Source organism: Anser cygnoides, chromosome 6 (assembly GCF_040182565.1).
Source record: "Anser cygnoides isolate HZ-2024a breed goose chromosome 6, Taihu_goose_T2T_genome, whole genome shotgun sequence".
NCBI classification, from domain to species: domain Eukaryota; kingdom Metazoa; phylum Chordata; class Aves; order Anseriformes; family Anatidae; genus Anser; species Anser cygnoides.
The window spans coordinates 14,898,324-15,006,404 of NC_089878.1; the positions used below are offsets into that span (position 1 = coordinate 14,898,324).

Here is a 108,081-nt window from a genome sequence, read left to right on the forward strand (position 1 = left end):
TAACTATCAGACTTCTCAATACTTGATTCTTAGATAGTCACATTTTTCCAAACTGATAAATCCATGATTAATGGAAAAGATTATTTGCACATTTAGAGGAATTTAATTGCTTTAGAGGAGCCTTTACATTATTGATTAATATATATATTGGTGTAGAATGGTTAATAAGAATATCATGCTTAGTATAGAATGGTTATTAGGAATACAATATTACCTGCAGCATCAAAAATGTGTGAGAAGTCATTTTTTGTTGGTTGCTAGCACTGTAAATCTAAAACTTCAAAAGTATTAAAAATACTTACCAAGCCTGTACACATACGTACGGGCATATATACGCATATAAAAACATACATACTATGTGGAAGTTTGGAAATAGATATCTGGCTGTAGGTAGCAGATTGCACTTTTTGAAGTTAAGAAATCATCTATTAGGCATCAGCAGCAAGCAGTCTGGGATTTGAAGAGAAAGAAAGGTACCGGACAAAAGAAACTTTGCATACTGTTTTGGTCCATTCATCCTACCGTATCTTATCTATCTTGGTGATGGGTGAGTGAAAGCCTTGGAAAGAACTTAGATTATAGTTAGGAGAAAAATATTAGGTGTTCATTGCTTTCCTTTCATCACTTCTTGTTGGCTGCTTGTTTTACAGCAGTGCAACACCAGTGATTTCAGTGAGATACTCTGGTATAATCTGTAATGATGGAGAGTGTCCTCAATTGCATATTGTCTTAGAGACAGCAGTTCTGAAGGTTGAGATAAGGGGTGAAGATGGGGCGTGCTGAAGATTTGTATATTATTATTAGATGTTTTACTTCTTTGTATAAACTAGGCAATATGAACTCATGGCAAATTTGCCAAGTGGAATTCCTCAATAGTGCAAATGATTACCCATTTCTCCCTCTTAAGCTGTTGATGTGCCATGGTTGAGTTACTTCATAGGAACTGCTGTATCTCTTCATAATGACAGCAGCAAGGAAAACATTTTTTTCTGATAGTGCACAAAAGTATTTTAAAGATCTGAGAAATGGAAATGATTCAGAACCACTTCAGAGAGAGAAATTGTACTATCATCATGGTTCTGCAGAAGGTGCACAAAAAGTAGTGAATGAATATGTGCACGTGGGCTCAAAAACACTCATGGTTCGAGAACAATTTGCATGTTTTTAAGGATTCTAGTTGAGTCATTGGAACTACTCCAGCTTGCCAAGAGAGAAAAGACTCCTAATTTTTACAGGAATTTGTCTGTGATTACTAAGAAAACAAATTTAGTCTGGGTGAAAGCAAAATATTTTTGGAAACTGTTGGGGTAAAAAAACAGGTAAATTATATATTCTGGTGCTTAGCTTCATGTATAATATGATGCAATAGGAAATGCAATAGGAAAAAGGCTGATGAAAAGTGTAGTGCTGAAGAAAAGCTGCTCAACAGACCACTTAATTTTCCACAAATGTTTTCCTTCTCTTCAATTTTTCATAACAAATTATAATCACCAAGATAAAGGAACTGTTTGGCTCTTATTAAAATGGCTAGAAGTCTTGTTTTCTTTTAGTAACACCTCAGCCACCTTCTTGAAAGACATTACACTATGGCAGTGGTGGTAAGGAACATTCCTGGTTCTTTCTGCTAGTTTAAATCACAGAAACCCTTGATTACATATAATGCAAACATCCAAGAATTACAGCAACAAAGAGTGGTATGCAACTGAAAGCTAACAAGCGTTTTTTCTCTAGCAGATGAAGGGTGAAGAGGATGAAAGGTAAAGAAAATAATTGAGGGGAGAAGGATCTCAGAAAACAGGAAATAGATAGTGATGAGTTTGCTAGGAGGTGCATATATCCACATTATCACATGAATAGAATGTAGTGTGAAATAGAAGCTTAGTAGCTTTTGCAGTATACCAGTGCCAAGAGAAAAACAACGATCCAAGGAATGTAACTGATGGTTATGAGAAGATATGCAGCAGCTTCTGATGAGGCTTTGAATACCCTTCAGAGCAGGAGCATCTGAATTAAAATTGGTTGGAAACAGTGACAGTTGACAAATACTGGTTTGGTCAGATGCAGTATGGGACAGGTATGGAACACAAATGCTTATAGATAGATATGCCTGAACCTCCTAGTATTTAACTCTTATTTTATGGCAGCAGGTAAAGACTCAGGGAAGTGTTTTCCCACATCAATAAGCAGCTATTTAGCTGCTAGTTTTCTGTAAGATGAAAGGGGTCAAGTCTCAAGACCTTTATTTTGTTGTCACTCGGTCCAGCTGACAGTGAAGCAATCTCAGTCAGAAGCATTCATCCCATCCTTCTCCTGTCACATTCAGACTGAGAAACAGCAAGCCAAGAGCAGTATCTGCAAAAACAATCCTGGCTCATCCCAGTTTCTGCAACAGAGTTCACAGGGGAGAGTGATAGGAGGCAATATCCTGTCTTTAACCACAGGACAATTTTGAATTATTCTTTTGAGACTGTACAGCAAACCTTGCATCTCATACTGAGAGCACTTGCTTTTTCTTAACACAGCCACCCTAGAAGGCCCCAGTTTATAGTGAGGGTATCGAAAGCAAACAGCATCATCTGGTTGTGTTTTTATGCCAAACTGTTAAGACCTGAATAAAAATAAGTAAGACCTATGTTATAAAACAATTTTAGCTCCAAGTCCTTCAGAGAGAAGAAAATATGTGAGGTAAGAGTTCCCTTACGAATTTTATCACATGCAAGTTTACATACAATTGCATCCCCTTTTTGATTTCAACACAATTAAAAACAACAGGTTGTCTCCTTTACATGAGCAATTTCCAAACATTCTCCATAGGGTGGCCTATGCTAAAGATTCGTCTGTTTTCCTAGTCTTTCCTCCACATACTAATCCTTCCCTGCCCATTTCCTCAAAGGCCAAATGATGCTACAGCCTGTTAATTAAGGAACTTGCTGAAGCAGAGCAGTATTGCAAATTTGTTTAAGCTAAACATAAGCTTGGCCAGCAGTGGTATTTCTCCATTTCTGTTGCTGTCTGGCAGAAGGAAGAAGGCTGCCAACAGCCCTTTTCTAGGGATCCTGTTGTTGTAGGAAGAGAATATCAAGATTGGAAGCACTAGCGTCTTCCCAAAGGGCTCTGTGGAAGAGTCTAACAGTACCTGTTCAGATTGTCTGTTTTTGTGTTTTGTAGAGTTTGAGAGCATACGGGAAGAGATAACATCCTTTAGTACAATACCAATCCTACTTGACTGGCATCCAGCCCCTATCATACTCTGTTGTTAGTCTTAGTAGCTATAGGGACTGTGGGTGAAGACTCTCTCTCATGTTAATACAAAGCTGTGCATAATGGGGCTTTTAGATATATTAATATAATTTAGATAATTAACAACAGTAGAACAAGAGTGAGCAGAACTCTCGTAACAATGCCCTTGCCTCCCTCCCACATGGTAGCTGAACAGTCTTGTAGGCAGTGGCTGTAGGCAGGGATGTGCTCCTGTACTCATACTGCTTTAGTGTCCTCATTTCAACATTTAAATAGTTTGTTGCATGCTTAACTTTAAGCACAAATTTGATTACATTTAAATTGATAGGCTTCTTGAGGTTTGCCATCTGCTTTCATTAGATCAGGATTTCACCCAGTGGGACTATGTTTAAGTTTTGTTTTGTTCGGGCCCAGTGACCATTTCAAGATTTCATTTAAACATTTTACTACTCAGACCTATTTCTGCAACATGCTGCACACCCAAAATGCTTCTGCAAATGAGGTTTTCTTTGGACATTTTGAAACTAAACAAATAAATAAATTGCCACATGCTCAAGGAAAGAAACTTTGAATGAGCAACTAAATGGACTTGCCCTGGAAAGCTGAATTTTGTGTTTGTGTTCAAATTGCTTTCATTGCCAGGCAATGAAAGTAATTCATCAAAGCATCAAATGTTACATGCCCCAAGTTTTGTTGCATTAGGTTTATATCAAATTGCCTATTAGAGTTATCAATAACAGTCAGAGAAAACTTGGTCACAAAGAGCTTGCAAACTAAAAAAGAAGCAAATTCAAGTTGTGTATGAGAATTGTGAATTGTTCTGATTACATACTCTGAGAGAATATGGAACATTTTAAAAGCACTTTTATAAATAAAAATCTGGGGGAAATACCATAAAGAGGTTCTGTGAAAACAGAGGAGCTGGTAACACCTGTTAACATTTTTATTTTTGGTGGTAAACTGAAAAAATTTTTGGAAGATATTTTTAATATAAAAATACATACTACTTTAGCAGGATGGCGTCTTTCAGCAACAGTTGATTTGCATGTGTATATAACTGCACTCAGTAAAACATCACCACCTCAGCTCAAATCCTGTCCTGGAGCTGGTGGAGGTTTATGGCAACTTTCTGCTCTGTTTGTCTATATGTTGTTGGAGGATCAGTTGTTTCCTGTTTTGGCACCCAAAAGGTAATGGTTTGAGTAGGTCACATGCATTACAAAAAGCCTGATATACATACAGATTAAAGTAGGCAACTGCTTATAAACCATGCAGTTTATTAAGGAGACTAAATTCATAGGCAGTGTAAAAAACAAACAAAAATAACAAACACACAAAGTTAATCAGAAATACAGTGCTCATGGTGGAAGAATGGCTACAACTATGTAAATTAACATCACTGAGGATTAAAATGCAAAAATCCAAGAGAAACAGTTCAAAAAAAATCTACAGATTGAGATCTTGAAGTAAATGTGTCATTTCCTCTTTTTCCCTAGCTCTCCAATGATTCTTCCAAGTAATGTAGATCTACTCTTATGCACGTGTATATTTATTAAATCTTCAAACATGTCTTTCTTCTTCAGAACTGGTGACCTCTGAATATGAGAAAATGTCCCTGAAAAGTGACATGAAAACACATATAAGTAATTAATTTCCAAATGACAGAGCCTCAGTTTCCCACATCCGTGCTTCCCCCATCTTTAGCTGCTACTGTCTCTATTTTATCAGCAGTAAATATCTGTCATGGCCCCAGACCTCTTGTTTTGATGATAAGCTATATCCTTCCATTTGCAAGTTGTCTTTCATTGACAAATACTCTGGTCTTTCCCCCCATCACAGACCTTTTCCTTTTCCTTCAGCCTTCCTATAAAACTTTTCCACATGTAATTAGTGGGGTCAGAACATTCGTCTGTTGGAGTCTGCTCAGTCTTACAGACTTAGTTGCTTATCATTGTCTTTGCACAGTGAATGAGATCTCCCACACCATTTAGCAGCATGTTGGGTATTTCCTTGAGGAACTCTATGGGATATTTTCTTAGCAATTTGTCTTCTCAAAAAGTAACATTTTAACAGAGTGTATGTTTAATTACCAGACTAAAAAAGCTTAATACAGCAGCCTTTGCCCTACAACCCTCCTTGGCACCCTGCAGCCCTGGCAGAATTGGGACAGCAAGTTGTATCTTATCCCTGGCAGCTGGGCCATATGCAAGAGCTGATCTGAGCCCAGTTACCTGCATCTGTGAGGGGAGGAGTGTACAGCTGTTGCCACTCTTAGGGGAGAGACTGCTGGGGGAGGAGGAGAGAGGTAGAAAAGAGGTAGAGGGTTTTTTGTATTTGTACTCTTCAAATATTAATGCTAGGGTTGTGGTATGTGTCTTCTGGAGAAGGATCTTCTACAATTACTCTTCAGGAAGATTTGCTGTGAGTACAAAAGTTGTGTTTTCCGTGTGTTTTTTAAGTCTTATTTTGGCTTGTTGAGAGTTGTTAAAGCTATGATGTATCTATTTACTCTGTTGTGATATATTAGAAGTGCTTTTTTGAAACCTGCTTTTTCACAGTGTTTAAGGTCTGGTAGGGGAAAGGAATGGATGACTAAAGATGCTTTGGTCGGGTAACTGTAAAGGACTCTTCCCCACTTGTCTCAATCTAAAGCTGACTAGTACTTCTCTGCAGGCTGTCTAGGGGATTAAACATGTTGTTGTACTGCTAGGTTAAGTAGGGTGTCAGTGGCTGGAAGCAGTTTGTCAAGTAACTTGTATAGTAGTTCTGATTTTGTTGTTATGTTTTTCATGGATTGTGTAGAGCTTGAAGAATATCTTCGGACCTGTTGGTAACTACAATCAGGAGCCTAGCAGGACTATATTGATTTAGAAAACAGCGTTTGAAGCCATAAGTCTGGACCTGGGATACTTCTATCACTGTTTTAGTGTACAGTCAGACAACCTTGTTTCCTTAAAATGCCAAGTCTGGGAAACTGTGGAGGTGTTTCTTAGGTGTGACAGGGTAGTTCTGTTCAGTACTATCTAGAAGCTTTACCAAGGACTACTGTTTGTTGTTGTTTTTTGTTGGGTTGGTTTGGTTGAATTTTGCTTGGAGGGTTTTTACATTTTTCTTAGACAAGCTCAGTTTCTGCTGCTCGGTTATCACAATGACCTCATGGGATTTATCCTTTAGTTCTGAAATCTGACGCTGTTGTAATAAATGCTGCTTTTAAAGTATTATTATTATGTCCAGATCTGTCTTGATTTTCTATTCGGTATGCTTAAGGAACTACGGTGAATGCAGCTTATAGATCATCCCTGATTTGTGACATCTTGACATTCAAACAAATTGCAATTGTTGTAAATATTTAAAAGGAATAAGATAAAAAAAACTTCAGATAAAGATGTTATGAACAGTTGTAGAAGTAACTGTATAAAGAAAAAAAATAATTGCTTTACTGTTTTACTCCTTTAAAACAAGCCTACTGAAAACTATTTGGACCTGCCCATGTAGATGTGGAATAGGAATAGAATATCAGGTCACTTAAATGCTGTTAATGTTTCTCTCTGGGCTAAGAAAACAGGCTTGTACATCTATTCATGCTTAAGAAGCAGTAATTCCATTCCTCATTGTCTGCTAGGATGTGATTTCTATCTGCAATTACTAATAATTGATTTCTGCTTTCACTGACTAAACAAGGCAGTAAGGTCAAGGGTTACCAAGATTAAGCAGCTGGCTTTGTTAAGAAACTGGGAGACTTGGATAGGAGGTTACATAGTTCCTCCAAGAAATAAAGTGTAGTCTGTCACTGCTATAAGCTGCCTGCGACCCTGCGACCAACTGATGTTAATCAAAGGTACAGAGAAACCAGATGAGCTGATTGCAATTCACCAAACAGACGTAAAGGGGGGGGGTGGAAATCCTTGTTTCTCTTAAAGTGAGAATAAGTAGTAGCGTCTTAATCTCTGCGTGTGGGAGTAAACAAAAGTCAGTATTAATCACAAAACAAAAAAAATGGTACTTTGAAACATCGTGTTTTGACTTTTAATCTTGACTATTAGTCTTGAAGATAAATTGTTTGTTTAGGAAAATCACTGTGTGATATGGATGTGAAGAACTAGTTGCAAACAAAAGGCTTAGAGGGAATTTAGACAGCAACATTTGAAGTTATATTTTTGAGGGGGGGGAAGAAAAGTGTCTGGTGCTTTAGCATGGTGGTCCTCTTAGCTTTTGATATTACTTCTGGCTCATGTGTGTAAAGCTGTGTTCTGCTCGCACCCAGAAGTGCGTTAGCCTGGTCAAGACTGAGCAGTTTATTGCCTTTGTGATATCTAAGGCCATTTTAAAATGCATCTGGGGTGGTTTGTTCAGTTTAGAATCTGTCACTGCATGAGTTCCTTTTCAGTCTGGGAGATTGATTCAAGTACAACTCCTAGCTTGATGGCTAAAATACTCTGCAGAGAATGGGTGTAAGGACCTCTTGATCCTTCCTATTGAGTCCTGTCTTCCAATGCACACAAAAAAATCAGATTTATGGGTAATAGCTGGACTGTCCAAAGATATAGTGTCCCCAGGGCAGACAAATCCTGAGTTCATGTCCCTTCTTCAGAGACACCCTGATGGGTAACTGCCCAGAGGGGTTCTTCAATATTCCACACTGTCCCCCAAATCCTAATAACTGAAGCTCTTATCTAGGAAGTAGAGATAAGGGTCTGAATCCTTTCAAGTGGAAAGGCAGTTCTACCGTTTGTCCATAGGCCCTATGCACTAAACTGTTGGTGATGGCAGCAGCACTCCTACCTTTCCATCAAAGCATAGCACTTGCCTCTTTTTGAAAGAGGATATTCTCCAGGGAAGGATGCATTGCTGGTAGCAGGGTTAGGACTGAAGCCTTGGAGAAGACTAAGATTTAGGAAAAGCTATGCTATATCTTCCTGCTGGGAATGGGGAGGCTAAGTGACGTGCTACCTTTTGTACATCCTGCTGTGAAGTACCAGCTCTCACCTTACTGCGTGTGGAGATGCTTTAAGTCTATGTATTCTGCTCTGGGGCAGGGAACCTGGAAGTGAGGAACTGCAGCATGTAGTTTCATAGATCCAGTTCTTCTTCTTGAATCCATAGCTGTGCCTGAAACTATGTTTGCACCTGAGTTGTTTGTGTGTTGGACTAAGTTAACAGAACTAGGAACCATCTAGTGGTTGACTACCAGATGGCAATTAAACATATCCTTACTCTTCTGCTGAAAGAGTGCTGCGCTCCCCTGTGGCACTGGTGTGACTGTTCCTGGGTTAATGCAGTCCTCAGAATGGGGGGAATTTGGAACTAGCCTGTCCATGGCACAACAGTGGTTAAATTGTTGGTGTTGAAGAATATCTCTTGTATGTTCAGCTGCTGAGCTGTCGTATTTGTTTGAATCCTTCTGTGTTTAACTTTCTACTCCTGCTGCCTCTCCTGCTCCTTCCACACCCCCCCCCCAAAAAAAAAAAAAAAAAAGACTTAAAAGCTGTCATTAGAGTTCATGTTATTTGGAGGTCAAAGTTTTTACTGCAGTCTCTTTGAACATTAACATGAGTTCTGTACTGGACTGTCTGGCACTAACTTTCAGTGCTGTTACCACATAGTATGATAAGCCTGTGTCTCCCTCCTTTCCTACTAGGGTCTATTTATTGCATATGAGATGTATATTAAATGAGTAGTAACCTTGGTTTCTCTTTGTGTACTGGGAATGTAGAGTAGTGATCTTCTGCTCAGCTTCTGTAAGCTGCCTTCTTCCTAGGCCATGGGTTCTGGAGAGCACACAGTCCACATAGATATCCCAGAAGAGCTGAGCCAGGTCCCAGAACAGAGCCCCATGTTTCAAGTTCTCTGATGATTTCAGGAAGATCATGAAGTCCCAAAAGCCACTGACAGAGTCAGAAATACGAGGCTTCCTCATTTCCAGTAAGACAGCTGAGGAGGATTCCCAGCATTGAGGGTCTGCTTGCCCAAGAGCCAGTGGATCAATTTGGCTGTGGCAGAGGAAAGGTGTCACACAGAACACTCCCATGATTAGCAGAGAGCAGGTGAGCCTCATGTTGTAGTGGATTCTCCTCCCTCTGTTACCAAGATCCATTGTGTTACTGAAACATAACAAAACCAAAATAAGCTGAAAAATTGTTCCTGCGTCACTGTTAGATGCAGGAAAAAGACCCTAGCATCTTAAATTATGTAGAAGGCACTAGATGATGATATTTGTTTCTCTGTTATTTAAAAATCCATGTATGTTTTCTTGCATGTGTGAATATAAATACAGTGGAATTGCATTATCCTGTGCAGCAGAAGGGTGTGTTAAAAATTGGTAATCATCCTCAGATCCATATGATGAATTCCTTTATCTGGAAGTTCATATTGAAAATTTTTTGGCTTTTTTTGATTTGCAGATTCTTAAACTTTTCCAGTAAAGATCCATTCTTTTTTACAGAAAACTTAACCCTTTTGAAAGTCTTGCTTTTCCCCAAATTTTATGAGACCTTTAAAATACTCTGCATACTCCAGGGATCTTCAGGCAGCAAAGAGAAAACTATTTGTTGAAAGTATGTTCTAACAAATTAATGGTAGCTTGCAAAATCATCCATTGACCAGGAGTGTTTTACCTGCTAAAATGCAGAACAATTCTGAAAAGGGGGTATAACAAAGCCACAGCATAACAGCTGTATTGTACAGCATGTATATGTGCACATATATAAATGTATGGAAGCTTATCAGAGGTCACTGAGAATAGGCTGTTATGTTAACATTGTGAAACTTGGTAAGTAGCTGCAAAGGGAGAAATCCTGAGAATAACAACCTCTGGGGGAAAGAAAGGCTCAGTTGTCTCAATCAGATTTAATTTCTAGTACATGTTGTGTATTTTCTAGTATGTTTCTAGTATTTGTAGTATATTTCCAATACATCTTTCTGATGTGGAACAGTTTGGGGATTTATTTTTAGTCTAGATCATGGTGCGTGGAGAACCTCCCATTTGTAGAAATCAGAGACATCCAAAATCAGCTTTTAGGACAAACAATTCTGTTTAAAAAGCAACAGCTCAGCACGTGTCTTGGGGTTGTTTTGTGTGTGTGTGTCCTCTTTTTGAGGAAAAAGCTACCTCTCTTAATTAGACTATCTTAATAAGCAACTGGCTTTTCATGTAGAAAGCCTCCTCCATGAGTGCTCATCAAGAGCAAAAGCAATGTCTCTGCTATGTGATGAAAAACGTCAAAGGCAGGAGTAAGTGTGTGTGCAGAGGTACTGTGTGTGAAATGTAGCCCAGCCACAGCCAGTGTGTAAGACCAGGGAGCACTAGGCTGCTTTTACGAGCGTATTTCATTGCAGTTTTAAAGAACTTTTTGGGGATTGTAGTTCTCACAGTGATATTCTTATCTGGCCCCCTATGTGGCTACATGGTCAAGTTTTAGGAACATTTTGGAGGCTTTTGACTGTAAAGCAGTTTGAGAGTAAAGTCTGTATTCAGTCTGAATTAGGATCCCATGAGGAATGTTGGCTTGACAGCCTTGGATCTGAGCCTCACATTTCATGAAGAGGGACAGCACGCCCTTCCCACGCTGCTCTGCCTAGTGGGCTGTCACTTATGGCAGCAGTGGTGGTAATGGGGCTGTCCTCGTGCTGCTATCAGGATCTCCAGAAGCATTGTTCTTCTGCACCCTGCTGCTGAAGGCAGGATTTGATTGCTCTCTGAGAGGCAAAGCTGAAGCCCTCCTGTGGGTCACTGTCCCGTTCCTCCTGGCTGGTGCATCACAGCCCTATGCTGGGCAGCAGGCAGCTGTGCATAGATACTGGGCAACGTGCACCTACATCTGCTTACCTTGACTCTTTCAAGGGGTGTAACTAACTCTGTTTAGCAAGCTTATAGTCTTCAAAACAACCTGGCAATCTCAGATAGGATCATAGGGGTGGGAGGGAACCCAAACAAATAGTTCGAACTAAGGAGTTTAGTAAAACTGGCGTTTAAGGAGGGTTCTGTCACTTGGGCGGGGGTTAGTTGGTTTCCACTGGTTAACAGCTGAACTGGTTACTTTGCTTTCTTTGCCTCCCCAGCCCCCTTTTGGAAACTTCCTAAGTTACAAAACTGGGTAAGACAGGGAGGAGGGATTCTGGACCTGTCAGAGGGGTGGATGGAGGGGCTGCTGCTGGCGGGACATAATAAGAGAGTCTGTCCTGCTTCAGGCACTGCTCGGGGCCAGCAGCCACGACCGCTGGTCCTTACAGTCTGCTTGAACAGGGGGAGCACTTTGCTCAAGTCTTCTGCAAGCTTCGGGATTTGTTTCAATGGTCAAGAGCCGGGGGAATGCCCAGGAAATCTCGGTTTCCATTAGTGCCCTACTTGTGCTCGTGGTGAATGCTTCCATTGAATTCCACCCCTCACACTCCAGATCATAGGGTCAATCCCTTCATAAATTGAAGTTCTTTTGTGTGTGTGCGCGTGTTATTTGCACCCTGTGGCTCCGACTCTTTTCCCTCGCCGCTCTTTGACCCCCCCATCCCTCCTCCCGTAACGAGCGGCGCCGTGCCGCAAAGCGCGAACCCCAAAAGTTCACCGCCCGCTCCTCGCCGCAGCCACCGGTGCCCAGCCCTCCCCCGCCGCGGCCGGCCCCAGGGTGCCCTCGGGGGGTGCCTTCCGGGAGCAGCCCCGCGCCGCACCGCGGCTCCCCCGAGGCGCCGGGCACCGCCGCCCCCGGCCCGCTCCGTCCCTCCCTCCGGCCCTTGGCCCACAGCACCTTACCTCGGCGCTGCGGCGTGCAGGGCGGGCCGGGCAGGGCAGGGCGCTCTCCGCGCCCGCCGCCGCCGCCGCGCTCCTTAAGAAGCCGGGGCGGGCAGCCCCGCTTAGTTTCTACGTCAGGGCTCGGGGAGCAGCCCCCGGCACTCGGCGCTACCTGCCTCCCGCCCCGCTTCCCTCGGCGGAGCTGCCCCCGCTGCGAGGCGTGCCCCGCTCCTCTGCCCCCTGCGGAGCTCCCCAGTCCCCTCCCGGGGGCTCGTCCGGCGCCGAGGGGCCGTCGGTGGCAGAGGAGCCGGCCCCTCGCCCGCTCTCCTAGCAGCGTGCCGCTGAGGGGGTCAGGGTAAAAGCAAGTCCCCGTGCTGGAGCTCCGGGGTCCGGACCAGGCTCGGCCACCTGGCACCGTCCTTGCTGTGCTTGGTTGCTGGAGGTGTCTCCTTTCTGTCCTCCACTCTTCCCTCTCCCCTGGAGAAGGCGTCTGTGGGGCAAAACAAGGGGTATTCACTGGTCAGGCTTCAGCCCATACAGCAGCAGCAGGTCCAGCTCTGCTGGCCAGTGAGGTGGAGACCCAGAAAAGAGCCTGGTGCAGGAATTAACTTCAGCTGTAGGGCTGAGCTGTTAATTGCAGCTCAATTCACACAAATCAAGGCAAAGGAGAGCCACCTGCGGGGGGGCTGTGTGCCTTCCAAAAGGGCTACATTTCTCCCACAGAAAATTAACGTGGTCTGTTACTCTTGCACTTCCTCTCTGTGAGGTTCTTTGCTGCATCTCCTTTCCACTGCCAGCCACTTGAAATGGCTGCGAAACATTGATGCACGTGCCAGAATAGGCCATGCTAGTAGGGAAATGGAAGGAGGACACTGGTGAAAAGGCCCGTGCTCAGCTCTGCAAGTGGCCACTCACCCTGTGCTCAGTGTGCCTGCTGTAGCCACCCCATGGCATGCATAAATCATGCAACCAACCTGAAGAGCTGGGGCTCCAGGAACAGGCTGCTAACCAGTGTCCAGCACACATTTTTTTAACAGTAGCTATTTGAAGCAAATAGGGCAGATGAGACCATTCTTCATAACTCTGTAGTCTGCAGGCCAAATTACGTAGCACATTGCTCTGCTGAGCGCCTGAAGTCAGTGCAGCTGCACCAGTTCATACCAGCTGGGAAGTAGCCCCTCTTTTTTTTTTTCTTTCTTTTCAAGACTAATTTGCAGTTCGCTTCTGTCTTTGCACTTCTAACTGTAATCCTTTATCCATGAGGTAACTCTGCTTTGTAGTATCAGGCTTTTCTTTGTTAAAGTCAGTGGGACCACACTAGCGGGTCTGCTGACAAGTTGGCCTAAAACACTGATTTTTCTGTTAGCTATCTGTGTCTTTTTAACTTACATCTTCCTGTGAGCTCAGTCCATGTAAATGGAGAAGCATATTCTTTTCCTAACCCATGATCTTAAAATGTACCCATGGCAGTAAACAGTTATTCTTTTCTTCTGATGCTTTATTTCTTATTGCCAATGAGCAATCCATATAAAAGTGTGTTTTGTGTCTGTAGTACTACTTTATAACAAAAGCAAAAGGAACTTAGGGAGAATGAGAGAGCATCTGACCCGAATCAATAGGTAACTCTGTTTTAGGGCTTTGGCAAGTTCGCAGATGTTCCATTTATTCCTCAAGAAGCGAGGGGTTGGGAGTGGTGAGCACCAACTGCAGACAGAGACTGCAGGAGGAACTGAAGAGTGCAATGGCTTGCCTGTGAAACATGGCAGAGCGAAGCCTTGTTCCATGTAGGAACTCCAACATTTTTTCTTTGTACTAACAAACACTGGCTATTCCAGTACCCTGCCTTCTCCCAGGCTCTAGGACTAAAAGGATACTTGCTTTTTAAGTCACCTCCTTAGGAGCTGATTTTGGGCCCTTGTGCTATCAGGAGTGCCCTTAGCAAGTGGAATAGTTTCTATAATAGTTATAGCAATGAGTAACCAGCCTGCTTCTCTTAGCCTTGGTGTTTGGGGGTGGAGCGGGGTGAGAGGGAAGGGAAGTGCTGCTGTAAGACATGGGTGTTGTGGTGTAACCCAAAGGCAGCTCCAAAGTAGAAAAGGCTCTGTGTGTTTTGTCGGCCTGGGCACCGGAGGCCAGACTGCTGTAGGACTAAGGCGCCATAGCAGTGTTTTTTCTTAATGTTGCTGGGTCTGTGCTGAAGTGCTCTAAGGAATCTTCTCCGTGCTGTTAAGTGTAGAGCAAAAGGCTGCAACTGGAAAGGAAAAGGCAAAATGTTTCTTGTGAGTTGATACATGTCTGCCAAGCTGGAACCTTTCTGGATTCATTGTTAAGAAGTGAGTTTATTTAATTGAGTCCCCTTCTGGGGAGCACTTTATCTGGTTTTGGATCAAGAACAACATTGGTTTCATTCCACTCAGGATCCTTCGGGTAGACCCAAGGGTGCTGAACGAGGGGTTCTCAGAGAAATGAGAGTCACTGCTCAAGGGAAATGCTGCTACGGATAAAATACTCAGCTCCACAAATACTTCCTGAGCCTCTGTTCCCTCTGAACCAGAGCACTCACATTCTATTTCTGGGAAAGACGCTTTTGTTAATTGGATTCATCACCTCAGCCTTCTAGAGGAGAAGAAACATAGAAGGGTGGGCCTTCTCATTCAATTCCACGAGCTCAGTAAAGCTCTCTGTGTCCTTTTTAGGCTATGAATAATCTTTATTTCACTGTACTGCGTGATGTATTCCCCTGACAGCTGATGTTCACGTCTTCAGTGGGTCTCCGTATCTTATGAATGGATTTAATTCAGATGGGCTGTAGTACAGATCTACGGACATCTGCCAAGGCAGACTTTTATCAAGAAAAGTTTATTCTTGAACTCACAGCTGAGAAGGATATTTCGAAGAAGAAATGTTTGTGGTTTTTATTGTTGTTTGTTTTGTTTTTGTTTTTTTACCAGAAAAAATACTAACAAAATATAAGCAAATGCTGAGATGATCAGGCTATAGGAATTGAGGGTAAGAAGAGAGAAAAGTTGAATAGTATCTCATGGGTATTTATGTTTTGAATAAAGGCATAAACATCTGTGCTGAGTTGCTCGCTCGTATTTGCTCCCTGCAAACCCTCCATTGTGGTTTACTATTAACAGTTAATAGGCAATGGCTTATAGTTGCTTCAGCAATGTAAGCATTTTTACAGATAAAAATTAAGTTCAGCATTGAGACTGAGAGGCAGCAAGGTATGATGGTACTTGCTGCATATTGCTTGCCTCTAGATTCCATGAGCACATGAATGCAACATTAAACTTGACAAAATTATCCGCATGATAAAGGAGCTTAAAAAAAAAGTTTTTAAGGAATGTTCTTAGCTGAAAGTTTGTTTTGCTGAATTGGGTTCTAAATTATCCCAGCTTTGTATGAAATCAAGCCAAGTGACAGCAAAAGCAAAACTTAGGATTCTTGGGGGGAGGGGGGCAGGGAATCCCAAAGGTCTGTTAGTTTGTAAGTCTGCATTACATGGGAGAGACTTGATTTATTTATTTATTTTTAATTATTTTTTTCTCCTTCAAAATCCACAAAGGCAAAATGAGGCTCTAACTCGCAAATATACCTTTGCAAATTCTCTTTTAAGCAGGAGATTAAACTGCTTAAAATTGGCTCCCTGACAAATATACCTAAGAGCTTCTTGGAAATGAAATACTTATGCTCAATCCAAAGTCTGTGGATATTTTTTATTAATTTTTAAAATGGTAGTTAGAGGGCTTTGAGTCAGAACTCAGAATTTCACTACTGTCTAGTAAAGGACAGTGAAAGCCTCCGAATGCAGAACTTGTTTGAGGAGTACATTGACTATTTCAAAAAATTAATTTCAGCTAGGAAGTCATGTAGGCTACTGAGCAGTCTGTAACCTATCAGTAGGAGCTTGATATTCTGTAAGTAGAAAGGGGGGAAAAGGTGGGGGGGGAAAAAATCTTTGCCAAATGATTTGCTCACACTTATACCCCCACCCAGGCTGGTTTGTGTAACTTGATAAATAGTCTGTATCAAAGCACTAGTGTTGTATCAAAGCATGGTTCTTACACTTTTAATGTCAAATGTATTTTGTTTTTTTCCTCTCTCCTGTACCTGCTTTCAAACTGTGGACAAATATGCATGATGTATGCAAATGTGGACAGACTTTAGAGAGGACTGTGCTTGTCCTGCTTGGTTGGTTATCTCTGTGCGCAGCAAGATCTCTTGTGCTTGGAGGATGCAGGTATCGTAAAGATGCCTTGTCTTCCAGCCCTTTTAGCTGAAGGATAGAGTACATACTGCAATGTCCTCCTGAGCTTTGTAGGTGTTTGTACCACTATACCTATGGCATTGGATGCATCAAGAAACCCAAAGATGAAGTGTAATAAAGTTAAGAAGACCACGTGTCTGTACTTGCCAGCAGAGTAATGTGAGGTCTAACTCCATCTCCACAGAGCAAACCTCCAAGCAGCCTGTGTTTCTGCTTCCCTACAGGTCAGTCTCTTGCATAGAGCAGTGCTGAGGAGCAGTGCTTTGTTTTCTTGCTCTCAGCTTCCACTTACTGCGTCCTGGTTTCTGAGCGTTTTTTCCTGAGCCCACGTAGCATGAGTGCTCTGCCTTCCTTGCCAAGGGGTTCTTGCAAGCTCCTCGCAATAAATAGTTTGTGCAGCTGCAGAAGATAGATATATTTTCATATTGTCAAGTTGTAGAGGGCATTGTTGTGACTTTGTTTGGGAACCTGCTCTAGCTAAAGTCAGCAGCCAAATACCCAGGGTGCATTTTATCCCCTGTGCTGGTATTTTTATTGGAACGATTTGAAGCTGATGGTCGACTACTGGTGGATGTACTGAAGCACTGGTTTGGTGGTGTTTTTTTTTTTTAATTTGTTTCTAGCTCAGTTTGCTTAGAGTTACATCCTATCTTTGACTTCATAGTGCCATTCTTGCTGCTCAGATAGGTCATCTGAAGACAGCAACTCTTTTCTAGTATTGTACAGCTTTGGCAGATCACACCAGGGGCTTGGTGCCTACTCAGTGCCCTGTTTCACAAGATCATTATTTAAACCCATTAGCAGGGCTAGCCTGAGGGACACTGGAGGCACAGCCTTGAGGTTGTCCCTATCAGCAGGTGACATGGGCTAGGATCCTCCACATCTACTTCTTAAGCTTTCCTGTTAATGTCGCACTCCTAATCAACATCCTAGTTTCTCCTGTGACACAAGCTGGTGGATTGAATCTGCAGCCAGAAAGTATTTGATGACCCTGCACTGGTCTGCATGATCCTCTGGACTTGTTACTCTGTGATTAAATGGCCAGCAGGAAAGGTGGTGGACAACAGCTTGTGGTGGGTGGACACTTAACCAGTTCTAACTAGTGGAGACATAGTTGCTTAAATGGAGATGTCTTCAGTGTTATGCACTACTGGTGATGACCTGAAACGTCTTCATAGAGCTAGCAGACACAATATAGGACTGGCAGGAAACCTGTGTGCTTGTGGGCCAGGACCTGGAGCCCTCTGGAACTCTCTGGGATGGCCCTGGCCTTGCTTGAGAAGTAGACTCAAGCCCCTGATGACTTATGCAAGGTTTGTGGTGCTCTGCTTCTGCTGTCTTCCTCTATCAGCACATAGTTCTGTGCTCTGCTGGATTTCATGAAGTTTGAGGACTGTTGGTGAAAGCAGTCCTCTGGAGGTCTGTAGTTCAGACTTTGACTTCAGGCACATTTGTTACCAGCAGTAGATCAAGTCAGCTGTGCCTTTTTCTAGGCAACTCTTGAAGGCCTCCAAGGATGATATTTCAAGAGTCTCGTTGGCTACCTGTTCCAGTGGTATACCGTGCTGTTGGTGTAAATTTGTTTTCCTACTATCTAGATCGAGTTTCCCAATTGGTGACTGTTGCCCCTGTATAGCTCTACCAAGAAGAATTTGGCTGTTATCTTTGCAGTTAATTGAGCAGAAGTTACAGACTTTTGTTAGATCATTCTTCAGTGTCCTCTTTGCTAGACCCAGCCAGCTAAGCTACCTCAACATGTCTTCACATGCTCTAGGCTCCTGTGTGAACATTTAATAGTGCAGTCGACAAAGGACTTCAGTATCCCACCTGACAGAGCTTTTCAGTGCTTCTATCGCTTGTCACCTTCTTTGGCTGCACCTTAGCCAGTTATATGTTGCAACGCTCAGGTATTTCTTTCCCGGTGCACCCTGTATCTAGTTGTTCTTGCCTGCAACTTTAGAAGGCAACATTTTAATTGCTTCTAAATCCTGTATTTAAAAGATCCTATCTTTAAAACTGCCTAGAATGTGAAGTCTTGTAAAGGATGATTTGAATGCATGGACCTGTGGCAGTTCTGGAGTTTAGAACACATGGGTTTGTGGTATTTGTCTGGAATACTTCTGTGTTTTGCCCGTTGTTACTAATTGGTACTTGCTTTTGAATACTCAGAGAAACATGCATGCACATCTTCTGTGAGCTGGTGTGCAGGTAGTACTGCACATAAGCAAATCGGGTCAAAGCCAACCTAATGATTTGTATTTCTTGATCTGCATCAATCTCGTGCTAGGTGACTAGTGGTATGGCATGCAAGCCATTCAGTCTGTTTTGTTTGTTTCCCCATTTGTCATCAAATCAGGTTTATTCCTGTTCTGCTTTTTCCACTGTGTGGCAGATATATAGATCTTAGCACTTAAGAGGTTTAATTCGAATTGCTAGATCTTCTCATCCTGTTCCAAAAGTGTGAAGGGACTCTGGGTATTAAGGTCTTTTGAATCACTGGTAAATTTTGGACTTAATGGAAACAAGTGGAGTGTGCGTTCTTCTCCATGGGCTTCTGCTTCCACGAGAGGCGTGAGGAATTGCCGAGGAGCTGCGGGTCCTTATTAAAAGAGATCTTTATTAAAGAAGTTGTCTTCTCTCTTGTCTACCAGCTGCTAAATGTGAGCAGCTCTGTCACCAGTAGCATCTTTAGGGCCTTCTCCCAAAAGTAAATTTAGGTGCTATTAGTCATATGTCTGAAGTGGCTTCATCAGTGACACTGATCTAAATTAATCTGTGAAAACGGTAATATTTCTTGTGTCAAATGTAGTTAACACGAACTTTGAAAATACATCCAGAGCAGGTATTTTTTAAGTGCAAACTCAGGAATGTTGATTAGAAAATTAATGTATATTTTTTTCAAAACATAATTTGGTGACATGACACTAAATGCAAATGACCTTTGTAAAGAATATGACTATAAATATCCCATATTTTATCTAGATATGCTAAAACATTCCAGGAAAATAAAAATAAACCCCTTTGATTAAGGAACACATTAAAATCTCAGTATTCTTGTCCTGTGGACAGGTTGTCTCCCTTTAACCATTCAGTGTAGTTTTTAGAGAAATTTAACTTTAATGACATTCAAAATAGTTCTATTCAGACAACTATTAGCTTCTGAATGAAGGGACATCCCTGTCATTTGGGTACTGCTCTGATACCTCCATGGTCAAGAATAAAGGCATTAGTTCTCCCCAGTTTTTCCCCTCTCCTTCCTCAAGTATTCCCAGGCACTAAAAGAACCCACCTTCAGGCACTCCAGGCAGAAGGAAGAGTTGCCCTGGGTGGTGTGTTATGGTTAATAAATAAAAAAAAAAAAAAAAAAGAGCAGTTGAGTGAAACATGCTTTAGTAAAAACACTCTCTAGCGTTTGAGCAGAACGCAAACCTACTATGGGATGACTTTCTGCTGGTGTGCTAGAGCCAATTCTTCTGGGGGAAAGAGCGTATCTGCAGTGTGCTCTTTCTTGGAGGATCGTGATGTGGTATCTTGCGTCCTACCCTTTCTTGCTCTAAGGATGTTTCTTTTCTGTAGCTGTTGGCAGAGAAGGGCGTTTCAGTGTGCTTGCCTCAGGTCAGCTTCTGTGCTGAGCTGGCAAGGCACTGGGGAACATGCCAGCCCTGCATTCTCCCACCTGCCCAGCAGCACTGGCATGCCCCTGGCCAGCCAGCACCCAATGCTGGGAGCCTGCCTGTTTGGGTGGGAGGCTGTTTGGGGGAACTAGTCTGCAAGAAGAAATTGGAGGGAGGATAGCAAATTATTTAGGGCCAAGAAAGAGGTCACAGGAGGTTCAGGAGAGAAGTAAGAATATTCTGTCTCGTGTAAAAGGGATGGACTTGTGAGACTGATCTTTGGCTTTCCTTAGTTACCCGCTGATTCTCCAGCAAACTATCTGCTTTATGATACATTTTGCCACCAGTTCTGGCCTAGGGTTCCTTGGCACTCATAAAAAGTGCATCTCCCTAACCCGGAGATGTGGTGGTGCCTTATACATATGCTACTGCTGCTGTCAGAGGAAGACAGCTATTTCCATGCAACATCCAGTTAGGAATATCAACGTGTTGTCAGGCATAACTTACTGGCAGGGGAATTCACCTTCTTGAAAAACTTTCCAGGAGTTGTAGTACAAGCTCTGTTAGTCAGAATAGTTAGACCAGACAAAAAAAAAAACATAAATTTTCCAGTAAGGAGCAGTATGATAGAGGCAGATGAAGCATTGTTTTTTTATTATTTTTGTTTGTTTGTTTGTTTTTTTTATTTTTTTATTATTATTTAGTAGCTCAGTTCACTCTGAGAAGGCCTTTGAAACCACTCTTTCTTTCACAAACATCCTTTGAAACCTATTCTCAAAGGGATGCTACAAAGGTGATACTAGAGCTGAAATTCTATGTAGCAAGTTTATCTTTAAATCAGCTTTTGAGCATCTGTAGAGAGACTACTTGTATTTAACAAGGTCTTCTTTCCTGATCTGTTCTTCATTAAGCATGCCTAAGGAGCAGCATACTCTGTGGAAATGTATTATTTTGAATGCCTGTGTGCAGGGTTGTGAAATCCATATCAGGCAACTGGCTCTGCCTAAAACCAGAGCTCTCAGGTCTAGGTGCTAAAGATCATGTTTGAGTAATGTGGTTCGTGTCAGAGATCTTGTGGTTGAAGTGGACAATACCCAGCCAAATCAGGAAGGAAAACTGAAGCAAAATGAAATGGGACCTGACTCTTTTGCCTACCTGTCAAGCCCTCTGATCCAACAGCTTGTAGTCAGGATCCTGCTATGTAAGGGAATTGTTCCATACTTCCTGTGAGTAAGGCAGTTTTGAGTCTTTGAGTTCAGGGCCTCCTCATTAAGCAAGGGAGAATTTAAAATCTTTAATTTCCTGAAGCTTTTCAGTGAATGCTGTAGGGTACTATAATAGTTCCAGTTTCTTGGAACTGCTTTCTCGTTACACAGAAATCCTAGTCAAGCATGTATTGTCTGTAAACTATGCCATTGTTAACAGTAACTTCATAATGGAGCAAATCTTGCAATAGCAATATAGGGTTCAGATGTACCTGAAAAGAAATAGGGGAGAAATTAATGATTTCCAAACAAACAGGCTTGCTTGTGCGCTATGTCTGCATCCATCTGATTTCATTGTTGTGCCACCCTTACTTTTAGAGCGGGGCACATTGACAAGGGAATAGGTCTGGGGAGGAAACAGATGGTCAGAATATGTCAAATGCCTACATAATTGTCTAAGTGGAGTACTGAGGCTTAGACTGTTGTCCTTGTATTATGAAAGTAACTTGAGCTTTCTCTTCGAAAGAGCTGATCGATACTGCTTAACACTACTGCAGGAACTGCTGTAGCAAGTTCTGTAGAGTCATTCTCTAATTATATAGTTGTTGGTGTGTTTGGGAGGAAACTAGACTGCTCTAAACAATGATTTGGGAACAGATTCTTGTTAGGAAGATAAACACATCTCTGTTTACATAAGCTGCAGAGATGGTTGGAAGCATACTTTGTGTGGCTGCACTAAGGCCGATGTTCAGGCCTTGCCAAATGTAAGTGCTGCAGACAGATGGAACTCGGTGTCCCTAATGCTGCTGCCGTGCAGCTTGGCACGAGCACCAGTGGAAAGTAAGGTGGGTGTTATGCCAGCACAGCCTGGGCTCTTCCTTCGGCTTGATAGCAAAAGGTGTCATTCAGCACAGATCCCATCGCCTATGTGTTACGGTTCTTAGGACATTGTCCAAGGTGGGTCAAAGCTGCAGTGTCACAGAAAATCAGCTGCTGCTCCTAGTGCCATTTTCTTCTGTAACCCCCCGAGCACCCCTCCAGCACTTCTGCTGGAGCAGGCCTGTAGCTCAGGTAGCCCTGAGGCCAGGGAGGAGTGTGCTCATCACCCCAGGGAGTGTCACATCTCCTGTCTGAGCTCCTCTGTGGCAGCTGGGTGACGAGGAGGGTTCTGGCAGCGAGCAGGGGGGTCCTGCCCTCCCTCCTGCCTGGGTGAGGCCCTGGCGCTTTGCCAGCAGCGCAGGAAGGTGGTCTTGCACGGGGCTCTGCCCAGCAGCCTTCTTGTGCACAGGGCTTCCTCTGGGCACTTGTTGCAGGTCTGTAGCAACTGGGAGTGCCTCCAGGAGCTCTGCCCCCTGTGTGCTCACACAGCTGGGGGTAAAAGTTCTCTCAGTGAAGAAAATGCCCCTGCTGTTAGAAGTCCTGTGACTTATTTGGCTGTGCTGCAGCTCCACGAGGCGTCCTGGTGCTGTCGTTTGCATTGGACACTGGTGGCTGATTTGTTTGGTTTTCTGGAATACTGGATGTGTTTTTTCTGGGAATAGTGGAGCTTTCGTGTAATAGTTAAGAACGTTTCAATGTTCCGTGAATCCGTAGCATCCTAATGTGTATTGAGGAGTCTCTTCTAAAGGGTGGATACTAAAAACCTCAGCCTTGATGGTCCAAAGACCAAATCAATGGAAAACTGTCTTGAATTATTAAGGTCAGTGCCTATTCTGTTTCATGGCAAATACTCAAAATTATACCTCCGATCTAATGTGTGAGGGCAAAATGCTTGAGGGTATGAATTCGTATCTCCATACAAATGCAAGTGTGCGCAGAATACTTTGAAAGGAATCAAATGGGAAAACATGGAGCTGTAAGTTGTCAGTCCATTGCTTTTTGCAATGGATATGGAAACAAGTTTAGCACAGCTGCCATGAAGTCCTTGTTTTTCAATTTCTCCTGTTTTCTCTGAAACTTAAGCAATGCGAATAGCACTAGGTTTGAGTTAGCCAGATGCTTTTCATTCCTGAGAAGAAAGTGGTCATCATCTAAACTGGAAAATAGGAAACTAGTCAAAAATGCTGTTCACTTGTGTGGTTACTTAGCTGGACGCTGTCCAGGTTAGACTGCGGAGACTCCTCTCTGCAGGAGAGGAGAAACTGATGTTAGGGACCCACAGAACGCAGCCAGCCTGTAAAGTAATGTGTGTGCTATGTGCTCATTCCTTGGTCCTCAGTTAAAAGCATGGCTTTAATAAGCTGCCTTTCTGGACTTCTCTGTGTTCAACAAGTTCTGTGCAGGACTGCAAGTGATAGACAAAACCTACAGATGAAAACTTACTACTTCTTGGTCCCAAAAGCAGATTCAAAGATCATAAACTTTGGTCTGATGGCTGAGGAAATCAGTAAATGTATGATATGAACAGTAAGTGTATGATATGTGAACAGTTAGGGGAATTTTTTTCAAGTGGTGCAGTGTTGCGCTTGTGAAGCCTGAAAACTGGACTTGGACCAGGCAAGTTGTTCTGGTTTCTGACCATCCCCAGTTTAAGTGTCACATAAAGGGGACCGATTTCCCTTGGTTGGCACATCTGACTAAACCTGGCTTCTGGGGGGTGCAGGAGACTACTGGGAGATGGGGACAACTCCCCAGGTTGTGTGATGGGAGCTCGGCATGGCTGTGCTTGTGAAATGGAGGTAAAACCCACCGAGTTGTCTCATGCTTTGAGTTACCAAGCTTGGCAGGGCACCTCTTGTACTGGCTCAGAAAGCACGTACTACAGCACAGCCTAATATGCTACTAGTGGTAAAGTTGAGGGGCATCCCGTGACTTATGAAAAAAATAAGCTATTTTAAAAGACAATTTTAACAGGGATTTTAAGCGGACTGGTACATGATTACTGTGTTTCTGCAGTCAGAGCATTCGGAACAATGTTGCCTTCAGCAGTGCACAGTTGCTCAGAAGTAACACATTAAGGGGATGTCTGCACTAGCCTGATAGAGTCCTTGTACTTACCCAGAAGCCATGTTATCTTCTTGCGTTACATGCTTCCACTAAATACCTTTTTCAAAAAACCTAACATCTGAAGATGCACTGCTTTGCTTGCTGAGCTCTGAACAGAATTGTAGTATGTGCAGCTTTAAGATAATCTCATTGTGTGACCTTTTGCTTTCAATAGTGTTGGTTTTAGCATCATTACTTATTAAAATGTCTAGTTGTTTTTTTTCTCCAAGCTTTCTGAAGGCACTTAAACAGTCTCTATTGTATTCCTGATGAATCATGTTTAATTATTTTTTCAGCTCTTGGGGGTAGGAATCTATAATAAGTGAACGTGGAATAAAAGAGGGGTTTTCTGCTTTGTACAACATGACTTGCTGCTGTGTTTTGTTGGTTTGTTCTTAACAGTAAGTGCCCCAGGAAGATCACTCTTCAATATTTCTTGGTGTATTAGTGAAAGGTTTCTAAATTTTAAAGAATAATTCATGTTTCTTGCAAAATCAAAAGCATTTATGAATCCCTTATTGCTTTTGTGTTTGTATGCTGCAAAGGGCTTAACTCCTATCTTAGGACTGACTGTCTACTGTAATTATAGTAAGAATGTCTGTATGGTAATATTGTTTATAGACAAATCCTTCTGTGTTCAAATGACAGGAAATGAAAGTGGATGATAGATCCATTAATGATAGTTTTCCCTTGCTCTGCACTTCTAAATGAGAAGTATGCTTCCGTATGTAACTGTTGCAGGACTAAGAGAAGAGACTAATTTTTTTCCTTGTCTGGGGCTGGAGAAAGCAGAATTAGTTGTGTGTGGGGGAGAGAAACTGAGTTTCTTTCAATAATCCATTAACATTATGACCATAGTATCTACTAAGGCCTTTAAAACACTTTTTTTTAAATTACTTCAGACTTCAATTATTCAGATTTTTTGAAATGTAAAAGGCTCTCCTCAACTAACTAATGCATACAGCTCTCCTTCAACTCACTGAAGCCAGCAGAGGGGTGTAAAGCAGGCACAGCAGCCTTCCTTCCCTGCCTGCTCAGCCCTGTGCTCTGAGGCTTGAGCCCCACGTGTGTCAGAAAGTGTGTGCACAACATCCTCTTGTAGAGGGACCCTTGCTGTGAGATGTGACAAAGTTTGAGAGATCTTCAAGTCAAAGTAAATTCCTGCCAGTTTCCACTGCTGTAACTGTGATGATATCTTGCACAAAATTAAACAAAACTGACAATAAATAAGGAAAAAGTGATTGAAAAACTAAAAACTCCGCCATTCCATGTTCATGATGCTTTTAATACTCATCTTGCTAAGATGCAGAACAAAGACTATTGAATTTCCATTCGTTAGCAGCCAACAGGATATGAATGAGTATTAACCACAAACAAAAAATGATTTATAACATCAAGTTGTGCACTAAAAAAAAATAATTACAAATCACTTTTAAAAGAAAGAATAACAGTGGAAGCAATAATGAATATAAAACATGATTGAGTAGGCTTAAAACATAACTTCAAGTATTCTACGGCATTTCTTCAGACATTTGTCTTGAATTTGTTTGTGCAATACCCATCTTTGCATAGTAAAGAAAAATTTGTTAAATTCCAGCCTTAAGTAATCTGTTTCTTTTAACATGCACCTATACGTCTGTTAATTTGCCTAGCAGACTTCTCTTTTAGGAGGATCAGATCAATTCAGTGAGATCATGCAGCAAACTGGAATGAGCTATAGTTACCAGTTTCTTGTCCAGATGAACAGATAAATAATGGAGCAAATGTACAGTGGGCAAAATGCAAACATTGCTGACCATATCTTTTTTTGATGGCGCTGTGATGAACAAATTAAATGCATACGTACTTTCCAAAGCACAGCAAAGACATGATGTAGAAAATCAACGCCTAGCTAAAACAGCTTTTATTGTCTAATACCACAGAAAGCACTTCAGCCTGGACCCACTCTGTGCCGTGTTATCACTTACATTCTGTACACACAGGGCAGAAAGCAAATGTGTTCTTCCACATACAGGCAACGGCTGGTGAGTGGAGCACAAAATAGGTCAAGAAATCATAATTCCTATGAAACTGCTGGTGTAAATTAAAAGTTACTCCAGCACTGAATATATGTACATAGTATTTGGGGACCACTGTGGTCTGATTTAAAACATCACATCGCACATTTACAATGTTGTTTGTGAAATGCTCCTCAAAGGTTTATTACACAGGTAGTTTACATATATTCAGTTGAGTTTATGTAATTTTTGGTAACCACTGGTATTTCAGTTGGGGTTACACCTACTTTGGGAGCAGAACTCTTAAAGTTGGGGATTATGTTCCCAAGAAAACTAAGTTTAGAGGACATTGATATATTTGCAAGTGTTTTTGGTTTGCCATAGAATTACTGTCACTAACTTAATTCTGCTTGAAGTCAGGCAGGAATTTTTCAGAATATGATTTATAGTATATGTCAATATTGACTACCTGTGTGCAGCACCTTTAATCCATAATGTAGTAAGTGTTTAATGTGATTATGTTAAAGCTGTTTAGAAACATTTAATAATAACTGTCAACCAAAACAATACATTGTAGTTCTCTTGTGAGACTGTTGGATCCAACATCATAATAAGAAATAACTGAAATGAGAAAGGTTTTCTTCTTTAACTTTTTTTGTAAGTCACAAGATATCTGCAGCATTGTTTTCTGATGGTCTGACTCTTAAAGCTAACTCAAGAGAGAGATTTTTCACTGAACAAAGATGGAGTATGTTGTAAAAGTGGACTTCCATAGTTACTAATATCCAACCTTTAAATAAAAAAAATACAGAAGAATCTTTAATTCTGATTATTTGTTATAGCAATGAAATTTTCAGGCCACTTCACTTACATAATTTATTTCATGTAAGTTTTAAATCAAGATAAAAAGGGTGAGCCAGACATTACAGATCTATAAGGGAGTCCTAAACTAGCTTCATACCTTTCTCATGTCAGATATACCCAGGGTAGCCTGGTTACTACAGGAGCAGTACTGCTGCTCTGCAAAAATCTGTTTGTAGACAAGGTATACCTAAAAAAATAATTACAACACAACCTCCCCCTACAATTATATGGGGTTTTTGCACATTTTGTTACTAGGTCTCAGTAGCAAAGTGTCAAAATACTAATTTTGCGTTATACCTGGAAAAGTGGAATGCATCAAGGAGATACAGGGAGTGAGTCAGAAGTGTCAGGCATCTTTGCAAGTTGGTTTTGGTGGGCAGAAGGGAAGAGGAGAATAACTTGTTCCAAGCTTTTCATATTGTGAGTGTTTTAAGGCTTATTTAAGTTTTTATTTCACAGAACCTAGACAAAAACACACAAAGCTATAGTTTAAAAAAAAAGCTTGGCACTTTTGTGATTAATTTGAGGGTGTCACTTTCTGACATGGTATTACAGAAAATCTGCCAAAAAAAAAAAAACAGCCAAAATAAGAAATAATCCAGACTTACAGTCAATATGTAGGTATGCATTTACACACTTTCATTGGTTTTGGTTTCAAGCATTCAAACTTTAGACCATGTATGTTTGGTGTCAGAACTCCCTGCATCTGCATGCTATTCTCTGCCTTTTTTGGGCAAGCCCAGAACACTCGCTGTACAACATGCTACAGAAGAAAGGGGGAGCAAAGAAAACAAAAACAAACCCAACATCAAAAATAGATTTACGTAAAGAATAGAACCTTTTTATATGGAAATCCTTTTTCTCTCTGTATATATATAATCTGTGAAAATGATACATCAAAAATCTTATTTCCATATTTACACTTTTTCCTTCTTGGAAGAACTACATCCATCACTCAATAACTTCCCTACCCAACAGACTCCTGGCCCAGGACACCAAACAAAGCGGACAGTGAGCTCATAGAGCAGGAAGCTCTCAAGTCCAGTGACAGAGCACGCTGTATGGCTGCGAGGTTTGCCAGAGCCTGGTACCAAGGTACCAACTTTCCAGTGGTTTGTATTTATCGGGCTGCAGATTCTGCTTGGGGTCAGCTTGCTATGTCAGTTGTTTGTGATGTGAGCCATGCAGGTTACCCTTTTGTAATTAGCTCCTCATGCCACAGGAGTTTGTTAAGAAAAAGGAAGTCATGCGAACTCAGGTGAAGTTAGAATGCCAGCAGGCTGGGAAAAAAATCTTTTGCTATTTCATTATTTTGGAATAGTTCTCTCATTGTACTTGGTCTGTGTGTCTCCTCCTTTGCTTGAGAAAAGGGAAAAAAAAAACTGATTGTGAAACTGTTTGCTTGTAATGCTTATCAGTTAATGTTAACAAGAGAAGGGTGAATGGAGGAAGTATTTTGAACTTATCTCCAAAAAGGACAGTTTTCTATCTTCTCATTTCCTAACATCCCAACATTGTGGTTGTAGCTATTGTTTCTTATGTTCTTCCTTATTGATTTAGTTCCTGCACAGCCACAGCAAAGATACCATACCCAAAATCCGGTAGTGCAAGAAGCAGCATTTTGAATTACATCTCTTCAGATAGGGCCTTGTTGACTTGGATCGAACCTTCGTTTTTTGACATTTCTTCCAGGTTGCATCAAAAGGAGTAGAAAAGGGGAGGAGGAAAAAAAAAAAGCAAAATATTAGTTAGATATTACATGAACAAAGCCAATGCTAAGGTCATAGTAAAGTAAAAAGCTCACACTGTGTCAGCTTAACAAGTCACCTTTCCAAGAGGTAACAATTCAAGGAATTTGGTTGCAGGCTTCCTGTAGCACAGCATCAAGTATTAATTTCCTTATGAAGTTTAAAGATCACACTGGCATATGGAATTCAGTTTTTTTTCTGTAGCACTTTAATGCTCTAAATTTGTAGAAATGTTCAGACCATAGTAATGTTTGTCTACTAGGCCAAGAAAGCATGCATATACCTAAGTGGAATCGAGTCAATAGTAAATATGTAAGCACACAGAGACTTTAGTTCTCATAGCAGGTGCCCATCTTTGGTTATTCCAGAATTTATTTTGCATGTTCTCATGCAAGGAAAACATGAGAACCTCTGTGAGCATTTACCACACTATTGACCACAACTGCTGTGAATCTCAGTAAGGTGCAAAATATAGCAAAGACATTGCACTCGAAGGAGACTGGACAGCTTTACACATTGCACGGTCAGAATTTAATGTTAATAGCGGATAGCGACCTGGTAGGTGATATCCAGTCTCCTACGATACTGATATCCTATGTCAAACAGCAAGACACCACAAAGCAACAACAAAAGTTAGGTGCAACCTCCCCAGTATCTGGCTTTATGTGGGGCATCAAGCAAGGGGCTCATGCATTTAGTTCTCACATTGGGCATATGCACCACTACCGCCACCAAACTGACATGCAAAAAATATGAAACAGGAATTCATTAATTCCCTAAAAGCTACACATCATCCCCAGGATTTTCTAGTTTCTGCAGCCTGCTAACTACCATCACTGCTGCCATGTTAAATATACAATACATGAAGTTTTCCTAGTGGATCAAGACACTAATGGATGTGTGCAAAGGTAACTTCTTTTTGAGAAGACTGTCAAAGACTGGTAGGCATCCTTTGTTTTGTATTTTCTTTGGGTACCAGTGCCTGCATTTTTGTAAGGTGCATGCTTTGTAAGAATTGTTGGCTTCTGAGATATCACTATATTCATTTTTATTTTTTTAAGCATGTCCCCTCTAGGAGTACTGTACTAACACTTCATTTGAATTAAGTTGACTTTACTTAAATACCTCAATCCATCCTCCTCTGTAATACGGTTAAATATGAGGTAAGATTTTATTTTTATTTTTTTCAGGCCATCTTGCAGAAGCTGCATGGTAAGCAGTATGAATACAGTAACTTGGTTAAATGTGACTTAAAACGTGCTTTGCATATACTTATGCAAACTTAAACCTGCCTGTTTCAATGTGAGAAGGGTATCTGCTTCTTTTTCCCCGTCCTCCCTTTAAACACTGTTTAGGATACCCAAATTCAAACACTAGTGATGACCAACTAATTAGTCAGTCCCTTAAAGCAAATCATCACTGCATGTAAAAAATCTGGATGACATAACTTGTCCTCTTACTCTAAGGAAAGTATCATCTTCTAGTTAGTTTTAAGTGTACAAGTCATTAAAACCTGTACCAAATTACATTCTGTTATCTGAACTTAATTAAACCAAGAAGTATATTTTTTTTTTTTTTTAAGTCTTAGAGCAAGCTACAGAGGCCAGATCTGTATTTCATCCATCTGAAATACACATTTCAAGGAATAAGATACTAATCAAATTACTACCTTTCTTCACTTAGGATATTCTGCTAAGAGTGTTATTAGGAGGGAGAAAAAAAAAAAAAAACAACACCTGAGGAACCAAAAGAACACTTAAGACAGGAGCCTGAAACAGCCTCTGAAACACTGAGCATCAGTTACAGTGCCCCTACGGCAGCATAGTACACATGCAAAACATTAAGAGCTTGCCACAGATCTCTGCTGCAGTCTTAGTACTTCACAGAAGTAAGCAGGTGCTTCCCTGACCTGCCTTAGATTCATCCTGAATCATCAGCCATTTTAATACTACAATGAAGGCAGCAGTGTTTCTTAAATCAGCAAATAGAACCAGTTGCTATCTTCCCTAAGAAAATTAGAATGAACAGAAATGGAACTAGATGATTTTCAGATCCTGGATATTTGCAGCCCACGCCATTTTATAGCTATGTATTATAAAAGCAAAAGTTTTCACACAGTATTAGGCTAAACTTCAAGTAAGCTTCAGCAAAATCATTTTGACTCTGATTCAATCACATCATCTAACTAGACACATCTCCAGGGCCTGTTTCATACATGCTATTTTCTTGGGCCCGTGTCCATGCCCAGTCAGACAATAGACAACTGTAGCATTTGAAAAACAGAGGCTTTGAGTACTCTGCCCGGGACACAAGCAGCGCTGCTCTGCACTAGTGCATGCTGAAAGCTGTTTCAAACACTGTACTGATAGAGCCTAAGACACAAGGTACATGGATGTCTGCCTTAGAAAAATCAGTGGGGTATTTCAATGTATGACAGCAACTATCTGTGATACACAACTCCAACTGATTACTGAACTAATCTCCTTTAAAATTCTTCCCTCTATCTGAAAATAAAACAAGTTTGCTTTCTTTAAACAGTGTATTCAAAGCGAACTGGGGACCATCTGTGGGGAAACCAAATAGCAGGGCAAGCAGAAGAGACCTGTAGGGAAGGCCACATAAGAGAATGATACTGTTTCCTAGTTTGTTGTTCATGTGGAAAATCTTTAAGAACATTAACTACTTTTTGCATTTAACATTTTAATGCCTAGTTAAATAATGATAGTCAGACTTTCAGTCTGTAATCTGACCAGAAAAAAATCTCTAACAAAAACAAAATTATAGATGATTCTGAACCAAAAAACATACTACACTGTAATATGATAAAGTATAATACTGCATAACATGGTTATTGTTACAAAGGAAAAAATACTTCAGAGAAAAAAAGATGTTTTTAAAAAAGGCTGGATATATGCAAGAAATACCTTTCTGTAATCCTCTGCATTTCTTTTCCCCGCTAATTAGGAACATGGTTACACAGTATATTACTTGCAAATCCTCTACCGAAGTATTTAAAGATTTGTCCAAAGCCAGTATTTCAATCATTTAAAATAGCCAATGCTGTCATAAGCATTCTTAAAGCATGGTTCAAATGCTGGTCAAGAGATTAAATAAATGACCCTTTTGCTATTAAAAAAAATAATTGAAATTAACAAAATGAGAGGCTAATATTAAGATTAGTAGCTTAAAATAAAATGCTGACCTGCTGTTTATTGTACTAGTTTGGAAAAAAAAAAAGTGAGAAAATGCATAATTCGATTCTGATACTGATGTTTATGTAGGTAGTGGCTGTATCTAGGTCATGATACATGCTTTAAGGCAGTGCTGCATGAAACCTACTTCCTCACAAAGTCTCCAATAACATTCTTAGTACCTTACCTTCCATAAGCTTTTGGGGTCTACATGCATCTGCATGGACCAGACAAAAATATGGCATCTCTAAGGACTAAGCAAGTTTTTAGTTCAACCGTTAATCCTCCATTTAAAAAACAGAAAACCCTGGAGCTCTTTAGCTACGAAAAAATTGCTGGAATTATACAGAATTGTACCTACAATCAGTTCTTCTCTATCAGCCGCTTACGCCTTGTGATACAACAAGAAGCAGTTTTTCAAGCACATTTACATCACTTTTACTAGCATTGATTCTTAGCACCATTACTTTATTACTAAAACCGTCTTACTGTTAAAGTCGATAACAAAAGCATTTAATTGGCTTATATTATTGTAGTAGCTTTGCAAATGTACATGAATATATGCTAGAAAAATAAGCAAGCATATGGCCCTGAAACTGACATTGCAGCCAATGCAGAAGGCCCACATAAAAAATACTCTCATCGTAAAATTGCCCTATGTGGTTCCTGTATAAGATGCCATATACTGAAATCTTGCACAGACTTGCTACATCAAAATCAATGTCACGTTTCATGAATGCCTTATTTCTGTATACTGCCTAGCAGAGTTCCGATAGAAACATACAGGACTTCCTTTAATGCAGTCTAAACCCCAGCAGCTTTAGAAGTACTATGCGAAGCTCAACCAAAATAAAATCTATTTCCTAACAAGGTCTCCACTCACAGCTCTGCTTGGAGTTGCCTTTAACTCCAAACCACCAGAAAGGTTCTGTAAGGCTCTATGCACCCAAAGATTGTCAGACAACTTTTTTTTCCTTCCCTATTCCATCCACATGTCAACTTCATTAGAAAAATTAATCTAGAATTCATTCTTGTAAATTGACTGTAAATTTTTGCCTCATTTCTCTAAACTTGCATCAAGCCTACTTTTATGCTTCCCTTGCAATCCTCCCCCCCGCCCAGTTCATGAACAAAATTTGCTTAGTTGCAGCTTACGTTTGATTTGGACTTGACACCACAGTATCGTATGTTCATATGAAAATCTGATAACCTGTGAAACAGAAATCACATCTCCCAGTTTGTAAAGCATTAGCTACCTTCTCTCATATTTGCATATCACTTGCTTAAAATGGAAAAGTTAAAGTCCTCTATTATCCTCATCTGTCCCTCCAGATATATTTAAAGCAAAGTATCAGAGGGTCTACATATGCAAGACCTCTTTTGTATACAAAAGTTGAAAAGCCTCCAACCCCCAGAAGAAACATGCACTTCAAGCTGTGAGCTAGGCCAGGCCAGTGTTTTTGAGGTTCTGCTACAGAATGAATGCTTGTATTTGGTCTTTTGAGAATAGCAACTTCGAGACTTTTCCAATACAGATCCTCTATAGGTATAATGAGCTTTATATTTGGGCAAAAGATTGACAGCAGGATGCAAAGAAGAACAGGTGCTACAGTGCTGATGAAAAAGACCTTCAGTCCAGGCCAAAGGCTGGTAAGGCACAAGACAGATAAAGAACAGTTTAGAGTTTACCTAAAATTCAGAATCACCTAAAGTTTTTATGTTTTAATAGCTTGTATTGTGTTTTAAACGAATAATACATTTGTAATGCAAAAAGTAATTTAGGGATAAATACTGTGTCTAGAAAGTACATGACTTGTTGTTAAGCAGACATATGTCTGATGGCATAATACAAGTCCAAAAATACTTCTCAACAAAATGTAGTTTGGTTAATTCCCATGGGAAGTTGCAATAGTGGCGATTCTGAGATTATCACTTTAGAAGTGCATACATTGTTGTTCTCAATAAATCGAAAAAAAATTAACAAATGTTTATAGCCAAATTTTCTGCAAGGCTTGTGTATTTAGTTAAAAAGGTAACTGTAGTAAAATGTAAAAATAAAAAACAATCAGTTCTGCATCTAACCTGAAAATTTTCTGCATTGCTTATATGCCTTATTTAGGTAAAAAGACAACTCTATCCTATAATTCTGCATTTTATAGGACATGGTTTAAAAAAAAAAAAGTATTTGTTAATACTACAGAGTGTATTTGATACATACAAAAGGTTTGTAAAAAGCTTAAGGCACAGACTGGACCTTTAGACATGAGATCTTTCGATCCATCAAATGGGAAGAATCCCAATTCCTTAATTTGTTAACACCACATACAAATCCAAATCTGTCACTGCATGTTCTAAAATACATACCTCATTTGGAATCTCTCCTTTTGAACACAAATTTGATGCAGAAACACAATAAAAAATGCATAAATACTAAAAACAATTATTTAACTAAATGGAAAATATTTATCTGTCATAATATGAGACACAATGGTAAAGGTATGGGACTATATTAAAGCTACATTGTTTTGAAATGTCCTGTGGTAGCTTACAAATACTGGAGACCGAACCAGGGGTATTTATTGTACAAGAAAGTGGATTTATTTAACTGAGAAACTGTAAAAAAATAAAAACCATCTCAAGGTAAGTCTATCAGCAGGTATTAAAAAGGCTTATAAAGATCATACATATACACCCAGGGCTAAAAATTGACTGATGTTTTTATACACTTCGTATTTAATCTTTTCTTACTGAAGTAAATGAGGAGCACTGAACACCAGTGCTCTGACTCCCGCTAGGCACACACAGAGCTCTGCGGCTTGCGCCAGTGCCAGGGGAAGCGCAGGGAGCACTACATCCGCCTGCTCCAGGCCAGCTCCAGGTGCAAGGCATGAAGCCCTGAGCAAGTGTTTAGAGAAATACTAGAATGAACGCAGCAGGGGCTGGGTCTTTCTGCAAACCCTGATACTGACAGGCAGTGCAACAGGAACAAATAATTGTCTCTTCCAGCAGAGTGTGCAAACTCTGTTTTCAGCTGGGCTGAAAGATATTTATTTTGCTTCTATATACAGGTGTAATTAAGGTCACCAGACGCTATGAAAATGTAACAGTCAAACAGAAGTAAACATTTTCAGGTGACCTCTGAAAGTGAATGAACAGAGAAAATAATGATCGGGTCATCTTTATATTTTTATATCCTTCATCAATTAGAATTTTTTTTCCTCAAGTCATACATGGAATATGAATATAGATAATATATAACATTATTTCAATTATTATAAAAAATGATTATTGAGGAATTATACTTTATTGTTCTATCATGACTTATTCTTAATTCATGTTACTGAAAAGCAATAGCAACTTGAATAGCATGAAAACTTACTTTTTTCTGTGCTTCCATGAATTGTAAGGTTAAAGCACTGGTTCTAAATTTAGATCCTTTTTACCAAATATGGACCATGCATGCATATAGACCTGACACTACAAAAAAAAAATCAGTAATTAAGTATCTTTGCACAAGACTCTCTTTAATGGTCACAAGTAGAATGACCATCACGTTACTGTTGATAGCTGTAAGACACGTTGAACTAGAAACAGGTGAGAACAGTTCTTACCTCTCAGGAGAAACTTTGAGGCTTCAAAGTGTTATCTCTAAAGCTAAGCTGAAATTTTATTAAAATTGTGATTCAGTAATAAAAAACAAGCAGCCAGAAACGAAAGTTAGCTCTGGTATTTCTGAGACAACTGTTTCAGTAATGCATTTTTGTTACTGAAAACTACTTATGTACTGCCACCACTTACCATTTTCACTTAAGAAATTAGATTATTTAAAAAAAATCAGTTTTAAAGTTCTATTGCATTCAAAAATAAAAGCTTCCCAAGAAATTTATCTTTTGGGAATTTTAACCACTGTATTCAATTGAGAGAGAACAACACTACTAACTGGAAATTAAAAAAGAGCTTGCTTGCTAATTGCTGGGATGAATTCTTGAATGTTAAATTGTTTCTTTTATTGTTCTTCAACTTTGCACCCTGATGACATTGGCTAGTTTTGAATCCATTTCCTCCTCTTGTTCAGCACATGCCTAATTCTCTCTCTTGTTATTGTTTGTGGGAGGGGGTTACTTAAAAATCTTGTAGCAGGAACTCAAAATTTAGTGATGTAAGCAAGAAATAGAAATGCCATAGCCACTGAAGAGAAGACATGCGGCATTGCTTACTTAAAGCCCCATCCTGTCCCCCCAAGGACAATAGCTGCTACCAGGATGGCACCAGCGATGGAGCCTATTATAAGATTGGTGGCACTAGGACCTGTGATAAAGGATTACGGTAAGAAAGACAAGAACCAACCACTGTATTCACATTAAGTGAAGCAACTGAAGGGTAGTCAACAATTCAAGAAATACAGACAGCACACAAGGTGATGTCTGTAGACAATTTCAGCAGGCCCAACTTACTTTTAATAGCAAGAATGAACAAAGCTGTTGGTCTCTGCCCTGTGTGCTATGTTGACTTCTACCACAGATAGAATCTAATATTAGACAGTAAATTCTGTTGTGACTTATTCCATCATCTAGTGAAATAACTTTAACTGAGGACACTAAGAAATCTGTAAATAATTCCTTAACTGAAAGGTAACATTATAAATGCTATACGTTTTATGACTACAGCAAGTGAAAAAAAATCACCCCCCCCATTTATTTTTTAAGTAGACCCTAAAAGGTGGTAGACATTTTAATTTGAGCTGAGAGCATCTAGTACCACTTGCTAATCAGAGTCCAGACTCCCTACCGTTAACGTCAATGCTAAATTTACAAACAATTGTTTGACAAAGGAAAGGATTATATAATAAGGAACAGAAGTTGACATAAAAGCTGTATTCCCATTAAGCTTTCCAAACATCAAAGCATCTCTTCATCATCCTCAATAAGCTACTTAACAACAAAGTGGGGAAGGGTGGAGCAGGAAAAAAAGCAACAAAAAGCAGCAGCACAAAATATATTTGTGCACTTCTCTGAAAAGGCAAGAGAACACCTAAATAAGAAATTCATAATTGACCCGTAAGTGCTCTATTTACACAGGGTGGAAGAAAACAGACAATAGATTTGAGTATTTTACCATTTTAATTGCTCTACACAAAAATTACCTATCGAGTACTCTTTGATGTAAAGCTAATTGCATCTGAGCTCAAGACAAAATAAAACCAACACAACAGTTCTTTTGCAGCATATTGCACACTGTGTTTAAACACTTAAATATCCAGGAATAGCCTTCAAAAACAGTTCTTACCTCCTATCCCAGTCTCTCAAAATCAACACTTCAACACAGCAATAAAAAAAATTACTGTTTTAAATGTTCTGAAGCTGAGTTTTGAAAGCTATCAGACAGCTAAAATAAAAAAGAAAAAGTAGCAGCCAGAGATCAGCAAAGGAAAGAGAAAGGGCAACTGCAGTAGCTCAAAGTTTTAAGCTGTTAGGTCAGTATCCCAAAGCCTTCTGTCCAGTCCCAGACACTACAATAGGAAAACACCCTAAGTTTTAAAATGTTTTAAAATGTAGCAGGGTTACCTAACTTCATTGCAGCCATTATACATTCTCCATATCAGTGCTTTTGAATATAAGATTAGCTAAAAGAAAACAATATTTTTTTCTCAGATTTTGTTTGTAACATCCAGTGGTATGTAAGAATTACTCTGCAAACACGTCATGAACTGATACATGTCAATATACAATTCAGGAATTGAAGAGTATACAAACACTGCTGAAAATAAGTATGATTTAGCACTCTGAATTAGTATACACAAAAATCAGGTATACAAAAAAAAATTATTTTCCACTCAACTTTCATGGGGAAAAAAAAAACAACACAAACAAAACAGATTTTGCCATGAACTTAAGCTGAATACTTTCTTGAGGACCACACATTTACTTCAGGGGGACTGTTTGCTACAAGGAAGCGTAGCAAAATGGGGCTTATACATTCTCCCAAATCTTTTCAAACATTTGCTTTAAAAATTGTTTCCAGCAATTCACACACAAAGAGTATTCAGGAATATTAATAAAAGACTTAGACTGAAAAGAAATAAGGTGAGCTTTACAGATATAAGCAGTGCACAGATTGGACGACAGTAATTAAAAAGGTAATTTTTCACAGTTTGGAAAAAATATCTTATTTGGACTTACTTACCTTTAAAGTCACACCTGGCTCTAAATCAACAGGAATAAGCATGATGGAGGGTAAATGAGTGCCATCTGACAGGCATTGTACTCACAACTAAGACTTGCTATGAACAGTTCACAACTTAACAAGCTACTGTATTTCACTTGGATGTGCATCTTACTCTGGATTTTATCAGACGACTGCACACAACAAAAAGACTGAAAACACAGCAAGTAATTTACCTGTAAGAAATTTCAGAAGCCTTGATAAACTCTAATGCTCATTTCTTTCTAGCCATAAAATGCTATCTTCCCACAAAAGAGATACAACGATTAACTGATTGTAATGCATTCATAACTTAGATAAGAAAGTACCAAAGGGCCGCTTTTTATCATCTCTCTTCTTCCTGTGTTCCCTGGTTGCTAAATGTTTGAGAAAAAGTCTATTTTGTAGTGGACACTCATTCAACAAAGAACAAACTTCTGTTCTTTCAATACAGGAAGCCAATACTAGTTTTATTCACTTTAAATATGGAAGAATTCAATGAAAATTCAAACATAAGACAATATATGAGACAATCAGGCTAAGTTAATGGAAAATTTACTAAATTGTGTTATGTAAAAAAGTGGGTCCTAAACAGCTATTTTTCATAGAATGTTTTGGGTTGGAAGGGACCTTTAAAGGTCATCTTGTCCAACATCCCCCTGTCATGGGCAGGGACACCTCCCACTAGATCAGATTGCTCAAAGGAACGTCCACCCTGACTTTGAACACTTCCAATAACGAAGCATCCGCAACTTCTCTGGGCAACCTGTTCCACCGTCTCACTACCCATTGTAAAACATTTCTTCCTTAAAGCTGATCTCAATCTATCTTCTTTCAGTTTTAAAACCATTGCTCTTTGCCATGTGACTACAGGCCCTGGGAAAGTCTATCTTTCCTGTGAGCCTCCGCACACCTATGAAAAGCAAATAGCCACTATTAAAATTGAGGTAGTGGGCTAACGCTTATATGTGAAGACTATACTTCAGCATTCTACTGCCTTCAGGTAACAGAATCTTAGCAACAGGATATTTGGAAGCTTTACTGTAAAACTAGCTATATACACTATTATCAGCTTTCATTTTCCTAGCTAGATTGTGTGAACCATTATTAGACTGAAAGCCCCAAAGAGTGTAATAAACAATTTGCTTTTTATCAAATAGTCCAGGTTACCCTGATTCTATTTTGCAAAATAGTAACAAACTCATTTTTCCATTACTTTTGTAATTTGGCATAATGTGAACATCCAGACATTTAATTTTACTGTGACAATGCAAAAATTCACAAACTTTTTGTTTTATGCCCCACATTATCCCAGACAGGAGAAGGTTCAACACTGCATGAGCAAATCACACGACACAGACACAGTCAAATCACACGACAAATACGGTCACCACACGACAAAGCTAAAGGGGTAATACACAGAGGGCTCAGGTGCATACAGTTACCTCACACACTAGGCACCAGACATAAAACTCAAACTAAGAAAAATGCTTACTCTATTCCCCACCCTGTGCCTCCAAAAATCACCCCCAAGGCCAGAATGGTCCCTGCCACTGCACCTATTAGCCTGTTAGTGGCCATGCTCACTGTGTGGAGGGAAAAGTGAAGATTTTTTAAGGAAATGATCACATCATATATGTCTGAAATGAAAACAAAATAATTCCTCAAAGGAATATTTTACTTTATAATCCATCATCTGATAAGCAATCCAAACCTCCAACCAAACTTTTATTTACCAAATACCGTAGCTTTAAAAATTCTGAAGTAAGCTTTATGTGATTTCATTTGAACCCCTGCAAATATTTCAGTGAAAAGCTTCCCTGTAAACATAAGACTATTCCTTTTAGCTTGTGATTTTATTATTTACTTAAAAAAGGAACATCCTCAGCCTGCTGCTTAGTTAATTTTAGGACAGCCAAAATGTAAATAAATCACCAATAAGAAAACTTCCTGTTGATCACCTGAAAGATACTGTATCCAGAGTATAACTAAGCAAATAAAAACTGTTTGTTTGAAAACAGTTCAATTGCAGGGAAAAGAAAACAGAACAACTTTTAATTAAGTCCTTTACAAGTGTGTAATATTTTTGTTTGTTACTGCATTTATCAAACAGGACCCTATTTATCTATATCACCTACAGACAATTAACACTTTTTAAAAGGAAAAACCTACCCTAGTAATGTGCTTCAGGTAACAGCTTGGAACTTCAGTATGTTCAGAGACTCTCTTAAGTACACTGAGGCCTTATTTTTGAAGGAAGCTTTTTTTTGAGGAAAGAAAAAAAACCCTGCATTTCCTACATGTTATAAAAGATTAAAAGTTGGATAGATTCATTGTGTCTTAACAGACCATAAACAAGCACCTGAATTCTCTAATGGGAACTTTTTCAGGGGACAAAAACTTGATAATCTTCATCAATAAGTCTCTTTTGAAACTTTCTCTTTTTTTTTAATTCCATAAATATACACAAACACACACACACACTTGAGACGTACGTTTTATATTAAAAACAAACACTATTCCACTAGTCAAAACAGAGGCCCAATTCTGCAGTGAAATTGCAAAGAAAGAATATTGTGTGCATATGGAGCCCCACTGACTTCAAAACTATTAGCCAGCATTGTAAAATAATTCAAAGTTTCTGCAGTAACCAAAAACTAACAGCAAGAACTCCTTGTCTTCTCCAAACAGTTACCATCCTGAATTGCTCTCCTGTGGGTCGGCTAGTACAGGTTGCTGAGTTTAGACTAATTCAAGAGTCATGCATTAATACCAACATAATTAACATAATTAAGGATGACCAATTTTTAAATCCTGAAGTACAGTATGGAGGCAAAGGCAATTGACGGATGATACAAAGGTCTGAAAAGTACAGTAGAAGCTGTAATCAATTATCAATTACAACAATATGTAAACAAATAGCAATACTTTTTTGCTATACTTAATCTAATCGTAGTAAGAAAAATGGTGGAATCTATGGTGTGAAAAATCTTAAAGCTATTGTGAAATTTCACATCTCTGTATAAAAGATATATACTCGTGTAAGTATAGAAACTCTCCTAAATAATTATCTGCTCTCATGCTATTTAAGCACTAGGTTTCAGCACTAACCACTATGGTAAGTAGTTGAAATAGGAAGAAATTAAACCCTGAATCATGTAACATACAGGTGATATTGACTTAAGCAAATCTTTCTGTATCAAAGCTTCTCACAATACATGAACACGATTCTAGTTTATTTGCAAAATATTTTCCTTTCCCCTTATATCAAAGTATAAGGATTCCAACACAAGTAGGTAGTTTAATGCAAAGAATTAACTCATCATCAAGGGATTGTTCTTGTCAGGAAGAGTTGGTGTCCCTGTCTAAACATGACATAAGGTGTGAAGTAGATGGAAGTGATGGAGATTTATTTATTTTAAATGACAGATTTGTAAATTAATTGTGTAAGCAATACAAAAACTTTCACTAGATTCTTGTAAAAATGTTACTACTACAATATAAAATCTCTTTCAATTTTTTGTATTCAGTCTGAATTTGTCAAATATCTGAACTTTTGACACTCAAAACAAGAAGCATATCTGCTAGGTTGGATCTATTCTTAATGATATATATGCTTATGTAAGTAAGAAAAATCCAGTGTTTTCTAATTTGAGAATGTACTTTTTTTTTTTTTTTTTTTTACAATGTGATACTAAAACATTTTCCAATTTTCTTTACACCTGGATATGGCCACATTTAAAGAACAAATAAAACAAAAATTGCTGTATTCCAATCACGTGAACATAACTAACCACTTAAAAACTTTCATGTATAAAGTGTAGTACTCATCATCAAAACTGTAAAAATTGAAGGTTTGGTATCAGTACCATGGATATGGCTACTCACTCTGTCTAGGCTTGATTTCATGGATTTTCTCTGCCCTGGTTTTGAGAGTCAGATTATATTCATTCTAGCTTGTTCCTTAGATTTCTGGTCATATCAGATGTCACTTTGTGATGCTGGATTTAGTTTAGATGCAATGTTCTCGCAGCTGAATCTGCTACACTTTTCTCAAAAACAAAACAACAACAACAAAATATGAGCCAGCAGTGTGCTCAGGTGGCCAAGAAGGCCAACGGCATCCTGGCCTGTATAAGAAGCAGTGTGGCCAGCAGGGCTAGGGAAGTGATTGTGCCCCTGTACTCGGCTCTGGTGAGGCCGCACCTCGAGTACTGTGTTCAGTTTTGGGCCCCTCGCTACAGGAAGGACATGGACGTGCTCGAGCGAGTCCAGAGAAGGGCGACCAAGCTGGTGAGGGGTCTGGAGAACAAGTCTTACGAGGAGCGGCTGAGGGAGCTGGGCTTGTTCAGCCTGGAGAAGAGGAGGCTCAGGGGCGACCTCATCGCTCTCTACAGTTACCTGAAAGGAGGCTGTAGAGAGGTGGGGGTTGGTCTATTCTCCCACGTGCCTAGTGACAGGACGAGGGGGAATGGGCTAAAGTTGCGACAGGGGAGTTTTAGGTTGGATGTTAGGAAGTACTTCTTTACCGAAAGGGTTATTAAGCATTGGAACGGGCTGCCCAGGGAGGTGGTGGAGTCACCATCCCTGGAGGTCTTTAAAAGACGTTTAGATGTAGAGCTTAGGGATATGGTTTAGTGGAGTACTTAGTGTTAGGTCGGAGGTTGGACTCGATGATCTTGAGGTCTCTTCCAACCTAGAGAAATCTGTGAATCTGTGAATCTGTAAAAAAAACCACGAGTATTCTATTTCTGAATCTTTACAGAAGTACAGAAGGTTACTTCTGTATTCTTTTGACATCTCCCAGAGGAATCCTCTATTAGCATACCAAAAGAGATTATAGTGGCTGTCAGTGTGCAGGCTCCTAAATTCACTTCCAGGTGATTCAGCATCAATAAATTACTGCAACAACATACACAAAAATAACTCGTCTTTTAAGATTCTTTGAGCCACCTTGTAACAAAAACATACTCTTCCTTTTTTCAGTGGAATCCACTGAAAACTGGAGTGTAAGCTATACATCTGTACCTAGCAGAAATACATACAGATACTATTCATTAAAGATTTTCTTCCCAGAATCTTTCAGCACTGATACATGAATTTTCATAAAGGTATTTCCATTCTGAAGTCATTCAAGTTAGTTTGAATTACAAGAATCTAACCAAGATAAATATACTTTCTGTGCTGCCTTTCATATAGACCTTTTTACAGATGAGGGAATTAATTCTTACCTATAGGAATTGGAAGTAAGCAATTAAAAATTTGTAAGCAGTGTTCCAAAGTTTGGAAAGTTTTATGGGAAATGGAATGACAAGTATCTTTGTAAGACAGAGTACAAACTAGACAACTAAATAATGAACTGTGGTGGGGTTATAAATCCAGGAAGTACCTGCAAAGATTCCCCATAATATAAATCTGGGCTGTTCTAGAGAACTTCCTTCACAGCAGGAACCTGTTTCAATATGATCTCTTTGACACTTCTTGGGAAAGAACTACTGGAACCGTTCTGCTAAGGGGCAAAGGAATATGGCACACGTGACAGAAGTAGAGCCATTCTGGAGGGACATACCAAAATCCTGTCTTCCCTTCACAGAATATCCTGGGCTAGAATGGACCCACAAGGATCATTGAGTCCAACTCCCGTGAAGCCCTGGATACTTTAAAGTGTAATGAATTGCACTGTGAGCTCTAAGGACTACATTTTTAAGCTTCTTTCCATCAGCTTTATAGAATGTGCAGAATGCTCTAGAACTGGGATTTAGCTGAAATCTTTTTTTTTTTTCCCCACAGGTTTCTCGTTTGTTTATTGGCAACTTTATCTGTAAATGCATACGTGATTCTGGATAAATACAGTCTGATGTTGGATAATATCCTGATAACAGGGAAGACTTAAAAACCTTAGACAGCACAATCCAAAGACGTTGTTTGGAAGAGAAGTCAGTGAGAATCTCAAGTGCTTGTCTTCCTCTCTAAAAAATTTTGACAAATTTTTGACAGTAACTCCTCTTCATATTTTTACTTCATATACATATGAAGTAGGTTGAAATACCTACTATACAGGTAAGCAATAATGGTCATAAAAATAATGTAAGTCCATAAGAATCTTATTTTTCTTCCCATTGAAATCTGATGCCAAGGAACCAAAGCTATTTTCACCAGGGATATTTTGACTTTTCCCTTATGTGACAGCTCTCTGAATTACCTGAGAAGAGCTGTGGGAACTGGAAATCTCTAGTAAAACATAAATGCTCAAATAAATAAAAAGTAAGAGCTACATTTAGTCAGCTTCCAATCATAATGATTGAAAAAATTGAGAGTAGGTGACAAAGGAAAGATCAGAAAGTATGTACTATTATGTATTGAAATCTTCCCAAAATTTAAATTAGAAAATTAAAAGTTTAATCAATTCTCAAAGCAGAAAGACCTACATCATCTACATGAAGCAGAATTTTGCTGTCTGTCTCTAAACAGGACTGTGCAGTATTTTTCCCTTCCTATATGCTAATTCTACTACCACGTATCGACTGAAAAAATATCATAAATATTTGAAAGAACATTACAACTGAAATCACACAAACCCTTGGGTCCTTCATCCTTCTTGTTACCAGTATCCCTGACAGGATCGTCAATACTGCAGTCTGTCCCAGCCCAAGAGAAATTACAAATGCAAGTGGCTTCATTACTACATACCTGGAAAAGAAAAGAAATAAAAACAGCTGTTTTTAAACTGTATTTTCTTAAATTTATTCAAAGTAATTAGGTAGTTAGTTCACACAATAAAAATTCATTCACTTATATATTATAGCAATAACACTGAGTGTTTAGAAAGAGCATAAAATATCAGGAGCCTGAAAGTTTGCTTTAGCCCTCTAAATACACTCAGATGCTAGGAAAAGCAGAAAAGTTTCTAGTGGTTCCATCATCACTTGCACTACACAGCTGCACAGGATGCGAGAAAGAACAGAAATTCTCATCCACCAAGAAACTATCCAGATTCATTATCTCTTCACCAGCAAACTATGTAGACTTTTGGCCTGGATGTTCAGAAGGAATACAAACGTTTCCATTTAAAAATCTAAGAGCAGGTCATGCTTTACAACCTTTCATTTACAGTTTGTTCTCATGGAGAAAAAACTGTAAGATTTTCAGTGCTTTTGTCCTCATTTTTCTCTAAGCAGCAATGAGGACTGCTTTTGTTTCTAAGAATAGTTCCAAGTCTACATGTATTTAAATGACCTCTAAAGAGGATGTACTCACTAAAATTGGCAGTATATTTGTCATAGATATAGGAAAACCTATCCAACCAGGAAAACCTACAATATCAAATCAATAGCACAAGTTAGTATCTATAAACCTTTCACACGAAAAGGAATATGGAATGTCTTGCTAAAGATTACTAAAGAAAAAGCATGACATGAGAAAAAGACACAAAACAAAGAATGAAGTTTTGATTGTGAGATTTGAAGGGAAGTCGATCATTAGGCATCAGCTGATAACACGTTTTGGATACTGGAACAAACCCAAAGACTACTTAACTTACACACTAATAATTGGAAGTAACATGTGTTTTTCAATTTTTTATCTCACTCTGCTTCTTGAAGTATTCACTGAAGGAACTTATCTAGAAAGATGATGATAAATGCATCTTATGACAGGTTTGATCAGCTGAAGTATTCTTTTAAAATTACCCAAAGCAAAACAGAAAACGTAGCATAATTCCCTCACCACTCATGCCACTCTTCAAAATGTACCAAGATTAAATCTCTGAATCTCTTCTAGACCCTCTATTATCTGATTAGAAAAAGGTTCTTGTTAACTTTGAACCCAGCTGACATTTCTTCGAAGGGCTCAAATTCATGTCTAATCTTCAGTTACACATTAACAAGAAAAAAAAAAAACCACCTTCATGTACAAAGTCCAGCCCCTTAGGCAAGTATATGCCCACTGAATCCTACAGTTTTCAACAATATTACCATTAAGACATAGAACAGTGAATCTGTTCTTCAAAACATTAACATCTTAGACAAATGGACTTAAGGGTAGAATAACAGAATATCATGTACCTGAATGTAAAATGATACAATGTGTGTGTGTTCAGGAAGAACATAGCTCTGTTGAGGTCCAGCATTTTACAATTTTAGTAACTTAAGTCATCAGGTGTAATTCCATGAACAGAGGGCCAACTTTCTAAAGGTATAATGCATTACAGAAGTCTTTACAATAACTAGTGTCAAACTTTCTTGATAGTAGCAAAAACAAAACACTTTGGATATAATTGCAGAAGTAATTCGACAACTTCACTTTCTAAAATTTCATCTTTGCTTCACAGGATGTTAGTGCTCCCTAGAATCTAACATTTGCTTTTTGAGATCAGCAGGCCTCAAGGAACACTTTCATGTAGAGAACTGCACAGGGAACATTAAGATCAGACATAACAGAGATAGCTAGAGAAGCATAGCTGCTAACTCCAAACACAGGCTCACCCCATGACCGGAACAGACTTTTCCATTAGAACCAATGGGACAGCTGCTTATGTTCAAGGACTGAATTGGCAGGCACTTTTTGTCCAGACACATCATATGAGGACCACATGGAGCTCCATCCTCCACGTAACCTAAATCTGTATCATCATCTAAAAGAACATGAGCACCACTAGGAAAAATAAGTTTAAAGATAGTATTAGTATTATGACTGCAGTCTTTTGAAAATATTAAACATGTCAGTCTAGATACTAAAAGTTTCATACCTTTCTCACGTCCATACATACACAAATACAACAAAATTATCAAGCCTTTCTCTCCATCCACAGGACTGACAAAGTGTTTCAGTTGTCAGACTAAAAAGAGTCTAGATAATGACCTAAATACTCAAAAGGGTACCTTAGTTTCTTGTTTGTTTTGCAAACAGTCTTCGGTGGACTGTTTTTTCTTTTCTTTTTTTTTTTTCTTTGTAAATGCTGCAGATTGCTATTACTAGAAAATACTAAATAACTTCCCAGGTGATGACATTTAAATAAAAACATCAGTGGAATAATAGAAGACTTCAGAATCATTGTTCACTCAGGTTCTAACTATATAACAGAATATTCTTAGTGTGACAGTAATGTTTCCAATGTCTTTAAATACAAATCCAGTACTGTGCACAGCAAACTAAAATCCATTTACCTGACCTTTAACTGAACTGTAACTTAACATCTTATCCAGCCACAACTCCTCACAGTTCTCTCCCTCTGAACCTTCACTTTCCCTATAGGTATTTATTTCTCTGAGGATATTATGTTTAATTCATGGGTCTTTGGTAATTACAGATCTATTTTTTCCAGAAAAATATAATGCTGACCATTAAATTCTGACTGTGAAGTACTGCTAATAGAGAGTTGAGACAGAATAATCAGGAGAGCAACCCACATTTCACCCTCTTTAAATGTGGAATATTTTCTTTTAATCAGAAGAAACAATGCTGAGAACAATAATTTTCCTGTAAGATATCAATTACTTTTAAATCATGTATTTTTACATTTATTCTTATGTTCATTCATTTAGGTTTGACAGAGCAAAATTATCTTTTACCTGCAGTCCACTATTCGTCCTTGATGATAAAATGAATTTGGGATAATTTCTCCTTGAACTTGACCAACTCGTGGAACTTTAGTAAGATTAGTGCAGAGCAAAAAGCCACAGAAAACATCACTGTAATATGAAAACAAAAAATCAAAGTTACTGAAATGGTATGAAATAAATTTACAAAACAGAAAGACCAGCAATGCTGCTGATGATCACATTAAGTAATATAGGACAGTAAGTCACGTGATAGACTTTCAGAGTACAAGTGTAGAAATAAAATGCTATTTGGTGTAAATGACAAGAGGCAGAAACCAGTAGTTATGCATTCTAATGTACCAGTGCACAGTATTCACCTAAAGTTCACATGAACAAATTTCATCTGTGCTCTAAATATAATACAATGAAAAGGAGGCGAATTGTACACAGCTTTGTCCTATCAAACTACATTACATTTTCCTACATCTTAACAGCTTGGACATCATACATTAATGTGAAGTTTAAATTTTTGATTGCATTTTATTTCCCTTGCAGGAGCACAGAACCATAATAACAATCAATAAGATGATGGTGTGCATGAATTTTAGGAAAGAATCTACTTTATTTGCTGTTATTTTACATGTGCATTCCTTCAATGGAAGGGTCCCCACTTAAAGCTTCCATCTCTTTCTGTAATTGCCCAGAGTCATACAAACAGCTGGATGAGCGCTGGAAACTGTATTTGTTAAAACTGCAAATATTTTAAAAAGCTCTTCAGTTAGACCATTTTTCTGCATCTCTCTACCGACAAAAAAAAAAAAAAAAAAAAGCTTTTACACAAATTAGGGTTTTGGTATACATATCAGACCACCACCATTCTTCATATGTACAAAAATCCATTTAACCACTTCTTTCCTTACCTGAAATATTAATTTTCCTATCTGAAATTAATCATGTAACCCAAAATAAAAAATAACACCATGTAACTAACATCAGTCAAAGAGGGAACACACTGTTTAGCCAGTACAATTTTTACGTGTATTCTAAAAAAAAATTCTAAAAAATTACAGAATAGTAAGTAAATCAGGAGAAGGTTAAGCCTACCCATTAATAATCATTGACTTGAAAAGGAAATTTAATCAAATATTCATCTAGCAACGTGCACATACAAATAAAAATCAGCCATTTCCTATATAGCTTGTTCAAATGTCTAATGCTCCTCTCTGGTCAAAATAAAGGTTGGAACAAACCTGAAAGAGCATAACGTAGTAACAGTCTCAGAGCCACTCTAGCAAGCAAACACTGTTAATCTGCAGCCTAATTTATCCCCACCAATTCTGAGGCATTTGTATATTATACATAAACCCGTGACTTTTTGCTGCCTTGTACCCCATGCCGTCTGAGAGCACAAAAATTACACAATATTATCCTTAAAACCTAGAATTCTTTAGAAATGTATTGCTGAGTCACCTGCAGACTTTTCAGAAACAGACATGGAACTTTCTCAAGCTGCAAACCTTGTGAGGTGAATATTCAAAATAATGCTAAACAAACTGCTGATGCATTGATGAAAAAGTAGAAAATATTAAACCAATATATTTAAAAATACCAATTGTCTCTACTAAACGTGCTTACTGTTTGCTACACTGAATCCATCGGTCTCCATCCTTTCCACAGTTTCCTTTTTTTGTGCCTTCTGTATTAAGCTTCTCATAACAAAATTTGTCAGATCCTGAGGACTCTATTGATGAAGAAAGGAAAAGGATTGTACTTTCTAATGGTGACACAAGCGCTTTGAAAACTTGCGTAATCTTTTATTGCAGTTGTATTACTATTATTTTTAACACAAAACTTATAAATCTAACCATTTGTATGTACAGAGATAGCACTTTCCACAGTGGGAACCTGCACAGACAGAACTGCAATACCTACAGATGTTTTCTTCTAAATAACCCCCAGTGTTCAAAATCTGCTCTGAACTTTTATAAAAGTAACTGTGTTGTTTTCTCCATTTGAATTTAACTCTATTTGTTATTTTGTTTACTTCATAACATCTACACATAGTTTTAATCTACTTGTTCCCACTGCGTTTATTCCTGATCTGTATTTCAGGAGATCAAAAATGGTATCTATGACATACAACAACACCTGATAGCAACTCAAGGTGTTTCTTTTGTTTGTTTTTTGTGTTTTAGGAGTTCATAGATAAATCAAGGTTGAACAGTCAGAGTGTGATTTCTACTGCTTCTTAGGAGTAAAAATCTGAACTAACAGATTTAAAACCACAATTATTTGCTAACAAGCTCATTTTTTTTCTGAAAATCACTGAAAAAAGGCACCACAATTATATAGAGGATGATAAAGTAAAGTAAAAACAAATAAATGTTATATAATAAATCCCTCACCTCTCACCCCCCCAAAAAAATTAAAACACTCTTGAGTCTCAGATAGGCATAAGCAGCAGTAGCAGTTATAGTTAGACAAAACTCAAGAAAACATTAAGTGCTAGAGTACAGAGCATCCTGATAGGTCTGCTCTGCTGAACTGTCCCAAAGTCATTAAACTGAGTAGTTATCCCCTCTCAGCTGCAAGCAAACCCCATCACAAGTACAATTCTATTTTACTCAATCAGGTTTACATCTAGGTTTAAATTTGTAATATGGATAATTAAATACATACTAATGTATGAATTTTCATAAATATAGGATGATTCAACAAAGAGGGTAGGAGCAGCTTTAGCATGAACCAGTGCTGCGATAAGGGAATTGACAACTGTCATTAAAAGCAAAGCAGCAGCAACAACAAAAAACAACCTAACAACCAAAACCATGTTTGAAACTATATAACAAAAAAATCCTGAAACCCATTTTTTCCCTGGTAATAGTAACTCAGAGTTGCTAATCTCACCTAACTCCACCAGAGTCCAGCATTTGCTGCCCTGTCTGTGTCTGCAACCACATCAGGTCTGAACAATCTCACTGTCACCACTCCCAAACAAGCATGCAACTTGACATTTTGTTTGGCAATCAAGTCACAGTTTCACACTGTCGTCTACTGTGCAGAAACCTTTTAACTTACAGTAGGAAAAACAAAAAGTAAAACACTAAAAATATAAAACAAAGGCAATAACGAAGTAGAAATAAAATACATTTAAGGTAGTAGAAGTCAACCTACTAGATCCCCAGATATATTTGCACTGATTATCTCTTGTCTTGCATTCACCATTGTAGCAACGGCCCTAAACAAAACACAACATGTTAGCAATGAGAACTGACCACTGTTTCCTTTCATTCTCCTCCCCTGACAAATGTCTTTTGATTTTTGATTCTTCATCCACATCTTGGAGTGTATAATAGTTTTCATGAATTTGGGTAGATGGACCACACATTTTGGCTCAGATTCTCAAAGTCAGTTGGTGTCTAATATGCACTGAAATTTCAGCAGCTGCTTTGTATCTCTCATTTACATAGTTGTAAAGAACACGGATTATGATTTCATATTCTACATGCAAAAATGTAAAGATACCAAGCAGATCTTACTCAAACTACAAATCATTACTATTCACAGAGTGTATTAAGCACAAACAACACTGATGTCCAAAAGACAATATCTATGTAGAAATACAGAAGACAGGATCTTTACAAAAACAAAAACTTGTATTGGGTCAAATTGTATTAACTGATGTGCAGAGATTTGAGAACATTACATACCTGATTAGAATCACAGGCATATCCATCCTGTTTACGAAGATTTGGTGGACACTGAAAAGGAGTAAAATTTATTTATTTTTTATCATGTGTACTGCAATCCGTCAAAGGATCACATATGGAATATTCCTGGTTTTGAGGTAGATAACATAATTACTGGAGGAATCTTTACAGCTATTTATAAAAATGAAAAAATTAACATCTTGAGCTATAAAATACAAGGTTTGATTCTAACTTTCCGCATATTCCCAATGGAAATTAAGGAGGTGAGGCAAAATAAAAAGCGAAACAGGTGTGCTCAGTAACAGGATATTTCCTTACAAATACTGGGGCCATGTTTGCTTTCATGTGCAACACTGCCACTACATTCTCAGTCCCACTAAGAAAGTGAGAGAACATTTAGCTGTAGCCTACCACCCTGTTGATTACAGAGCCATATTGTATTATGATCATGTTAACTGTCAGGTTTCTCTTGGCATTGCAAAAATTTTTGATACGAACAATTCATTAGCCCCAGAAGCCTCAGATTACTAAAGCTATGAGTACACCAGCATCAGTGCTTTTCTTCAACAAAAAAGGGACTGGTGAAGATTTGGAAAGGGCATGGTGCTGCAATGTACATCATAGCCAATACTTTCAGGACAGCCATTCCAGCTAAAAAAAACCCTTTCTCTCCTCCACTGAGAAGCCTCCACCTACAGAATGAAAGATTTACAATAAAATGTCACCAATAGCTACTATCTGTAAGTGTGAATGTCTCAGAAGACAACATTCAAAGAGGTTACTGTTAATTTATTGTAATCTACAATACAGCCAATGCCCAAAGAGAACTATGAGATCTTATTTCTTCAAAGTTAAGAACCTGATACAGTAGGCTGCAGCGGAGTTATGAAGTTCTTATATAATCTTGGAGCTAAATATTCAGTATTGAAAAGAAACATACATGACCTAACAAGTCAATACTACTGTGAAAATGGAAGATGTGCTGAATGTTAACTATTTAAAAGAACTCAAAATAACCTTTTGTCTGCTCTTTATTCCTGTACTTTTGAGAATTATCCAAGTATTTTCAAGAGAAACGTGTACAATTTATAAAATAATCACGTGTGCATTCTTAAAAACATAGCATTTTATTCCCAATTTGTTGTAATTGTCTATATTTTCTACATTTGCATTTTAAACTGTTTTATTTCATGAAATCTTACTGTTATTAACTCTGAACCCATTCACATCTGCAGTATATTCTTAGTAATTAAACTATAGACAAAGCAGAGAGTACAGGAGGATGTCTGACACCAATATTGTACAGATATAAAAATAAAACTCATGAGTTTTAAAAACCAACCCAAAAAAGTCATATTCTGAGTCCACTAGATTTTGTTTGCTTGCTTATACTGGTTTGTGTTGTTATATTTAAGAACCTTTGTTAGAATTAAAAAAAAAAACACTCTTCCCTTCCCTGAGTACAGTTATTTGAGGGTATATGACAGGACTGATTGTCAGTCTGGGTCTTCCTCTTAAATTGGTGTGAAGTGAGTACAAGCAAATATCAATAATTTGGGCAGAGAGAGTTGCATACGTACCTGGCCAGAATCTCCAGTGCAGAATTCTGCAATATCACATTCATTCACTGCATATCTACAGTCATAGCCTCGTGGAAAAAACTAGAAAATGAAGAATACAGTAAGATAATGTAACAGCAAAATTAAAGGTTCCTGTTTGGAATTACTCTTCGTTTTAATGCTTTTTAAACACTAAACTCGCATATATTTGTGCTTTTTTTGCTTGTCTAACCACAAAACAACACAACCTCAACAGCTATTTCAAAGTGTTGAAAAATGTTCCAGTTTCTTAACCTTTTAAAGGCTAAAATGAAGTATGCAATACTTTCAAAATCTTTTTTTTTTCTAAATCTATGATAGATAAATACAAATAAATGTCATTTTTACATGAATATGAATCTAATGCAATTATTATTCCCTTTATATTTGGAGCAGTAACCACTGGAATGTTGTCTGGAATAATAGTCTCAGCCTATATTTGAGTTGTTTCTCTTCATTCTCCATAAATCACACTTGCAACTTTAAAAAGTGCATGACTTCCACAGACAACTGAGAAGAACAATAGATACAATGCAAGAACACTCACAAGACATGATGTATTACAGCAGGGTCCATCACTACAATGAGCTCCATTAGAAAGAGAGCACTTCTTACAACAGTCTGCATAGCATTCCTGAAGAAAATATTAAGTGATCTTTTAAATTTTCAATTTTAAATATTTTTCCCAATCTTTCCAACCAACTATCATGTACCAGCAGACAAAAGATTCACTTTAGCACTGATGACTTGAAATTATCAGCTGAAAATATCCTTTGCAATGCTCAAATCGTAAAGTAAGGGGAAAACGGTGACATACGCGCTATAGTAGTAAGTAGATTCACACTTTCCGAAGCCTCTACACAGGTGGGGAATAGCCTGTACCAATGCATGCTGAGTAGTCAAATTGTGTTAAATGCAGAAAAACAATTAAGGAAATTAATTATATGTGTAACTATAGTTAATTACTAGAACTAGGTCTCAAGGCTATAGGACAGATTTTTGAAAAAAAAAAAAAGTTCTACAAATATTTCTACATTAGAGAATAAGACAACAGCTTACTCATTGTCTGAACAAAGACACATATCTCCAGAACACTGATGAGGAACCTTACATTCCAGGCACACTATCCAGGAAAAGGAAAGGGGTAAACATTTCCATAGTGCAATGCTAAATATGCTAGGAAACAGTAACTCCTTTTCATTAAAATGACAGAAAGACTGTTCTGAGTATAGACTTTACCTTTGCACTCATTCTTACTGGAAAAAAATATTTTAACAGTCCTTTAATTAATTTTTTCCATAGCAAAAGGCAAAACAGGTTAATTTCCATAACCCCTCCCCCTCTCTTACCAATCATATTAATTATCTTAATGTATTTTGTGAGGCAAACTTGTGGAATAAGATATAAGAACTCTTTACTTGCCATTCGGAAACCACAATCACATTCTTCTCCTGCTTCTACGTATCCATTTCCACACTCAGTAGTTTCAAAGAGCTGAAAGCAAAAGAGCACCCCCAAACCCCCGGCCCCAAAAGTAAGAATTATCAAATGATTTTTTTTGTCATACACAGCCCATCTCTGCAATGCTACAGACACGCTCTCAGAGAGAATATATCCCTTGCTACAGTGATAGGGCATGCTGCATGGCTTTCAAGTGCAGCCAGTCAGAATCGTGCAGACATGAAATACGTACAGCTAAACCACCTGACTGCTAGCCCCCTTTAAGAGAATATTCACCCCAGAAAAATATAAACTGAGACAATAAAATAATTCTCATAGTGGTAACATTTGAACTTCATTCCAATGTCATGGACTTCCATAATTTGACAATTCCTTTAAGAAAACAGTCAGTAATATGATCTCTAGGATCTACTCAGGTACCCATACTTGCTCCTGCAATTACCTTCCGTCTATTCCAGTGTAATGTGTTCATGCATGAAAATAATAACACTAAGAAATACTACTAAAACTACCTGGGCTACTGTGTGTCTTATTAAGTTGGAATAACATAGATAAATATAAATAGTGCTAAGCAGTTACTCCCAGGACCAGATAAATACAATATAGATATATTCTACAGTTCAGGATGAAAATTAAATGAGAAAAACAATACATTCCCCAATTAATAACCAGGAAATAAACTCTTCAGTAATTCACAAATTACACCATGTTTTCTGATAGTGGCAAGAAAGAAAATCTAAGAATAATTCTAAGTGTAATATTTTTTAAAAGGTAAATCAAAACTCTTGTCGACCCCTAAGCCTAGCGCTGGACTAAAATCTCAAGGCTCTTCGTATTATTTTTGGTTCTGCTGTTCTAAGGGACAGTTAAGACATTGTACATTAAACCACGACAGGAGTCAGTAATTTTTGTTTACATTTTCTTACATTACAGTGTTTAACTAGTTTATTCTTATTGCATTTTTTTTCTCATGTCCATTTTACATCTTTCCACTCACTCCCTATTCTCTCTCTCTCAGAACACTCACTGCTAGTAACAACCTGGTAACAGCAGGTAACAACAACTGGTAAGGTCTGATTGGTAAATTCTATTATAATCAAAGTCAGGCAGAGAAGAGCTTAATCGTCTAAGATTGCTTTAGAACTCCTTTAAAAAAAAAAAGGAAAAAAGAAAATAAAAAGAGGAACAATATCACCTCATTAAAAAAAAGAAAATATTTTCCTTTTGTTGCATAAACTCCATAGATAATCAACAGCACCTGTAATTTTGGGTGCTGGATGCAAAATTAAACTGAAACAATAACCATATGTACTTTTCTTTAGTAGCAATGTCAACATGATTGAGAAAACTATTTTTTCTTTCTCTATAAGCCATTGTTATTTCTGCGCTCCTGTGGAAACATCAACATCTGATATTCTGAACCTGAAATTCAGTTCTCTATCAAACAGACCTGGTTATTTGACCTGTAGCTGGTAAGATAATGCAAAGGGGTCAATCAGAGAATTTCAAGAACAAAAGCAAACAAATTTCCTGTGGCATTAAACGGACACCATCAAATGTTCATATGTATCACAGACAAACTAAAAAGCTCAAATTAAAAATGACATCATGGTGACTGCTTAACACAACTACATTTTAATTATCTCAAGATTAAGTACGCTATTTTCCACCTCACTTACCTACCTTCAAATAATAAGACTCAAAATGATGTATGATTTTTTCCCCCAAAGACCTTTGATTTTGAAGTTGTGAAACACTAACACAGATAACATATAAAGATAATTCAACCATTCTCCTGGGACCACTTTCATTGAAGTAAACTGCACTTTTATTCTGTATGCAATTTGACAATTGCTTCCCATTACCTTGCTAGACAATCATCACCCTATTTTAATCACAAAAAATGAAACTTTTTCTTTCTCCCCACTTACTCTTTTCTGTAACAATTCTGTCACTCTTATTCTACAAGCAAAAACTGCTACCCTAGGAAAAGATTAAAAACACTAACAAGCACATTTTTTTTTTAGTTAATTGTGCAAGGTAATGGTCTCCCAAAGGATACAGCACAGCAAACAGAACAGTCTAGTACTCCATGCTGTATTAAATTCTACAAGGACAGCAAGTTTGACATTGTCATTAAATAGTGTATTAATACTTTGGATTGATCTTACATTGCAAAAAATGCCACATGGAGTATTTTTACACTACTTAGCTGCTTTAGAGGAATGTCATGCTCATATCACTTAGGCAGAAAAAAAAAATATGACCTTGATTATTTTTTTTTAAGAAAAAAAAAGGAATGTGGATGGTACAAGGAAACTGTTATAAATTACAAACTTTGTTAGCTCTGTACCTGAAATAAAATGAAACGAACTTCAACAATACTGCTACTGTCTATATGATGTAAAATCTGTTGATTTGCCAATTACCACATTAGGAATTAAATTCCTTTTAACAACGTCAGGTAAAGAGCCCAAGAATAGAGTGGATGTGGAGCAAGTGCTATACAAACTCAATTCTGGATTTATTTTGCACTACTTTCAGATTAATAGGTAGAGCATTTATTCTAAAATGGGATGTATCTAGCTACACAAATCAACTGCAAGATTTGTCATTATTTGAGCATGAAAAATTAATGGAAAACAAGTTGCATGATTCCTCAAGGTTATTTTTAAATGTTATGAACATTCAGCTAATTACAAGTAACCTCAAGAAAATACCCACACAGATATTTTCACAAATCTGAAAACAGATGGGTGTTAGTGGAACAATTGCATTTTCATTATAATGTGTTGGTAATCACCACCTCTGCTAAACATTTATTACCTTTGTTGGCCTGTTGAAAAGACAAGCACCTCCCCCACGAAGTAAAAATTCTTTGTATTCTGCAATGCTGCACTTGGAGAACTTCCTGGAATGATAAACCCTAAAATAGCAAAGAAGTAGCTGAGTAAATGCATCAACAGTTACTGGAAGAGGGCAGAGGGGTCATAACATTTTTTACACTGTAAATCCCCGTTTCTTACAGCCACTGTGTATGTCAGTTCAGATTTATATCTCAAACAATAAAATCAGAACAAAATAAAAGGAGTTTCAGAACAGTTTTCAATTTTGTATCTCTATTATATAGATCCATGGTATAGGATACCATGGTCTTTGAATCTTCTTAATAATATGAAACCACATTATTATAAAAAGCTGCTATGCACCCTCTTGATTGCATGCATAATCCATTTTTTTTATGGTTTGTTTTCCCTGCAGCTTCAGTTTAAAAAATGGGTTATGTTCCTGATCCCTGTTTTCATGCTAGGGTTTTTAAACTGTTCAAGTCATCTGATCCTGTTAATAAGGTTAATTTTTTAAAGCAAAAAGAATTTGTAGCCATTTGTAGCTGTACAGGGTCAGAATAAATAAAAACAAAACAAAAACAAACAAGCAAACTTTTCCCAAATCTCATCTCTGATTTTGGCCCAGAGAAAATGCCCAGGAAGGTGTGCAGAACAGCAGTGTACTACTATTTACAGAATATTTTTCCAGCTTTCAACAATTTTCTGCTCGAGAACTTGCTTGGGAAGCCTTGTTTAGTCTTATTTAAAAATCTTCATTGTATTTTCTCCCATGAGTTATCCCAAACTCATTTAGCATCTACAAGGAGCTACAGCAGGATTTTCTCAGCTTAATTATAGACTGGTACAAGAACAATTTTCATCCTGATTGTTTTGCCACCTATTTGTCAGGCTTGTTTCACATCTCCCTAGTTCTTACACCATAAGACAGTAATCATTTACTATGCTGATTATGATGACTTCTCTCCGATCTCCTGTTCCCCATATCTTTCCCGTTCTGATGAAAACATATTTTATTAGTCACTTCTTATATAGAAACCATCAAATAATTTTAATAGCCATGTTTTGAGATCTGGGAATCAGAACTATTCACACACAAAGATGGGGGTAACAGTGCCGTAAGGATGTTCTCCATTCCTTTCCCAAATGTTATTGGAAAAGGATGCTTTGCTTGACTGCTATTGAACTGACATTTCCCCACTGAATTATTGTGTTAAAATAAAAGGTATTTTGGTACTGATGGATTTAAGCGAAAGGCTTTACACTGCAGCAATTTACCTATTTCATTCATCGCTTCTTTTTCAGCTTCTGGGTGACTATAATCTGCTCCTGGCAATTTTTTTTACTGTTACTTTATCTGCAGAAGAGGTTTGTTCCACAACATCTTCTACTGACATTTCTGAGACAGCTACTTTGATGAGTTCACCATGAGAATGAAGCTAGTATCTATTCTGATCTATGCCTTACTTCATATTACAGAAACAAACATTCTGTAATTCTCTGCTGCACTCATAAGGTGGCTGGCAAACGCAAGCCCACAGGAAAGCCACACAATAATTCTACTGCAGAACCAATTTCCAGATATCGTATGTGAACAAACTAAGCTCCTTCTGTCTTATTTATAACTAATTTTCTCCAGGATTTTTGCAGCGGGAAAGAATTTTGCAGGAAGGGACCTTAGGAGTCAAAAACCTATGTTTCAGAAGTTCTCTTTTTCTGCCCAATTGCTTACAATAGAAAGAAAGAATACAATATACAGAACCTTTGGCAGTGTGTAGAGGGCAATGGACCTTGGTCTTGTCCTATATAGATATACTTCCCCCTCAGACTTCAACGACTGTTTAGTTAAGGACTGAGAGCACTTGCTGAAAGCATTCAGCTTTCTACTTTTATTCACTTGAACAGAAGAAGAGAGATCTGCTCATTCAAAATTAGAATTTTGAAGGAATTGGAAAAAATAATTAAAATTATGAAGAAAATAGGAATATCACTTATCAAAACTGTATTATGATGCTTTTCACCTGTACGGAAAAAGTATGGGTTTATTTCATTGAAAATGTACATTCTTTACTTTTGAGTCATTTTAAGTGTAACAAAGCATTAGAGAATAACACTCGCTTGAACTTCAAAATCTAAGATTCATGAATATCTTCCTAAAATGGCAATAGCAAAGAAAAATAGAAAAGGATAAACCAATTAGCTAAATGATTGGGCTGCTAGATTTTCAATTATTGGTAATAAAACACATGGACAAAGTCCAGTACATAAATATTTATGTCATAATGTAAACTATGAACTCATTCCAGAGCCCTCAGTTACTGTTAGGACTTACCCTGTTTCCTCCATGATGCAACCACCCCAGGATTCAGTGCAGTCACACTCTTCTCAGACAAGACCAACATACAACAGAAAAGGAAAACAGTTATAAATATGTTTACAATGAAGTACTCACTATAACTAATGGACCTTGACTAATTATACAAAGCTTAGCTGATTGCATCGCTGTACAGCCCTAAAAACCAGCCCACTTGAAGAACTGTTAATATACTTACAATGAATGTGGTCATTTCACATTCTTATATGTGCACATTCTTGACTTGACACTAGGTTTCAGGCAGTATAAAAAGCTAAAAATAGCTGGCAACATTCTTCCCTACATGCTCTCAAAACAGGCAGCACAAGGCTCTGTGTAGTACACGATACTGATGATTAAAAATGTTCCCACTTCCTCCAACCTAAAATGTGTACAGAACACCGTGAAGGAAAATTGTTACAGGACAGGCTATATTTTTTTCCTCTTTGTCATATAGTTATTAATAGCAATATGTGAATCAGCCAAAAATTCATTAGAAAAAGTAGTTAAGTGAAAGTGGATTTAGTTTACTTACAGCTATAGCATGTAAGTCAACAGTGACAAAATTCATAAAACAAAACCAAAAGATCAATATATTATGGTTGGTAAAACAGAAGTTATAAACTACCCATAAAAATCATCTACCAAAGAAGGAACGTCTTAAAGATTAACATTCTGTATTCTGGTTACTGCACTAAATCTATGCTGTTCCTCAACAGAAAATACTCACAATTATTTATATGGCTATTTCTCCAGGTCTCTCATTAATCTTCCTTTATAAAGGGTATCTAAATAAGGAAACTAAGCTAGCATTTTAAAAATCCTTATATCCTTCAGACAAAAAAAATATTTGATTTCCACATTAGATGAACTCTGCTTTATCCATAACCAGAAAACAGCAATGTAGAAAACAAAATATTTTAGCTATTTCCAAGCTTACACAGTTCAAAAGTGATGCTTTACGAAACAACACTCCCTTCACATTGCTTCCTAATTCACAGATTTCTGAAGTGATTCCAAAATAAAGTTGCTACTATCATTCACAGTTTCACAGAAGAAACAAAGAGATAACGTAGCCAAATTGCTTACAACATACAAGTGGGGAAAAAAAAAGTTCCTTATTCCCCAGACAGGCTTTAGCAGCAGCTTTTGTATCAACACCCCACATGTGTTAAGGCCACATCAATCTAATCCAGCTGTGAAGCAGCCAGATACCAAGTTGAACAAATGTCAGTAGGTTACAACTTCTTACAGTTTCTTCAGTTATAAATAAGGTGTTTTTCAAAAAAAAAAGAGTAACAGTTCTGTAGGAATTACAGATTACGTTATAATAGGTAAGGAATTCTGAGTTAAACTGATGTTGTTTTTACATTATACCTTTGAATGTCAGTTATGAATCTAACCTAAGTTGGGACATTGCTGAGGTCATTGCAAAACGAGCGCTGAACTGGTGGCTCTCACTTTGGTTAAACTGAAATGTTTTCGGTAATATTTCCAAAAATAAAATGTCTTTTTCTATGGTTAAAAGTTTGGTGTTCATTTCGAATATTATAAAGGAAGAGTATTTATAGATTTAGCTAAGGAGGACAAAAGGTGACTCCATGTACATACTCGGTTTTCTGGCAGCTGGCTCCCACTGTATTCCAAGGTTCTGAGCAAGACTTTGTGCTAATTCCTGTGCCATGGCCAATGGGAGGCCATACTGCATTTGAAGAGGAAAGCAAATTAAAAAAAAAAAAAAAAAAAGAAGAAAGAAAGCGTAAGAGTATAAGCTACTGTAATGAATATTATCCCAGCTCATCCTGGCTTACCACATACCTACTACATCACAAAGTAATTCTGTCCAGCCAATCACAATTCTGTGTGCATATAAAGAAAACAAACACAACTAAGTCTCTAATGGAAAAATCTTCCTCTTATTCTGAGGGAATCCCTGTCCAATGGTCAACCTACAGAAAGGAGTCTGTTTCTTACTGTATAGGCAACACAGTTTTTGTGTAATATGATTAACCCACATCAAAATGAGATTTTCATATTAGATTTAACACTATTCTGAGGATAAAAATATTACTAAGAAAAAAAAATCAATACTAGCTTTAATGATTTTAGCTTTTAAGCTAAAATAAATTAGTAATGGCTACATGCCATCAGCACCTCAGAAGATCAAGCCTCTTACAGTGAGAAAATCCCAAACGAGTTTCAGTGCTACATTTCAAATTCTTTAGTCTGAGATTTTTGGTCTGTATTTGACAAATATGTAAAAAAAAAAAAAAAAAAAAGTTTATGATACTCATGACAGTATAATGCAGACAGAATAAATTAATCTTAAAAAGAAAAATATAGTTAGCAGTACTATAGTGATTGCCTGTGAGATGTCTTAACTTTTCAATATGCAAATTATCTTTAAAGCTCTGAATACTGTAATGTATTAATTCTATAGTTATAAAGTAGTTTCTATTTTACTTCATTTTAGTGGTGGTAAAAGATTACCTCATTCACTCCTACTCCTCTGGTGACAGAACAAACCCCTCCAAAGTAACTTAAGCTGCTCCTTTTGTAATGAAATGTCACATTCCTTATGAACAAATAAAAACAAAGTGAAAATAACTAAGATTGGGCACCAAGAACTTAATGAAAGATTAAACTTTCACACACATTACATGCACATTAATCCTCATCTAACATCAAAAGCTATTGTTAACAGAGTAAACTCATGAAAAGAGTTAATACAACCAAAGTATTATGTTTATCTTGTAAAGTCAGTATTAGCCCCAACCCATAAACAAGCCAACCAGAAATAAGCCAACCAGATTCCTAAGAAAATTCAGTAACAACATTTTCTTTAAAAAGATAACAATGAATATATTCCAACTTATCATCTGTCAAGAAGGAATTCTGTACTAAAATGTATCAGTGTTAAGAATTTTTGAAATTATGGTCTTAAAGCAAAATGATTCAAGTTTCAACTCCTACTTCAGATGATCCAATGACTTAACTATATTTGTGGCCCGTCATGGAACTCACTCCAGTATGTCCATGTCTGTCTTATTGCAGTGGGGAGCCCAGAACTGGACCCAGCACTCCAGCTGTGGTCTCAGCAGTGCTGAGTACAGAGGAAGGATCGCCTCCCTTGACCTACTACAGATGCTCTACCTAATGCAGCCTAGGCTAGCTTGCTAACGCCATACAGAATTAGTTCAGTAAAAGTAATTATTTATATCTAGATATTATTGTCTCAAATTTGGTTATCATATGAGTGCACTAACATTAGTTTGCTGGATCTCTTTCATAAAACTGGCTGCTCGTAAGAATGTCACTTCTACTTTTTATTTTGAAGAATACGAGTGCTTCAGAACACTGTGGGAAAGATCTTACCCTAACTATTTCTTTGTTAGCTTTTGAGCAAGATAAACAGCAAAAGGAACAAAACTGACAATCTACCAGCATGTACTCATAAGGTAGAATCTTATCAGATGCACTGAGATATCTTTAGGAAAATCAGGCCCAGCCTTCACCTATTATCCTTTCCAGACTTGATTTTATTTTGAACACTCTCATCTTTCATTCCAAACAGCAACTATGATTTCATCTTCTTTGGAACCTCATCCTGCAGCACCACTAACTTTTATTTAATTTCTTCTAGTCATTTTTTTCAGAGATTTTTTACAAAATAACATTTAATAGTAATTTTACAATTCAGTTACTCAAGTGAAGAAATTCAGGCAAGATTCCTGTAGCACTCTTCACTCACTTATCATTGTTAGAAACAGAAATATATTTTACATTTACAAAAGAATCTTGCTTCACAATCATATAACACTTAGAGAATTGGAACATCTATTCAGCAAGGGAGACAACACATGCAAAAAATAATTAAAGAGCACATCATCAGCGCTTTGCATATCTTATAAGACAAAATTAGCATTGTATTGCAATGCCTGTATTAAGACAGTGCAGCTATGGCAGAGGCTGTAGGAAATTCTTCATCCCCTATCTTTATCTTCCCTTGCAGAAGTAGAATGATAGGAGGATCTCATACAAAAGATTTGTCATTCCATCCTCCGTAGCACGGCTAGGAGAAGGCTCAAAATCTTTACGCTACACAGGGGAACACACTTCTTCCTCCTCTTTGATTACAATGCTGTGAATTAAAGTACAATTAAAGTACACTGTTACTTCGGGTTGATGATGAGTCTAATGATCTAAGTGGAATTTCCCTCAAAATGCAGTGTCTCACATGACAGAAAAAAATTCATTTTACCTTTAAAGGAGGAGACCTTCCATTAATAAACGTCACTGCAGCTGAATGACGTATGAACAAATATGAACAAATGACATATGAACAAATATAGTAACTGGAATGCTCTTGTGGCAACACATAATACTGTCAGCTCTGCCCTCTCCTGCTCTTTACTGGAAAAGCAGTACATTATAGATGATTAGCAAAACTAAGTGTCCTTAAGGGCGCATCAGGAGACACTTCAAATATGTGACACTGTCTCCAGGTTGCAAAAACATTAACATTTTATTTTGCATATATATATAATCAACAAAACCATGGTAGATACTACACTTATTAAAAATAGACTAACACATTAAAAAATAGATTGAACTTGCTGAGGAAGACAGGTGTTAATGTAATGACTACCAAGCAAAAAAGTAAGCAATAAGAGACAGGTAGACAAAACCAGTATACAGAAAAGCATATAAAACTGTAACAGTCTCAGTCATTGTATAATAGTACATACGAGAGGAGGTGCACAGCATCAGCATGCTGTTTGATGTAGTGTTGTCGATATTTGGAGAAATCATGAAGCATCTGCAGTGGGTCAGGGTGAATATTAATACGATCTCTGTCTGTCCAAGTTTCCATAGCAATAAGGATCACCCTGGTGTTCAGCTGTTCCTTGTATATCTGAAGGCAGAGACAGGACAGGCACAGGAGTAGAACACTGGGTCAAACATGCACAGTTAGCCAGTAAGAGTAAAGCGGAAGGACAAGAGGGATAAATCAGGAGGGAAACACGGGAAAACAGTTAGCTGGTAATGCCTTAGATTTCCTAAAAGTTAATAATCCAATCAACCTAACTTTTGTTTTAGATGAAAAAACAAACAAACAAGCAAACAAAAAAACTTTTTTTGAGTTATTCCATTTTCTTTATAATTCTCATGTCAAATGATTTCAATATTCATTTTTGCACAAAACCTGTATAAAAATCAACGAAGTAGAAATGGAAACGTACACAGGATGATCTCAAAGAAAAAGAAAAGATTTCAAAAACGAAGGAAAACCAAAGCCAACTCTTCAAGTCAAGATTAAGTAACTTCTCAGTTTTCTCCAATAGATGCAAACATTAAGACACACAAAGCTTGATTTTCATTTACATTATGATCCCTTTATGCCACTTAAGCAATGTGAGAATTAAGAATATTAGATTTTACATTAATTTTAATGTCACTGTAGCAGGATGCAAGTAAACGACAACCAGTCCCTAATAATTACAACCAGGCCCTAACAATTACAAGACAGCTTTAAAATATCATTTTTAGCTTTGTGCGTGGTATTTGCTACTGAAATAAAACAGCTGCTCACTTTAGGATCAGGACATAAGGTGCCAAATTTTATTAATTAAGGTTACTGCAGATCTATGAGAGATAGATTCTTTACCTATAATAGACAGTCTGCTAATCTGAAGTATTTCATGGGACATGAAGAACACTTACTGACCAAATATGCTCAGTTATGATTTGAAAAGCTTTTACAATTAATCCATTAGCTACTTAATCTACAAAATATTCAAAAGTTACTTGGTCATTTCCATAAGGCACCACATTTAAAATGTTTTTATTATATTTTTTTCCAAACCATACCTGCACTACACAATGTGAATTGCAAATATCCTCCTGCAGTTATGATAGATATTTATACTGAATAAATTAACACTGGCTTGCACCCTACTCTTTTATGTCAAGGCAGCTTTATCCTTACTAAAAAAAAAAAATAAAGTCAGTGCATAATATTCAGCTTGGAAGAAAAGGCAATAAACACAGTAAAATGAGAGAATAACCAGACCAGCTCAGTTTTGTCCAAGAACTTTTAAGGAAAAAGAATACTAATATGCTTTGGTGTGAGGGAGGCAGGCTGAGGACATACCCACAGAAATGGTTAACTACCTGAAAGAAATCAATGAAATTAAAACTCAGAAATTACATATGGCTGGATCAATAAAGCCCTCACTTATGTTTGCTGAGATGAAAACTATACTTCCTGAAGTGAACAGGAAGGAAGGGATGGCATAGAGAGCAGAGAAACTGAAAGTCTCTGAAAGCCAGTATCCTTTTCCCTGTAATATTCAGTAAGAAATACAGCTAGCTTCTTATGAACATAAGGGAATAACAAGGCAGAAATCCCTGCTCCTTTTCATGCTCCATTTAAAGAAAAGGCCCCAAGGGCATCATTTTGAAAGATCTCTATGACTGGACTGAATTCTACACTGGAAAGAAGCTGAATATTTCTAAATATACACATGGCAAAGAAAAACTGAAAAATAGAAGGAATAATCAGAGAAAGGAAAAATAGTTAAATAGTTGTTAAAATGCAGCACAAATACGAAGAAATAATGATCAGATAAGAAAAAGATGAAGCTACCGCCTTTTCTTTTGAAATGTGCAATATGAATTGTAGCAATATTATTTCTATTATTTATATTTAGTATTTTCAGATGGTTACACAAAACTTTTCTAGTTACCACTTCCAGTATTTTGTGTATTCACCTAAATTTTCAATATATGTAATACTTTATATGTAAGACATTAAATACAAATACTTTATTGCTTCCTCCAAGCTAAACAAGCTATTGACAATATTTTGCTTTGAATCTTATCACACAGTTCTATTGGTATTGATAACATTACATGCAAAGGGGACTTTTGAGTCAGAATTTGGGTAGTCTGCGTTCATCACTACCAGAGAATCCATCCTGCTTTCACTACTAACACAGCTCTGAAAAGAGACAAGGTCAAATTTTTCCAACAAATCTTACCTTTAGTTTGTGTGCTCTGTGTAAAATTACTCTAGTCACAAACACAAGTATGGTATCTGTATCAGTGGTACCCATTTATGATGCACTACAACGTGATTTTAGTTTTAAGCTATACAGATTTATAAAGGAGAATTTTTATTTACACCTTCTATTTTTCTCGCAATAGATATGTGTATCCTTTGTGAATTACACTTGCAGCTTCAACCACTTTAGGTTAGTTTTACTTCATGAATCTAAACTTGATTACATCTCATTCTTAAGCACTGAATAATGCTAAAAGCTCCTTCAAGTTTGAAATCCACCCTGCCAAAGGTAGACTCTGAAGGTGCAAGCTTTGAGAAAAATGCCAAGAAAAATTTGGTGGTTTCTTACACACTCACCCCAGGCTACCTTTCTGCAGAGAAGCTGGAAATGAGTTTTAAAATGCAATTTTTATAGCTGCTCATTTTCTTTTTATCAGATATCTGCTAATGTTAACTTTTTAAATACAGAACTAAACTAATTAAATTAGTGATACCATTTTCCAAAGACAAATTGATACTTACAGCATCTACAAGGTTTACCACAGATTTTGCAAAATTGTTCGTGTATGCATTTGAAGAGCGATGCTTTTTGAACTAAAAGGAGAAGAAAAAATAGAACACAGTAAGAACTTAAATATTTATTACTAATTCATTATTTTTACAGCAAAGAAGTAAAATTAATATTTTAGGAAAGACAAAGGGACAAACTCAAAAACTTTGCAGATCACAGCCTGAATCTCATATTCAAGAATCCCTGGAAAATTTAGGAAACCATGTCTGCTAGACAGCCTTTCACATCTGTTAAACAAACATTTAGGCACAAAAAATATCCTATCTAGAATCAGAGTTCAGGTGTTCAAGACAAAATTCAAGGTAAACTCATTGCCTGTAGAGCTCATAAACATGACCTCATGAGAGAATGCTGGCCCACCAGACCCTTCTATTCAAAGTCAATTTTTTCCAAAGACATGCTATAGTATCTGAGCGTGAATCCGTGACTTGAGAAAAACTGTAAAGTTAAAAAGGAAAATTGTATTATGCTATGATTTGCAAACAGGAAAAGTAAGTCTTCAAAAATTCATAAAAAAGGAACAAAAAAATGCATAGAACAAAGAATGTAACAAATCTTCACAAAAAATATTCTTACTAATTTCAGCTACTGGTTAAAAACAGCATATGGCATTACCTAATGAGCAATATTATCAAGTTCCACGAAAATGCCAGCTATTCCCACTCTGAAACATGGTACCTCAGAGTCCTTGAAACAAGAGGGTCTAGACTCTTCTCTGAGCATCTCAGGAGTTACTCCCATCAAGAGAAGTTAGTTAGATGATCAACTACCTTCCTAAACTGGAATTACAGAAAAAAACTCCCTGGTTTCCAGAATTACAATTGGAGTCAAGGTGAAATTAAACTTGAAAGACAGCTATACTTTTAAAATTAAATAATCTGTATTTCTCAAATTGAAAGTCAAAAGAGTGTTATCAAGAAATACAACACCACCACATTAGATAACATTTTTTCCACCCCTGTAAATTCCAGTTATTTTTGCACAAGCAATCTAGTTTTATATAGACAAAATGCCATAGAGACAACACAAAGTTCACCAAACTCTTTAATGATGGCTGAGACTCATTCATATGACTGCAGTAATTTTCTACATATGCAGTCATTCTCTGTTAAGTTCCACAATGCTGTCTTACCAGTATATGCACAGCTAATTTTAATACCCAAAGCTCCCCTATTACTATTCTCAAACATAAACACTTTTAGCTGCAGTGCTATGGGAATCTAATTCGTGATCACCAGTGATAGGACCCGTGGGAATGGTGTTAAGCTGAGGCAGGGGAAGTTTAGGCTGGACATCGGGAAGAGAGGTTCTTCACCGAGAGGGTGGTTGCACACTGGAACAGGCTCCCCAGTGAAGTAGTCACTGCACCAAGCCTGTCTGAATTCAAGAAGCGATTGGGCTGTGCACTTAGTCACATGGTCTAAACTTTTGGGCAGACCTGTGCGGTGCCAGGTGTTGGACTTGATGATCCTTATGGGTCCCTTCCAACTCGGGATATTCTATGATTCTATTTGCTCTAAGGAGATCCAGGATACTAGAACAAAAATAAGGGGGGAAAAAGGTTGCTGTTTTGTTTTGAGGCAATCCTAAACTTTCACAGAGTGGAAAGGTAAAATTACAGGCTTTGAACATGTTCTTGGTTTCAGAAGACTATTTAAATGTCAAAATCAATACCAACATATGACATAATGTCTTTAAATGCAGCTTCTCTAACAAAAATAAAGCAGAGTTAAGTCTGTAAAAAATGCAACCTAGTTAAATACATTTAGGTGCATCTTTAGTGCTACAGGAAATGAAAACTTTGTGGAAATATGTAATATTAACCACTGAACAAAACAATGTCCAAAGAGGTTTGATACTTCTTCCAGCATATAATCTTGCTGCAGGAGAAATCTGCCCTCTACCGGTACGCAGAAAACCTTAAAAGAACACAATAAATTCCTGGACTCAAGGAAGTGTGAACACTTCCTTAAGTATATCCATTTTACTCATTAAAAAAAAAAATCATTACCTGCTTCTGAGTCACTGACAACTCTGAAGCAAATAATCTTGAGTGTTTGTGTTCTGAAGTTCTAACAAATAAAACTTGCAAGGAGACACCAGTCAGTGTCTGTAACAAGCATAGGGAAAAGTATGGTTGTCAGCTAAGCATGTCTGTAACAAGAGAGGCCAGAGGAAACAGACATAGAAATGCTATCTGTTCGTAAGAAACACCAACCACAGACCTCAAACAAGATGACAAAATATCCATAACTTCAGTTACTGTACCCTATCACCATACAACTAATATGTGAGCACTTTTAGAATATTTTTCTACCAGTTGGCTTTGCAAATGAAAACAGTTGAAGAAATTTCTGTCTTAGTCTTCCTACCCATTCAAATTCCCTCCACATTGCTGATTTGACACAGATTAAATATAGGTTATTTTTAGCCCAGAGTATTTGTATAATTTATGAAACAGAAGTGGGAAGGTTATATTATCTGTCTATTCAGCACTGGAACGAGTACAAAATATTTCATCCTGCTCTGATACCAGCTATTCCTGGCTCTTTAAAATTGTCCTTCAGCGCTGACAAAAGGGCCCACTACAACAACATAAAACCACTGTGAAAATATGCAAGAGTGATAGATTTAATGAGCTCTTACAGAAATTTAAGTTTATTTTATTTGTGCATAGAATAAGCTTGAACTGTTTGATCAACAGAATTTGATTTATAAAAAGGTCTTGCTCACACAGAAGCAAAATAATACTAAGACTAAGCCAACTGATGACCCTTATATGCTTCTAAGTCAACTAATCATTGAGAAAGATAAGTGATATAGAGTAACTTGCTGTTGGTTGCAGTATATTCTTCATTACTAAAAAACTTTTAAACCTATACTGAATATTTTTCCATTGCACATATGTTCTGGTTAAAATGTAGCTATTGGACTCAACGAAGGAATTACTTCAGAAAAGTCCTGTAGACCAGATTTTCAGACTACCAAAGCAGTTTAGAGTCTACCATAGTACAAAATGACAACTACTCATCAGAATAAAGCACAGCTCAAGGGATACATGTTATATGACTTTTACATATAAACACTGTACTGTCCCAGCTATTTCTTTTGAACCTATGTCTACAACCTCCAGTACAAATAAGACTTCTGTGGTGTAGTTCAGAAAAAGAAATGTCATTTCCTCTTTAAAAGGAAAGACCCTGAAGGGCACAGCTGGCCACTTTTTCTCCTCAGAATTCTTATGGAAAAAAGGTATTTTCACCAATTTATGGGGACATCTGCATTTTACCAGAAAAATTTCAGAAAAAAATCGCGGGAAGGAAGGTTGAAGGAGAAAATAATATGTAACTTAAAAAAATTAAGACTGGTAGCAACAACAATCTGCTTTCTATTCAATAGTTTACTGGTTAAAATCTTTCACTGCTAAGATGTGGGATTCCCATGATGTGGAAACTGAACAAGAATCTCACCCTTACAAAACATATTACTCTCCAGTCACCTCTTTTCTGATTTTTATAGGGGTATCATATTGACACTTTGATAGCCTTACTTGGCATAATTAGCGAGAGCAATAAATTTAAATAACAAATGTCATCTGATCTCATTTTTTCCAGTTATCCCACTAGACAAAAGGGGGGAAAAAGTATGTATTTTTTAAAATATATGACAAACAGTTCCTGAATGAAAGAAACCACTTATCTTCTACTTCACAGATTGTGTTTATAAGCATGGAATAGCCATGAAGAACCATGAGACAGTTTTGTCTACAGGCTTTGCTACATTAAAATTTAAGTTAGTTAAACTAAAGTCAAAGTAACAAATTCTGACCTCTTACTTTACCTCTTTGAAAACAGGATATAATTATGGGCATACTAAATTTTCTGTGTAATACCATTACATTTCAGACATTATTTAAAAACAAAAGTGCCATAGAAAATCTGAAGTTACATTCAGCTTTATTAGTTATTATGGCCTGGACTAGATCTTACAGTATTATCATTAACAGCTGCTCATAAATGAGATCTTTCACCCAAAAGTATGTATAATGTACAGCGCTGTATATCACTCTACAAATAATAATCAAAAGAAATCACTGAATTGATATACTTACCATTTTATGGTCATTGACTATCATGAGCTCCAAATATTTCATTTCTTCAAAGATACCACGAGATGCCTGATGGATTAAAGAAATTCTCTGAGAAATCATGAAGATGCAGTGATTTTCAAAAATAAGTGCAGCTGCTGATATAACAGGGTTACTTATAAATATTATGTAGGGTGTGCAAGCCTGTAAGAACTGGGTCAGATCTTTAACTACGGTAAATCATCATAGCTCCACTAACTTAGCAAGTTTTGATAATTGACACTGGCTGAAAATCTGAGTCACAACATTAGGAATAAGTTTAGAATCTGCTTTTCGGTTCAATGCAGAAGCTGCCACTGCTTCTCTGCTCTCTTATTTTCACAAAGGAGAAAAATCTCAAACACTAGAAACTCTTAGTTTATTCTTACTAACTTTCTCCCTAAATCTGTGATGAGTAGTAAAGTAAATAGGCCCTTCAAAAAATATACCAAGATTGTATAAGACAGTGGAAAAATACCAATTAATTTTCTTTAACTCAATTATTCCCCAAGCTCTCACGCATACGCAGATCATAAGGACTATCAACTATCAACTGGGTTCTTTCAATAACCAGTCAAATGAGATGTCCTTATTTGGAGTTCTTCTTTGATCATACTATTTAACATGCCAAATAAAAATAAAGTCAGATACCTTCAAATAGCAATACCTCATCCAAAATTAATCTTTATAAAAAAGGAGACTCAAAACCTAAAACTTACCACTTTCTAAACTCATTTTCACTACTGAACTTCTGAGTTTTGCTTCTAGAAGAATTGTATTGTTTTATTGATAATTGTATTATATATCAATGTTAAGCTACCAAAATAATTAAATAATAATAAAATAATTATAATAATAAAATAAGGCCCCTCTTCACTCAAATCGGAAAATTAATGTTTTTGGCCATGTTTTTATAAATGGTCTTAACTCGGGGTCACATTTCTACTCACTGCTCTCTTTCTTCTCTTTCTCCTCAGCCACTGTAGTTCAGAGAGAAAGGGCCATTCAGAACTAGAATCAGTCTCTGTACAAATTAGAATTGAAGAATTTCATAGCATTATTTTAAACTAATGATATACAGTGTCTAAACCAAAAGTGGATTAAGATTGTAAGATTAGAGTAACTTTGATAGAAAGTTCATTCTTTTAAAATACACATTCAATATTTCATATAAAAACACAAGCCATTCAGAAATCTAGAGTTAGAATTAAAGCATGCAAGGGGAGGTAGAAAGATTGCAAATTTGGCTTAGGACATATGCTTTCTTTCATTTTTTGTCCTCAATAGCATTAATATCACTGATTAAATTAAGTGATTTGCAGAACAATAAATACAGGTCTTCATGAATGAAAGCCTTTTAATCTGCTTTTGATTCCACTACAATAATTGTGAAATAATTTTAGTATTTATTTTTCAAGTTTTTCTAAATAATCAGCAACTTTAAATGGACTCTATTAGCCTAATATTCAAAAAAAAAACCTATGTTCCAATATTGAAAAACTAATGAGCAAAAACATACCAGGGTCCCGCAACTGCTTGGAGGCTTGTGTTCCGTAAGTTCTCTGGATGATGTGTGGCCTACTTTTACTTTCCTGGTAAGAAAAATACATGACATTTTCTTCTAATTAATAATTAGCAAGTGAAAAGTGAGGTATTTCTTTCAGTATTTATAATTTTTATTATTTTTTGCACGCAAACATAGTACTGATTTGGCATAGCACTAATTTGAAAAAATGCTTGCAATCTTAAGTAAATCATGGAGCTACTCTGCTTCAGCCCATTCACTGTCCTGCAAAACTCAGATATCACAGCTGGTTTTGAGATTACTTGAAAAAAAAAAAAAAACCTCCTTTAAACCCCTTGTGTTAGAGAATGTAAACCATTTACTTATATAAATCAAGTTAAAGAATACATATATATATATATATATTTAGATGAAGTTTTCCTCTCCCAGAAGAAATGCAAGGATATGCTTACTATTTATGACAAAAACCTATCTTCCTAATTGCAGCAAAATGCAAGAAACTAATCAATACAGTATCTTTGAGAGGCTTTTTTCACCCTAATTGTTGAGTACACCAATAAAAAGAACACTTTTAATGCATGCTTTCTTTAGAAGTCTGACATGCCCCAAATTATCATATTTTGGTATCTGCTCTAGAAGATACCTGTCTTTTCTTCTGTAACACCTCTTCTGCAGAGGCTGCCAAAACAAGCAATTCTTTTCAAAAGGTAAGAGACTACTGTTCTGTAATTTCTGTGAAAAATACACAATGAACAGAAGGAAAATACAGCACATTTTTGCCTTTTTTTTCCCCCCACTGCAAAAAGATGTTTTATGTAACACCTGCCACAGTTAAGGTTAATCAAGCTGACTAACCTACACGCTGAAGCCTGTGGCCCGAGATATTTATCTCACATAGTACAATCAAAGTATGAGCTACTGAAAACTCTGTAGCTGTATTATTTTGATCTTCAAAAGTTTTGAGAAAAATACTTATCTGTCCTCTTATCATTTACAATTCTACCACTTGAATCCTCAACAAAATCGGCAGATGGTATATCTCACTTCTATAATTTCTCCTCTGACTACTATACTTATACCGTTGTATAAATAACATTTCCATTAATTTACTGTATCTGTACTGTCAGTTTTCAACCTTACAACCTATGAATACGCATTACATCAAAATGCATTACATGGCTTAATACATGGCATGTAATATGTTTTTTGAGGAGACTGAGAAACATCAGTCTTTTTAGATGTAACATTTTTTAGCATCTGTATTATTTCCTTTACAATCCAAGAGTTGACCATCCAAATGATACTGATTCCTCTGAATGTTGATTCCATTTCTTTGAAAGCTTCAGGAGTCAAAGATTTTGTAGATCTTTCTCTGGGCTACAAGTTCATCTTTGTAGTCACTAAAACAAATCAGTTCTGCAGCGTTATGTTACTTATCACATACTGTAAGTACTAAAGCAAGGCAAATTTGAGAGATGTGATACAGCACCTAGAATAGACCCTACAGACGAAGTATGATATGAACCTTAACAATGTCTCAATGTTGCAGAATCATTCTGCTGAAAATCAGTCAAACCTTTGAACCATTCAAAAGATAGAAACCTACCTGTTTTTATTATTGTCTTTGAAATGTAGTCAGTTCTATTAGCAGATAGTTTTAGGAACAGCTGCATTATATTTAAAGTTTGAAGTGAATATTTGAAAAAATAATTCTAGATAATATATTTGCATAAATAAAATCCCGAATTACATATAAATATATGAATATGTGACTATGCTGGATCAGAATAATTTAAGCTATACAGTGACTTAACACATATAAAGTCTAAGATACCCAGATATAATTATCTACTTCATTAAACTCTTTCTGGAAACACGGTAGATCAAACAGCAGTCTGATTCAGCTTCAAATTTGGATCCAACTGCTTTAAGACAGATGACTTCCACAGATACCTCCTATGAATTTATAAATCCTTTAGTTCAAGTACTAGAACAAATTAATAAACACTTTTTGACATTCCATAGCCATTTGCTATGGAATATATCTTACTACTCTACTTCCAATATCTAAATGATTAACAATGACTAGAAAAATAAAGATGAAAGAAAAGCAAAGAAAGATCTTAAGCAGCTCATGCTTGCACATTTCTCGCCTTAAGTAAATTCCAATCAGGTATTTTACAATACTTTTGTTTTTCTTATGAATAGACAAGTCAGGTCACATGTTTACTGATTTATTCTAATACTTCTATTTACTATTTCTTGAGCACTCTCTTTTCCAAATTAAGTATAAAATCAGATCAAAATAAACTTACTGTACTGTGGGTCAAATCCATTGGTTCTATCATGTACAGGTAATTTCTATCTTCAAACATGCCACTAGGAGATGGAGAAACAGAAGTGATAGTTAGGATTACATGGGAATTAACCTGACTCCAACATAAGATTTTTGACTAAATAAAACCAAACTTGGGGCTGAAAATATGATCAATATTAAATTCCATATACATACATTTCCACTCTATACAGCAAAAACTAATAATTTTTTTTCCAGAAATCAGGCACATTTTCATGAAATAACACTGCACGTAGTGGTGACGTAATGATAAAATACCAAAGAGTAAATATTTGACCTTGGAAAAAGGGAGTCCTAAGACTCATATTAGTATGCAGAATGAAGTGAGTAACAATGAGTAACAAATCCTAGTAAGGACTAATATCTTACATTTTTTCCTTGCTTAATCTAATAAAAAGATCAATTATTCTGTAGGCTGACAGAATCATGCATGAATACTGAGCATACTGCTGAAGTACAATTCTTGTTTATCCTCCACCTTAATAAGGCATCTTGGTGAAATATTTATTGTTGCTTGCCATACTCAAAAGGTTTCATGAGACAGTATCAAAAGAATTTATTTAAAGACTAAAAAATGTGTTAGCAGTTTGGCATAGCTGGTACTGGTAAATCAAAATGTCAAAAATCTTTGGGCCTGGAGAATTTCAGTCCATCATGCATTAAGTGATAATATTCAAGAGCAGTAATTAGTTAATGGCCTTGTTTGAAAAATGAGAAATACACTTACTGAAGACCGTTACAAGTTGAAAGAGCAACTTTGGAATCCTTGACACCTCTGATATTTCCATGGTAGTAACAATGCTCTCCACCCTATTCATGTATTAAAAGAAAAAAAAAAGAAAATGGAAAACCCATGGAAAATTACACTGATTTCCTGTCTGTTGCTTAAAACCTAGGAGAAAAAAGATCTAACATCTTGCATCAGATAAAATTTCAGAGAAAGCAGTGATTGCTAAACTAAATCCCAATGAGAAGTTGCTAGTAAGAGAAAATTGCTAATTGCTAGTAAGAGAAAAACTGTGCCTGGTAAAAACTAATTTAAATGCCTTCAAGCCATAACATGAGTTATTCTATTGCACTTACAATGCTCTCACAGCATTCTCTATCTCTTCTTAAAAAGCACATTTTTTTGCTGTAAATTGATTCCAAAGAAACATTATATAATGCAGGTTATATGAGTATTGAGTTATTTCTTGATACCTTCCAGATCCGTTCAAATTACAAGTAACACAGTGTTCATCAATCAGCTGGCATGTGTTTGGCTTGGATTTAGATTCTACCAACTCAAGTTTGATTTTGATCTCCCTAAAAATTTGTTAATTAAAATGTTGTATCATTAGAATGTAGGTACCAGTATTACTGATGATGAATGAGCCAGAAGGTAAATACAGCTTATCAACACTAAAATATACAGTTGCATTTTTACTCTGCAGATCAAAAGGGCAATAAAGGTCAACTCTTGATTTTAACTACATAAAATCCAAAATTGATGCAAAATCTAATTATTCAAAAAAGGTAGGATTTTTGTGATTTTCTAACCAAATTAACAGGCATATTTTAGACAAGATCCTGGCTTTGAAAAAATAACAACATTTAAATTACCTACAAGCATGTTTAAATGTTAGAGACTTCAACAACAACAAAAAAACATTAGGCAAACTACTTCTAAAACCTCAGTTCTGAAAGGCCTTAATTATTTGAAATAAGGGAGGAAGACCCTGATGAATGCTACAGTGAAGGATTTGAACAGTCAATAGCTTCAGGGATTAGGCAGAACCAAATTTGTTCAGAAGTCCTATCAAATGGGTGTTCAATGAAACTGAATGTAGTCTGCCACTTCTCCACAGGCAGATAAGGGAAGCTGCAATATGGGGGAACAGGACAAAACAAGAGGCCAAAATACCACAGGAAACATTTGATACATATTTAAAATCTTCAAGTTCTGATTCTCAAAAGACTTGCTCAGATACCACACCAATTCTACTGAATGCTACATGCTTTCACCTGAAATCAAAGTGCAACTTTGCTGGATTGAGAATTGCTACCCAATTTCTCATCATAGAACGAGCTACACTGACCACTCCTCTCCTAAAGCAATTAGCTCCTGACTAAGCTCTCCTTAAAGTGGGCAAAGAAGCAACATAATCATTGAAGGGGACTTCAGGCACGTTCAGAACACATCTAAGAGAGTGACAAGTTTAAGATCCTCACCTAATAGAGTTGCAGTGGCTTATTAAGTATAGATCATTAAAAGAAAATGCCCTTCTCAACACTTAACCCAAGTTTCTCATCTCCTAACAACTTCCCAGGTCACCTTGAGGAGTGTCGACTCCCATCTCCTCACTTTCCAGAATGTGCTCTAGCTCCAAAGCTACCGGCTATTTTGTGTCAGAGTACCCTGTGTGAATCACACTGAGGCAGTCTCCTTTTGTAGAAAACAGAGATCCATGAAATCAGAAAGAGGAAGCACAATTTTATTCCCCAGAGGCTAGGAAGCTTCTAGGAAACATCTTAACAGCAGACTACAACAAATAAATGATTTAGATGGGAAATTCAGAAATAATTGTTTTGTCAAACCATCATCTACTCACATGCAAGAATTACTAGTGTTAAAATAACTTCATGAAGATCTTTTTTAATCTGTTTTTTGGGACTTTCCACAGTTTTACAAGGCATTGTTTTTCTAAATATTCTTTCTTCTATGTACTAGATTTGTATATTTAATTTTTCCATTTAATGCGGGTAGGGTTACACTGCACTATTAACAGTTTTGTATTATTTTGATCGTAAATAGCTAAGTACGTATAAAAAAAATGAAGAACTCTGGCGTATTTTAGGAATACATACTATAGACAGCCACAAATCACATTATTAAATCCTTTATCTCTATTCTCATGCAGAAATTAATTCTATCCTTATTGCTGGACAGCAGAATTACTAATCCCTAAAATCACTGAGGAATAAAGTGTTTAGGACTGTTAAAAGGCTTACAGAACTACTTTTTCTGACTAAGGATAGAATAAACTAGCTTCATAGGAACGATTTAATCAAGTAAACAAGTATATTTATTGTCTATCAACAAAAAGCATCCAGAACAACATTAACAGACTGTTCAGGCTATCAGCGTTAAAAAAGAAACTACAACATTACTCTTATTTTCTAAAGTGTATGTGAAAGAGGAAGAATTAGTGAATTTAGAAGCTTTTAAGTAACAGAAATTCTGGTGCTATATGTCATTGAAGCTTAAATAAGGAAAACTGAATGACACTGATTTACTTAATTTTAATAGCTGGTCTTTAATGTCTATCAATGGTAACACCAGCTAAACTAAAGATAAAAAGCATTCTTAAAAAGTTTTATTAAGAACCTTTCATTACAGTTCTCTTGCTCCCACACTGTTTGAAAATGTAGCATTCATCATCAAAATATTAATTCTGATATCATGTCATCTGAATTCCAACAAGCATATTGAATCCATTGCTTCTGCAATTACTATAACTTGAGGAATTACCAAAACATGTAAATGCAACTATGCACAGCATTATTTCTACATTGCAGCTTGTTTAATGAGTTATTCAGAATCTGAATGAAATTCCCTAATAGACTCTATTGTGCACAATTTAATCAAAATATTACACAAAAAGCAATCACTATGTATTCACTTTTCCATCAGTGAAAGAATACATATAACATGCTTTTAAACAACTAAATTGTGATCATCTTTCTTGCACAAGCAGCTTTTCAAACTTTTTAAGTTTGCTGTGCAATTGCACAAATTACTGTTTGTTCTCTGGTGTATTCACTCTTATAAACAAATTAACCCCTTCTAGAAAACATTATTTTTTGTCAAGATCTCACTTCTTTGCATCCATATCAGGAAACAATCTTTTATTTATTCAAGTCTAAAAAGGATTACAAGATACTGCAGCAGCTTAGGATGCAGTCCTTATTTGACCTCCTAAACTAATTGCATGCATAGTTTCTGAAGTTATAATGAAGCCTTTATGACATTAATGTGACCTCAGGAGCAATATTGTTGTTTCTAAATAAATTCAGAGAAGATCCCCTGGGAAGTCTGAATCAAGTTACTGCAGCACGCAAAGGCGGTACTTTTGCTCAGTTTAAAGTTCCAGTATAATTTTCTAGTCAAATTCATGATTCAGCAACCGCAGTGCTCAATGCTAGTGCTGCAGCTAACAATTGCATGAGCTTGTCCAAATTCCAGAGGGAACTGTTTTCTTGCATCACTTAGCTTTTTTGCCCATTCTGCAGAGTACTGAGTCTTAATGAAATGAAACCACCTTCTTAGTACGTTACATGAGACAAATTTCTTATTTTCAGTAGAAGAATACAGAAAAGTATATGGCAATAATTATATTGCAATGTCCTTGTTTTATTTTGCCCTTATCTATGATGTAATTTCGGGATTCTCTAAAGCAAGGGCAAAATAATCAATGAGACATCTAGTATTTGAACAAACAAGTCCCACTCTGCTGAAGGCATAAACGCTACTATTCAAGTTTCACTCTAAATTAAGATGTATTTCATATATAATAAACTCACAACAAATAATCCAGCATTTATATCAGCTATGAAATAAGTCATTCCCTGAAAATGTATCTTATAATCTTCCTATGAACCTACAAGTCTTCATTTTGTTAATACAACAAAAAGATGATTCTGATTCTCCTAATGTTAAACTATCTTACATAATTTTATCTCTTTGTCTTTGGATCAATAGTTTATTGGCATTGAATTCAATTTAGGAGACAGTTTGACAAATTAAATTAATTGGACGTCAAGTAACATGCTGTTTTTGTAGTAACTCCAGAGGTTAAGGTTTCAGTTGGTTTTCCTTTTTTCCTTTTTTGTTTCCCAACTGTATAATTCTTGCAAAGAAAAGTCACTGCAAGTTTGTTTGTACGTCTTAGATTTCCATTATCTCTTCCCCTTTCAATTTCTGCTAAGGATACATAAATAATTAATGAAGACTACCCTACATTTTACAAGGCATAACTGTTCCGGCACTACCTGGATCATCTAAATTACTACCACCTATCACTGCCTACTTCCCATCCCCACCACACAGGTCTCCTTTGTTGTACTATTCTTGTGTTACTGAGATATCTTTACAAGATCAGATGAGTTTCCTCATGTGTCTGTAAAAAGGCTTCTGGTGTTTTAAGAAGTCTTGCAAATCTTTTTTTTTTTTCTTTTTTTTTTTTCTTTTTTAATTGGCATTGTTCCCTCAGAAAGACCATTCTGCCACATTTTAAGAGCACAATACCTTAGAAAACTTCGGTTTTCCATCTTCATAGTGAATCTCCACATAATTGGAAGATAACAAATCACTGAAAAAAAAAGGAAATAGCAAGATGAGAAAAATATGAATAGTCTATACTGTTATGCAGATGTTTTAGTTAAAATCTTCAAACTTTTTTTTCTTTCCTTGTAAATTAGTTAAAAATAATAAAAATCAGGCAGCTTGTGTCCAGCAAATAGTTTGATTACGCACTGGGAGTCAGAGTGTGTTTCAGAAGGAGGAATTTCATTCTGTAATCCAATCCTGTTTTAGCTTTGGAGTAAGATTATCAGCCTTTTAAATATATATTTAAAAAAAAATCCAATGACTTCAGAACTTTTCTTGCTGCCAGTAATTGTTACTGACAAAACATGTGCTTAGTTCATTATTGTTTTCAAAAACATTTCATATTTGACCTAAAAATTACATACAATATATGCGAGAGTAGACAAATAAATACATGGTTGTCCTGAAGACCTCACTTTCACATCTGCAAAAAACCTTTTTTCATTTTTTTTCTTAAAAACAAAAACCACATACTACCCCGTTTCTTCGTTTTACTTTTTCTTCTCAGATTCTTTTCTCATTCTTGCTTCTTCTTTTCAAAGCACACTGGCAAGACATTTCCGAAGCATAAAAAAAATCCCTACACTGTAAATAACTTACAATTTTTTTTTTGAAGTAAGATTATCTAACCTGTGAAAATCCATGGATCATTTCAAATGTCCCATTCACCTCTCACCCAGTTAAAATCAGGACTGCAGCACAGTAGCCTCAGGACAGCAAAACAATAAAACATGTTAACTGTGGCACCATCTTATATGCAAGATAAACATGCTACTTAATGTGGTCCAGATTTCTCAGCACTTTTCAGGCCTCTAAGAGCAGAGCCTGTACACTTACAAATTAAAAAAAAAAAATCATGAAAGGGTCTGCTAGTGACACAGACATGAAAAATACTGCTGCTATGAATAAAAAATATCATCATTATGGAAGCCTAGTCTGACAAAATAGTTCTAATGGGAATTCATGACTAACAACAACTTATAATAATGGGTATCTCAAACTGAGATTAGGCTATTAGCAATCCTGATAAGACAGTAACTCAGGGACTACTGGCTCATAAAATCGTTTCTTCATGCTGCATTTATCAGGCATTATACTTATCAGAGAAGCTCCTTCAGAGGTCAGTTACCAGTGGTTCTCTTAAAAGCCCTTTTTGATGGCACTGAGAGACCACAGTATGGGCACTCCGTGCCTGCAAATCCAACAGCAATAGCTATGAATAATAACTGAAGTCTCATCATTTGTCTTAACCTTCATTTTGATATCAGTATTTAACAGATACACATTTAAAGTGCTGATATAAAAATAAATTTAGCTGCATAAAATAATTTCTTACTTTCTCTACATGCATCATGGTAAGCTATACATTTTCTGCGAGAAAACGAAAACACTTTATAAATAGTGCAAGTCCATGACTTCAATACAAACATTCACAAAATTTAATGTGGCAAGGTTTGAAGCTTCTAAAGAGGATTACATATACAAAGCATTTAAACCGAAGAGTGTTGATAATATCCTTTCTTCTTTGTCTTTTTCATGATTATTATACCATATATAAGGACTGCTTTCCTCAACTACTTAATAGGGTAGTTTGGACAAGGCTGGAAGTAACTGACACAAGCAGGAAAATGGAAAATTCTGATAAGGTGTAAGTTGAATAAAAAAAATATTATGAGGATGTTTAAACCCTGGAACTACACTCAACTAGAAACAGCCTTGATCAACTGGATTCAGCTGGACTGGACATCCCCACTCCAACCTCAATTATTCTGTGTTTTTAACTGTTGTGCTTTGCTCAGTCTCATCACAGCCCACTGCAATCTCATACAGCAGATGAGGTTAACCTCATGAGGTGAGGTTGAACAGACACACAAGAATAAATTTGCTATTCTTTTAAGTCACATTCACATAGGTATACATGTTTTCCTCAGCTGAAAGCTGAAGCCTTAAAGCTAGTTTCTTAAACTTTGTCTGATAAGTTAGTACTACTTGAGAAGGCCAGTTACAAACCTTAAGATTACTAGCACTTTGCTTACTTAGACTCAGATTTTTACAGACACTTCTGCCTGAATCCACAGAGGCCATTTGGCTTCTTCAAACCAACACCAGGATCCAGTTTTATCTACCAGTTTCCAAATCAAGCACACAGTCTCTCCCCTCGTTTTTATTGTCTTCTAGCAACCTTACATGAGTGATCTCAGAACTGCTTTCAGTGCACTCCAGTACTTTTGGCATCTTTAAGAATTGCAGTGAGTGGATTCCCACTGGGTCTACTGACTCACAACTAACTGTAGTTTAATTAGAGGATTTGTCCCTTAGATTTGTCCCCCTTCACGTAGTGCAAAAGAGCTGCTCAGAAGTTCTTTTGTCTACCCTTTGCAGAATCTATGCAGACTTCAGCACTCTTTTCCCAGATTTTGGTTGGGCTACTGTCGTAACTTAGTTGTTTACTTCTCCATTCTTCAGCTTCTCACTACCTTCAACTGTACAGGTAATAAACAGAGTTCTACATGGTAGGGTATCCAACATGACATGCTTATGGTGGAATATTCCTATCTATATCTTACATGCATAAAGCAAAGGTGCAGCAGACAGTGGCTTTTCCAGTAAACACTTCACTTTCGTCATCACTGACATTCCAACTCTACTGTCTTGTCGACCTGCTAGATACAAAGTATTATCAACAAAATTCTCTGTGCTGAGCAAATTCCCTCCAAAGAATGTTGGGGCCTGCTACTCACAATGTACTTCCCAAATGCCAAGGGGGGGATACTCTGAGAAGAGGGGATAAAAAAAAATCCAGAATAACTTTCAAACATTTTTCCCAACATGAAAGACAGACACACAAAAGAACACTGTAATAAAGGCCTGGAATACATCATTTAAAAGCTCACATGCCCGAGGAATAAGATACAGAACTCATGCATAAAGTAGAGGTCTCCACATAACAAAATAATAATTCTTCCTTATCATTGACAGAATACCTAAATTTACTTCTGAAAGGCAGCTCTGAATTTTAGAAAATATATATTATGCCTAATCTACACTGGACTGTGTTTTGTCACCTTTCACATCCACACTAGACTGTGTTTTGTCACCTGTCAGTTGATCCATTTACATTTTGGTTCATCAGAAATGCACCTGGTATAGCAAATTTGGTTTTCCAACATTATGAGCACTGGAAACCACGTGAGCATTAACAAAAACAATTGTGTAAGTTGTGATCACATCAGACAAAGGCATATTTAGACCAGTACCATGTTAGTACATCTTAATAATAAGCACTTATTTCAAATTACAATCCAAAATTAGACATAGTGCTTGAATTCATAAAAAAAAGTTGTGCTTACCATGTCCTTTTCTGAAGTTCCCTCTGCCCTTCCTAGTTTGCCCTAAATAACTGTTTTTATTGAGCTGTTCTGCATCACTACCTCTTCTACCAGAGTTACGTTGCTTTAGACATAAGCAAAATAAGCAGCAAACAGAAATGCTATTCTGGTAGTTGCCTTCTTCAAAGACACAGGCCAGCTGTTAAAGCAGCATAAGCTTGCTGAAGAGCTCATATCCACTTCCCTGGCACAACCTTTCACCACTGCTACTGCCAATAGCAGGAGAACTGCAGTGTGAGAAATAACTTACCTCAGCTGACATCTAACTATCCTGATGGAAAAAAAAAAAATGATTGGGCTAGGTAAATGCCACTAAGTTACTTTTTAAAAATCTCGTACACAAATAACTAATGTTAGTTTCCAGGAAGTACAGAGGAATTATCATTTTCGCATACTTCTTAAATTTCCTTTATACGAACCTACTACCAATCAATGATTTTCTAAAGTATTGTGAAATGCTTCAAGCTCAGAAGCAGCATTTCATCAATCCAGTTTGGAAACATCTTGTGAACTATGTAACAGAATACACATCAAGTATTTTTGACCATTTATTTGACAGATATAGGTTAGTAGCACATAAATATGTGAAAAGAAACTTGGAGCTTTCTACAGCATTTAGTTACATCATCAAGATGCTGTCATCAAATGAACTGGCCATCTACAGCCTTTTTCTATTATCAGTTTCAATTATATCTACAACCTTTGTTGAAAAAAAAAAAAAAACCAACACCTGTACTTATGTGAATGTATTATTAACATAAGTTCCTAGTATCTATTTACAATAAACTTTACTTGGCTGCTGCCTCTGACCAGACTATCTCCAAGGAATAATTATATTGGAAATATTACTTTTTTAAAAACACAATGAGGATTCACTATTTTTTCTTACATCATCTTTAAGGAGGTGAAAAATCAAAATATGATACCATAGACTAGACATGTCTGCTTAAAAACAATTAAAAGTAACAACTGATGATTCAGGCATATAGGTCAATTTTCTTCATAATTATGGAATGAAAGAAAGTCCCCACTCTACTACTAACATCATAATGATTCTGTAACAGTAAATAGCACACATTTAAAAATCACTTCATGCACAGTCTGGCTCTATGTTCTGTGTGTGTTTTTGTTTGGCTTGCTTTTCAGGTAAAAAAAAAAAAAACTGACAAATTTGTTAAGCTGAAATTCCCTAGGTGATATTTTAGGTGTTCGGTTTTGCTGTTTTGTTTTTAAGTCCTCAAGTGGGGAAAGTTCTCCTGAACGTACTAACAGGAAAGCAGCATGTTCTGAATTCTTATAGAAAAGTGCAGAAAATGCTACATATTATTTTTCAAGATCAATCTGCCTCCACCAGTTAAAGAAACCCTGAATCTGTTCAAAGGAGTTCAGAAAACAATTTACGATCCTCTGGTTAGGTACTTCTAGAGACACCTTCTGTCCTAAAACCTTCCAGCTCAGAATGGAGCATGCTATATTTTAATGGCTACCTCAATAAGCATTTTTAAAGTAGGAGCTTGAAGAATTCTTCAGAATATTAAGACCAGTATCTTGCTCAGTTTCTACCAGGATTTCCCTCTACCACAGCACCAAAGATCATACCACTTTAAAAAGTGCTACTTGAAAGGATCTGAATAAATGAAATGCTAGACAACATTACAGAAGATATGAGGACTGTTATGGAAAATATTTCAATGTAATTCACTATGACAGTCTTCCTAGAAGAGCAATTGACAAAATAAAGATTTTATTTAAACAACTGTTCAAGTTCATTCAATACTGTATTTTAGTTGATCCCTTTCTTCCATAGCCAGCTGGGAATCAGGTAGTTTTGAATTATCAATATGAATTTTATTATCCTGTAACATAAAGCTGAGGGATGCCATCTTTGCCAGAATAATCTCATTCAATGGTAATCAGATTTGCCAAAGCCTCCTTCAATTTAAAACAAGCTTTTTCTGCACACAATAGAAACTTGGGTTTCTTTTCCTCTTACTGAATTCAGTAAACGATCTACATGCTCTGTTCCTTTGTGTCCAGTGAAAACAGTCTGATTTAAACCAACTCTTATTACAAAGGAAAAATCCAACTGGATGCAAGCACAAATTTTAAATTTATTTTAGTTCTACTACTAGAACTAGCAAAGTAAGTTTATTTATAGAGGTTGACTTGACTGCCTTCAGATTAGATAAATGACTATAGCAGAATCAGAGATTCCTTCTAGTACTCCAGCAAACTAAAAGTTTATTTTGGTTCCCTTAATCCATGCTCCCATATATTGAACTACTTTGTGTAACTTTAGCTTTGTCTTTGAATCAAGTCAGGTAAGAGCCTGTGGTACAGGCTCTTAGGAGCTAGTGTGACCAACTTAACCAGATGTAGAGCATAGGCAGGCTTTACACTATCTCCAAAGGCAAAGATTTCAGCCTAATTATAGCAGAATTGGAGATCCCAGTAATTCACTTCAGCATAGAGAGCTAGGTGACAAGTCAGGACCATCTCACAAAACAGTGAAAAATTTGCAAGGCTAGAAAGGTAATTCTTCAGCACTGCCACACTACAGTGGTTACATGTAAGCAAGGAGTACAAGGACATAGCCTTCTTCCCCTAGAACACACTAAGACAGGCAAAAACACGGTAGGTTGTTTGACAGCAAAAACACGTGTGTAGCGATTTTGGGGTGTATTTTCTCAGCATGCAGTGATCTGTGACACTAGGGTTTCCTAAACCAGAGTTAGTATCATTGTTTTTAATGGCCCTCAGTAGATGTCTTCTCTGTCTTTGCAATCCTTTAAAACTCCTGTAAACTGTTTAATAAGTCACATTAGTAGTCTGTGACATTATTTTAATTTTATGTTTTGTGAAAAGCACCTCCTTTATTTGGTGTCCACAGGTGTTACACTGGAAGAGGCAATAAACATCCTCCTCCTGCCAGGTAGAATTTTGTAACATTGTCTTATTTCCTCATATGTACATTTGCAATGCCCTGAGCTTGTTGACCCTAGCAATCCACCAGTCCAATGGCTGTGGTCACATCTCAGCTGACAGCTATTCTATACCCTGCTTAGAAGGGTGTGATATCCACACTTGATTAATTGCAGAATAAAGAACGCACATAATAAAGTCTTTTCACTCTTAAAGTGTCAGACAAGAAGGATAACATTTACAACACCAATATCTGCACTTTAATAAGACAAACAGCATGCATGTCCTCTCAGATTTTTGTTTCTTTAAACCAAATTCTTCTCAGAAGCTTCCACTATATTCCATGCATGAACATACTCCCCAAGAGCACTTAAAATAAAGTGGAACTTTTAACAGAAATGAGCCTATCCTGAGTTTCCTATAGTTCTGTTGAAACAAGCTATACTGTATGTGAATTTATTGATAGACTTTCATTGCACAGCGGCATTAATTACTACAGGGAAATCTAAAACTTGAGTGCTTGTAAGTCAGGCACTCTAACATTAATTTATACGGCTGCAGTTATAAGTCCTCTTCTATAAAACCCATACAGAAACAAATGCACACACACATTTTTATTTTATAGATATTGGCCAAGGAGAAAGGGATGAGATAAAGAAAAATGAGACAAGGTAAATATTAAAAAGACTGATCTGGAAAGTTCTAGAAGGAATGAAAGAGGAGCTGAAAATACTGCTGGTAAACATTCGAGAAATTGAGCTAAGAGTGCGGCCTCTTGGTATGTGGCAGGATTGGTATTACCTCCCACTGAACTTCTGGAATAGTGACTAAGTAAAACACAAGACTGTGCACATTAGTGAACATATAAATACTCATGCATGCATATTATAAATACACATTTTTATCATAGCCTTAATGACAGGATGGAACAGAATAGCTGAAGAGAATCATGCTAAACACACACACAAAATTAGAGAAACAAAATAGTAAGAGGACAGAATAACCGAAATATTGCTTACAATTTAGTTTCTAGTTTGCGGCTGAATACAATAATTGAAAATTAAGTTTCTCCACATTATCAGGTATTTCTAACTCTTGCAAAGACAACAGAAAACTTTTTTCACATTATTGTGTGTTGAAAAACATGGAGAGTTTTTAGCATCTCCCTCCAACACTTTTTACATGCGGAATGCCCACTGAAGCAAGTAACTGAATAGGTTGCCTCCAGTTCTGGGAGTTGGAAATGAGGCAGTAAAGCTCCTACCTGCAGCTCAGACTCAAGACCACAAATATTCACATGAGTACACACACTTTGTTTAAAATACTAACACTGATTTCTTTGCATCTCATCTGTAACAGAAATTTGTTAAAAGCAGGCTAAACTTGCCACACTAATACTATCATATTTAATTTATGCAGCTCATGTATCTCATAGGATCCATTTAGCACCCTAAGCATTTAGACTTGCCTTTAAGAAAATGTTATAAATATTTGAAGTAAGTTTCCTCCTGGAAAAGTTATGACTAGTTTTCACATTTCCAATTAAAAAAAAAAAAAAAACAAAAAAACTGAATAGATTCACAAAAAATCCAGTTACTGTCTTTCTTTTTGAAATTCTGCTAACAATGTTATCTGCTCTGTGACTATTCTCAAATGACATTCAGCCTTTCAGAAATACATACAAAAGACAACACATCATTTACAAGCTTAAAACTGGTGGATAATATTGGCTGCAACATGCTGGCTGTAATGCTGCTTCTCACCTAATAGGGAATGACCGCTCACACTAATCATCATATTTTAATGTCTCAAATATTTAAGTCATATTACAGTCAAATGTGTTTTTTTTTCAGTTCATGCCAAAGATGCCAGTTTTTTTTTTTTCATACAATCTCTTCATTGTGGAAAAAAAAATTGGAAATTTAGGTGGACTTCTACAGAAAAAAGAAAGCAAAGCTGAAAAATATGACCTACACCCCCATCCCACCCCTAAATCTTGAAGGAAGTTAGTTTTCAATGGGAAAGGTGGGAAGTCTTTGTTTTTTACGTTCTGTTTCTGTGCAGCTCTGGTACTGAATTTCCCACTCCTTTTTTGTGCCACAGCCCTGTAGGTGAAGGCTCCCAGAGCAGGACACTCTGTTATTCAGAGGCTGGTGCTAGACCATGTCACAGAAACAGCGGTTTTTGTCTCAAAGACAATATAGCCAACTGCCCTCAGCACTAAAAAACAGGAAGTAGACATTTCTAACTCACTGTTTTTTGCTATTTCTCTCTAACGTGTTTTAGTTCTACACCAGAACATAAAGACTGCTATCTTTAACCAGGACATAAGAGTTACCCACAGAAACACTTGTCCTTCAACTGGAGGATAGCTAAATGCCTTTCACACATTAGTGGAAAAGGGATCATTAAAAAGTAATTTGTTAGCTCCTCTCACACAACTTTTCTAATGTGTATAATACATAAATGAAATAAAAGATGAGAAATTGTTCAGATATACTAGAATCACTGATTACACAACTGCGTTGTTTAAACAAATTGACACTACTGTGGATAAAAACGTGTTTTTTTTTTCAATTACTGAACATACTTTTAAAGTGTTTTGTTTTGTTGTTGCTTGCTTTTTTAAAAAAATAAATTGTGGGTTAAGACAATGCTGCGTGTTACTTTTTCCTTTAAGACAACAGAAAAGTTCAATGACAGCAGAAGCTGCAAATACGCTTTCACAGAATGGTTTGGGTTAGAAGGGACCTCAAAGATGATTTAATTCCAATCCCCTGCCATGGGCAGGGATACCTTGCCCTAGACCAGGTTGCCCAGGGCCCCATCCAACCTGGCCTTGAACACCTCCAGGGATGGAACACCCACAGCTTCCCTGGGCAACCTGTTACAGTGCCTCACCACACTCTTCAGTGAAGCATTTCTTCCTTGTATCTAATCTAAATGTACCCTCTTTCAGTTTAAAACTATTACCCCTTGTCCTACCGCTACATGTCCTTGTAAAGAGTTCCTTTCCAGCTTTCCTGCAGGCCCCCTTCAGGTACTGGAAAGCTGCTTTAAGGTCTACCCGTAGCCTTTTCTTCTCCAGGCTGAACAACCCTAACTCCCTCAGCCTGTCTTCATGGGGAGGTGCTCCAACCCTCTGATCATCCTCGTGGCCCTCCCCTGGGCTTGTTCTAATTTGTCCATGTCCTTCTTGTGCTGGGGGTCTCAGAGCTGAACACAGTGCTCCAGTGGGGTCTCACAAGAGCAGGGGAGATGCGTCTCCCTCGACCTGATGGTCATACTTCTATACAGCCCAAAATACAATTGACTTTTATGCAATACTATAGATGATTTTATCTGTCTGGCATTTAGTACTGATTTTATGTTTCTACTTTATTCGTAAACTTTATGGGTGCAAATTTTCAGTAGCACAAAAACTTTCTTACATTTTTTAGAGAAACATAGCTCCCTATCTTCAGCTGCGGATATAAACAGAGGCGATACAAACAACTAAACCAACAATGATCTGTATTATAAGTCAGATCTTCCAGACCGGAGAATTATCTGAAATTGGTGTTTACCTTACAAGTAAACAGACTCTAGGCTGCACCTTTCAGTACAGCCAAACCACTAAGACTCCCAACGTCATGAGGAACTTCGTGATGATTGTGTCAACAGTATGGTTTCCAAATCATTAAAGATGAGCCAGTCATATAAATATTTACAATATTCCTACATGCCTTGAACAACTAAAGTAATATTTACTTTACAGTTCATCGATATATATTAAAAACAAAGCAAAAAAATCCACACCTTTCAAACACTAATTCTACTGGAGTCTCTCTATAAATACAGTACATAAGCCACTGACACACCCGGTCTTTGCCCTTTCAAGTAAATGCTTTGCTGTCCTAAATCAATCTGAGAAGGCATGCAAGTAAAACAGCAAAAATGATAGCAAACATCTCCAGTCACTGTCCAATATACTGAACTATGTTTTACCATGGTATAAATAGAAATGATGTAGACCAACTTGCATTACTTTCTGTAACATTATTCATGGTAATCTCTCTTCTCCAACATTTCCATGCTTACTGCATTTACAATATGGGAACTAAATTACTGATAGCTATCATCATTTCTCTACTACATATGAAGCATGTTCACTGTATTTTACTGTGATTTATGATGTTATTACACACAGGTTCAGAAACTGTAGGTAGCAAAAGTCAATCATTCTGCAATTGCTTCTGTTGCATCAAAGCATGAAAAAAATACCATAGACAGAATACACAGAAAATGCTAGTCCTTTAGGATCATTGGGGTCCTAATCATTGGGGTGTTTTTTTTATTACTGGAAACTACATTTTAACAGCTGGCAATATAATTATAGTTGAACTATACATTTTAAATTCATAGTTATAACAATATATTAATACATACTTAGTAATCATAAAGATCATTTACAAATGTAAGAGTAAATGTAAGTTTCAAATGCTCTGCATTTTCACTGTCAGGTTTAGGCTTCTGAAGCCCAAGATATTGCTTTATATGTTTCATCTTTAGGTACCATTATTCTTTCTGAGAGATAAAATTTTAAAGGTACAGTACGGATGTCAGTAAGGGTAACATCTACCTTGCTTAAAATAGACTAGATGTTATTTTGTATTAATAAACTTGGACAACAGCATAGTTTTCCATAGATCTTGGAATTTCATGTGCTCCGACCTTGTATCATAAGTTGAAGACAATTTAGAACAGGAAAGAAAGAAACCTGAAATTGTGCACTTACTTATTCAAAGTGAGGTCAAGGATGAATTTGGAGCCGAAGGCCTCAATCTGGAAACTTGCCTGGGACAGATGTACAGCCTGTAAACATGAACACATAACAGTATTATAGAGCTTTGCAGAACACTCTAAGTTATCTAAAAGAATCACTGCAACAAGTATTTTTAACAAACAACTGCAAAAAGCGAAGTTATGGAAAACATGCTTATTTTCATGAATTGCATCAGTAAATTTTTTGGCCTTGCACCAAATTCAGATTCAAAAGGATTTGCCTTTTTAGACAGTGAAGGAAAAAAGAGAAGTACCTGAAATAGTATCTGAAAAGAGTACTTTCAAATATACACACCCATTCCTCACAAAAACAAGCAAAAATGTAGCTTCATATAAATGACTGTATTTCGCCATAGCCAGATGGCTATGTAACAAAATAATAAGTAACACAGTACACTGTTCATTTAATTATGTTATTGCATTCATTCACTTTAAAAGGCCTGAAATAATTAAAGCATTTGTGATACAAAGCTTCGAGTAAGAAAATCAGAGCAAAGCTTGTATTACATGTTATGAAAGACTTCTTTCACAGTAATCCCTTCACAATTAAAGGCTTTATATTTGGCATTGTAACCAAGCCGATGTATAGAAGACTGATGCTGTTCAACATAAGAAAATAAAGTTAGCTAGTCTCTTATAGGCAGTTAACTTTAAGGATATTCGATTTTTCTCAAATATATTAATCATGTACTTTATTCTTTTCTATATTGTTGTAAATGAAAGCAAAGACATTTAAAACATGTTCAGCTGTTTTCCAGATAAAAAATAAGAAGAAATAGTCCAAGAGTTTATTTTTGTGAAGACAGTGTTCCAACAGGGTAAAACAGGTCAGACTATCATTAACGTGGTTTATGAACTGCTGTAGAACTGATACTACCAGTGATCCCAAACACTCTACTTAAACAAGTTGAACAAAACAGTAATATCAAAAGTGACTATATTCCTTTTCCAGAGTTAGCTTAGAAAAAAATACATACTCCTTTTCTTTTCAGCTTGATCCTGGTGCAGCATTTTTTTCACCTCCCCTAACAGACTTAGTATGACTTGAAATACCTTTTTTTTTTTTTTCCCCCCCAAACACTTTTTAGGACAGTAGCAGTATCAAGACTAAATAATTACCTGTAAGAAAAAGATATCAAGAAATTTGTTTTCCACTTTAAGTATCTTTTCTGGTTTTGTCACTACTATTGTTCTGACAGCCAATTACAAACCAATTAACTAAACGAAACTCTTGAATATACTTCCTTTCAGAAAGATTAACCAATGTTTCAACATACTTCACTGATTAAGGAAATGCTGAAGCATCAAGAATTGACGTTATCACCTAAAATAATAAAACATTTCAAAAGTACTTGTGGCATGTTGGTAATAATGTCTTCAGCTCCTGAAACATGAAAATCCTTAAACTTCAGCACAAGACATCACAGATACCAAAAACAGTGTGTATATAAAAGAAACTACATAACCTAAAGATTGGGAACTTCATCAAGGGCTGTGAAAACCAAACAACAAGTTCTGGTTCCCAAAAGACCCCGACCCAGCAACTGGAAGTTGGGAGACCAGTCTAGGAAGTAGCACTCCACGAATGTTACACCCATACATCCATCCCTCCCTAGGCATCTGCTACTGATTGTTCTTACGGACAGCTAGATGGATGTCCAGTCTGATCTGCTACAGCTTTTCTTTTGTCCAATCAAGCCCATTTGGTGACACATGTATATCCTTTCTTGTAATTTCTAAACCATCAAATATTTTTTTATCTTTCCAAAATTTAAAGTTACTTAAAGGAACTTGTATTCTCAGTTTATAGTAATACCAGAAAAAGATCATCCTGTAGTATGAGATGTAATAAAAATGTTATTTCTGAAAACAATTTCTTCTGTATATAAACACACCCTTGCAATCTATTACTGTACAACAGTTCCAATAGATGTAGTTTCTTACATATAAGCAATTACTGAAAAGCAACTGGCGGTAATTTGCTACTCTGCCATAGGGCACGTCCTCCACCAAATTCAGCTCAAACCATTGGTTATAAAAAGAACATGAGATTTTAAATCCTTGCTGTTCAGCAAAAACACTGCTTTGAATTCAGGTGAACGTGATACTCTACTGCTACAGTGAAATACAGACCTTGTTAATCCAGTTTAATAATGTATACCCACCCATGAAAGCCACAAACCAGAAATCAGATAAAAGTAATGAAACTAAAATGTTTCATCCCAAAACTGACATTTTTTCCTGTAACAAGTTAGCACAGAAAGCCACCAGTGAGTTGTCACCAGGTGTTTTAGCCATTACTATTGCCATGTATCATCACGATGGCAAGAAATATTTCAAAAAATTATCCATGGAATTCTGCTATACATCCTGATCATTTCACTGTATTCTCCTATCAGCTACCTTGTAATGCAATGCCTAAAGTATAATCTGAAATATGGGCTTCTTCTGATTCACACAGAAATATAAATTCAAACAAGAATATAAAGCAGATTAGCATGCGCTTTGAAGAATATACAGACTAGATATTACACCGTGTGTACTCATATGAAAATTACTACCCATCACCTTTCCGTACCACTTTCATACATTCAGCTGTGCACACCTGCACGAGCGTTCTTTACTTATGTATGCAGGAGACTAAGTACCTTTGTACATGTTTATTATATAAAAACCTCTGCAGAGGTTCCTGCTTTGACAGCTGTGGGCTGCTCCAACTGCAAAGCAGCAAAATTACATGAAGTTTTTCTGCAGCAAAGACTTACTAATCAAGTATAGCAGAGTGAGTTAAAGAAGGGCGTGAATCTTTAAACATCTTCCCACACTCAAATCCAAATTTAAAAAAAAAAAACGTTCTTCACTGTTCCAGATGCTAGGATTACCAGTGTTGCCACTAGTAATATATAAATACGTATTCAATATAGTATCAAAAGACAAAGCACACAAAATCATCAGTTTGCAAGTACTGTAAATGGAAGCTGCACCACAGAAAATTCAGAAAAAAATGCAAACATCAGCTGAAATACTACAAAGAATCTCCAACAGTCTATTAAACTCATAGACATAAGCTACATGAAGTTCATTCATTAATTTGATCAGTTTTCATTACATGGGGATTAGAAGTGAAGACTTATCCTAAGATAGGTAAAGGGAATATAATTAATGCATAGGACTTCTCTCTGTATTTCAGTAAGACCTCACAGGATCACTCAAAGGTTATTAACCATACATAATCTTTCATCCTTTACAAAACAGGTCTGCTTTTTCTTCAATACCACCTCTTTTACTACGTTCTTTTCACTTCATCTTAAGAATGCTTTCCCTTTCAATTTGAGCACACTACACACTGAAGTTGCATAAGACGCTCTGAGACCTACTAGTCTTCAAAACCTTTAAAACAAGGTAACATAGAATTAAGCCTGGCAGGAATATCATTGTAATTTAAGTGACGAACAGCTGAGTTGAACAGAAGCACAAGTGGAGTGTCCACCCCAAGGAAAATAGCACAAAATGAACCAGGGGGGAGGGGAGGTATAACTGTCCTATCTTTGCAGTCAAAACTACTATAACACATTTCTTTCAGTTGTTAAGATCTTAACAACCCTTTCCTTCTGAAAATTACACTAACAGCTTAGAATTAAGACATAAAAGACATTGCTTCTTTATGAATTATGAAAACTTACAATTTCCAGTAATCCAAAAAGTTAGAAACTGCCCAGCAGATATAGCTTTCCTTCATAAGTGTATCATTCAAGCGATTTTCCACTCAAAATTTGGTATGATTGCCCTGAGTTGTTTTTCCTCTACCAATTCCATTATTGTGAGATCACATCCGATGTTGTAAGATTTCTCCCTCTGCTGGCCACCGTAAGGATTTGCTCCTAGCATTCTGTGACAAATCATGACCCATGTAGTCTTCCCACTAGGTCCTACCAATCTGCTATGTGCAGCCTATGAAAACATATGAAAGCAGTCATCTGGTTCAATCACAAGCTTATCAAAAGGCTACATCCATCTGCAAAAGTTGACAAAAGGAGCAGAACGCAGATAACTCAAAGCTCTTCAGCAAGTTTCAGGTTTCTTGTGAGCTTCTTTAGTGGATTTTTGTAAGCAGGTGCTTTTTTTTTTTTTTTTTTTTAGCATTTCACACTAAAAATAACTTCAGAAGAAATCAAAGAAAACAGCTAACTTTAACTATGAGGAAACCGAGGTGTATAGATTTTAGTGTCTTCAAGTAACAAGTATCCAAAATATATTTTAGAGCATAACGAGAGAAGAGTTTATACACTAGAACTCTGTCTGCCTTGGAGAGACACCATTTCATAGTCAAAACTATGCTGAATGTTCATTCTTGTCAACAGCAGGAAAAATCTTTTTGGAAGAACGAGAAGGAATGAGAGAGGTTCTACCCACAGTTTAGATCACATATGCCCTCTCATAATGTGGTATTTCACCAAATTCAAAAGTAGAAAGGGGATAAAGAATATCAGTGTTGAAAAACAAATTATTTAAATTGGATTCCCCAGTATACTGTATTACTCTCCAGCCCTTCAATTCTCCATATATAAAGAAGGTTGCAGATCCTTACTTTTAGGAAGAGACTTTTAAAGAAAAACAAATTTTATTTCAATCATTTTCAGATTTTTCTAGCTTTCGTTCTTTCTTCACATGCATACATAACTTCCTGCACCACTCTGCTCTCCATAGTGATTCAGCATTTCCGAGGCATTCAAGCCTAATCCCACAAACTATCCACATGGTTTCTATTCTTCTGGCCACAATAACGAGGTGCCACTGAAAGAGGGTCCATTGAATAATACGCATAGTTAGGGAGTATATCCATATCATGTACCTATAAATGAGACCATTAAGGTTGAAAACTCAGGTTGAAGGATGTATGGTTCCAAAAACAAGGGGGGAGGGGGGGGGAATGACACAAAGTAGTACTTTAATTCCATTTCTGCCCAATGCATATAAGGTCATCAAATTTGTCTTTACATTTTTTCCCCACATGCATACAATGAATCCTAAATATAGACTTCTTTCTTTACCCAGCTACAAAGGTATTTTAGCTATTTCCTTTCATTAGCAGTGTGGGAGGCAGCAAAATCTCACATCAGGATTTACTACAATATAGCATTTATTTCAATTCTGGGAAAGGATAAAAGCAAGTACTAAAAAGTCCATCCCCTGTTCGTGTCTGTCCTCCTCCCCCAAATCATCAACCCCCCCCCAATGCGCATCTTTCACAATCCAATTGCTTTGTATTTTCTTTGTGGGTTGTCTTCCTTTGTAATCAGGGAAATAAAAGTCTGCCTAGGATATAAGAGGTGATTAGAGTGAATGTTCAACAGAACAAAATAAACAAAATATTGATTAGCATCTTATTATTGGTGAAACAGATGGAAGAGCAAAGAAAAGACTTCATTGCAAAGAAAGACATGAGATGCAAGCTGGGGGCGGGGGGGGAATTGGGGGTGAAGGGGAAGCCCCTTGTGGTGCTCTGGGAGCAGAAGATCAAAAAACAAAAACAATCCAGACAAGGAATATAAACAACCCTCTCCTTCAATTAAATGGATCAAAGCAATGTAAGTTTCATGCCAGAAGAATGAAGTCAACATAATGTCAGTTTCCATGAACACCCAACTTTAAGAACCCTTCTCTGGGAAGAACTGCAGTGTTAGCAACGCCTAGGCTTAAAATGGACACTGAGTGGAAAGATCCACTTTACACAAGGCTCAGCACCATGCATACTCAAGGAAATCAATACCAATTCTGTCAGCGCTGATTTCTGCAAAGCTTTACCCCAACAGGTATAGAGATATGGTAGGACACAGGAAGGATAGACAATGGCAGCAATGTTCTTGTGGAAATGCTGGGCAAGTTAAGAGACTGGCAGGCATTCCCCTCTGTTGATTTCCAAGAAAATCCTCACATAGAAACATGGAAAAAGCACTATTCCCAAAGTCAGGTCTCCAAACATTAGCAAATCGTTTTCTTCCCATATCACTCTCCAAAGAAGGGACGAAGAAAATCCCCAGTGTACAAGTTTATTGAAAAGAACGGTCTTGCTTCACAGGCAACTCCCCAGGGGTCAAGGGATAAGCCTCTACATTCCCCCAAAGAAACGAAATACTAACACCATTATAGTGAACAGCTTTAGAAGAGAAAATACAATTCCAAAGGACTTACACTTTTCCCATGTTTCTAATGTTTGTATAAACAGAGCACATTCTGTCAGCATGAGCAATAAGAGGGTAACGAAGGTAGGAAGGTTGTTTTGTTTAATGTATCACTGATGCTGCTTATTCCTTCCTAAATAATATCTGAGACCTTTTTAACCGCTCTGCAAGCCAGTATCATGCATGCTTCAAGAAGGTTAGGGTGCTACTTCTGAAGGTAGCATTCTTTTAAGTAACTTCATTTTCCAACAACGGGACAGCTTTTCTGTTCCATCCGTAACAGACTGGTATATTTAGATACATCCAAAGGCACATCTGAATAAGTTAGAAAGCAATCTTTCTTCTCATTAAAATATCGAAACTATACAATAATAGCTTACTTCAAAGATTATACAGTAACTCCATGTTAATTTCACATCTGAAATGTCACATAATCAATACCAACAAAAACATACATAATGCATAATAAATCATCTTTTGAAAGTTTCAAAAGAAATGTTAATTTTCTTGGTAAGAACTTCCCTATAGATAAGTCTTACAGTAATATCTTACACACTTATCTGCTTTGCTGTCTCTCTTTTCTACCATGGCAGTCTCTTCCTATACCTTCTTTACCTTCACTTTGCTTTTAACCTGCTTTAAGAAATTATTTTTTAAAACATAGATTTATAAAAATAGAATGGAATAATTTTATGGAGTGCCTCTTAAATAACATAGATTAGAAAAGGTTTACCTCTTCACTGAGTTATCACACAAAACCAAAATCATTTAGTCCATACAATTTCAGAAAATTCATTTTGCTATTTATTATCTGTATCTCTGCAAAATAAAATAGTAACTCTCCCCCCTCAAAAACAATCAAACAAAAAAAAAAACAGGTATTCAGAATTTGACAAAAACTTAACACTTTACAGTGGTCTTCACTGGCCATACAATGGCAGTAAATCAATACTGCATTTATTAGGTAGTGCATGATGCACTCAACGTCGAGTAACTCATGCTTTAAGATCAGAATTCTGAAGAAAATCCCTATACAAACATTTCTCCAGAATGGAGTTATTTTGGAAGAAGCATTTTGCTAACGATAGTATAACATAAGTCAAGCCACTGGAATTGTATATTGGTCAGACAAGCCAGCCTTGCATAATTCCCATTCATTTTTATCTACAGCTCAGCTTCTGAACCATTCTGAAATCTAAAATAATTTTTTTTAATTAAAACAAGGGAAATGGCATTCCTGTTTAATTACATGTCCTATTTTAATGCCTAAAAACGGTGGTGAGGACCAACATTGAGTCTTGAAGATCTGCAAAATAAACTATTCAAACACAGTTCCACATCACTTTTTTTTCCCCTAAATTCTGCAGATAAGGCTCTTTTTATCCTACCTTATTGTGCTTCTGCTGGTGCCTTGCTCTAGTATCCAGGATGTGGTAAGGGGTTTCAGAGTCCTTGTTGATGTAATAGATTAGTCTTGAAGGCAGCGTGATTTCTTTCTGGATTGCATTGCTGTAGCTGTTATTTTTACTGCTGCTGCTTTTATTCTGTTGAAATGTACTCTCTTCATCTGCCAGGACTCCCTCTATACTGCCTGCCGTTTCATTCCAATGCAGGTCTGAGAAAGAAAGATAATGCCAGCCATAAATTATATGGCAGAATATGTTTATTTCCATAAAAAAGCAACCTACTTAGCTTGCAGTATTCTAATATTTCATTAATCACTCAAGCAAACAAAAAGACAGCTTATTCATGGAGAGAGATCTGATTCATTATTCACACATGAAATGGTTTCAGAAATAACATTACTTATTTAAACGCATGTATAGTTTCACATACAGTCATGGATTATAAATATTTTAATGCCTTTCAATCACCAAGAGAAAAAAACCTTAATGGATATGTAGTTAGCTAGCAAAGGAAGATGTAGGGGATAAGTTCTCTTCCCTCTCACAAGCCACATACACACAGAAAGAAATATATATACACACACCTCTAGAAAGATTAAGGATACTTCCCATATTCCCAAGACAAACTGAAATTAGAGTTCATACGCTCTGAATGCTAATCCATTCTCTTTACATAATGGGAAGTTTTCTAACTCTTAACTTTGACAAGAGCCCTTTTCTTCAGTGGCACCTTGTCAGATGAAATCCTGCATCCTTCCTTGTTAAAATTTTAAAACGCAGCCAACCAACGTGCAATGTAAAATTGATAGCAACGATTCACAAAACGACTATATCCAGCATCCACGTTATCATAACCCGCTCAAAAGTGAATAACCGAAATGCACACACAAAATCCGATCCCAAACAAGTTAGCTTCCTAGCGAGACTCACACCAAACCCACCTATGTACGCCTGTTTTTTGTCGCATACCTCACCAGCCTATTTCTCCGCACGCCACCCTCCACCTAAACCACTGCAGCACCAGCCCCAGAAGAGCGGAGGCAGGGAAACCTGACATTTTTCTCCTTTTTTATAAGCAAGCGAAGGAAACCTTATCCGAGCCCCGGGCTTCCAGACGCCGGAGACGGCACGTACACAAAACTGGAAGGGGCGGAGGAAGAAACGGCTCGGCGGCAGCGCGCTTTACAGGGGTTCAGTGGCCGGGGGAGAGGCAGGGGGGTCGGCAGGGGCGAGGGGGGGCCGCAGACGGACACGCAGACGGACGGACGGACGTCCCGCCATACCCACCGGCGGCGGCCGGGGGGCACGAGGAGCCGCGGAGCAGCAGCAGGAGCAGCAGCAGCCAGACGAGGCGGCCGAGGAGCGGCAGGAGCGCGGGGCGGCAGGCGGCGGGGAGGCGGCGGCCGCAGCAGCGGGGCTGCCGCGGGGCGATGCTGCCGGGTGGCTTCATGGCTCATAGCGCCCCGGGGGGCGGCCGGCCGGGGCGGGGCGGGGGGCAGCGCGGAGCTCCGGCCCCCGACGGGCAGCGCCTGAGGGGCTGAGGGGAGGGGGGAAGAGGCGGCTCCCGCCCGTCTGGCTCCTCGCGCCGCCGTTACGGGAGGCCGTTACCCGTTACCTCAGCGTGAGGGCGGGCGGCGCGCGCGCACCTTCGCCGCTTCTCCCCCCTCACCCGCCCATTTCCCCCCCGCGCACGCGCGCCGCGCGGTCGCTGTCCGTTGTGCTGCTGCCGCCGGCGCCCCGCACGGCCCCACGCGCCCCCCCCCCCGCCCCGTCAGGGTGCCCCCGGGAACCGCCGCCATGAGATAGAAATAACGGCGCAGAGACCATCGGGCCGCTGCTCTGTGTGCGCTCCGTAGCTTCAGGAGTCTGGAGGAAATCTAATCTGCGGCCTCACTGTTGATTTCTCCTCAAACCCTTTTAGATACCACATTCTTAGCACGCATTTTGCCCACAGACTTCCAACAGCCCAGAGTAGACGCGTTTTATTTTGATGCAGGTCTCCCTGCTGAGGAAATAAAGATGTTTCTTGTTTTTTGTCTGGCTGTTGCTTTTTATTTCTGTCACCTTATTCCTTCTAAGCTGAGTTTGAGTACCACACAGATTTAGAGAGACGAATTTTCTTGGCTTCACCTAATTTTCTTTAGAGCCCAGCTAGCACTAACCCTGGCTTTGTATCACTAAGTTAATTACCGTTACTGCTAGTTTAGAAAGAATAAGCAGTTTGACAAATCATTGTTATGCAGACTATTTTATAACAGTAGTGTTATTATTTTTATTTTTATTTTTAGAAAATCATTCTGAATCTGCACATGCTGCTTACCTCACGTTGGTCAGACAGGTGCTACTTGTGGAAGCTCAGAATCCATGCACGTAATGGCAGACAGCATCAAGCTATGGGATGACCTGGGGTGAAAAATGACAGAAAACTCCTTAGGGTTTCTGCTGGCTGGGCCTAGGGAGAAACCTATACTAGTTTTCTGTATAAATTGGTATTCCTCAGTACTCATTTTCCCAGACACTTTCCATGCAGTCCATCTAGCCCAGCTATTCATCATTAAATATCACTGGAACCTTTCAACCAACAGCAGCTCCTCATTTATCCCCATAAACATGTAAACAGATCAAAGGACCAGTTATGTCAGTGCACCTAGATCCAAAATAAATAAGTACAGTCAAAAGAGATATTTTAGAATCAAAGAGTAGACCATACAGTTAAAAATTTAAATCCAGAAACTAACCGCAAGACAAGAAACACAAGTCTAACAACAATGAACACTACCAACAACGAATGCTAGAAGTATCTGCTCTTCAAACTATCAGTTCTTATTTTTACTATCCAGATTATGAGGTGTAAAAGCAACAATTACCTCTTCCTACAAAGGTCGGCTACAGCAAATTCTTTCTAGAACCCTTTTGACTCGAGCAGAAATCTGCAGCACAATCACATAGCACCATCTCAAGCAGGCATGCTCAGTCTCCCATGTGCTGATCATGATGTAGCTCAAGCTGCATTTTATAGAACTGCTAAAAAGCTTCAGGTGGGCATGTGCAGTTCAGGAGCATAATCAGCTCCAGATGAAATACTCCACTAAGTGCCTCCACAGGTGCCTTTTTTTTTTTTAAACCTGCTTTCATCTTTGAAAGACCTTATGAAATAATCTCAAATAGATTGCACTGCAAATGTCTGAAAGCAAAATATCAAAAGCATGGATTATCATGGCAACATCTGTTTCCAATTAAATAAATTGGAACCTCTGAGTCAGAGACATGCAGGAAAATGCTGATAGCCAGTGCTTCAAGACTAGCTATGAAGAAAACATGTATTACACAAGGTACACACATACTTGGAATCTGGGTGATAAATAAAGCTTACATCACAGCTGCAGACTGTTGCCCAGAGCTTTTCATTGCTTGTTTATCAGGATGGGGGTCAGTGAACGCATGGAATGAAACTGTGTAATGCTGCAATTCAAATCATAAGGCTTCAGATGCAAAACTGCTGATAGTAGTCTTGGCTATTCATACTTGTCAGCTAGTCAGGAAATATCAGACTAGGCTCTGTTACCTCAATGGTAAAGACACAGCTTTTCAACACAATCTAATCTCTTTTTCCAGCATCTCCTGAACAAAAAAAAAAAAAAAAAAAAAAGTAAAGTGTCAGTGTATCGCTTGACTTGGAAAAGTCTCTCTATAGAATATGTTTTTAATGAACTTGCTCCTTACCCAAGGCATAAATAATATTGGTCTTCCTGACTGAGTATTCCAGGAGTGTGTCTTACTGGGATATGAGGAAAATTTCTGGATTTCAACATCAGTGAAACAACCTACCTTCAAATATCTAACACTTATTTCAAGAATCCAGTTAGGTCCTATAACAAAGGGGCATGTGGAGTATTCCTGGATATTGCTCACAGACACAAACTATTTCCTGGTTTAATAGAAACAGAAATATTTCTCTTGCAGATGGAATATGAAGGAGAGAAGTTCAGGAGATACAAACATAGATGACTGATTTATCAAGCAGTAAGACTTAGCCAGTGTTCTTACACCATTCTTGCAATCAAGTTAACGATAGTGATGATCATTACAGAAGAGGAAACTGGAATCTCAAATATTCAGTTCCATGGAGATCTTCCGAACACAGAAGGACTGTCTCAGTTACTTTTGTAATAGCAATGATACCAACCAGCAGTTTAAGACCGTCCTTGTGTGACTGAAGGGTATAACACCACAGAACGCAGGCAGCGCAAAGAAGCAGAATAGAAGCAGCCACTGCTGAACTGTGCCATCAGGCGAGTGCAGTTCTCAGGTGTGGTTATGACTTGTACGACTGCAGCACTAGCAGGCGCAGCCATAGGCTGCACAAAAACTGGACAAAGTGACAGATCTGTTAGAGAGATTTCCTTTTGATTGGCAGTAGCACATAAATCAGCCAGTGCTGTAAACAATACAACAAATATAAGAGTCCTGAGCAGGAGGGGTACCAAGCACGCTGCAGGCCTAAAAAGCAATATTTACACATGGGCACTGAGTACCAGTAGAATCTCATAGCTGGCACATAACTAATCCACACAAACCTCTAATGTGCACACAAAAGAAGGCAGTAGCCAGTCTCTGTTTCCCAGCATGGGACTAACAGCTAAGACAAAGCTGTGCTGAAACTTCATGCAGGTCATGTTTCGTTACTTTCATAAAATACACTACAGCACATATAAAAATATCATGTGCAGTGTAAGTATGAATAATTTATATTTAGAAGAAACCTGGTAATTACAATGAACAATGCAATGCATTAGTATAACCTTTTTTAAAATCATACATTTGAATACTCATTGATTCTCAATGTTGAGCTATTCTCAAATAGCTCCTCAGTCATTAGTGTGAAAGAGAGTATTTCTGTAATAATGGCTGTTATTTTTTTTTCCCTTTACAATGTAACCATCTCTTGCTACACATCCCACCACCTAACAGCTCTGCAGCAACCCAGCATTTGGTCAGAAAAAAATACATACTTTTCATTTTTACTGTTCCACTTAGTTTCATTAAATACCTTTCAGCAACCCTGGAAAACAGCATAAACATTGCAGTAATGCAACAAACACATATGAGGTTCAGGAAACGGAGTACTTGCTCTAGATTCTTCTGAAGCAAGCATCGCTTTCCAAGTTGTAAATCTAGCAGAACATGGTTTCTGCTGTTCTTCACTTTACCATCTTCTTGATTTCAACCTCAGACTCTTCAGAGGAAGAGCTTTCTCCTGTTAGTCAGTAGTTCAACAGAGCCCTAAATCCAGCTTTACCCTGTGTACTATTGGGCACAACACTACCTTAAATTAATATTATAAAATATAGTACAGTTGAAATGCCACTTTTTCATTCCAAGTGTCACTCATTTACCAGGTTCTGCATACTTAGCATTACTGCTAGCTATTCCTCTCACTAGTACTACTACACAAATGAACTCTTCTATGAGTACCATATATGTTGCATGTTTCAGCACTACAGGTTAGAATATACATGGTAGTTAGGATATAATTTCCATCCCCTTTCCTTCAATATTGCGAAATATTAATGGTAAGGTCAAGCGAAGTAAAATGATAAAAAGAATATAACTTAGCAATATGTGGCAAGGAAGAGAGAAGAATACAACTGTGCCACTAATAACAAGTGAGTCAGATGTTTTATTAAGTACAGTTCAATTTGTATTCAGGTGAAATGTAGCATCAGTAAGCTACTTTTGATTGCAGTAAAGATTTATTTTGAATAAACTACTACACCAGACTAATTTCAGACCGAACTCGCTGTGTACTCTTGTGTAATTACCTGTGCATTCATAACCAAAGGATTTTACAAGCTGTTCAGTAGGATTCCCCAGCAATGTTGAAACTACTGCATGTAACTCACTGTATACAAGATACTGCAGTGAGGTACTTTTGCCACCAATGGAAACATTAAAATTCTAAAGGCTCCAATTATTCACCATGTTGCCCAATTTATTAATAAGAAACAGAGCAGCAGCAGAAACACATTGGTCAATGAGGCTATCTAGAACACACTTGTCATCTATTCCAATACAGATATACTTAGCAAGTAAAACATATGCTGCCAGCAGAAAAAGTGCTGCTCTTTTAATAAGCAAGCAGTTCTAACTGTGTCTGTGACATCAGGCCCGCTCCCTGCTAGCTCCTTTCACTCTTGCGCATTAACATGAAAAACAGTGTCAAGGAAGAAGGACGGGGTGTTAGGGGAAAACTTACTTAAATATATACTTTTGTTTATGCTTTCTTAAAACTAAATAAATACAGTTCACACCCCATGGACTTGCTACAGCTGATCAAATACTTCCAAACGGTAGATTGTGAAAAAGCCAGACTCTAGCTGCTCCAGTGCGACTTTGCAAAGGAGAGGGAAGGTATCGTTGCTCTTTTCTTGACCCACTTACACGCACACATGGGAAAAAAGGACTGCAAGGGACCTCCTAAGGCATCCTGTCCAGCCCCCAGCTATCACTAACAATTCCTCTCATACATGGCATTTAAAAGTAATTAGGGGTTTTGCCCTTCCAATACCACTGGAAAGCTACTCCAGAAGCTCACTGTTTGAATCACTACGTAAATCCTCCTACTTCCCAGCCTAAATTTATTCATGCTTAACAGAAATCTGTTCTTGTGCCAGGGCTATCAGTAACAGCTCATTCCCCCTGCTGGTAGAAATGACCAGGCTGTCGATGCTTACAGCATCTAAACCCAAGAAGAGATGGGTGAAAATATGAAACTGTAGATGAAAACAGTAAGGATGTTATCTCCAACACAGAGATGACCAGAATAGCAAGGACTGCATTAGCTTGAGAAGCAAAAGGAATATGGCCATGCCAATATAATGCATGCTTGAACTACTAAACCTCACTGAAAACAGGTACTAGTTACTGGGAAGCTGTCTCTCTGGATATGGACATGCGGCATTTAGAAAGGTACAATAACTCATGTTCCCCCCAAAATTCTAAAAAACACTTTCTCCAGTATTTGTAGGTGCTGTGGCTGCTGCTCAGGTAACACATTTTTACAGTCTGGTTTTCTGTGTGCATTCAGCAGAGCGACCTGTGCTGATGCTGCAGCCATCAATGCTGTAAGCCTGTGTTATGAAAGGTAGGTAAAAATGCTGAGGAACAGCAGTGTTAGTCAGGAAAGGAAAATCCTGGAATTTCCATAAAATGCAGCTCTACAAAATAGGAAAAAAATAGAAACTGCTACATCCAATTAGGCGTCCTGCCTTTTCTCCATAGATAAACTTGGACCGGTTTCCCTGCTCCTTTCCTAATTAGGCATAGGGATGAATCATCAGACACGAAACACGCTATCCTGAAAGATTCCTATTTGAGGACACATCTAGGATTTGGGACTGACTCCTCTAGAGACCCTAAAACAATATCTAACCATCACTTCTCCAGAGAGGAAGGTCTGAAATTTTTAAGAAAAATCTGTGCAGTGATATCAAAGTATTGCATGAGAGGCCTAGTGTGTCCCCTACACTTGAGTTACTAGCAGATATTTCCATGACAAAAACTAAGTTTCAGCATCAGATATGGATCCCAGTTTGGCATTATCATCCTTCCCGCCCTGTCTCCCTGTCCTGGCCTTCTAAGCTCATTTCCTTACAATATTGATATGCAAATAAAGAACATTTTCTCTCAGCTTTCCCCCACCAATCAGTCTGCATCTATGGGTCCCCAAATTTTGATGATTTGGTGATTCTCAGCACCTACCTGCCAAAGACAATATCTCCTAATGTCAACATAGTAGTTTTGCAACATCACAATAAAATTATTCAGAGACCCCAGTGAATGCTTTTTATAATTTCTGCTGTTAATTCCTTGAGCAGATTCTTGATTCCTAAGGAAGCTGCAGTAAGCTTTTCTATTTCCCAAAGACCAGAAATAATCTGAATTCAATAATATTTACTAGTTTACTAGACTCAAACTGTCAGCACAATAACACAGTGGATACTTTAGGGGATTACTTCTTCCATTTTGTCACTTTGATATAAAGGCAAATGAAGCCCAACAGTCTTTCCTAATGTAGTACACATCCCTCAAGCATCTTGCTAATTTTCTTGACAAAAGTCTCAGCCACAAACCCTTAGAACACACACACACAAAAAAAAAACAACAAGCAAACAACATAAAAACCCACCTAGCCCTCACAACCATGGAAGCAGATACTCCCTTCTCTCCCCCACAAGAGCCACACACAATCTGACCACGTGGATTGTCACATCAAGAACCCACACTTGGGGATTTGAAATTATGCCCTTCACCCTGCTCCTTCCATTCTTCCTTTTGCCCACATGAACTTACACTCAGTCACCTTCCAAAGGTCTTATTATTTCTCTACATGCATATGTTCCACATGATTGTTTAGGGTTGCTTATCTAGCTGGTTAACCATGAGTTTAAGCACGCATTATTACGGGTTGTTATTATGGAAATGTAGCGGTTTTTGAAGACTTTGTGGAAATTAAGACAGCATTATTCTATTCTACATGGAGTTTCTTTGCAGCATACATGAAGGAAAAAGTACCAGTTTTCTTATGACATGTCCCCTCAAACCCCCAGCTGGGGGGTGGGGGAGGGATGGAGAACATTTATGATTCAAAACTCATACTTCATAATACTTTTTTCTATGATTATTTGTGAAACTACTTCTTACAAGGAATTCATGAATTTGCTTTTCTCTCAAATTCCATCCACATCTCATGGATGAGAAATGCTCCGACTTTAACCATCTTTCAGCTTCTCTTCCATT

General features: G+C 37.4%; 2 protein-coding genes across 10 annotated transcripts; both read right to left on the minus strand.

Moving 5' to 3' along the window:
- Window positions 1–4,176: 4,176 nt before the first annotated feature.
- Window positions 4,177–12,391, minus strand: FAM237A (family with sequence similarity 237 member A). Its single transcript, XM_048047216.2, has 3 exons — window positions 11,984–12,391; window positions 8,923–9,341; window positions 4,177–4,855 (listed from the first exon to the last, which is right to left on the minus strand). Exons 2-3 carry the CDS (start codon window positions 9,332–9,334, stop codon window positions 4,716–4,718), a joined length of 552 nt encoding a protein of 183 aa, XP_047903173.1. The 5' UTR covers window positions 9,335–9,341; window positions 11,984–12,391; the 3' UTR covers window positions 4,177–4,715.
- A 12,912-nt stretch (window positions 12,392–25,303) lies between these two features.
- On the minus strand, window positions 25,304–102,857 carry ADAM23 (ADAM metallopeptidase domain 23). 9 transcript variants are annotated; one of them, XM_048047186.2, is made up of 29 exons: window positions 102,150–102,856; window positions 101,603–101,685; window positions 100,570–101,287; window positions 99,265–99,491; window positions 91,648–91,724; window positions 80,479–80,542; window positions 75,919–76,001; window positions 75,151–75,214; window positions 72,830–72,902; window positions 72,261–72,334; window positions 71,296–71,361; window positions 67,136–67,207; window positions 64,296–64,462; window positions 62,038–62,122; window positions 61,159–61,249; window positions 59,527–59,575; window positions 57,175–57,274; window positions 54,310–54,381; window positions 53,435–53,521; window positions 52,870–52,950; window positions 51,290–51,340; window positions 50,754–50,817; window positions 49,215–49,320; window positions 47,610–47,729; window positions 46,524–46,692; window positions 44,619–44,730; window positions 36,057–36,147; window positions 32,995–33,049; window positions 25,304–28,585 (listed from the first exon to the last, which is right to left on the minus strand). In XM_048047186.2, the coding sequence occupies exons 3-29, from the start codon at window positions 100,730–100,732 to the stop codon at window positions 28,457–28,459; spliced, it is 2,592 nt and encodes an 863-aa protein (XP_047903143.2). In that variant the 5' UTR covers window positions 100,733–101,287; window positions 101,603–101,685; window positions 102,150–102,856; the 3' UTR covers window positions 25,304–28,456. The 9 variants fall into 9 exon arrangements, 8 of the variants coding, with proteins under 8 accessions (XP_047903143.2, XP_066855223.1, XP_047903144.1 ...); XR_010832193.1 differs by lacking the exons at window positions 32,995–33,049; window positions 36,057–36,147 and adding an exon at window positions 41,929–42,942 and having other exon boundaries at window positions 102,150–102,855; XM_066999122.1 differs by lacking the exon at window positions 54,310–54,381 and having other exon boundaries at window positions 102,150–102,857.
- Window positions 102,858–108,081: the final 5,224 nt, after the last annotated feature.

Bases quoted from the DNA above. Each gene is read 5' to 3' on its own strand.
- FAM237A (XM_048047216.2), bottom strand. From the start codon at position 9,334: ATGGATCTTGGTAACAGAGGGAGGAGAATCCACTACAACATGAGGCTC. The intron at 4,856-8,922 runs GTTACTACTCAT...GTCACTTTTCAG, and splicing joins GTACACAAAGAGAAACCAAG to GGACATTTTCTCATATTCAG.
- ADAM23 (XM_048047186.2), bottom strand. From the start codon at position 100,732: ATGAAGCCACCCGGCAGCATCGCCCCGCGGCAGCCCCGCTGCTGCGGC. The intron at 53,522-54,309 runs GCAAGTAAAGAG...TATTTTCTTCAG, and splicing joins GTGATTGTGGTTTCCGAATG to GAATGCTATGCAGACTGTTG. The intron at 52,951-53,434 runs GTGAGTGTTCTT...TTCATTTTCTAG, and splicing joins GCTGTAATACATCATGTCTT to TTTTTTCCACGAGGCTATGA.